Genomic DNA, 144,179 nt, shown 5'->3' on the forward strand with positions numbered 1-144,179 from the left:
GCATTCCCCAGTCTCTTGGCTGTGAACACCTCTGAATAACAAATGTTACCAACATGCAAACAAACATTTTCTAGAGCCTCACAACACAAATAATGAGGTCAAATCAAGTTTCAGGGTTCACCAGGGCTAAATGTACTTCAACCAAAGCGGCAACAGATAAAGGCGTGGTTTGTGGTGTGTGACGCACCCCAGAGGTTGGCGCTGGCGTGCTCATTGGTTAGACTCACCACCAGGCACGGAGAGGGCAGGTGTTGAGGGCTGGTAGCAGGTAGAGAGCCCAGCACGTGGCCCAGGAGCACCGTGAACAGCAAGTGGAAACCCGCCATTATGCTGCTAGAACCAGGGTCCGGGCCAGAGGAACAGCAATGAAAAAGAGGAAAAGAGAAATAAAAATAAGAGATCGAGCTGGAACTGTAGTAGACGGGGGCGTGCAAGCAGGTGATGTGAGGCATGAGTGGGAAGGGAAGGGAAGCAAGTCTGAATGTTATGCTGTGTGACCTGTACTAAAAATACATAGGTTTGATTGTTGTGGTCTTTATCAGTGATTTTATTTTGTACACTGTGAAAAGTTAGTTGTCAGTAAAATACCTCTAAAGGAACAATGTCTTTTCAAAAGAATCTAAAAACGGAGCATTGACCAATGAGAAATAATGACATGTATTATTTAACAAATCCTAACACATCCTGTTAGGACTACACAGAGCTACAGTTCTACACAAAGAAATCCACGTGCTTTCCATCTGCAACACTTAATAGGTCGGAACTGATAAAAGCAGACCGTTTAAACCTAAAGGGCAACACGTGGATTTCATTTGTAAATGTTATGCGGCTCTCTTTGGTGTTCAGGTAACCCTAGTCTTAAACCCAAAAATGATATAGGCTATATGAAGAAATACCATAAAATATGAAAAACTGAAACATAACAACTCTGAGATTGACAACAAACAAAAAAGTAGATATTCTAAAAATAAAATAGGTATTGCTATTTAAGAGCATTCAATAAATACAATGATCTTCCATTCGATACCCCCACATTATAAAATATTAATAGAACAGCATTTAAAGTGCTATTAAAGCAATAAACCTTACCTCACTTTCCGTTGACTGCCAGAAAGTTTCATAGCCGTTTTCTGACCGTAGAGATTTCACATCCTTTATACTGAGACACGGTATGAAATGATCCAGACACTCGCTTCCCTTTGCGCTCCAACATCCCGTGAGGATCCTTCATCAGTTTTATCCATGGACCTATTAGGTTTAATCCCGCCCCGCTCCCTCCTGTTTTTTTTTAAGGGAACTTCCTTGTAAGGGCATTGGAAAGACCAATTAGAGCGCAGTCTCCTTAGCGAATGACGTTGTTTTCTATATAATTCCGCCTGTCTTCCTTAAACTCTGTTGGGGGTTTACCTGGACGGATGTTGTCTATATTTCAGTGGAAACTCTGCCTGCATGGGATTTTTCTGAATTCTTTACTCAGATTGTAATTCTAAAGAGCTGCAATTGCAGAACATTGTTTGAGCCACGGTGCAGCTTGGGGAGTTTCATGTTTGAATCGCCCTTAGGGTTAATGAGAAGTATGACATTATTCCGTTTAGTTTCAGCATCAATTATTCCTGAAAGAGCAACGCCCAGACATAACATATTATGTTGAAATATAAGCCTTCGTATCGTGTGGGTTTGGTCATGTCCATCATCTGTTCCTAGGAAGGACCGCAGTTGATCTAGTAGTTATCATTAGTTAGTCATAGTGAACAACCTGGTTGAATCATCTCCCGGGATTCCCAATGTTTTTCTTTCATTTTCATTTTCATCTCCACTAGGCTGAGGAACACCTTCTACCTGGATGCTATAAGACTGTTGAACTGCTAAACACATCCTGATTATGCACTGATTAACTGCACTTATGCACTTTAATGTCTAGGACCCCGACTGCTGACCTGATTTGCATTTGCACTTTGACCTTATTACCTACTGCTGCACTTGTACTCATTAATACGCTGCTAACCTTCTTTAAATACCTTATTTTAATGTATTTTTGTATCTTAGTATGTCTTTATTTATATTAATAGTTTGTATTAAGTTAAACAAATTCTAGGGTTTTAGGTAGCACACTGAGACCTGAGTACTGTATTTCGTTTTTCATGTAAATGTTAAATGACAATTAAAGCATCCTTGATCCTTGACCCTTGAACTAACTCTGCCGCCAAGCGTGAGGAGGAAGAACACGACTTTGAAGTGCTCGCGATGTGAAACGTGTTAAAACGTTGTTGCTATGTTGCAGTATATGTAACTTTATAATTATTGTATTATGTTTTTAAAATGTTTTTAAAAAGTGCTATGAGTTTGCAATATGCTGATAAAATACTTCTCGTCCCTTGAAAAAAGAAAGTGGCCGCTCATTACTATGGGGAAGTGTGTGCAGGCGCATGTGAGCAGGAGTCATCTAATTTAGCAGTTATTCTATAATAGCTTGTGAGCATGTTAATGTGGTCATGGATCCAGATTGCAAACACACATATGCACCCTTTAGCTAGTCTCAGTTTATCTGTTTATTCTTCACTTGCTCTCACAGTGCACACGTTTGATTCCAGTGCCACCAAATCCAATTCGTTTTTAACTGAAATGAAGAGAAAGAGTTAAAAATGGCACAAAGGTATTTCTTCAGATGACAAAAGAGAAATGCCTACAGTATTGCAAGGTTGCAAAAAGGCGTTTTTGGTGGCATGAAATCAGATACAGCAGCAGCAGTGGTCGTAGGAAGAGATGGCGGTGTTGATGGTGGTGATGGAGGTATTGGAGGAGGTGGGGGAGATGATGGTGGTGGTGGTGGTGGCGGCAGAGACGTGCGGTGAGGTCCGTGGCTAGTGAGGCAATGACTTTTTCGGTCAGATTTACAAATATATGAACCCAATTGTTACATAGTACCGGCCTTGAATCATTATCTTCCATGTTTGCAGTCAGAAATGATTTATTTTTTTAAATAAACAAACTGATGGAGTGCACTTGACTGCTTAAAAGAAGTTAACGGAAGCATCCTGTAAACACTGTGGGCTCACGCATACGCCCCCTTCAGTGAGGCAGAGGTAATGGCTGCCTCATTTCATGCTTTTCAGCGCGGTTTTATGTCAGATCAGCATTTTTAGTCTTGCTGCAAGACTAAATATGTTATACACATACATCAAATACATTAACTAGTTTAAGTAAAGTGCGATCATACAATAAAAGTGTCTACAAACATTACATTGGTAACAACGATGAAGAAGCAGGGGGAGCAGCACTGGGTTGAGCGCATGCGCTCTACCCAGTTTGTGAGGGATTGCGCAATTCTCGGTGAGGCAGCACTGCTCGCTGCCTCAGATGAAAATTCAGCGATTTTGATAATAAAAATGATTTAAATTATTCGAATCGTACATTAATTACATTTAGACCACAGATTAGTAGACAAATACCAATATATAATATTTTTTAATTTTTTTAATTTTATCATAATTAGTTTTTTCTTTTCATGATGACAGGTGAGGCTCTGCCTCACCTGCCTCCCCTGACTGCACGTCACTGGGTGGGGGTGATGACGGTGGTGCTGGTGAAGGTGGCATCGGAGGATATGGTGGGGGTGATAATGGTGGTGGAGGTGATAGGAGTAAACCGGCTGAGGAGGATCTGCGGGACCGGCGGGTTTGATAGGGGGAGAGGAGGTCAGAAAGATATGGGGGGGGGGGGGTCAGATGGTGGAGAGCTTTATCGATGAGGACCAGGAGTTTGCAATGGTGGGGAAGGTTGTGGCGTGTGGCCCACTGTCAGACGGCGTCAAGCTGCTCTCTGATGTCATGGCTGCTCAGGATGAAGAGGCGCAGACAGAGCAGGCAGTCCGGGACACCTGAGGGAATAGAGATTGAAATACTTGAACTATAAATATGCAAACATGCAGGTATCAACAGGTCTTGAGCAGAATCGTGACTAACATTATGTTTTTGTTAAGATCCTGATTAAGTATGATCAAATTTTGTGAGACAGCCATATGTACAGTATTTCAATGAGGATGATGGTCGCATTGGCAGCGGAGAACACAGGACCCATGTGAACACACCTGGACCTTGAGCTTCTGAAACACGTAGCCGCCCGCCGGGGCAGCCCGGCAGGCAGCCTCTGGATCGCCTAGCGCCGGACTCGTCCTGAAGCAGGAGCGGAGTGCGGCGGAGCCTACACCACGCAGCCACAGGCCTCAACGACACCGCCATCTAGAGGGGAGCAGGCCACGGTGAGCTCACAAAGCCGGGAGATTTAAAATACACTTTCCTGTACACGGCTCGGGCTGCACATATGGATGGTAATTATTTTAGTAGATGTTACCATAAGAAATAAATGCGCTCTTAATTAGAAGAGATTAACTTGATATGCGGACACTTTTGTTTGAATAGCCTCAGGATGACTGCCCAAAATAAACATAATAAACATAATAAAAAACATAATGGTAACATTCTTTCACACATACACACCTGAGTGCGGCGTGGCGTGTGGGCAATCAACAGCGTCCCCTGTCCCTAACTGACCACGCCTCCCCATTAGTCAATCAGGCAGAGATGGCTCTGGCCAAGGGAACACTTGGCCACCTACAAAGCTTGTACAGAAGTCCAAGGACAGTTTGTCCTCATCTGTCCTACAAAGCCGGAAACGTGGAGAGATTCATTTGTTGTGTTTTGTTGCTGTACCAGGGAAAAATAGAAGAGTGCAGTTGTTGACATCATCCCCTTGTTGGGAAGTGGCAGATAAACCGCAGTGAACAAGTCATTTGGATCCAAGGCTCGCTGGTGGCCAAACATCTTCTGGTAGAGATCAGGGATGTGTGCTTCCATTTAAGCTGACGATTCACCTTTAGGGGGTTAGGGAAAGCAATAGAAATGAATAACTGCTGCAAGTCTTACCAAAACAACAACAAACTCCAACTTGAGAACAACTCATCGGTATGATACCCTAAAATGGTTAATCTTTTAAACGTACTCTGGATCTGAGAGAACAGCGCACTGTGTTGAACGACCATCTGCCTCACGCATTCGCATGTGACCTGCCGGTATATGTGGATGTTGGCTCCTGGTTGGCAGGTCATCTGCAGGACATAGACCATGACATAAGATGAGTTTGAAATTGTTCCCCATCACGGATATAGTGCACTATATAGGGTGCTGGCCATTTTGTAGTGGTGTTCGAATTCTCAGTGGTTAATTTCATTCACTATATAGTGGACAATAAAATACCCAAAATGTGAGTGAACATACGATGTTCCCTACATGTTACTCCCGTATACCACAATGCAATGCGGTCGTGTTTTCTAAACACAAACTGTTTAGAGTAGTGTCCGAATTCTCGTTTGTTCGTTCCCTATATAGTTCAGTATATCATGAACACTATATAGGAATAGTGAGTGAGTGAATAGGGAACGATTTCGAACAAAGCTTAGATGTACTGCCGATGGATGGATCCCCCCAGGTTCAATGTATCTATAGGCTGTATTGATTTTTTTTTTGATGAGCGATTTATTGAACCTACCCCCCCAAGCTCAATATATCAACAGATTTTTCTTTTTTTTTCAAGCGATATCTTGAACCTACCCCCCCAAGTTCAATATAACCTTGGGAGGCGATAAATTGAACTACCCCCCAATGTTCAATATATTGATAGATATTTTTTTTCTACAAGGGATATATTGAACCTACTCCCCCAGATTCAATATATCGATAGGGTATATCTTTTTTTTTTCCAGCGATATATTGAACCAACCCCCCCAGGTTCAATATATCAATAGGCTATATAGATTTTTCTTTTCTTCAAGCCATATATTGAACTACCCCCCCAGGTTCAATATATTGATAAGCTACATTGTTGTTGTCTTTTCAAGCAATATATTGAACATACGCCCTTGGCTCAATATATCACTTTTTCTTTTATTCTTCAAGTGATATATTAAAATTACCCCCCCGGGTTCAATATATATATAAAATATATATATATATATATTTTTTTTTTTATTTTTTTTTTCAAGCGATATATTCATACCCCCCCAGGTCCCGGGGCGGACCTGGGGAGGGGTTAGGTTTTTGTGTTGTTATTAGTTAGTTAGTTAGTTAGTTATATTCCACCTCCTAACCTTTTTTTTGGGGGTTCTACAGAGACTGGAGGAGATAGCAGTAGAAGAGCACTGAGGGAGGAGGGGAACCCAGGTTTGTTTATCATTTATTATCAACAGGCGATGCTGGAAGGGAGCTGGCCAGCGCCAGGACTGTCTGGGTTCAGGGAGACTTACTGGGTTCAAGGGGTCAGGGTCCCGGGTGGCCTCCCAGAAGGTGGACCAGAACGGCAACATGGTCAATAAAACATTCCTCCTTTTATCATGAAGAAGGAGTTAAGGCTTTCAGGATCTCCTAAAGCCAGACATGAACTAATCTAAATAATGGGAGAATTAAGTGGATAAAAAAGAAGTCCCTTAAAATAATGTGGTCAGGAGGGATGCATTCGTAACATCACGCTCAACATCATAAATCATAATGAATAAATATGCAATAAATATGGTAAAACAATGATAAGAATATATGGCACACTACAAATATGATTGATTCTATGAATAATAGAGCAGGCTCATGTAATATGCAAAAGGAGAAGAATAGGCCATGGGGTTAAATCACACAGATAATGAAATAAGGTTAGTGCTTCAGGATTAGTGCTTGGATAAATAAGCGCATAAATAGCCTGAATAAAGCTTTCATCCACTGCATACACAGCCCGATTTGTTTATGTGTTAGGTTATGGGTTTGATTTCAGGTTAGGTTTTGGTTTGCTTTTAGGGTTTGAGGTGAGGGGAGGGTTTTTGGTTTGCTTTTATGGTAAGGTGACTATTTGACTCGTCAGGTGACTATTCTCCTTGGAATTTCTTGTTGTTAAGATACATAGGCCTACACAGGGACATGCTGTGTATATAATGACACTGTATTGCTAAATATTTAATCTGGACTGAATGTTGATAGACTCCAACCTTACATTTAAGTATGGCAAGGCACTGCCAGTCTCTGGGCTGGTAGAGGTCTGGCATGTTGCAGCAGAATCTCATCCAGACCCAGGGACTGTGACTCTGCCGGTTGTATCTGCTACATGTCGCCCCCACTGACAGCGCATCACACACTGAGAGGTGGCCCAGAATGACCTCCATCTATGGAAGAAATGTGTGCATGGGATTAATCAAAAGAGGGGTTGCTAATTAGCAGATTGAAAAGAAAACATAACTTAGCAAACAACACAACAAAAATTTTAAATACATTATTCTTAAAATATGTATTACCTTACCTTCCCTTATATCTAAACATTTGATATTTAATACATATTTAATTTGAACTTCCTAAGATATGTAAAAATTTGAAATGTAATATAAATGTTATTTTTTTCTACAGGCCTTTGGTAACTATAGATTTTAACCTGTTCTTTGCTTTTATTGTTTGTTTTCCTAAATTCTGAGTGATTTGAAAACTAGGATTTTATAAATAAGAAAGGAAGTGATACATTTCACACGTTATTAACACGTTGACAGCAGGGCAAGGGAAGTCTTACAATCTCCTGTGGTAAATCCTGAAAACAGGCCAAGGGTTTCTCGACTGGAGTGATAATATAATAATAACAATATATAATACATTTTATGCAGAACACAAAATGAAGACAAGCCTGACCCCTGTCGTCCCCCTGCTCCATGCAGGGTCACTCCATTTTTTTGTACTGTTTTGTAAAAAAAAAAAAAAAAAAAAGCGTGTAAACAAAGCTAAACTGTTTGATGAAAACACATAATGGCACTTAAAACACCCTGTTAAATCCCTGACCATACCACCATACCTCGAGACTCCCCCTCTTTCTAGAGGCCCTACGTACCTCCTAGAAGGAAAATATAATCAAACAAATCTGCCATCAAATAGACTTTAATGTCATGGTAACGTCAACACAAAGGGAAGTTTACGGCCCTGGTCTGAAAAATACTCAGGTGGGACATTCCTACGACGTTGGGGGAGCATGAGTCTGTCCCCTTTAAGAATGAATCTGCAATTCACAGAAGGAATCATCCCTGTCCAACAAATGTAACAAAGCGATTCATTGCATTAAGCCCTCCAGCCTCCATGGTGATGAATGCTGATACCAGTTCACCAGGAGGGGATCCACGTGTGGGCTTCTACGTGCACACCAATTCAACCCAGAAAGTCATGCGTTCTTGAATCAACCTACCTCCATTGAATGATGAACAAAGACAAGCTGACAAACTGTAGGTGTCAGCAGGGGCGTAGGAATGAGTTTTACATTGGGGGGGACACATATCGGAAACCTGACAGATCCGGTATAATTTTTAGGTGGGACAAATGCGCCTGTCTCCGATATTGGAGGGGACACGTCCCCTCCGTCCCCCCCAGTTCCTACGCCCTTGGGTGTCAGTGTGCAGCCATTGCACCTCAGGTGAAACTAGTATTTGGATTTTGCCGGGTGCATTCATGCCAGCAGATGTCGTTGTCGGCCATCTGTTATGAAACAGCCCCGTACTAAAGCACAGGACACTCTTGTGATAATCACTCGCACATTCAGTTATCCAGAGCAACAAAAACAAAAAAAAACGTTTTGCAAAGGTCTACTTGTAGATAGTATTTTTACAAAAAAGCTTCACATTCCTCAGCATTTTAGGGAGTCTCTTCCGCAGACATGCAGACTAATGCCTTCAGATAGGCGTCATCGGTTGACATGCCGAAGGGTCAAAGTCGTTAGCTTACATTGTACAGCTGCTCATACGGTGCAATACAGGTTGGGCCAATTGAATTTAGATGGAGTTGTGAGAAATAGGCAAGCCCTAACATGAATTGGCTGACTTTCCCTTCAAGAACGAAAAAAGCTAAATTTATTCAGTTATTCCTGTGGTTTGAGTTTTTATTTTAATATAACGGTGGGACTGGGATGATGGTGGCCAGGCAGAACATAGACTTTAATGTCATGGTAACGTCAACACAAAGGGAAGTTTACGGCCCTGGTCTGAAAAATACTCAGGTGGGACATTCCTACGACGTTGGGGGAGCATGAGTCTGTCCCCTTTAAGAATGAATCTGCAATTCACAGAAGGAATCATCCCTGTCCAACAAATGTAACAAAGCGATTCATTGCATTAAGCCCTCCAGCCTCCATGGTGATGAATGCTGATACCAGTTCACCAGGAGGGGATCCACGTGTGGGCTTCTACGTGCACACCAATTCAACCCAGAAAGTCATGCGTTCTTGAATCAACCTACCTCCATTGAATGATGAACAAAGACAAGCTGACAAACTGTAGGTGTCAGCAGGGGCGTAGGAATGAGTTTTACATTGGGGGGGACACATATCGGAAACCTGACAGATCCGGTATAATTTTTAGGTGGGACAAATGCGCCTGTCTCCGATATTGGAGGGGACACGTCCCCTCCGTCCCCCCCAGTTCCTACGCCCTTGGGTGTCAGTGTGCAGCCATTGCACCTCAGGTGAAACTAGTATTTGGATTTTGCCGGGTGCATTCATGCCAGCAGATGTCGTTGTCGGCCATCTGTTATGAAACAGCCCCGTACTAAAGCACAGGACACTCTTGTGATAATCACTCGCACATTCAGTTATCCAGAGCAACAAAAACAAAAAAAAACGTTTTGCAAAGGTCTACTTGTAGATAGTATTTTTACAAAAAAGCTTCACATTCCTCAGCATTTTAGGGAGTCTCTTCCGCAGACATGCAGACTAATGCCTTCAGATAGGCGTCATCGGTTGACATGCCGAAGGGTCAAAGTCGTTAGCTTACATTGTACAGCTGCTCATACGGTGCAATACAGGTTGGGCCAATTGAATTTAGATGGAGTTGTGAGAAATAGGCAAGCCCTAACATGAATTGGCTGACTTTCCCTTCAAGAACGAAAAAAGCTAAATTTATTCAGTTATTCCTGTGGTTTGAGTTTTTATTTTAATATAACGGTGGGACTGGGATGATGGTGGCCAGGCAGAACAGGCATCACAGGCATGCTGTGTTTACCTAAGGATATGGCGCCCCCTGCTGTCAAGAATGCTCGGAAAAAAAGTTATAAAGCGATATACTGCGGCAGGGACCGGGGAGACAGCGAAACGCGAGTGTTGAAGGAGCTTACTGGGACAGAACTTGAGGTCACTGTTAGGTCGACGTCCCAGCAGAGGCATCCTGAGCACACAGCCACTCCAGGAGAATGGCTGATCTCGGGGTTTCCATAGGCCTGGTCGCATGCATAGTCCTCTTTTGTGAGGCGATGCGCAGGGCAGCCAAGCGACACTGCTCCGAGGATTACAGGATTTACCTGGTGGAAGCGGTGTCCACGTTTCAGCTGTGTGCATGCACTCATGAACTAAAACTCTTGGCCGAAATGGGCAGTGTAGAATCGCATATAGCCCTGACAATGTCATACACCATGACGATTGTGCACATTTCAACTTTTAGCGGAGCATCGTGCAACCCTGTCAGTGTTCTGGAAAGCCTACGCCGCGGGACGACCTCCGCGAGGGGCGCTGCTGTCCTCATATCCGGCCAGTTTGGAGCCGCGATCATCGCCCGGTTCTCGGCGGCAGCCGTCTGGAGTCTGGGTCTGTCAGACCTCCACTCCAGGTACGGAAAGCTTGGCTACAGATGTTTCGACCCCATGGGGGGAACTCTGTTGCAGGCCGCCGGGGTGGAGCTGGCGTGTGCGTTCTGCTTGCAAGCGACGGTCATGCACCTCCACAAGCTGGACGCGAGACTGAGGATTCACGCCATCGCTGCTGTGATCACTTCGCTCTGCTACACAGGTTTGTTGCCTTGGCCCCCATTATTGACCCTGCAGTTACGACACGTTGTTTTTGTTCGGAGTGCAGAGCTGACTCAAATTGCTCTGATTATTTCTTTAAGTGAAATATGTCCATTTTTTTACATTGGCGATCCGACTATAAATGGCATGTGCACGTTAATAGACCATATTTTTTTAGAAGGACGTCACTTTTGTAGCCCTACTGCAGTTTTGTAAACATGTGCTCTACACTATTAATGTAAGGGCTCATCTTATTCGTAGAGATAAAGTCAGGGTCAAGGGTTATTGGTAGAACGTGTCACGCGGGCAGATAAACAGGTCAACAGAAGCCAAAGGAACTGAGAAACGGGGCAAGAAACTTTGGAACGTAAATACAGGGAAACAAAATTGCTAGGCCTCACACACACACACACACACACTAGTGAAAACAGGCCATGGCTTGGTGCGTAATTACCTAACCAACACCTGTGATCCGATCCAATAATAATATAATCCAAGAATTTGAACAAGCTGCGTGATCTTAGATGAATTGTGTTTGACAGTGTGATACATGTTTCACATTGTTAACCCAATATGTATATTATCATCATTGGAAATTTAGATAATATATGTCATTACATAACTAAAGCCCTAAATGTTGGACTGTAAAATCGATATGCATGGTGATGTAATTAAGCGAAGCATCAATCGATGTGGATGTTTTGGAAAGTTTGTGAGAATTGTGACTGGTGTTAAATATGGCCTCACTAAAACAAAATAGTTTCCAACCACTTATCAGATGTAACAGTTAAACGGGCTGGTAGACCGGTGTTATACTTTTTGGGCATTGGGTATATTGAGTACTTTAAATATTAGTAATATTACTAGTGGTTTACAATTACTTAGAATTTCAGTTTAACATAACTGTTTGTGGTGAACAAGTTTGTTATTACTGATTGGGTTATTGATGGTTGATTGATTGGTCAATCAGTTGACTGATTTGTGCTCTCCACAGGGGGTCACATATCAGGGACAGTTTTCAACGCCGTGCTAGCGTTCTCCATCCAGTTCCCCTGCAGTGGACACACCTACCCAGAGTACTGCTTTGTCTACTGGCTGGGCCCATTACTAGGTAAGTACAAGTACTGTGTCTCCACCTCAAGCCTTTTGTGAGGGCGTGACATCTCGGCCAAATTGAGGACTGTAATAAAAAACAAAGTCTGACTGATAACAGCTGATTGATGAAGGATTTGCTAAGGGTTGTAGTTTAATCTGTTCTTGTGTGCTATTATTTACTTCAGGCAGTACACTGCCCATGAGAACATCATGATCTCGCAAGTCAATGTTATGTAGCTCTCTGCAGATCATTGTCAGAGGCAAACGTGAATATCTGTATGGTCTCACCAGGCTAGCAGTACAATCCTTACCTTACCTGTTCTTGTTCTCGCTCTGAGGGATTTTGACAATGCAACTTACTGATAAAATATCTATGACGAATCAATAAGCATATTTTAACATTTATTTAACATAGATTAAAACCTGTTCAAACACCCTTTTCCATGTCACTCCAAGTCAAACAACACTGTTGATCCAAAATATTATTTACATTAGATTTACATTTCCCATGTGTGGGAACAGGTTCACTTTGAAATAACCTTACACATTACCGTTGATCATGGTTATATTTCTGGTGTGCTAGGTCTCTGACCTTTTCTTTGACCTTTTCTGTTGGCAGGCATGACGAGCTGCATAATGCTCTTTGAGAAAATCATACCGTTTCTCTCTGGGAAGAGCACCATTGGAAAGACAACAGGGACTTTGTCTCTCAGCAAGAAGACTCTGTAGTCTGGATTGTGGTCCAGGCCAAATCCCTGTTGCTTTCTTTATATGTTTTTGGGAAGAATTCACAGTGGAAGGCAACAAATTGAGGATGAAATGGTATACAACCAATGGTTGGTTTATGAAATGGTTGGTACGCACTAATCAAATCCATGCATGTTTGCATGGATTATTCCTGACCAAACTCTGTTTCACTCTTGAAAATCATCGATGCACAGTCCATTCCCTTTCTCTTATTCATATGGAAATGTTTACTGTAACCATCCCCAGCTCCATCACTGCTTCTCTCTATTGCAAATGCTAAATGAATTCAATAGATTTCAAATAACTTTTGAGAAGCTGTACTATGCAAGGGGTGCAAGGTGCAAATATAGAATGATTTGGACTTAATGTACAGAAAATGCATTCACTTGCAAATGGAAGTATATGAATGGCCACATTGAAATTTCATTCCAGCATTTTTTCTACTTTCCTACCTCAGACGACCAGAAGCGACTCGTAAATTGCGCTTTGAGGCCAGACCTCCTCATATCTCAGTGGATTAGATAGTTAGAAGTTTGTTAAAATTGCACAAGGCTGGTTTGACTAGCGAAACCAACCCTGTTTGCCTACAGGTTCTTCCTCTCATTGAATCAGCTTTGAGGTGTTAATGTAAAATAGAAAAATAACAGGCAGGGTCTTGCAAATATTTGTGCGACTGCTAGGCTATAGCTTCACTGAATATATCAGGAATAATGAGCTCTTGTCTAATCATGTTAGAAAAAGGAAAACAATTACTGGGATTTCATTTGAATGTAACTTGGAGAAACTAAACACAGCTTCTCTAGCATGGTGTGAAGAAGCCAAGATGTCCTCTATTCTTTTTTGTAACTGCTTGGGATTTCTATGGGCAATATACATTCATTTTAATGTATATATGTATCTTTCTAAAATGTTACATTTTATTCTTAGAAATAAAGTAAAACCAACTTTTAATGTTTTGTTATTTTTGTTCAATAGAGACTTGATGTTGGAAATGAAAAGCATTTTAAAAGCATTTTGTTTCAAATTCTAGAGTCATATCAATCGTAGTCTTCGGCCCCTATTTAACATTAGGGTTCAACAAACCTCGTTCAGTTCAGACACATTGAGGAAGACATCAAGAAACAGAGTTAATAATAAACCATGCCCTCAGTAACAGGCCCCTGGGACACACACACATAGGCACACTCAACAGAAACCAATGCCGTTTGCCTACAGGTTCTTCATATCTCATGAATCAGATTTGAGGTGATGGACTTGGACTGCTACTATAGCTTCGCTGAATATACCAGGGATAATGAGCTCTTGAGGACATTAAGTAACATACAGAGTTAACATTGAGGCAAGATCACATAAACAGGCCCTCGGGACCCTCACACAAACTGTCACACAACACACATAAGATTTTTGATAATGAGGTTATGTTAAAATGTTGAGCACTACGTTAACATTTAGGGCCTTTTGCAGTTGCTTTTATCAAAAGCGACTTCAACGGTTCATCCACGCGATGGCAGGGTCAACATTTCAAGGCGACAGCTGCCTGGCTAGGAACAATGAAGGATTATGTACAGTGCTCAGGGACACCTCAATACTCATAAGAGGAGCCGGGGATCGAACTAGCAAACTACCGGTTTCAAGTCAAGTGACTTGAGGTCACTGTTAGGTCGACGTCCCAGCAGAGGCATCCTGAGCACACAGCCACTCCAGGAGAATGGCTGATCTCGGGGTTTCCATAGGCCTGGTCGCATGCATAGTCCTCTTTTGTGAGGCGATGCGCAGGGCAGCCAAGCGACACTGCTCCGAGGATTAGTTATACTAATCCTCGATGTTATATGATGTTATACGATGCACTATGCACCTTATTTTATTACACCAATAAATGTGGTGTAACAGTAAAAGTCTGAAGGCATGAAGGTTACAACTGTTAGGTTCAATAAAATGTTTACTCGAGCAACGTACAAGGTTGTGCAGTGAGTATGGATGATGGCAGGTTTAAGCAGCCTTACCTGGTCTGCGTCAGTCTGATTGGACCCTTGGGCTGGGTGGGGCTGCACACCTGTTGAACATTAAGCAACAATATGAACAGGTTAAACCAGCCATCCCAGCACACACCTCAGGGAGATCAGATCTCCTACATGGCTGCAGGAAGCCCCATCTTCATGTATCATTCACTTTAAACTCTACAATAAACCTGTTTCCAACATCACCACCAAATCACCACTCTGCGTCCTTGTTCTGGAGGAGGCCAGCCAAACATGCTGATAGGTGGAGTGTGGCGTTGCTGTTGCTACAAAGGTGAACTCATGTGCTTACTACCTGCAAGAACTAGAGAAAAACCAAGGCTAACTTTTTACTGGGGTCATCCCTATGTTCCCCGGATCCTTCGTTCCCCGCTCCAATTTCCCGCATTTTTCCCCAAAAGGCTCCTTTGTTCCCCTGTAGCAATACATACCTTTTTCTGAAAAAGGGTATGTTCCCCACTGTTGCGGGGCAACATAGGACCCCTTTTCTGGAAAAGGGGTCCTATGTTGCCCCGCAATCTATCAATCTTTACGGTAGACTCTCAGCAAGGCCAGCAGGCCTACCGTCGCATGGCCCACCTTAGCTCAAGCAGCCCAAAACTTGAATTTGCACAGCAGCTACTTTCTGGTTAATTTGCAGTTAATTTTTTGGCTATTTAAATCTAGGAATACTCATGTTTGTATATTCCCACCCCTAATCATATTGTCTTGCATCGAGGCTTAGCTTTTTCCTTTTGTTATCCTACCTGTTCTCCATTGTATTGTGCACCCTTGCGGAGAGTTTAAAACAAAATGTCATGATACATTCAACTCTAATAATGTTTCATTTAATTTGTTTAATTAGATCTGTTTCAGATATGAGTGCTTTATGAAATGTATAAATATCTGTTTCAGATATAAAGTGCTATACAAATGTGAATATATATATAATAGGTAACATCAAGGCAGAACGAGAACCCAACTACCTTCATCAGAAAGAAACAAAGCGACCAATAACCATGTACGTTAATAGGCTAAAGAACGGCAACTATTAAGTCGCTGATCTATTGAATAAACACTGGCACACTTTATTTACCAAACATATTAAATTGTGAACTTAGTATTGTATTGGACTTCAGGAGGGGAACACAGGAAAAACACAACATAGGTATCTCAAGAAGGCAGATGGGGCTCCAACTCCATAGGCAAGCAACCCATCCAGTAAAAGGTCTGAACAATGACTACACTTTGCAAGATAACAATAAATAAAATGCTAATAATATTAATTAAAATATTAACAGGAACAATAATAATAATACAGGTATCATGAAAAAATATATATACACATTAAGATTCTGAATCCGGCAGTGACGAATTAAAGAGTAACAGGCCCAAAACTGAAAACTTCTAGCTTTTTTCTCAAAATAAGGAGGGGCTAAGCCCTTTCCCTTACCCTACAGGAAAACATTGCGGCTGACAGCCTTCCAGTAAGATGCCAGATCTCTGAGACCTGCAATGTACTGCTCCCTGAGCCTCTGGAGATGGGCCTCCAACTCCCTCCACTTGCGTCTCCTTATTGGGGGAGGATCACCCCGGTCTGCCATCTCCAGCTTCTCCTCAGCAAGCTGCAGCTGGTCTTTCAGGTGGCGAAGAAACATCCACAGTGATGGGTGGCGCACTTGAACTTGAATTTTTTACTTTTTATCCTGTATATTGGTTATGTGAACATAGGGACTAATTTTTCTGTGAAAAAAGAAAAAATCCTCAGAAATGTGGGTACATCGGGCTGTGGGACCATTGGGCTTTGGGAACTTGGGGCCTCATTTTTTAAAAAAATTCAGTGAAAATAAAATCCTTCGAAATGTGGGAACATAGGGCTTCACAAGTCTCGAACCTGCCACCCCATCAACTACAACACACCCATGGCATGGGAGACCAATTCTAACCACTGAGCAAAGAGTCTAGGTTTCCAACTTGGAGCAGTGGTTAACGTCCCCGAATGACATCTGGGAGACCGTGGTTCAATGCCCCCGCTGCAAGCCCATTTCGCTTTGGGTAAAAGCGTCTGCTAAATACCTGTCTTTAACCTTTTAAAGGCCTACGTGCAGGTTAACCGGAAGTTTTGATTAATGGGTACATAAAGCACTCAAAATATGTGTATCATTTATAAAATGTCTCCAAAATAGTCCAGTTTTTGTCGTTTTTGGCAGTAACGGGTGTTTTCTAACACCATTCGGCGATGACGTCGCGTTGGGGAGACGTGGTGGAAGGTAGCCTCAGCCTAGTACTAAAACTATGGCGTCTAAGAGGTGGCAAGAACCACAAATAACATGTATGATGGCCCACAGCAGTATAATTTCGAACCTGTCTACCTGAACTTTTATTTATTTTTACTGTCAGTGAATAGCACCGAGTGAACGTTTTCTTTATATCTAGCGACAGCGATTATGTCGTACTACCCAGGGTGCGATTTGTGAAAAAACCAGAGGGGGGGATAATTTTGAGAAACATTTTAAAATGTTTCAAAATGAAGACGGACCCTGTGTATTTTGGTTGTTAATTATTACGATGTAATGGTGAAAATACTTTGGGTGGGGGGGATAATTTTTATCCCCACCGAGGATAAAAATAATTCAGCAGAGGGTAAGACGTGTAAACCAGAGGGGGGGATAATCCCCACCATCCCCACCGGCAAATCGCACCCTGTACGTACCAGTAAACTTAGTCAGAAGATCTAGAAATAGAAGGCATAATGCTAGCTATGGGCTAACTTAGCCACACGCAATCAGTGCACTTGCAAATGAGTGCCTGCAAGTATAACCGATCGTGGTGACATTATTTAACCATCAATCTACGCAAATACGACCAGACAGATGTACATTGAACACATACACAAAGCACATCGTTCAACCCGGCGGATGCTGACAGACAGCCCACAACAAGCCAAATATCACCACGGCGGGTGTGCTCTCTCTCACTCTCGCACGCCCGTACACAATCACTCCAACTTATCCAACTCCAAGGCTAGGCTGCTTCACTAAGACTACAACTAACCACAAGGCCTTCGTAACCATGCAGTATGCCGAAGCCGGAAAGGACACACGCACACTCGCACACACGCATCTAATGCAAAACAATCCGTTTTATTATCAACATTCAGTCACTGCAAAGATTTAAAGAGTAGCCTCTTACCATAAGTTAGAATGGACCCAAAGTATGTGATTGATACAGTCTGGTTTAGTTTTCGCTTGCTATCCGTTTTTAGCATGACTTCTCAACATTACTTCTTTCTTGTGTTAGGCGCACATGGCTAATTTGCATACAAGCACAGGATTGGCTGGCTCCGCAAGGCAAATAATAGAACATATTTAATTATCTTTCTAGCTGTCTATCTATCTATCAACGCATGTGTCTAGTTTTAATGTGATGTATTTTGTGTATGTCCAGTCAGACTTGTTGTCTCCCTTGTTCTGTCTGGTCTTGTAGGCTATACTGTATCCGTAAAGTGACATAATTAACAGAGCAGCCGAAGAGCCGCATGCAGCTCGAGACCTGCAGGTTTGCCACCCCTGACCTAACCTTTCCTCGCCAAGGCACTGTTTGCGAATGCGCGTCAAATAGCCCGTAGGCCTACATAGACCTATTTGCCATGAAATTTGGCAGTAATGGTGGAAAAAGTAACACATACATATTGGAGAACATAGGAGTCCTATGATAGGACCCTTTTTTAAAAAAAGGGACCTATGTTCCACAGTCTCATACAAAGAGGGGAACATAGGACCCGGGGAACATAGACACGCTCCCCTATTTACTTATCTACCACTGTGTTGGCTATAGTAACTTACGTAAGAAGTAACAGTCAGTAGTAAAGTTATATTTAGGTCTTCGTTTTCTGTTGGAAGAAAATAGATCTACCATACACAAGACAGATTCCTGTCATACTGCAGATTCCACATTAAGCCATATCATGGGGTCTGTTGCATAATGGGAACTTTGTAACCTTCTTTGATCCTATCAATCAATAAGCATTGATTGAATCAATAATAAAAAAGACTGTGAGAGATCACTTATTTATCAAAGATTTAAAATAACTCAATGAATATAAAATTTAGGCTAAGATCTTATTAAATGACCAATTATTTGTTAAACCTTTAAGTGTTACTGAACACCACAAAAATCCCAACTGCGAGTCAGGATTAAACCCATTTTATTATGACAAATGTACAAGATCGGATAAGAAATAACATAGTGACGTTAACGAAACAAATTTATAGGACATACGCAACATCGATGAGCAATCTACAAGGTTCAAAATAACAGACAAGGACGTCTCTCCTCCCAGGTTCGAGATGAGGTAATAGGCAACGCTTTAACACTTCAGTCCTTGGCACCACCTCTCCACTTTCCCCCACCTGTATGTGGCATAGAGGGTAAAACACAACCCACTCCAGGGATCCTTCCCAGCATCTCATAACTCTACACCCCTCACCATCATTTGCTACTGTTTTCTCCAACATAATCTAAAAGTAGATACACAGTCAGACTAATGTCGTGCATTGTGAATAACACGCGACACTTCATTCATTTAGCTTCAGTTAAATTGATTTGGCCACAGCTAGTATAGATATAGATGTATGAAAATCAACAAAGAACAAGATTGGGTTATCCTTTGTGAAGACCATGCCAAGACTAATTTACAAGGATATTCTACTTATTATCCCTCACGAGACAATTCTGTATGTTGTTTTTTTTACTTGCCGTCGATCGCTTATCATGCCTACCAATGCAGTTTCACTGCAAATCAGATATCCTTTGATGTCCCTTTGTAATAATGCAACAGGTTGGGGGGGGGGGGATAAAATCCTAAACAAATCCAAACATGCCAGTTTTCTGATTTGATTACAAAAAAACTGTATAAACATTAAGTTCCTACAAAAGAAAAATAATAAAATCTCATGCAATCTGTAATAATTGCCCAATATATTTGTTTTCTTGTGATTATAAAACACCTCTACATATATTACAGCAAAACCTACAGATATACAGACTGGTTCCGAAACAGTGGATTAACAGGGTTGCTTGACCAAACTACTACTCAGAATTGGATTCTGGGTAATTTGTTTGAAAACATGTCAGATATATATATATTGAACTATTTTATGTTTGTGTGTATGATTGGCTCAGACGGCCTCACCTAAGTCTACCGTTACAGAAGTTTAAAAAGGAAACGTTGAGAGGGATCACACTTCATAGACACTCATGGAAGGCAAAGAGGGATTTCTAAATAAATACACCACTCAGTCAAAGGAGTGTCGAATTTTGGAGCTGGGCATTCAAAGAGGAAAAATAACATGCGGAGAGTGGGTGAACCCACACACAGGAAAGATGCAAAGAGGAGGAGACGGTGATCCAAAAGAGACGACAACAAAGTTCCAGATATACAAAAATACATTATAGTTATCAGATGGGATATAAAAACACAAATGGTAAAAATAACGGATATATTACGACCCAACCCCCCAAAGGCAAAGCAAAAACACTCAAACAGGAAACGATGAAAACATCATCCACTGTTTCACAACAGTGGATGAGCTCCAAATAAAGTCCCAATGGGAGTGACTTTATCCACGCACAACATTCCCTTTACAGATTCTATGACACGTCTAAATATGGGAATTGCACCGCTCCTCAATGACAGCACAGAAATGTAAAAATAATTATATATGTATACAATGTACAAAGTCTAAACTAAGCACTTTTGGAGGAGGGAGCAGGGTAATGGGGTGGAGGCAGGGAGACAAGTTCTACACTAATAATTGGTCCTTTATATACATTCAACCCTTCCTGCACAGACAGGCAGGCTTTGAATAGGTATATGAATGGTACCGCAACACGACAGAACAAATGAGCAAGTTGTTGGAAGCACGTCCGATTCGCACTGTCGATCTTGGTATTGTTGGTGGTCCTATGTTGTCTTCTGCACGTGGGACAACTTAAGACAACACCGTGCCTCAACTGCCATCTAGTGGTGGTCTAAGGCCAACAGACATCAGCCGTGGTACCCAAGAGTCCTTTGGGTGTTCGAGCCAACTTATCCAGCATACAGATAGAATAGAATGAGAAACAGTACTAGTACGTACTAACAGATAATGGAGAACAAAAACAATGCCAAGAGTTTATATTTTTAGTTGGCGGAAAGATCTAGATTTAAATGGCTAAATGTTTGTAGAAAGGAAAAGAAAACTAAAATTTGTACGTAAAACCAGATCATTATTGGAATGCGGTTGACTTTAAAACCATATCATCATATCCAAAGATTAAAAAAACGGATGGAGTATTCTTTGTTGACGAGTCAACGTCACGTCTTCACCTCCATGATCATCCATTTCGTAGCGGAGTAGCGTGCACCCTGAACTTCCTACTCCTGGGCATGCAGAGGACTACAGACCCCTGGACCACTGGCAACGTAACAAACATGAGATCACAATGAGAACACAACCAATGGCAGCAAGAGAAGAGGACTGGCTTGTTTTTGTCATTTCTTGTTGCGATAGTGAGTGGCGCAAAATATAGCCAAACTATTTAGGTCACACGACTCGACTGTTGGGACACTGAGGTAAAGCAGTGCTTGGCTTGGGTTGGGAGGGGGGGACAGTTTTGAATCCCATACGGAGAGGAGTGGACCGACGGGGGGGGGGGCACAGTGCTCCTCGGACAGAGGAACGTCGTTCATAAAGTTAAGCAATATAAAAATACAATACCACAAAAAAAATGAAAAGTACATCTTTCCCCCCAACCCCTCTACGTTTCCTTCCTTCTCTACTCTTGATTTACAAGTCCTCGCTATTGCAAACGTAGTCCACCAGGTCCGTGACCCCCAACAGGTCGTCCTCGTCCTCTTCCGGTGGCGCCATCTCCTGGGGGGCCAGGCCGTTGGGCGCCGCGGTGGCCGCCGCCATGGTCTTGGGCTCCAGGGGACCCAGACCCTCAAGGCCCTTCACGGGGCCCGGTCCGTTAGCGGCCAGGCTGTAGTCTGACGAGGGGGCGGTGGTGAGGGGCCCCTTCGTCGCTGCTCCGCCCGCCTCCTTCTCCGTCGCCTTCTTCTCCCCCCCAACCCCCGCTGACTCCTCCTCTTCGTCTGAGTCGTCCGAGGCGATGCGGTTTACGCGCTTGCGGACCGGGCGGTCTTCCTCCGAAGATCCCGAGTCGTCAGAGTCACCGTCAGAGTCGTCCGATGTCCGCCGCCGTTTGACCGCCAGTCGCCTGCGCTTGAGGGAGCGGGCGGCTGGGGACTCGGCTCGCCGCTTGCCCTTCCCCTTCCCCTTCTTCTTTTCCTCCTCCGAGTCGCTCGCTGTAGAGGCAAGGCAGCGCCGTTAGGACTCAGGTTCTCCTATTAGCGGGCCTATTTGCACCCTGGTATTCACACCGGAGACATTTAAATCCATGCATACTAGTACTACTACAATACATTTAAAAGTAGTATCCGCGCTTAGGGAGTGACTGACCGTCGCTGTCCGAGCTGGTCACCGGCCGGCGGGACTTCATCTTGTCCCGGTTGGTGCTGGCCTTGGAGCCGTCCGACTCGGACGTCTCACGGTAGTTCACCTTCCTCTTGAGGCTGCGGCGCGACCTCCGCATGCTTACGTCCAGGTCGCTGTCGCTGTACTCGCTGGAGCCCGCCGTCGCTACGACAACAAACAAAACCTCCATAAGACTATATGTTTACCAATCCCAATATTTAAAATAAAAAACTACTAATAGTAACATCTTCCATGGGTCATCTTAGAATGTTTGTGTGCGTATAATATTCCTTGCAGGGCCCATCATCACGTTGCATTCATTAAGGCCAAGACATTTAAAATACCGTCCTTAAAATGTAGCATTTCATCAACCGAATCACATAATTTTAAGCAGAAACTGTAGGAAAGTTACAGTCACCACTGATTCAATAGAAATACTATAATTTCACAATATGGTTTGCAAACTTGGTACCAAAATGTCTCAACCATTAAACAATTTTATCCAAATCTTACAGTAGCGCGTGGAACCCACAACCTTTTGACTGAGAAATCAACCCCCTACGCACGAGACTATGACGTTGCGATAAGATACAAATCAGATTTTTTTTTAATCATAAACACATGCGTACCGATTTCCTCCTCTTCATCCTCATCGCTCTCTTCCTCCTCGTCGTCCGAGTAGCCGCGGGGCCGGCGGCGGCGCCGGGCACTGCGTCTCTGCTTGGGGACCTTCCGGGGCCGGGCCACCTTGCGGCACCCGCCCCCGCTGGCAAAGTCACTGTCGTGGGAGTCGGCGGCCTCGCTCTCGCCCTCCTGGTCCGTCACCACAAACTCCTCCTCCTCAGAGCTAAGGCAACGGGACGCCGCCGGGTTACTGGGGCGGGCACACTGATGCTCATTCTTTTTTTACTATTGTATACTGTACTTATGCCTTCTTAGACATTTGCTCTACTTAACATTATCATAATGCTATAATATCAAGGACACACAGCACTCGAGTTGAGGGGGGATGAGGGGGGATGGCATCCCCCTTTGGAATTAAAATGATCAAAATCATCCCCCTTCTGAAACAGCCATCCCCCCTTCCCATCCCCTGTTATTTTATCAATTAATGTGGAAATATTACCGCTATTTCATTATCGCGGTTTCCTTTTTCAATTCGGCGCAACGTTACTTTTCTCAGGGACAGATTTGACAGCGACACTGCATTCTCGGGCAGTATGTTATTGCGCCTGCGTACTTGCGCAATAGTGCCTTCACGAGCTCTCATTCCACACCGTACGAGACAGACACTGGTAGCGTGAAGCTGTCTCTGCATCTCAGACATCGCTTCCGCAGACAACTCTGTCCCCTTTTCTCCCTTTCATTCCAACCCGTGAGCAATGCTAGTCTCCCTTCTCTGCCGAATGCATTTTTGAAAAAAAAAATAAGAATCAGTTTTTAAAATCGTTGAAAGTGATGCATGCCTCGAATCGTGTGATGCATCCGATGAGCTGCGTTTTGGGTGATAAAATATATAATATAATAATAATACTACTACTAATAATGATAATTATCACACTGTTGGTCGCCCACCATATGCGCTGTTATCAGCACAAATGATCTGTCCCTAAAAGTTAAAATCAACCATTCCCCCTGGGTTTTTTTTACAACTCGACCGCTGAGGACACACAATGTGGTCATAAAGTTTAAGCACTCCGGAGCATTCCTGATCTAAAAACACAATACTTTTGGTCTAGTTATTAAAAGCGTGGTGTATGTATGTTTTGCCCTCACAGTTGAACAGATATTGAGAGCACACTTTTCAATTATGTTAAAACCAAAAATGCATCAGTTTGGTATGCACTGCAGGTGTGTACGAGTGCTTTTTTGTGTGTGTGCACTGCGCATGTGCGTGCGTGTGTGCGTGTGCAGCGTGAACGCTCCTGGCTCGTACCTGTCGCTGAGGCGGAACTCGTCCTCGCTCTCCTCCTCGTCCACTGTGCTGTCGCTGTCCAGGTCGTTGAGGCGCCGGCGCTTTTTCCTGCGCTGGCCCGTGGTGGGCGGCGGCGGCGGCTGGCCGTTCTCCTGGCCCTCCCCCGCCTGCAGGATGGTGGATATGTCCTTCCCTCGGCTGTGGCCCGTTATGTTGGCCATGTCCTTGCCCCGGCCGGCCCCTGTGAGCAAGTGGGGTAGAAGGGGGTTGTGAGTTGTGAAGCAGGTTGAGGTGGGTGATCTCGCAAAACAGACAAATGAATAAATACTCTAGGATCCATAGTGAACGGAGCTTTACACTTTATTTTTGCTTCACGTTCATTTTTCGACCAATTAAGATGCAGGAGGTGGGGATCTGTAAGCGCCTAATTGGCTATTAACAGTAACACAAGTTCAGCAGCACAAGTCCAAAGTCTTGTGTAACTCCGCCCCTTTCAAATTTTGGTTCCAGGCCAAGGCTCTGTGCCATCTCCCCCTAGATGGCTATAACATAGTGGGACCGCTGGATCCCAGATTAGGTTGATGGTAATAAGGGGATTTTTGGTAGTGAACACTGGCATATTTAGCTCTTCCTACCTCCGCCCTCGGCTTCTTTGAGGTCCTCTTCGATTGCCTCCTCGATGGCCTCATCAAACTCGTCAAACCTGTGAAGAGAATAATAAAGACATTAAAAAAGATACTGGGTTCATTTTTGTTCAACACCGTTACACTATTGCATAGTACCTGCTTACTGTATCGTAACTTTATCAGGAAAAAGTTTTTCCTGATGTACGTGTTTCAATGCACCTTATTATACATTATATATTGTGGAAATGAATAAACCTGATGCCCTAATTTTATTTCTCCTTGCGCCCAAAAAATGTTATATTTTTGTCGTGGCAGAATTCTGAAATATCCAACATTGGTAACTAAACAGATTTTGTACGTTAAGGGCGTAAATTATGTGCATAAACCTTTTAAAATAACATTTAAAATGTGGTTTTGATCATGATAACAAATTTGTTAAATCACCTGTAGCTTATGGATTTCTTGGCCCGCGTCGACCTACGACCCCAGCTCTTGCTTCGCTTCACCTCTTTCTTCTCCTTGATAATTGGCTCTTCCTTGACTTCCTCCACCTCAGCCTTGGAAGACAAAGAGAAAGGTTACAGTCAAGTGTGGCAAGAATAACAACTTGAGCGTATTTGGAAGGTACAACCGCTTGGAGTACTTACAGAAGGCGTGATTATGTTTTCCACACTGATTCCAACGTACACCAAACGCTCTTTCCTACAAAAACATCAGATGTTGTAGTCAAATACATTCTTATTGTGATTCTTTGACCTCAATTCCACCCACATGCTATAATAGCAACAGAGATTTGGCAGGGCCTCACCTTCTTTCTGCACGTTCCTTCTTTTTCAATGCAGTGTCAAGGTTCAACAGCTGCTCTTCTAGTTTGTCGCAGAGCTGCTTCTGCAAGGTGGAGGGACCCCAGAGGGTTAGGTCTTTCAGATGTACCTTGCCAGGCTACAATTATTTTCATTGTTGTCAAATCTAGATTTATTTTTAATGCATTAATAATTGATCATGTGGTCACTGACATATCTAAAGACCAAAGAAAAAAAATGCAAGTTATGAAATATTTTTTCATTCGCCTAAACACAAAGAAAATACCATTTCATAACATGTATCTGACTTAATCTATTATATCTGAAAAATAACTAATATTTGCATTTCTCAAACAAAATATTTGCCGGTTTGGAAAGGGGGGGGGGGGGGGGCAATATTTGCCATTTTCTTTTAAAAAGGACTATATTTCCTTTTGACCAAGAAGTGGATCGAGTCATCCCCAACACTACACTATAGTCGACCCATCGCAAACACTGTGTCTCCATCTACGTACGTGTTGGCAGGGGGGGCAGAACCACTCGCCATCAGGGATGATCATGAGAGGGGGGCGCAGGCACGCCGTGTGGTAGCCGTTGTCGCAGGAGTCGCACAGCAGGATCTGGGAGGGAAATGGTAGGCAGTGGTGAGTGGAAGGCTACCGATAAGCGGGAGGATGTACGTTCAATGAACAACCAAATCTAAACACCAAAATAAAAAAAATCCCACGTTGACCATAACGGCTTAAAACCTTAGTAACTATTGAGGTCAGTGGAATCTAAACGAGGAAATGTGTTGACAAACTCAAATAAGTTTTATTATCCATCAATTTCAGTATGGGTGTTACTAGTGAGAGGGAGAGCGGCTGGACCCACCAGCTCAGGGTGGTTGGGCAAGCCACATTGCTTGCAGGGGTCATCGTTGGGCGGGAGGTCGTCATCGGAGGAGGTGGAGGAGTCGGAGCTCCGTCTCTCCCGGTTGCCTCTCCTTCTTTTCTTGCCCCGCTCAACCTTGTAGTCTTCGTCGCTGTCTTCTTGCTCCGCCTCCGTCTCCTCTTCCTCGCTGGATGCCTCACCACTGCCCTTGGAACTGTCGTCATCCCCGGAGCCTTTCTTTTTGCGCCGCGCCCGTGACCACTGGATCTTTCGACGCTTTCTCCCCTGGAAAAAAAACAAGTACGCCCATTTTAAATCATTTGTTTCCACACTCCCCAGAGAGCATATTGTATATTACATACAGAGTGAGCTTCTACAGGCAGTTTTCTAGGATGCTTTGAGTAAGAGTTAACTTACTTTTGATTTTGACTGGCCCTCTTGGTCAACCTTCTTCTCTTTTGGTTTACTACCAACCAGCTTCCCCTCCTCATCTTCTTCCTCTTCCTCTTCTCCCCCCTCTTTCTCCTTATCTCCAAGCTTCTCAGGCGAGGGTTCGGTGTGCCGTCTCTCCACCACCTTCTCAGTTGGTCTGGAGATCCGGGCTGACCGTCGTAGGGACCGCCTCATGTTGCTGTCGGACTCGGAATCAGCCGGTTTCTCCTCAATCTGGTGTTTGACCCGTCTACGAGGCTTGGCCTTCGTCCGTGCGCCCCCTCGTCTGACCTTTTGCAGCGGTTCGCTGTCCGAGTCTTCTTTCTGCTTTGTGGATTCCTCTTCCTCATTGGCCATGCGGGGGTCGCTGTCCAACGCTTTGGAGCCGTCCGGTCGATCAACCTTGCTGGTAGTTGTGACATCTTCATCAGGCTTCTCTGTAGCAGCGCTCTTTTTGCTCTCCTTGTCTCGACTGTCATTTTCAGGCTTGATTTTATCCACATCCTGGTCCATCTCCTGGCTGGCAGCCTCATCACTCTCCTTGGCAAAAGCCTTTTCACCCTTCTTGCTAGCAGCCTGATCACTCTTTTTGCTAACCGTCTGGGCACTCACCTTGGAAGAGATCTTCTCACTCTCCTTGGCAAAAGCCTTCTCACTCTCCTTGGTAACAACCTTCTCACTCTCCTTGGTAACAACCTTCTCACTCTCCTTGGTAACAACCTTTTCACTCTCCTTGGTAACAAACTTTTCACTCTCCTTGCTGGAAGCCTTGTCAGTTTTCTTCTTGGCAGTCGGCTCACTCTCCTTGGAGGAAGCCTTGTCGCTCTCTTTGCTAGCTTCCTTGTCGCTCTCTTTGCCAGCCGCCTTGTCATTTTTCTTTCTAGTAGACTGGTCACTCTCCTTGGCCACAGCCTTCTCACTCTCTTTGACAACAGCCTTCTCACTCTCCTTGACAACAGCCTTCTCACTGGCCTTGCTAGCGTCCTTGTCACTCTCTTTGCTAGCTACCTTGTCACTCTCCTTGGCAGAAGCTTTTTCACCCCCCTTGCTTGCTGCCTTGTCACTCTCATTGCTAGCGATTTTATCAAAGTCCTCGCTAGCTGCCTTCTCACTCTCTTTGGCGGAGGCATTCACACTCTCCTTGCTAGCTGCCATCTGACTATTTTTGGTGGAAACCTTTTCATCCCCCTTGCTAGCATTGTGGTCACTCTCCTTGGTAACAGTTTTCTCACTCTCCTTGGCAACAGCCTTCTCACTCTCCTTGGCAACAGCCTTCTCACTCTCCTTGGCAACAGCCTTCTCACTCTCCTTGGCAACAGCCTTCACACAGTCTTTGGTGGAGACACTCTGACTGTCCTTGCTAGAAGCCTTCTCTCTCTCCTTGCTCGTTAGCTTGTCACTCTCCTTGCTAGCTTTCATCTCACTCTTTTTAACGGAAGCCTTGTCGCCCTTGCTAGCTGCCTTCTCACTCTCTTTGCTTTCCACCTTATCACATCCCTTACTAGTCCCCTTGTCACTCTCCTTGCCAGCTACCTTGTCACTCTCCTTTCTAACTACCATCTTACCCTTTTCGGCGGATGCCTTTTCACCCCCCTTGCTAGCTACATTCTCACTCTCCTTGCTTGCCACTTTGTCACTCTCCTTAGGAGTCGCCTCGTCACTCTCCTTGGGAGTCGCCTCGTCACTCTCCTTGGGAGTCGCCTCGTCACTCTCCTTGGGAGTCGCCTCGTCACTCTCCTTGGGAGTCGCCTCGTCACTCTCCTTGGGAGTCGCCTCGTCACTCTCCTTGGGAGTCGCCTCGTCACTCTCCTTGGGAGTCGGCTCGTCACTGTCCTTGGGAGTCGCCTCGTCACTCTCCTTGGGAGTCGCCTCGTCACTCTCCTTGGGAGTCGCCTTGTCACTCTCCTTGGGAGTCGCCTTGTCACTCTCCTTACTAACTGCCTTCCCACTCTCTTTGGCAGAAGCCTTGTGAATCTCCTTGCTAGCCACCTTCTCGCTCTCCCTACTAACCAACATGTCGCTTTCCTTGCTACCCGCCTTGTCAGCCCCCTTGCTGGACGCCTTCTCACTCTCCTTGCTGGACGCCTTCTCACTCTCCTTGCTGAACGCCTTCTCACTCTCCTTGCTGGACGCCTTCTCACTCTCCTTGCTGGACGCCTTCTCACTCTCCTTGCTGGACACCTTCTCACCCTCATGAGGGGGATTACAAGTAGACAAGGATTTGTCAACTTTAGACGGTTGGTCCGGCATCGATTCATGTTTATCTGCAGACGGTGTCCGATTTTTTTCAGAATGCTTGGATATCATTTTATTTTCTGGCGTATTTAATGGTTTCTTGATGTCTTGATCAGCCTTCTTCATTTTTATTTCAGTTTGGCTTCCCTCTTTCGCCTTAATTGGAGCACTTGTCTCTGACTTTGATACATCAACAGCCTTGGAATCTACCTCCATTGGCTTTGATACATCAACACAAGCCTTGTTATCTACCTTCATTGGCTTTGACCCATCATCACCAGCCTTGGAATCTACCTCCATTGGCTTTGATGCATCATCACTAGCTTCCAAATCTACCTCCTTTGACTTTGAAATGCCATCACGGGTCTCTGCGCCATCATTTAGCTTTTTTTTTTGAGACTTGGTTTCTTTTTTTCGGTCCTCCTCAGGTACAGTGTCTTTCTTTTCTTGGACACTAGCTTTCTCAGATGTTGTTACTGCAGTTTTTGCAGTAGTGGTTAAGTAGTGGTTTTCTGCATCATGTGATTTGTCTGTCTTAATGTCAACACTGGCAGCATTTTTTGAGTCCATCTTCAGCGTATCCTCGTCTTTCGAGATAATATTTTCTTTAGAATTGTTAGGGCCGCTGGAACAGACTGCAAATGATGACTCCGTTTTATGATTCACGTCGGTTTCTGTATTTACAACCATTTTACCTACTGGTACATCGACTGATTTAGAATGGTCTGTATTGCTAAGCTCTATGTGGTCAGATGACTTTGAAAGTGTGACATTTAAATCCTTAGATGGAGCTGGAGGCCCTTCTGTTAGAGGCAAGGAAGACTTAATTCCTTGCCTCAGACTCAACTGACTTGATGAGCCTTGCTGCTCTGTGGATGTATTGTCTAGAGTAGAGCCTTTCCTTTTCTCTCCAAGTCTAACGTCCTCTGCTGATGTCACCTCTTTGTTTCTGTCCTCAATGATTTTACTAACACTTAAACTTTGTGCCAGCTGTTGCTCTTTGCTACTGGATTCACACTGTAAATCTTTGTTGACAGTGAGATTGGCGTTTCCATTCACATGATCCTTTTCGCCCAATTTCTCTCCTGATGTCCCTACCACCTTTGCAGCATCTTTGAAATTGGTAATGGGTGGGCATTGAATGATAATATTAGTCCCACTGTTTTTGTCAAAATCCTCGCTAAGTTTCATCCCTCTTTTTTTCAGAGGGATTTTGGCCTGCTGGTCATTCTTGAGTGACCGCTGGTGTTCTTCAATGGCATTTCTTCGGATCTGGTCGCCTGGTTCAGATTTTGGTTTAGTACATACAACCTCAGAAAATGGAACAGGTTCCTTGATTTTATTCTCTGTTACCTCCATGGGCTCTTCTTTGATAGCCTGTTCATTTACAATGACTCTGCTGTTTGAAATGGCTTTGTCTGATTGGTCGACAGGTTCTGATTCATTTTTGCAATGGCCATTTAGGGGGGATTTGGCCTCAGGTACTTCAGATTTTGTGTCGTCTTTCTGCAGCTGTGTTTCACTGCTCTCAGTTTTTATTGAGATGGTGCTCGATGGGTCTTTGGCGTCTTCCTCATCAGTTGTTACGTCCTCAGACTTTTTTAATCCATCTGAAATTATTTAAAAGACAGATAATGCAAATAAACACGCATACACGGATATACTTATTTAACCTTCAAGCTGTATTGACAAATTCACACCTATAGTTGGTTTAATTTGGTCCTAACCAGTGACTCATTTGTAAAATGCTGTTCATTTCCCCTAAAAGGCTTCCAAAATGTGCAAACCCGACGTTTGAGCAATCTACGTTGTAATTTGTTTGGGAAGTTTGTTGTGGTGTCACTGTCTTCCAGAAAGCGTGGATACATATATCGAAATCCCTCTTTCAATAAAAAAAACAATGTGACTAAAATGGAAACATATCAAATGCATTATCTGTGTGGGTAAAGAGGTACAGTTGTCACCATTCTCTGGACGTTTATTGCATGTGCATATTATGAACAGCACATTGAACGTGATTGAACACAACAGAGTTCAAGTTTGAGTGCTCCGACCAACCTTAACTAACTGAAGTATCAGTGTAACACCTCCGATGTAAAAGCACCCCAAATCTAAGGAGTTAGATTTTGGGGTGTGTTAAACATTTAGAGGTTTTTGTTGTTTAAAAAAAACAAATACAGAACATGACAAAAGAATGACGAAAACTAGAAAATTAAAACACTAAATGAGAGAAAAAACAAATACAGAACATGACAAAAGAATGACGAAAATTAGAAAATTAAACACTAAATGAGAGCGTTACTGAATGGCACTGTATGACTATTCCAAAACTTACCATCGTTTTTCTCCCCTCCTTCTGCAGCACTAGCCTCTTTCTCTTTGGCCAACAGTTCAGGGTCAATCTGGGTCTTCAGTAAAGCTACAACCTGGGCCAGGTCATGTCTGGTTCTGTGAATTAACCAATCACAAAGCATTAGTGAACAGCTGGCTTTGAGAGTGCATAGAACATGTAAACCATAATCCTAAACTGAGGAACAACACAATGTCTGTTGTAATATTGCAATTACGGTTTTTGATGGACTCATATTGGTGATCTTTGAGACAATGGAGCACGTCAAACTAAATACCAAGAAATGAAATGTGATTAGCAAATCACATCACTCTGCTCTTATTACACCAATCAGGAAAGGAAATTGCAAAAGCTTTGTCTGGCATGCTGCTTGTAAATTAAATGGTGTTGTACAGCAATGGGAGGATGAAACATCAACATTGCTTAAAATCATTGGGGGGGAAAAGCATGTTTCTATCTACCTAACAATACACTTCCAAGAGGACCCGTCCAGGTCGTCCTGCTCCTCCAGATAGACGCGCACGTTGTTTTCTTGGTCCAGTTGGTACCAGTACATCTGGCCGTCCTTGTCTCGACCAATTGGCTGCAGACGCATTTTATCTGGATCCTCATCATTGATGACGGTCTTGAACTTAACATTGTCATCAAATTGGCATTCACACAAATACTGTGGGAAAAATACAAAAAAGTAGGTTTAGTCTGATGGGAAATCTTGGCGATTAATACTGTGAAATAACTGGACTGTACTGAAGCTAAAAAAGTCCCATTTACATATACATTTATAAAATGATATGTACATAACAACTCAAAGGGATAAATGTCAAAGCTGCAGCAGTATTAAATACAACATTGAAATATTAGAACAAATGCCAGCAGGACATAGCCTTGTCACAGATTACCTTATGAGTAGTATTTGTCATAGGATCTTGCAAATCTGTGGTTGATTTTTTGCATTTTTTCAAATTTGTTAGTTTGAATGGAGAATCTATACGCCTCACTCACTTTAAGAATTGCTGTCTTGCACTCCACAGACATGTCTTTGTATCCGTTTTCCTCAAGCTCCCATGCCCATGTAGTGTTGATATCCTGACACAACTGTAAGACACACAGTAGTTAGAGTACATTTAATTAACATAACGTTGAAAAACGTTAAAAAAAAATAAGAAATCAGGATTAAATTAAAGCATTGACCAAACAAAGATGTCTGGACAATCGACCGGAGAAATGTCACTTCAATTTGAAACAAAAAACAAATAAACCAACAATTTTAAACTGAAAATACACTTCAGATAGAATGTATTATGAAGTAGGCGTAACAATTTGAATACATTGTCATGACAATCAAATGCATTGCCTTGGAATGCAGTAACAAATAAGCCTATTAACCATCCTAATCTTAAAATTGAGCAAACAGACTTGCTAGTTCAGATTCAGCGGCACGCAAACCAATTGCTTACCTTTACAAGATGCTTCTCCCATCGTTCAGCTGACACCGACTTGCCGATCTTCCTCAGCAGTTTCATGTGAAGGTCCACCAGAAGCTTAGGAACTGTTGGATTTGCATTGGAGAAAAATAAGTTATGTCTCCTGTGCATTTATGGTGACATAGGGAATCACCAATAGGATGGGAAACGAGCCCTCATATTGTTTAGTTATTAACGTATTCACATTTTGTTAACCTTATTTTCATTTGGTTATAGTCTTACGTTATTAGCTTAATATTATTAACTAAACATGATAAATTTAACATTATTAAGCACACAATAACAACCGCTGGTTTCCTTTTAAACAAAATGTACAAAAACAATTAGGAAATCATTACTTTATCTTCAGGTGCAATTTCTTTCGTTTTAATGTGAGAATTAAACATTTTACATGATATAGGAAACATGATTTGTTAAATGACTAATTGTTAGTCTTGTAAAACCATACTTTGATATATTAAAAGTATTCCTATTTTATATAATTGTTTTAGTTTTATAATGAACAAGGCATTTAAAACGCCTTCGCTTGAACAGGCTATATTCTTAAAGAAGTGGAAGTTTCTGAGAACGTAAATTGTCAGGGCTCTGTATCGTATTCCTTAAGATGGCCTCCGAGAATAGCGCTTTGGAAAACAGAGAACCACAAAATCGATTTATTTTTAAAAACCCAGCAGTGCTGCTGAACACACGTGGAAGTGGGATACACTCCGCCAATTAGTTTGAAAGGACTTGCTTGCTGCGCGAAGCGTAATTACAAAATAATCAGGAAGTCTGGGGTTCCGAGTACGCATGCGCGACCACGAAATGCCAAAATATTGTAACTGTAAATAAAGTGCTTAATTGCTTGCACAACGCATGCAATGTGGAGGATTTCGACAGATCACTAAGAACCACAATTGCAACAAAATCCACAAGGGCACATTTCGTCCGCACCATCCCCACTCCACTATAGATCGCACATTTCTTTCTCGCTGTATCACAACCAGTTCGAGAGCAGATAAAGGCTGCCTGTAAAACAACATGCATTTAAAGCTCCTAACTGCACGAAAAACGCACATGAATTAGCAGCTAAACTGTTAATTATTACACAACGGGCATCCCCCTCGAATATTCTTTCGATTAAAAGATGTTCGGCACGATTACATCCAATTTAAACACACAACCATGTCAGAAACCACACAATAACACAACTGGCTAGCGCTTAGCCCGCTAGCACGATAGCAACATCGTTCATGCAATGGTGTGTAGACTCTCATCCCCCATAGCACTTTAGTTCTCCGCCTGCTCTACCTGAGGACGTGTCCTGGAGATATCGCTCCAGCTGCGTGAAGGTGAGCTCCGGTAAATCCAGCAAGGCGCCGTACCGCTCCAGAAAGGAGCATATCACGGCGTAACTTGGGCTTAAACCGGGGAGAGGGCTCGACGTTGCCGCCGAAGCAGCCATCTTTTCCACCGGAGGAGCAAGACGCCGAGCTCATAGGACCACTGGCTGCTGCCCACAATACAACGCGTCGGACGGAATAGTGGCCCAGAGGTCTTTGCGGTGAAATGTGCGAATGTAAACAAACGAGTATGCGCGGGGAAAGATCATCCTCGTTAGTGTTAATTTGCGCTGTCTTTTTGTCGTGCGTCTCGCAGGAATTCCGGTGTGTGTGCGTGTTTGTGTGTGTGTGGGATGGTTCTACTCTCAGGAGAACATGATTAAAATTAGGAATCTAGTGTACACATTTTGTCTACTTTCGAAACACACAATACTTTTATGATCAATTCACGTGTTTGTTTGTTTGTTTGTTCGTTTGAACAATATATTCTAGACTTCACCATAGCATGCATTAACAATATTTGTGGTTATTCATATGTAACTAATGACATGGTTGTTATTAGATGAAGCCATGCAGCGGGTTCTTGTCCCGTGCCACTGATCATCATTGGAATGAGACGAGAAGCAATTAGGTATCATCAGTGACTAATGATACTTACTTGCATCTCTTTTGGAGAGATCCATAGTGAAGTATTTATGACAATTTCAGATGTTCCTCAACCCACCAGAGTAGTTTAATCGAATATAGAAAAAACTAGCCTCCTATAATATGTAGGCTATTATTCTCCATAATGGCTTCCGAATATTAATGTAATTAAATATCCACCTGCTTATAGACATAGTTAGATCCATATCTATAGGTACAGGTGGGTTCATTTGCTACAGATATAACTTGGTACAGGTAGTACCAAATTAACCGTGCATACAAATTTGTCCCGAACCTCTCCAATCTTGTTCTTTGAATTGCCGCTGAACTATAAAAAGGGTTTTGAGAGAAGTTCCCCTAATAGCCAGCAGAGTGTGCCGGAGCGCCTAGAAAAAGTCAGAGAAATCACATTATCTCACACTCCCAAAAATTAATTGGTTGCTGGGTCTGAGAAGCAAACGCAGATTCTCAATTTTTAGATTGATTATTTTAAAAGTGTACTTCCAGGTGATTATTTTTGGTTTTTAACTGTACTTTGGCTTCCATTGAATTTTATTCTGTTGCCTGAAAATGTTTGTTGTGCATCTGTTTTTATGTACAATTATAAGCTGTTACTATGGTGGCCAGCCCACTAGTCTTCATTTCTGACCGAGTGGTGGTAAGTGTTCTTGGTGTTGATGTTGAATCAATAATCCCTCAATAAATCAATCAATTCATAGCTTCTGACCCTGGCCAACTGGGTATTTATTTGTGATGTCCTACAAGCATCTCAGGAACATGTAATCCTTTTAGAGTGACCTTCATATGGACAAAGATCTGCAGTTCTCTGGAATGAGATCCATCAATTTGAGTCACCTAGACTTTGTGTCATCAACTCCTTTTAAAGCAAACGATAAACAGAAGTAACCAGTCTTTCTGCAGAGTGTAATTCTAAAGTCTGGAAGGAAGAGACATGTTACATCTCTTAACTCCCTAGATAACCACCTGTATGTATACCCATCTCTACCCCTTGTCTCTCTTACCATTCTTCACTCACATCGCTTAACATTGCAGACAAACCAATTGTCTATTTTCTATTCTTACTCTCTTTCTCAACCTTGTGTACTTAAGAAAGCAAGGCTGCAATGAAAACATAGAAACAAGTATGCATTTTATTTCAGCTAATTTTATTTCACATTTTGTCCACAATAAATACAGTTTATCATCCACTGGTATATAACTGTAATGCTCAACTTATGTAGAGTTTGCGTTACATTGACATTGTGGGCAGTTTCCAACTGAATTTCAGTTTCAGATAATAACACCCCCCCCCCTCCCCCTACCCAAAATAATACAATTCGTTACCAGGATCAACATGACGTTAATAATTCCCTTTTTTATTGGGAAAAGAAAATGTTTTTTGATCTTTATATAGAACAGGGTAAATGTAAACTTCAAAAACAAGTTTGATGACATTCAGATCTCAACGAGATCAACGAGAACACAGCAACAAGGCTGAAGGATATCTTTTTAATCTGAACAAATTTACTTTTGTCTCAATAGATTTATTTTTAAAATTGTCAATATCCATCTCCGAGCCCTCTGTAAACGATAATTATTTCAAAATACGATGAAATATAATACCCAAATCTCAACAAAATACCCTATAATATGGCTATTTAAAGGCTAAATAATTCTAGGGCAATAAAAAAGACAACAATATCATACCTATATAACTGGTAAACTGAAATGCCTAAACAAGAAAAATAGAACAAACGATGGGAGTGTCCACAAAAGAGACCAACCAGCAATACTGAAAAGGGATAAAAACAACACAAAATATCTCAAAAAGTGCTTCAGTATGTTCGCTAGTATATATATAGCCTATATACATTTCCACTGGATAGCCAGCTAGCAGCTCGTAGCTCGGGAGGTTTTCCCCGCCATAGAGGCGGGAGTCAGGCCCTGCGTCTCTCTCTACGCCACCGGTCCAACAGCCTGGATAAACACTGTCATGGGCCGCATCCGCCTGCTGAACTCCTGGCCGTTGTACTACTCCCCTATAACCCATCTACCTAAGTCCTATGTTAGTGTATTTGTATGAAGGACAAATCTAGAGTTTTTACTTTTATAACACAGTGAAAGAATTGACATAATATATAGTTGTTCGGATGTCCCTCAGCTAGAAAATATAGAATTTGCTGTTAGAAAACAATGTTAAATGGGGCTGTGTTTGTTGTGGGGGGGGGGGGGGGTGTATCAAAAATACAATTAACGGTACGAAACTTGATCCTAATCTCACTATCAAAGTCAGAAAGGATTATTTCCCAATGAAACCACTTTGAACTACAATTGCCACTTTCCCTTAGTTTTGTTTTTTCTTTAAAAAGAGGGCCAGCCTCTTTGTGACTGGGGTCTGTTTTCCATATGTATAGCGACAACACATCTTCTACCCCCGCCAGAAGACTCTTCACTGCATAGTAATTATTGTCTTTTCCTTTTTTTAACGAGGAAACAAGACTCAAAGCCTGACTATGAAAATAACAATTAGTGTGATAAGAAGATACAGTTCAATAAGAGGAAAACAGAAGAGACATGAATAGAGAGTCACAGGAGGAACCACAAGGTATCGCTCGAATATAGTGAACCGTTTACCTAGAAGAAGTAGAAAACCGAAGAAGTAGAAGACTGAATAAAGGTTTGCAAAAAGGTAAAGGCACATAGTTGTTCTTTCCACCATGCTAACAAGAGCATGCCGATGGGATAAAGATGTAGAAAAGGCTATTTAGAGAAAAAACACATACTGGCAAAGCCTCATAGAGTAGACTGAAGATCCATCCTGCTGAGAGAGAGAGTGGGAGCCGGGAGTTTCCATTGGTTGACCAGGAGGGAGGGAGGGGCTTAATCCACCAGGTGTCCCCTTGTTTTGCTGCCGGCTCCAAACGGGCGTTGATATGGAGATGTGTTTGTAAAGCGTAGGAGCTTTCGCTTTATTTTCCCCGTTAGACCAGCGTGATCTCCACCTCCTCCCTCCTCTTCACCTGCCCACGGGGGTGCTGCTTCGGGGGGGGCGGGGCAGCTCGAACCTGGTGGCCACACAGATGTTAGAGATCCAGCCGCAAAAAAACACTGACGGTTTAATTCTGTCACCGTCTGCACACGTCCAAGTCACTTTCCGATCGCAAGGAGTTCGAACGGGAACAACATGCTAAATATGTCACCTACGCTGTCCAATCAAGGCTATTATACAGTGTGCATTTTGGGCCTCACTTTGTACACTGTTATTGGACTGTGCTGCTCCAGCAGTTTTCTCTACACGTTGTATTATCACTTCTTGTTATACTTTGATTAAGGTCGATCTGACCGAGGTTTTCTAGCATTGCTCTGCCTCGGCTACTAGAAAATGCTCGCTAATGAAGAAGCACAAGAACTGCTGGAGGGAAAGTGGTAAGACATGAGGGTGTACTGTGTATTTAAAGTCACACTGCCCGTGGAAGGAACAGCTGAAACCACACTCTGAAGCCCCGCCGTGGAGATCTGCTGCCCCGCGTCAAGGACAACATTCCTTTGATGTTCGGGCCCTAATAAACTAACCCTGGCGGCAGTTTCGCAACTCATTGCAATATATTTATTCTTTTTTTGAAGAATGTTTTTAAATGTTCAAATAACAACCGACTTCAATGACATGCAATGTTGAAAAACTAGCCAACCCCCCCACATGTTAACTTACAGGACGAATGGATCCAGAGGCATTGACAGGGTATTTGGGGGGCTGAGAAGAACTTGGAGATGGACCTGAGGAAAGGAGAAACACATCAAACACGCTCAGCATAAACACAACGCATTGAAAATCATTTGGAGATGGGGTTCACAGAGGCAAAGCCCAGCGCTCTTACTCTGAAGGGGGCTTTTCAGGGGCACGGGCGGGACCCTGTGGTGTCCATTGGAGTAGGATGGAGGGCGGCCGATGGGGGAGGAGGCAGCGGTGCTGGAGGGGCTGGACAGGGGGGAGGCCCCCAGGGAGGTGGGCGTCTGGATGGGGCTGGACTGGCAGGGACTGCTGTGGAAGGGCCCCGGCTGGAAGGGACTGCGGGGAGACTGGTCACTGGCGACCGGTGTGGACGCCAGCGGAGAGGTGGGGGCCTGCAGGGAGCACAGGGGGGATCTAAGGCGTTAGGACCTGTCTGTGTGTTCATCTGTGTGTTTGTGTGTGTTCATCTGTGTGTTCATCTGTGTGCGTGTGTGTGTGTGGGTGTGTGTGTGTGTGTCTGTGGGTGTGTGTCTGTGTGTGTGTGTGTGTGTGTGTGTGTGTGTGTGTGTGTGGCATCCCTTGTGTAGTGGTATCCGTGTGTGAGTCCATCTGCGTTTATACGTCTCACCCTGTATGTGTGTGTGCTCGCTTGCAGACTGACCACCTGTGCACTGGGGTCTCTGGGCGCGTCTCCGTCCTCACTGGGGGTGCTGCCGCCGCCGCCGGAGGTCAGGTCCTCCACCAGCACGGCGGGGAACACGCCCACCATCCCGTTGAACTCGCCCTCCCAGAAGCCGTCGTCCTCCCGCGTCTCCCGGCTCATGATGCGGATGATGGCACCCTCGGGGAAGGACAGCTCGTCCTCCGTCTGACCCGCGTAGTCATACAGCGCCTTGGCAAACGACACTGAGGTCGGGTGGGGGGGGGGGGGGGGGGGAGAGAGAGAGAGAGAAAGAGAGAGAGAGAGAGAGAGAGAGAGAGAGAGAGAGAGAGAGAGAGAGGTCATCATCTTGTCGTAGCCGATACTCCATACTCCATGAGCCCAGTCCGTCCCGATTCAGTCATTAATATTGTAATACAATAAATTTTCATCTCCGTAATCAAGATGCTTAGTGTGACTAGCTAAGGGGGGGATCGGATGAGGCCATGCGTTTCATCCTTGCTAACACTATTGAATTTAGATTTGCAAATATGATTGGACACAAGGTAAATGGTCATCCTAGTCTTTAAAAAAAGGAGGCCTTGAGAAGAGCTGCTCAATATAGTGTGCCAACAGTGTCTTTGTGTACAATCTGACATAACACAAGGGGATGGCTGAATAGTGGGGTCTTCAATGGCTCTAAGGAAAAGGTTACAAAAGCTCAATAAACCCCTATGACAACAGCATACATCATTTTGACCTGGGGACAATAAAACACGGTGTCTCCATGGCGGTTTGTGTGCATAGTTATAGTACATGCCTAGCTATGCTAGCTCCTGACTAAGGCCCTGTTAGCACCCGGGTACTGAATCTAGACTGCTTAATGCCATGTTGCAATAGGACACTCTATTCACAACAAGTCTCTATTCACAACATGAGCGATGCTTCACCCAATACGCAGGAGAACCAGGTAGTGATACATTCAGCTTTGAGGTTGAATGAGCCAAGAGTAGCCCGGTGGCGTGGACAAGAGCCAGGGAGCGCCGCGTCTCACCGCTGGCGTCTCCGTTGGCGGCGGCAGACGGGGGGGGCTCCAGCTCTGGCTCGGTGGAGTTGCTGGAGGAGTGGGAGCGGGCGTCCAGGGCGGCCAGGGACTGCAGCATGCTCAGCAGGCTGTTGGAGGAGGGCAGCTGGAGGTACTTCTCCGGGACGTAGCCCACCTGCCCGCTGCGGTTTCTGGCCTGGTGGCGGAGCAGAGAGCGGAGCGGCGTGGAGGTCTCAGCAGAGAGGGTTGAACGTGTTTGTGTGTGCATGTTTGGTATGGTTATGCAATGTGTGTATGTTAGCTTATAAGATGTGTGCATGTTCATAAGGTCATTTAAAACATTTGTTGCAAAATATGCAATTTTTTCTTTTTCTTTACATGCTGTACTCTTTGTGTTTCCTTTTTGTAACTAAATGTACTTTAATATTTAATGTTGGACTTCGGTGTAAGAAAACAATCATAAACATATGATCCAAGAACTGTTCTTTAATTGGGTTTAATTGGGCCCTGATATACTTAAAGTGTAATCAAAATTGGCGTGTTCGCTCTGACAAAATGGCAGGTTTGCAATCAAATATGTTCAAGTATGTGCAGGATATTCAGCCAAACTACACAATTTACACACTTTCCCCTTCGCTATGTTCCATTATATCTATGCCTGCATATGGTTAAAAAGCACATGTAAATGCGTCTTGTCTCAGCCCAAATATCTAAACTATATTGTACCCTGTCAAAAATTGCCGTGCTTAACAGCAGTATGACAGTCTATGGGAACACATAAATTCTGACTGAGTTTTAAGTATATCAGGGCATTCGCAATGTCATTGCCAGGTCGTTGACCTTTGACCATGAGTTAGAATAATCTGGTGTACCTTGACCCAGTCGTCCATATCTCCATCGTCGATGACCTCCAACACCTCCTGTTCCTCGATGGTCAGCTCATCTGGCTGGCACGACTGATGTAGAGGGGGGCCATGAGAACGTTAACCTCAAACTGCACACCAATGCAGCAGAGCTGGAGTTTTCCCTCAAGATTTCTCTCACTCTTTTTATTCTAAAAAACACTACTATAGACCACATGAACATTAGTTCATGATGGTTATATGGTTTAAAGTGCAAGAAAAATGTTGAATGAATAAAAATATGCGGATGCATAAGGTGACAAGACAACAAAAATGAAACACTTCAATAAATAGATGGCTCTGGTGTCTGAATAACCCTAGAAGCCCTTATGGTCATTTCCCTCTGAGCCAGGGGTTACCTTGTAGGAGTAGAGCACTTTGCAGGTGAGTGGGTAGTTCCTCAGGGTGCTGGAGGGGCTGGAGCTGCTGTCGTCCAGAGCCTCCCCACTGTCCTCCGTCTCCTCCTCGTCCTCACGCTCAAAGTCAGCCGGGCCCTTGAGGAGCAACAGGTAGCAGAGGACAAGGAGGTGGATTTGACAGAGTGGTAAGGGTTTGCTGCAGTGCTGCTGCATAAGTTCTAGTTATGTAACAACACCAGTACCGATGCTGGTGTTGCTACTGGTACTGGACTGGTCTGTGTTGTGTGGCTACTGGTACAGGACTGGTCTGTGTTGTGCTGGGGCTGGTACTGGACTGGTCTGTGTTGTGCTGGGGCTGGTACTGGACTGGTCTGTGTTGTTTGGCTACTGGTACTGGACTGGTCTGCGTTGTGCTGGGGCTGGTACTGGACTGGAACTGATTTGGTTGGTGTTGGTACTGGAGCTGTGTTCTATTGGTACTGGTACTGTGGTACTGCTACGGTGTTATATTGGTGCTGGTACTGTTTTATATTGTTACTTGCATTGGTAATGGTCTGTATAGTGCTGGTACTGTTTATAGTGGTACTGGTATTGGTACTGGTCTGTGTGGCTCTGGTACTGTGTGATATGGGTGCTGGTACTGTGTGCTTACAGAAAGCGAGGGGTCGTGGGGCCCCAGGTTGGCCCACCGCTCGTTCTCCAGCTCCTCCATCACCTGGTTCATGGCGCTCTTCAGCCACGTCTCCACGGCAACCCCCGCCTGCCTCAGCAGGTCCAGGCGGGCCTCCGCCTTCACCTTCACCGTCTGTCGGCACGGACAACACAGTGGGCGTCACGTCAGACCACTACCAATCAGAGGGCTGCATTTATTCCGGGGGTTTCACAACTGCGACCATTGTGTCTGTGTGTGTGTGTGTGTGTGTGTGTGTGTGTGTGTGAATGTGTGTGTGTGTGTGTGTGTGTGTGTGTGTGTGTGTGTGTGTGTGTGTGTGTGTGTGTGTGTGTGTGTGTGTGTGGGTGTGTGACACAACTGACAGGGCTCAGATCTTGTAACCAGATAAATCCACAGTGTTTGAGACCCTGTGTGAACAAGCATCCCCCGTGACCACTTATGAATGGACTGCTTTACCTCGCGACATGCATGGAATTACGTATGCTGTGAAGGCTTTTGTCATTGTTGCCATAGCGCATAAGCACCAAGAGGTAAACAAAGGAAGTTGTCCAAGTGTCCATATTGTTTATCACCGGGCAAGCTGGACAACCCTAGCTGACAGCATTTCAGTTTTTTAATGGCAATTTAAGTTTTATGGATATCTCTAACCTGTTTTGCAAAAGTATTGCATTCTAACTTTGTGTGCGGACAGGGCCAGAGAGGACCTGACATATTGTTTGTTTGTGTATAGCTCTGCAGCACTGGAAGGACAGTCTTGTACAGGATAGTCTAGTGTTTAAGGTGTTTGACTCACAACTTAATTGTTTTGGGTGCAAATCCCCAACGCCTCCAGACTAACATATAGGCATCCTTCAGCAAATCCCCTTACCCCCTACCAGGTTTAACTGTTAAAAAACTGTTAGTTAAGGCTAATAATGGCATTATCTTTATAATTATCTGATGAATAATGGTTAATTATTGTACCCTTATTATGAAGTGTGACCAATTAAATGTTCTAAAGCCAGCAAGGGATAATTCCCTTGCAAAGTGATATTACACTTTGCAACCAGTAGGTGGAGTAAGATGTATGGGCCAAAAGGAGCCAGACAAAGTGGTCAAAGTGTTCACCCAATAGCTTGCACACGCACAGGAAACGCAAATACAAACACATAACCACCCAACCACATAAACACTATGCTGTGATAGGAGTCCCTCGTCAATGGTTCCTCTCTCTTTACAGAGTATTTCTGATTGGTTTTAGTGTGGTGCGTTAGTGTCACAGGGTCTGTACCTCTGCCCTGCGTAGGTTCTGTCTGGCGGCCTCTGCCTTGGCCTCCATCTCACTGATGTTCTGCTCTGAGCTCTCCTGAGTGCCGTACTCCTCCAAGGCCTGCCCACAGAACAACAAACACAACACAAACTGTAAAGAGAGACGCACACACACACATGCACGCACAATCCTCCTCTCTAGCCGCGACTTGACCGTTAAAAAAATGTCGTCAAAAAAATGAAGGAGAAAAAAAATAAAGATATCGCGAGTCAAATTAAACAATAAAAATAACAACACCCGAATGAAAGGGTTATGAACCAGGCTAGAGAAATAGTGACTCATTTCCTGGTTTCGGGAAGGGATGTCTTCCTCTGGATTACTGGAAGCATTTGATCTATGAGTTTGGACAGAGCTGTTATCAGTTATCCAGAGGGCCCAGATAACAAACCAATGATGTGGGGAAGGCCGATGGAACAAAACCTCATTCCATATCGCGTGTCAAGTCCATGTTTAGGCATTTACACATCGTCGTTGGTCTTTTTATTACCTCCTGGTTAACATTACACACACCTTTCCGATTATTGTAAATCAGACTATGACCTTTCTCATATATAGTTTTGAATCTGGGTTGGGGGAGGGGAGCGTATTCGCTGTTTGGGTTTGGAATTGTTATTTTCTTCAGAAAATCTATCTCTGGTTCAGCGCTCTTTATTGAATCAGCTGTTCCCAAGCTGCTTCCAATTGCTGCAAGCTGATAACCAATAAGAAGTGATAACCTGTGTTTTCTGGGCTTTCAGGACAGTGTTTGGACCCTCTCTTTAAAGGGCCTTTAAGTGTTTTTAGCATTCTTTGGCGGCAATTGATTGATTCATCAGTCACCACCAAGTTAAAAATATCTTGCTGAAACAGTACTTGGCAACAGATGTGATAATAAAACTGTTGATAAGGGCAGCTCATTTTAAGTCCTGGAAGCATTACTTCCTGTGGATGATAAGATGCAGAGGAAAGAAAGTAAGAAAGCTTGGCTGAACGGGGGGGTTCACAAACTATTCCTAAACACTTACATGAAGTGCCAACGGTTCTTTTTGACATTGCTCCCAGTAAAACTTTCAATATTGAGTAATGGACTTGTTATACTGGTGGGGTTGTGGTTGTCGTGGGAGGTCTGATTTAGCAGTGATGTTGCAACAAAATAAATGGAAAGCATCTCTCTCTTTCTCTCCCTCTCTCTCCCTCTCCCTCTCTCTCTCCCTCTCTCACTCTCTCACTCTCCCTCTCCCTCTCCCTCTCTCACTCTCTCTCTCTCTCTCTCTCTCTCTCTCTCTCTCTCTCTCTCTCTCTCTCTCTCTCTCTCTCTCTCTCTCTACCTCTTTCCACCTCTCTCTCTCTCCCTCTCTCTCTCTCTATCTCTCTCTCTCTCTCTCACCCTCTGGGTGTGGATGATGCTCTTGTATTCTCGTGCCACGCGGCTGGCCCACTTGCGGGCCTCCTTGTCCAGGCTGTGCTCCTCCGTCGTTCCACCCTCCTTCTCCAGCTGCACCACCTGGGGACGCAGGCGGGTGGGGAGACATAGGATAGAGAGAGAGAGAGTGAAAGAGAGAGAGAGAGTGAAAGAGAGAGAGAGAGAGCGAGAGAGAGAGAGAGGGAGACAGAGAGAGGAAGAGAGAGAGGGAGGGCGGCATAGACAGGGACAGGGAGATAGAAAGAGCAAGAGAGAGAGAAGAGAGATAGAAGAGACATTAATACAGCTAATAGCAATCAGCACAATTAAATGTTGTATTTCCCTAAATGGTAAATGATGAATAAATATGGGCTTATTTATTGAGTATCCACTGTTTCAGAATGGATTATATTGAAATGTATGATCATTTAAGCTATGACATTAGACCAAAACTCTAAAACGTATTGAAATATTTTAAACATCATTGTTAGGACATATTATTATACAGCGGCGGCCCCTCATCTATACCACGACTGCACAATGGCAATTATTGCATGTACATGCATTTCGTGTTGCTTTGATGTCAAAAACAAGACAAAAACGATCATGGTGTGAATTATGGCTTGGCCACGTGGGAACTATAAAACACAAAGCAGAACTGTTGCATTTCTCCATCAGGCCAGAGCCGAGCTCTGCCACACATGGCCCCGCTTCAGCCTTCTCTGTGGCTTTTCCTCCACAACGACACATCCTCCATATAACTCACAACTCATCCCCACACACTTTGTTTCATAACTGTGATGCTCGGCACATGTCTCGTGCAGCAGTGATTTGAGTTGCAGTCGCCCGCTGGTTCACTCCCTTCATGGGAGGGATGCCTGAGGCCTCGCGTGAGTGGATGAAAGGACATTTGGGATGGCACAGGATATTCATACCCCAGTTCTGAGTCATTGAGTTTAACCCCGTGGGTTTGAGCGCAGAGATTCTGTGTCATTCATCCGAGGAATTGAAAGTGTAAAGAGAGGACAAGCAGAGACAAAGTTATTTAAATCCTGTTTTTGGTCGCTTTTGTTCTTTTGAGATCATTTATGGTTTGAATCCTGGGAATCAGGAAACAGAATGAACAGCTATGTCCAGACCAAAGCTTGAGCTCTCACCAAGATCTCTAAATGTCTTTATTGTATTATCCTATCTATCTTATGGTAAATGATAATGGTTTGGTGTAAGAATCAATTCAATTCTAATGGCATCTTATTGAAGATTTGTTTTATCTGTAACAAAACTCTTATATTCAATCAGCCAGTTCTCCTATCTCCCAAGCAGGCTCCTTATGGGAGAGTGGTGATGCTCTGTTGGTTGCCCGACATGCGGTGCGACATTTGTTTAAGGGCTAGCTAGTGCTAATTCTGCTCATGCTGAATCCTCTGCAGTAACTGGTCAGACATCTCTAAAAATACCATGCAAGGAATAAATCAACTCATTCCCGCAGCCACCAAAGTAGTCTAACTGAGAAAGGTACGGTTGTGTGGGCTAACTGGGCTACGAGGTTATGAGAGACAGAACAGGTCAGAGAGGGAATAGGGATATAAAGGGCCAAGGTTGAGGAGTTATGTGAGAGGGTTTGTCGAGCAGGAGCTGGCTGTAAGGCCACGAGTTATACCCGGAGAGACTCCACGGCCATGTTGAACTCCCGCATGTACGTATGCATGTTTGTTTGGCATAAATGTGTGCGTGTGTATGTTTGTGTGTGTGTATGTATGCATGTGTGTGTGCTCTGTGTGTCTTTTTCTTCTGTATCTGTTTGTGCGTTCTGTGTGTGTGTGTGTGTGTGTTTTCTGTCCCTCTGTGTGAGTGTTATGTACGTGTGTGTGTGTGTGTGTGTGTCATGTACACGTGTGTGTGTGTGTGTGTGTGTGTGTGTGTGTGTGTGTGTGTGTGTGTTGTGTTTGTGCATGTGTGTGTGTGTCTGTGTGTGCACGAGGAGTTGGGCTGTGAGCGCGCTCAGTTGAGGCCCTCTTACAATGCCCCCTTTTTGCAGATGGGCTCGGCTCAACCGGCCCCTCTGACCTGGCCTCCCCCCCACCCACCGTCCATCCACCCCACCCGCCTTCACCGCTCTCTACCGGATCCCTCGATCTGGCTCAGCGCCTGCATGCTGTATAGGGTGGTGGAGGGAGGGGGGGGGTGTAAAGTGGGCGGGGCGTGGTTAGGGTGTGGGGGGGTGGACGGTCTGGGCACCTCTCCATGACTAATGTTTTCTTTAGGGAACAGGCGGCCGCTTGTTTGACTCCCAACGAAAACAACGTGAGCATGCAGCCGTCGCGCCGCTTTCTCCAAACAACTTGTCCAGTGTGTCCAGCTGACTGGGGCTGGGGGGGGGGGCAGAGGGAAGAGGAGGTGGAGGTAGGGAGGCAGGGGGGGGGGAGGAAGGGTGGGGATGGATGGGGGATGTAGGGCCACGGGCGCACAGAGCTGGCGGTGGAGGCCCTGACCTGAGTGACACCGAGGAGGTCGTAGACCTGCACGGGAAGCTACGCGCGGACGTTGCGCTGACATAAGCAGCGCTGGAATAAATGAGTGACTTTTTGTGAGGGAAGTGTGACGGCACACACGCTAATGTTGACGCTGTAGGTCACCGTTGGTGTTTGATTTAGTACCCCCTATTGTTGGACTGTTCCCCATTTCGGTTCTCTTCTCAGTTTCGTTAACCTTTATGTCACGCACAACCGTCCTCGCCAGGGCTCAAACATGCAAGGGTTCGACTGTCTCGTGGCTACCAGAGCTTTCCAAGCGACACACTGGCGCGAGGGTCGACTCCGCGGGGACCACCCCGACCCAGCTACACCTCTTTCGGCCAGTCGGAGCAGGAGATCGCAGGGGGAGGTGCTCTGGGGTTGGATGGCAGGTCTTAGGGAAATGTGTTTGCAAAAAACCAAAAGCTTCGCCATGGCCTTCTCCATCGCCTTGTATCTCGCACCGTTGGGTTCTTGCGTCCCTTATCCTGCACGTCGTATTTTAGCACGGTTGGGCTGAAAAAGCGGAAACAACTGAACCACCCTTGACTTCCTCCTGGCCACCGCGTGACGGTGCCCAGGTCCATAGGGTCCTTCAGGCGGAGGGCTTACCGTGTCTGAGTCGCTGGGCTGGAACAGGAAGTCCGGAGCCTTGTGGAACGTGGGGTTCCTCTGCACAAAGAGCTGCTGGTGGAACTCCTGCAGCACCTGTTGGAAGGAGAGGAGATCCTTTACAGAGAGATCCTTTAGGTTCACAACCTTGGGCTCCACGTTAATGCTTTCATTTGGGTTTTGGCTTGAAGTCCTTCCCTGAGAGAACTTTAAAAAGCTAAAGTCTACTGAACTACACTAATTGAAAGTGAATATAATCTTGTGTTGGGGCTGCACAAGGGAAACACTGAACTGGAATTAAATTAAAATCATTTGACCTATTTGATATATTTTGAATGGACAGATGCGAGAGAAAACAATGACCAAGGCTTGGATTGGCTAGCTCCACCGAGTCCACTGAAATCCTGCTAAGGCTAGTTAGAGGGACTTTCACCGACTGATAGAACAGATGGCCAAAACATAAACAAACACACACATGCATGCACACAAACACAACGGCATTGTGTGTATGTGTGTGTGTGTGTGTGTGTGTGTGTGTGTGTGTGTGTGTGTGTGTGTGTGTGTGTGTGTGTGTGTGTGTGTGTGTGTGTGTGTGTGTGTGTGTGTGTGTGTGTGTGCGCGCGTGCGTGTGCCTTCTATTGTAGGGCGGGAGTCCGCCTGAATGGAAAGTACACGAGGCGGTTGGGCTGAAACAGGGGTCAAACAAGACAGGGTGTCGGGGCGGCCACATGGTAGCCCCCGCCGCCTGCCTGAGACACAGACACACTGGCCTGGGTGGACACTGGGTGCTTGGGTGTCAAGTTGAGCCCTCCTCTTGGAGCTCAGGTGACTGGGCGAGCCGGCGGTGCCATCCGAGATGGGGAGGGTAACTCAAGCCTCTCGACTCATTAGACACATGTACGGGGAGACGAAGGGAAGGGGGTTGTTATCTGCACGGCTCGCCTAAGACAACAACATGAAGCGCTGGGGACTCAGATGTGAATGTTTGGAGAGTGGAGACACGTATAATGAAACATTGATATGATAGCGATAATGGGGATCCCTCGAATTTGAGATATCTGGTCTAGGATTTGGGTTTAACATTTGTCTTTTTTGTTCTGGCCAAATACTAATAATAACAGTATCGGGCGGTAAACTTTACTGTAGATGAAGAAACTTTCGTTTTACCCGAGCTTTAATAGGAATACAAGGAAGGGTGCAGCGTGGGTGGGGAGTTCTGCTCACCTCTTTGGAGCTGTCCAGGAGCTGGTTGAAGGTGGTGTGCACCACCTGGTAGGTGTCCAGCTCCGTCTGGCACATGGACACTAGGTAGTCCTTCACTTGCTCGTGGATCCTTCCGTCCAAAACCTGGGAGACCAAACACATACGAGCCAGCCTTGTGACTGTCGGCGTAGGGAGGCTCTGAGGAACATCTCCAATATCTCCATTCGTCCCATCCAGATGTTCATCCAACCCTCTACCTACCTACCTATTGTCTATCTCTCCTTATATCCACTCATTAAAAAATAGAAAATGTAGCAGACCTTCTGATTCCTAGAGCTACTGTGCACACTCTGTCCTGTGGTTTATTTCAAATGACGTTGTGCAGCACTCTGCCTCAATTTGACCTTCAGTCAGTCAAGCCCAGGGCACACGGAACATGGAAAATGAATTGAATCATAAAAATTTTAACGGAGCAAAAGACACGGAGCGTGAATGTAGCAGGGCTGCAGTTTTTTTTGCACGCTTCGTGTCGGACTCTGTCTATTTTGGACGGGAAACCCTTGAAAACTATCTTGCGTTTGTCCCGACACGGCTGAGTGCTTTGGGTTTTAGTGTTAAATGACTAAAATGTTAAGACCCACACACACCCACACACACACACACACACACACACACACACACACAACAGCAGGTGCACCCACACACACACTTGCCTTGATGCAGTCCATGAGGTCGTTCTCGTAGTAGCGCTGCTGGTGAGCGTTGGCGGCGGCTAGCGTGAGCAGGTAGTCGTTGCGGGCGTGTGAGGCCTTGGAGTTGCACTCGCTCCTCTTGGCTTTGAGCTGCGGGGACACGGTTGACACATCAACGTTAGGCCCCCCACTCAGGGAGGGTGGGAAGAGCGATAGAATGTCGGGCGTGGATTCATGCGTGCGTGCGGTTTGGGTTTTGTGAGAGGAGATGGGCCTGAGGTTGGTTCTTTGGCTCTCAATATTGCAACACTCCTTGTTGCTCCTTGAGTTTTTTGCTTACCTTGACACTAGCCCTCTGAAGACTAGATCTGGACTGGAAGAGACTCAGCTTAGACCTGAGAGGAACACAGGTAGGACGCATGTGCATTATTGTCTTAAGTGTTGCATCTGTTTTAGTTGTAGTAGAGCACCTCCAAAATGAAGCACGCCAACTAATCAGCGCGCTCGGGTTGCACAATACAGCTTAAGTATGCAATATGAGCAATAGTTATGTTGTAACAAAGTGCCCCCCCTGATTGGCTTTCAGCCCACCAATGATAAAACCGTGGTATGCCACATGATGTAATGCGGGCAGGCAAAGCAAGCAGAAACCAAAAATATAATTACTTTAGGGATGTGAGAGAATAAAGTACAAACTTCCAGGACAATAAGCGTATTGCATCAGAATTGCACCCAACGTCAATGTTCCGGATGTGACATCCAATATATTTTCAATACTTTTAAAATGTCCCCCAATGCGCTGTGAAAGGGAGAGGAAAACCTTCCACTGAGAATATTCGCCTAACACTTTAAAACCTAACAAAACAGACACAATCAATAGCAGAACTGTAGCAAGGTCCCCTGCAGCCAGCAACAAAAAACAAACGCCTGCTTTGGTCAAGGGGTTGGTGTCCAGTTCAGTGTCAGACACTGTGTCTGAAACACTATCCTACGAATTGTAAGAAATTCCTAGTGTGCCTGCGTTGTGGTCGATTGGTCGGCAGATAAGAGCAGCGCATACTTTGCTTCCAGCTCGGCCTTCTCGCGCACGGCCTGGGCCAGGACCTCCGTCTCCTGGTACTTCTTCCTGCTCTTGCTGAGGTCCTTCACCGACTCCTGCAGCCCCGCCTGCACCTCCGTCAGCTGCTCCACACACTGGGCAGACACCAGAGGAATGGTTCAGGAATGCACCGCGTTCATTTCATAAAACGTCATTCAAATAGATGTGTGGAAACGATAACCAAAGATAATCAGAAGAGATGAAGCATATACCCCAACATACACACATAGCCACATAAAGACCAATCCAATCCTATCATCAGAAATCCTACAGTAGCTTTGAGAGGCGATTGAATCGCCTCTCAATCGCTTCAGATCACAAGTAAAGTGGTGCATTAATGATACGCACGAGAGCAATTGGAATGGGCTGCAGCTTTTATGGCAGGCAGACCTTGTCTGTGTGCTTGGTTAACAAAACAATAGGCCAAAATGCTAATGTCATTTTCAGTTCTCATAAATAAAATACAATTGGGGGGGGGGACCTGGCTGGTTAGACCTGGCTCGCTGCAATGTTCCTCTTTTGGAAAAAAAGGAGCTGTCAGTTTTGTAACAGTTTGAGCACAGCTGTACAAATACAAACAGGCAGCTACACAAATGCCCAGAACGGTGATTGACAGATGACCTGTGGTGTACTTATAGGCTAAGAGGACAGGACAGCATGCATTTGAGTTCTGGAGCGAGTTAAACCCCATACGACTAGTCAGGGTTCTGAAGATGAGATAAAGGACGGTACGGGCCTTAGTGATTAAATCATCTTGACAATCTCGCCTTTCTTCACTACAACATCCGTTACCAATATCATCCGAGAAACCAATTGACTGCCGAGAGACAGAGCAGTAGAAATTTGTTATTTGTGATATAAACTTTTGCAAAGTACTCGTATGGCAATACCCTGTTTAGTCAGCCAGGTCAATCTTGACGCGCAATTAGTCAGTAGGTTCGGAAAAGGCCATTCTGGGGACATTGAGACCCTTGATCTCAAAAAGAAAACAAGGGTTCACGTCGACACCGGCCATCATGGTGAGATGAGGCTCCGCGGTAACACTGGACTGGGATCAGTTCACAGCGAGACTGAACTTTGAGCGTGTGGATAATGGGTCATGGATATTGGGCATTAATCAGAGGAGATATGTTAGAGATAAGGCTGAACCACTTGAACCTTTTATCTGATGCTCAAGTGACCCCAATGAAGTATCCATTAGAATACAACGTAGACATAAAAAACGTTGGAAAATACTAGGGAATCTCTTTTGCAGGACACATTAGTGGGGGCTTCATCCATATGGCCCATTCGAATAACCCCAGAACAGTACAGCCACCCACCCCCCTCCCCTTGTCTAATGGTACCTTCCGGAGCTCCAGGTCCTTCTGGAGCCGTGCGGCCTTGGCCGGCTCGGCCACCTGGGCCTTATAGAGGTCGCAGGCGCTGGTCCGGGTCTGGCTCAGCTGCACCGTGCCCTCCAGGTAGGACCTCCACACGCAGTACATGTTCCTGTTGGGGAGGGGGCAGAGCCAACACCCAAAGACACACACAAACACACACACACACACACACGGGAGGCCATCAACACACACACACACACACGCACACACACACACCAAACACACACACACACAAGGGAGACCATCCCCACCCACACACCCACACACACACACACACACACGCTCTGTTTTGATTTGTGATATTGCAATGGTTTTGGTTTGCACACACACACATATTCCCCTCCTCCTTCCGCGTTTGTTCCTAGCCCTGTGTTAGTCATGATAAAGGTCCGCCAATGAATACACGCTCTGTGATGACCTCAGTCCACTTTGCATACTCAGCTACAGGTCTGAATGCTAATCCTGATAATGGATGACGAGTTGAAGCCTGTGAAGACCGTGGAACATGCAAAGCTGTCGCTTCATTTGCATTACAGTTCCACATAAGGAGTGTCCCTTTAGGGTTATTACAACGGCTAATACGACGAACCAGGTTCTATAACGTAGACTGGAGGAATTAATGGTGAAATTCCACAGTCAATTTGGGGGAAACCAAAAAACATCTTATTCCAAGCCTGGCCTCATTATCACTACGGACACAAACCAAGTTATCTACCAGCAGGGACCATGAACACTGACCTGTGATCAGCTGGTTCGTCCGCCGGAAGGTCGGGCCATTCCTTCTTCAGGTACTGGTTGGCCAGTTTCTGGAGAGCCTGTGAACAGCAGGATGCACGGTGAAAGGCCTCGCAGGACCCTTCCTCTCCCAGGGGACACTGACCCCGCTGACCTTGGGACTATAAAGTGTGGGGTTCCCCCGAGCCTCAAAGAGCCAAGGGGATTGTGGGAGACTCCAGGGGCAACCTCTTAGTCGCCGCCCGGAGACAGGGTCACAGGTCATTCCACCCAGGGAATGTTGTGATGTTTTATTGCGTCATATTGGTTTGTACTATGTTCCTACTGTGAAGCGGAAGCCAAACTTCCAGAAATGGACAATAAAGATCTAATGTCGAATATCCATCAATCTTACAATTCTCACGTTGTGATTGCGTAATAAAGTTGATGTACAACTCGAACCCTGACTCTGACCTACCTACGAACCACTCGGAGGAGGGCTCACCTATCCATGTCCGTGGTTACAGCTTGAGGCATGAGTTACAACGGCTGGCCGTGCCGCCATCAGGGTGACAAGCGCCCCCCCCCACCCCAGGAGGGGTGAGACCCCCTGCTGAGGGGTGCTGATGTTGGGTGCTCCTTCCCACCGCCACAAACCTCTTCATTGTGGGGAGTCACACAGACCCAGTTGGGGGGCGGGTCGATGTTACGGAGGTGGGGGAGGTAGAGGAGGAGGTTAGGCTTTGGGGGGGGGGGGGGGGGGGGGGGGGGGGGATGTGGCGATAGATGCAGAGGAAGAGCCACACACAGTGGGGGTCATTTTATTGCTCCCTGTGATTTGAATATCAAACAGCGGCAGCTGTAAGGGAAGAGGGGAGATGGGGCTGGGGGGGACTAAAAAGGGGAGTTGGGGTTTTCAGAGCCGCCCTGGCCCACTTTGATTCAAGCCCTATCGTGCGGCCGGTGTCTAATTGATCACATTACTGGCACGCTTGCAAGGGCTCGCGGGCCACCAGACACACAGGGCGCCATTGACACCCAGTGAAGACACCTGCTACTTCCACATCGCCCGGACAAAAACTGTCTCAAAGAGGGGATGCAGAGGAGAGAGGCTACACAAACAAACAAACAAACAAACAAACAGCACATTCAAAAATGTGTCTTTGAACGAATGAGCAAAGGAGGTCTTTTGCAACTTCTGGCGCCAAATGTGGAATATCGCCGAAAGGTTGTATTTTCTGTTGTTGGTTCATGATGTATTTAAGACTGTGCAGTGCAGCCCTCTTGGCCAGGTCGCCATTACTAAAGATAGTTTGGGTAATTTTATCTCAACGTGTGATCTACCTGGCTAAACAAAAGGTTTAATCAAATGAAAAGGTTTCTGCCAGATAAAAGCATGTCGGGCACTTTTCTCAAAACAAATGAGAGCGTCTAGAAAGACTCAGCACGTCTCTCTGAAATCAGGCGCAACACTTCATCAGGCTGAATGCGGTGCTTCCAGATTGCACCGCTCTTCAGAGGCTTGACAGTAACGGTTACAGCTGTTCTGTGCCATGTCGTCTACAACAACATCCTTTATTTGCTTTAGTGCAGTGTCATCCCTTTTTTCTCCTGCCCTCTGGCTTCTCCGCGGGTCAGCTTGTCAGAGGTCACCAGGAAGGAGGGTGAACACGTAGGACTGGGACGCGCCCGCACGTGATTTATTAGGACAAACTGCAGCGTCTTGAAAATGCAGACAAAGTAAAGCTCGGACTCGAAATACCTTCAAAACACAGCCACGTCAACACGGAGACGTTTGTTTGCACACTGGCATGAAGCACATAGTTAAGCGTTTCGTGGAAACCCCGACCTTTAACCTCTGCATTGAAATGAACACCGTGAAGGTTAGGTGACTTTTAGGGGGACCATAGTAAATGCCACAGTCTCATATGAGCCTTACGACTTGGACTCAATGTTCTTCAGCTGGATTTAAACATATCCATGAATTACGACGTATTAATACATTTCTAGGAACCAGTACCCATTTCAAATGGGAAGGAGGTGTCAGCAATAACAACATAGTTAACGCAGCGTTCACAACATAATTAACGCAGCATTAACAGCATACATAATGTGGCGCTAACAAGCGAATTAATGCAGCATGAACACCATAGTTAATGGTGCATCAACACTGAAAGCATCAATGCTTTATGAGTTTGTCTTATTAATTTATACAAGACGATTTTGTGAAAGCTGTTCATCCGTAAACCCAGCATTGATAAGGCACACATTGCTACATTGTAGAATAGCAAAGCTGAACTTGCTTGATAAACAACTCTCAAACCTAGTTCCACATGGGCCATCTCCATGGACCCCAATGAAGGCAACACGTCAGCACTTATAACAGGTGCATAAAGCCCCAGTCAATCAAAGCGGCTGTAATGACAGTAGTCAGGGAGCAGCCGCCCTGAGGAAGTTCAGCTCCACAAGGTTCACTTCCAGGGGCCCCTTGCCAAGTCCTACATGCGCTAAACTGTATGCAACCGCTGCCGGTGCAGCGGGCCACGCGTGCCGCAGATGGACGGTTTGATGATATTGGCTCAGGGTTGGAGCTAAAGAAGTGGAGCTCCCTCCGTCTCCATCACTCCCCCCCTCCTCAATGCCTCCCCCTTCTTGTAACATCAGCGCTGCACATTCCACACCGGCCTGCAAAGCCGGAACAGAGTCAAGGAGAGCGGAAAAGGGTTTTTGGGTAGTGGTTGGCTTGGGGGGGGGGGACATCCCAGGTAAGCCAGGGCAGAATAACACGGCCAGGGTGGGAGTGAGTCGGAGCCGGGGTGTGGCTGACATGGTGGGCCTCTCTATTGGGGTTTGGGGTTCCCATGAATGGATCTAGTTCTATGACCACAAGATGAATAGCGACATTTTTCCTGGCACCACAGCGTAAGAACACACACACACAAGTGTTTGAACCTGGTGTATATGTGTATATGTGACGCAATATTTGAGGGGGGGGGGGGTAGAGGGTTTGTTTTGATGTTGATGAAGCCCTTTTGACATTGGTTGTGTTGTTGTGTGTTGTTTGGATTCATGTCATGGATAGCACACTCAATGGGAAGGAGCAAAGGATCTCACTCACCTGGGCATAGTCTCTGTCCACCGCTGCCTTCTTCTGGCTAAAAGTCCTGGAGGAATACAAAGGAAGAACAAGATGCCTCAACAAACCAATGTCAGTAGAACTTAATGAGGGAACAACTGCAATGGCCATTGACTTGCTGCCAAACTATAACTGTGTATTTCTCTGTGTGCTTCCTTCAGTAATATAATCACAGTGGGTTGGGAGGTGGAGGTCATAACACACAGCCCATTCTCCCTCGCAGCCAGCCAACCCCAAGAACCTCTGAAGGAACACAGTATGTTTCTATGAGTGCTCCACCTCTGCAAGCACATTTCTCTTCAGAAATTCTTTCTGAAGAGAAATGTGTTGGCCGGTCCACACTGCCGTGACTCTGTGTGTCGTTCTGTCTGCAACTGTGACGCACAGTTAGACCAAAGAAGGACATGGAAGTCACAAAATGTAACCGAAAACTCCCTTTCAGTGTGTTTTGAAGTCTTAACAAGGGGGTCATTAAATAAGGATCTGATGTTAACCTCCCAGTCATTGACCCCAGACACCAAAAAGCTCCAGGCAGTCGCACTATTACACGTCAACGTCATTAAATCATGCCTGGGCAAGTCCGATGCGCCTCACTCCAAAAATACCAGAAAATGAAAATAAAACTACTGTCTGATTTCCTTGGAGCCTACATCTCCATGAAGTCCCCTTCTGTTTACTTGTGTGTGTATTTTGTTGATTACTCAGCCTTTAGTTACACACACACACACACACACACACACACAAGCTCCTTTTCTGGTATCTTTTGCCTTTTCCTCCCTCCCCATAATGTTTGACAGAAACCAGACTCAATTCGTTCTCGTTTTCCATTTTTTATTTTTGCTGAATCATCTCCCGAGCACGACTACAGAATGCTATCACGGCGTCCCCTACCCCCACCCTCCCCCTCCATATCCCCACATTCTCCGTCCCTCCAATTACAATATTTTTTCTCTTTCTTTCGCTCATTCTTTCTTTTCCTTTTTTGTGTGCCTTTTCTCCGGGCAGCCAGAACATCTGGAGGTTCTTTGTGACCCTTCACTTCCAGCTGTTTCCAGAAAAGTGGGAGGATCTCTTCAACTCTTAATAACCACCAATGGCAGAGCGGACCGGCAAGGGAAATGCTATCATCACTTTCCGCACCTATTTCTCGGCCCTTTAAAAAAAGCCTTTAAACAAAATACAAAGTATGTATTTTTTAACAATTTCCATCAGAAACCACATTTAATGTCCTTTAAGGGCCAAATGACTGCGTCACCCTCCCTGCAAACAACAAAACAACAACCCCTGCCACAGCTCTACTCAGCTCCTCCAAAATAAGAGCCCTTGAGCGGGACTGTCCTCACCTGAGGTCCTCCAGGAGGTCACACTCCGTCTGGTGTTTGACTTGTAACCGGCTCAGCTGCTCAGCATGCGTCTGCTTCAGCTCCTGGGTCACTCGCACCTGGTTCACACGCACGCAGGTGGATCATTTAGATGTTGCACACATTTGTTATAGGAGTTATTAAGCAGATGGTTGTATTTGCTTTTTCGCCAGCCTGTGTTTTATGGTAACACATATCCTTTTTTTATGTGTGTGTTCATGAGCATATCTCTGACTTGCTGTATTTTTTTGCATTATGGTTTTAATTTATATTCTAAAAGGTTTTAACTGAATTTTATTTTTGCCAGAGCAATTGTAACAGAAACTGAAATAACCTCCCCCTGGATAAAGTACTCTTGAGAAGTCTGAATATTTTATCCGGTGAATACAGTCATTAAGGAGCACAATGGGGTAAGGACATCTTGCTCAAGGATGCCATGTAGACTGTGGACATTGTCAATCCAACCAAGGTGCTTTTGCCAAGTAGTCCAGCAGGGTGTGACGCAACAGCAGATGATAACCAATCAATACACTCCAGCTAGTAGAGGCCAACAATCTACATTATACAATTTCAAGGTAAAGGTAGGAGCCTCCTGATTGGTGGATTAAAGCCACAAAAGAAAAAGGCATGTGTAGGGCCTTTATTAAAGCAGTGATTTGCTTGGTGGCTGTTCACCTAATTTCTCATTATATATATATTTGCCATTGTAATCACCACTGTCATAATCACTTAGCATAGTATTTTCTTGGCGCAAGCAGCTGTTGCATTCTCCATGCATTTCTAAGTGACTTAGTATAATACGACAATGGTTCCATAGTATCAATTGGCCCAGTGTTATAATATTATGTTGAATGAGGAAGATAAGGAAATAACGAACGACTAGACTGCAAAAGTATATTACGATTTTGAAAGTTAAATAAGCCTTTCTCCTAAACACTTCCTCGTCCCGAGTTATCATGTGCCACTTGCAAAGTGATAAGATATGGTATAAGGTAGCCTATTTAATAAAAAAAAACGTGATGAACAGGCTGTACAAGGGGCAATAGAGCTAAACCACAGCCTCATCATTTGATATGTATTAAGGGGACTTACCTCGTCCTAAGAAAACCCAAACTATAGCGTGGATTGTTTATTCAGCACTTTGTTTGGATATTTACCAATTACATCTTATATGGGTATCAATATGTTTTAATGTGTCTCGTTTTGTCAAGTACAACTACTTTTGATCGATGAACTGCAAAAAAAATTCAAATGTGGATTGTATGTAACGATTACGAACAATCTATTTCCTAATTACAAACAATAAACGTTGTCTATATGTAAACATATATTTCACTATTGTATGAACTTTAATGGAATGATAGGCAGTGCAAAAGGAAAAAAACTCACAGATTAACTTCGAGGAAACAACAATCCAGCGCTAGGATGGTATAGCCTAGTTGCATATTTAAAATATTATTCATTAAACATCAATCCTAAGTGCATCACCCGATTCAAATCAGTAGATTTAACCTTAGATAATAATGACCTGAAGGGTGATAGGACGAATCCACATACATCGGAGGCGCGATAAAAAAAAAGATGAATGTATAACAAATATAAAGATTATAAATAGAAATAACATAAGCGTAAAAATTCTCGAAATGGTCTACACATTGTCAAAGAAACATCATATAATTGAAAGTGTTTTTCAAAACTAACTGGAACACAAATGGTCCATTTCTGAAAGGTTGAGCCATGTTTCTGTAACTTGATCCCATATAAACATTTTCCTACAGCAGTGCGCTTTCTCTATCTTTACTTAACCTCCGCTAAATACGCGTCTGCTTTGAAGTCAACCAAACAGACCACATTCTCACAATAAGTTGCTTTCTCATTTTCCCACAAAATTGGATACACATGGGACACATCTTTAAAATGTTGTTTTTTTTTCTTTCGCAGATTCCTTGGAGCACCGCATGTAAAATTGATTATCTAGTCCTACAAAGCAGTACAACTCTCCACAAATAAAGAAATACACTTATTTTCAAAGTGATCTGTGTGTAACAAAGCCAATATTTCCAACATTCAAACATGCACCATGTCGTCGAGACGTTTGCAGACAAGTAGCCTCTGCTTACAACGGGACGGGACCACTCACCTTCCTTGGAGGGGGTTGCATTCTGATTTGTCATAAAAACAACACCAAATGGAAAAAAGTATCCCGGTAAACTTTGCGTTGGCGTTTAAAGAAAAAGTGATTGAGGAGAGGACGGGAAAACACGCTCAGTACATTACAGCCTTCAGCCTTGGGTCAAGCGGCCATGACGATCCAAACCCGAGAAGACTACACCGTCAGAGTCCCGTTGAAAATACAAGCAGCCCCGAGGCACATAAAAGCCAAGTTTTCCATTTAGTGGGGTTTCCGGTGGCGAGGGAAAAGGGAGATATGGCGACCCCTTGAGGACATTTAGAGATATAACCCTGGACGTATCCATCCCTTACCTTGATTGATTACCGTTACACGATGATACATCCGGGCCATGCATTAAAAGCATATTGGAATCGGTTTTGATCTGTGTACAGTTTATCTATGGTTTTAATGGATTTATGATTAAACATTATCTATGACACGGAAAAATCATTGTTATTATATAGTATAATATAATATACACGTGTAATATAATTATGAGTTACTCGTATTTATTACATTTTATCTTCTTGTTTTCTTGTATAGGCTCATTGTATTGTTATTTGCCTGGTTTTAAGATGGAAGATAGGTAATAGGAGACAAAAACAGAGAGTCAACAAACAAAATGGGTTTGTACTCAAAGTTTTTCTTTAATATATATTTTTTTAATCTTAAAGATGGTACAATAAGGTTTACAAATTCCTGTCGCGTCGTTCATGAACTACAACATAAAAAAAGCAATTACAGTTGATCTGCACACATTAATAGCAGGGCTGTGCCCTTGTTGACCTTAACCCATACATAGACCATAGGATAGATTCCAACGTCACGGCTGCTTTCTTAAGAGCCAGCATTACAGTCTAACTAATTGGCTGGTAGATTCTGTATCACAAGATGCACACTAAACTAAATTTTGAGCGACATATGTTTTTTGGAAGACATACAGTTGTAAAGTATCAACTTTTGTTTGACCAAAGGTAACCATGTAACAAACAGACCTGTAATATTTTTTTAGATGGCGACATACCCAATACTCGACAATAATTAGAGCGAGCTTCCTTGCACTTTGAAATACTTGTGACTACAACGGACGGAAAAACCGAATGTGCGAAGTGCAAAATCTCATTATACACCAATGTCGCTGTAATGCACCATGTCATGCCTATACGCCTTGATCACAAGCCATACTTTTATCTTATACTTGCAAGTAGGCGTTATATCCTTGTAAATTAACCACTATTACTATTACTCAGTTTGTGTCCTGTATGTGTGTGTGTATGTGTGTGTGTGTGTGTGTGTGTGTGTGTGAGAGAGAGAGAGGAGGGGGGGATACATGATTACATGTTGAAAGGTCAAGGGAGATGTAGACTATAGACAGTTAACATGATGTCCATCTGTGATGTCACAAATGCAAGCAATTAACATGAATATTTGCCTTATCAATGGTTATAGGTAATAACAATAGCCGATTATGGCACAGCTTCTTATGGTTTGCAAAACAATGCCTTCTCCCTATTTTAAAACAAAAATACCACAATTGGAGTTATTAATAGAGCAGATATCTCTTAGCAATTTAAGGACGATATGCGTAAGAATATTTGTAGAATACAGGTTGAACCCCCTTGATTTAGCATGAAACACCACATTCACATTGACTGGTGTCTGTTTAATAGTCATGTGCATTGTCCCAGGCCTAGCATTACATTACATCCGGCTTCACATCATGTGGTAAGCAGGAGAAAATGCTCCCGATGCTATAGGTTTGTGTAAGGTAAAAGTCACCCCCCAGTATCAACAGTAGACTGGAAATAGACCAGGACCATATTGCTAAAAGCCAAAAGCACGTTTTGACCCAGTATGTTCATTTCAATGATGCGATGACCCAACAAATGTGTTTTAGCATTAGCTGTTCAATGCTCATGAGAAAATGTGGAGATATTCCCTATAGTGTGGATATGGTGACTGAGCGGGTGGCGGCTCAATTAGTTAAGCTAAAGTCAGACAATAGGACTTAAATGAAAACATTAGGACTGACATTATCACGACATTACAGTAACCAAAATACCAGAAAATATCTACTCTCTGACGACTATATCAATAGTACACAGACTTGCTTTGAGGGGACAGTTCTAATGTCCTTAACCTAGAATCAAATCATATACAACCCAATAGAAGCCAACAAAATGTAATGAGTTGCCTTTCTAAATGGCATAGATTACCGTTACATCTTTGTGCAAATGTTTCTAATCTAGCACTCCTATCCAAACACACACACATCCACGTCAAGCAACACAACTCAAATCACACGCACACACACACACCCACGCCAAGCAGCAGAACTTAAACCCCTGAAGTCAATGACCGTGTTCCCCTGGTCGTGGCCCATGAGCAAACTTCCTTCCATCCCACCCTGGCATTGTGTCCAGGAAGAGGGTGGGTGGGCGGTGTGGTATTCCGGCTGGGGGAAAACCCATCCAACCATTCAGGTATTACATTGCAAGTTAGTGAGGTGATCGCTGGGCTCGTATTGCGAGGTCCGCATGCACTGGATAACTAAACCCCCCTACCAACTAGCATTCAGAAAGTCAAACCCAGTTTATTGTTCTCTGCATCCTGCGTGTTTATGCATAGACCAGGCTTTTTGAATGATGTCGTCAACCACAAAGCCCTGGTTTGGGACAGGACGATACCCAACACCAGTATAGTCCTTTGTGTGTATATGTATATTTTTATACACATACCCTGTAGAATACAATTAAATAGAATCAAATATGTGCCAAAGAGGAGCACTGCCCTTTGGCTTGTGAGCTTCAAGGATCATGTCGAAGCCTGTCTGACCTTGCAGCTAAAAAGCCTAAGGAGCAACAACCCACCCTGACAAATTGTGACAACAGTGTTTGACGATATTCATAGTTTTACCTTTGTAATTACAAACAGTACGGCCGCCTTTGATCTGATAATGGATGGAAAATAGAGACCTTTGAGACACAACGCCAAGTGTTTATGTGTCTAGGGTGGTCACTGAAAACAGAACAAAAACACTGAAGAACTTTGAAACGCAAGGAGAATGTTGGCCCTCTGCTGTACATATTTGTATTCTACTTCGATGTATTCCACAGTTATTATATATATATATATATATATATATATATGTATATACACATATATATATATATTAAACACACACACACACATACTCACTTGGAACAAGCCAACCAAAAAAACAATCCTTTATACTCATAGTATAAGGCATTTATACACAAGTGTTGACTTGTGTATATGCACAAGCCTTACGCACACAAGTGTCCACGTGTGTACACAGACCCGGTGAAATATAGGCCCCTATGACGTCTGTACAGCCTAAATGTGCATATGTGGACTTTCTATACGCTCTTGCGGTGCTTAAAGTGTACTGCGAGTCCTCGCGTTGAATGTGCGTACATACTCCTGACTACTTACTCTCACGTACAGTACACCCAGCGAAACATGTAAGGATACCACTTATAGAATATATCGAGTGTTACTAAATATGGTTTTTAATTTCTTGGTACGCTATAGGTGATGTGCAAGGCTGACATCTTCTACATGGCTTTGCAAACGTTGTTTGAAGGTGTCCCGACATAAGAGGGTCCACCACATCAGTGCTAGCATTCAGCGGAATCTATTTCCACTAAAACTAAAAATATCATGAAATTTAAAAAAAAAAGAAAAAAAATTATAATCTACAAAAACAAACAGGTGTGAATAGAATACAACTGACAGACACCTGGTGTCTAACAGTCCCAACAGGGTTGCACGGTTGAAATGCAACCTTATTCGCAAACAGAAAGGCAAACTAATTATGAAATGTTGTTCCCATTAAATAACTGGGAAGTTATGGTTGAGCTAAGTAGGGCCTATTTACAAAACATAACAAAACAGATCTATGAAAACGTCAGCATTCAAAGTAATATTTACATTCTCACTGCTGAAGGAACTGACTGGCCGCTATAAGCTTTTTGTTCAGTTTTCAGAACCAAAGAACATATATACAGACACCAACATGTTAAGAAGCCACAACTATACAAGAGAGGACCTGTACAATGTGCCAGTGTTTGGATTTGAAGAGTGCTGAACATATACAACAAAGACAATCCACAATCCAACTGGCTAAAAAAATAAAATAAAATAAAAACAAACAGTCTAACGTTGACACAAAAAAAATAAAACGGTTACAAAACGCAAAAAACACATGAAGTCGGCCCTTCAGTTTCACTGCTTGTTCTTGGTGCCTAGCCCGGCTCTGATCCCCACGGAGGCAATACGTGATGTTATCACTGTGAGCAAGAGACATAGCAGTTGAACAGAGAGATACAGAGGATGACAGAGAGAGAGAGGAGGGAGGAGAGGAGAGAGGGAAAGGGAGAGGGAGAGGGAGAGAGAGAGAGAGGGAGAGAGAGAGAGAGAGAGAGAGAGAGAGAGAGAGAGAGAGAGAGAGAGAGAGAGACATTAACAACTGAAGACTCATACCGGGGGGCAGAATTGTCGTACAAATGGGATGATTATCGTACATCTAGAAAACGCCCTGTACAACAGTGTTTGATGTGGTGCCTGGAGATTAATCTTTAAAAAATGTGATTACTCTTTTAAGGCAATTGTTGCTTAAGAGAAGAAGTAGTTTTAGGGGCTGGACTAAATGTCAATATCATTGGTGGGGTGAAATTGTTATCCTTGCCATCGGTGGGAGCGAGCGACGCAATCACAAAAGCGCAGGTGGTGTGTTTGTGAGATGAATGGAGCGTGGGATGGTTAAGGGGAGATCACGTCGTCTCTAAGTGGAACTCGACGAGTTCTGAGGCTGGCTGCTTACATCAGGGGGAGAGGGGGCTGCAGGCGGTTCTACCAGTGGGGGGTCACGTAGCTGTACCCAGGGGCCCCCTGGGGCCGGTAGGTTGGCATGGTTACCGACGGGGCTCCCATGTGCTGAGTGGACTGGGGTGTGGTCAGCAGGGTGCCTGCGGACGGAGAGGGACAGTTGAGAACCATATCACTGCTGGATGGTTAAGGACTGCATGCATGAACTCTATTGAATAACAATAACAACATCAGTGGATTTGGAGATTGGCTGCAATGCTTCCTTAGGCATTTCACAAGAGGGATACTTATATTGAATAATTGCTGTTGTGTGGCTTTTAGAGAGGGAAATCACCCCAGACATAGTGAGTTTGGTGCTTAATGTGCTTAATGGCACACTCTGATGTCTTGCAGAGGCTCACCTGTGGACATGGCCATGGTGGTGCCGCTAACCATGCCCATTGGCAAGGCACCGGAGCGGGGGGCGGGCGCGGGAGACGGGGAGGGGGCTCCGGTGGGGACCTGCGTGGGGTAGAGGGTGGAGGGGAGGCTGTTGGGCTGCACCACGGTGGTGTGGTGGATGACGTGGGGCTGGGCCGCCGCGTAGACCGGCTGCGTGTAGTAGGCCCCCTGCTGGGGTTTCAGAGAGACGACGGAGGGTTGGTTGCATAATCATAACCATAACAATAAGAACAGTGGTGAGTGGGAAGGGAGAGGGGATAGAAGGCTGTGGAGGAAGGGAGTGGGGGACGGCAAATTAAATCTGGAGGGCGAAAGACAGAGAAAAAGAGAAAGAAAGAGAAATAAAGAGAACGAGGGAGAGCGAGAGCGGTAGAGAGAGAGAGAGAGAGAGAGAGAGAGAGAGAGAGAGAGAGAGAGAGAGAGAGAGAGAGAGACCCACACAGCCAGACAGAGATAGGAGACAAAGACAGAGAAAACACACCGTAGAGCATCACGATAAGTATTTCTGTCACGGGGACACGTCCCTGTGTGAAGAATGAGGTGTGAGACGCTCCGTGCCTTTCCTTTGCATCACCGTGATCCCGACATGGTACGTACTGAGTGTGCAGAGTGGCCAATCACACTCCTTACCTGGGTGTAGAGGTTCTGCTGAGGGTAGATGCTCCTGATGGGGTACATCTGGTAGGGGTTGGCAGACGGGGAGTAAGGTGGAGGTGCCCCGGTCGACTGCATGGGGTTCACCTTGTACGGGGTACCTGCTGTGTACCCTGTTAGAGAGAGAGAAAGGGAGAGAGACTAAGGGCTTGCTTCACACCCACTATGTAGCCGCGGTGGACGGCCATCAGCGTGAGATGTCGTGCTTGCATTGTGAACAAACCTTTGGTTTAGGGCGAGGGGTGTGTGCAAAATAAGTGTCCACTATCTGGGAATCTGGTCAATTAGTTGCAGTCCGGTTAATTTAAAAGCAGTTATGCATCTGATAAGGATCTAAAGTGAGAAACTAATTCTTCTTTAGGCAGCATTTTTGCTTTTGTCACCTGAGGTAAATAGATGTGGAATGACGACATTGTCTCCTGGGATTGTGTGCCACAATGTCAAAAGTTATCATTTTGTTGTTTATTATTGGTAGAATTTGTTGTGCCTTTCAGAATTGACTGACATGAAATTTCATGTCTGAAAGAAAGCATCTACATAAATATATATACACGTGTATACAAGCAAAGACAAAATGCAGAGAGCAATACTATAGTATGCGGTCAAGGTATTCCGTCAAGAAATGTAAACAAGCAATGCAGTATGCTGCAATCTCCATCTCTGAACCAACTCAGAGATGGATAAATAAATCACAGAGTTACTTTTTGGGACCATGGTGTATATACAGAGATTGTGCGACTCAAATAGTTTTCTTTGGCTTCCGAATTTCATGACACTGAAAATGTACCATTCGTATGCGCAATTGGGTGACAAACATACTCATACACACATGCGTTCACACAGACACACGCAAACACAGACACCCGAATCATATGAAATGCTTGAGCAATAAGATGCTTGTGTAAATACAACGCCACTGTGTGTCTGTGTGTGAGGTTTTTCATATTGATAATTAATGCTGCCATTCCATATTGATAATTAATGCTGCCATTCCTTTTTTTCAAGAATTTGCTCAGTGTGGATGCCTGATGCCATTTTAAAGAGCAACCAAAGAGCAACACAAAAATCTAACCGCAACAGCAGCCCCACCTCTGGTACAAAACGTGTTACTGCAACTGCTGTTTCTGATTGGTTGAGATTTGTGCCAATGGCCATGGGTGCCAACCTAGCATTTATTCGAGCCAATCAGAAACAGCAACAGCAACAAGCCGTGGTTGCTGAAGACTCTGTGGTTGGATTCAGTGTACAGAATGACAATGGGAGAGAGACATATAGGAGGACGGAAGAGAGAGAGACAGAAATGAGTGAAACAGAGAGAGTAAGAAAGCAAGAGAAAGAAAGATAGCAAGAAAGAAAGATAGAAAGAAAAAAAGAGAGAAAGACAGAAACAAAGAAGATAAAGAAAGAAAGAAAAACAGAAACAAATAGAAGACAAAGAAAGAAAGAAAGACAGAGAGATAGAGCGAGCATGAGATACACTGTATGTAATTGGCAGATATTTACTGAAGGCTGTGGCCGAGGCCTGGTACTGTCGGCCATCAGAGCCTGCGTCCAGGGCCGGGTCATAGGGACCCTCTTGGGCCCCCGCCATCTCCATAGACGCCTGGGGCCAGCCCTGCTTCAGCAGCAGCACTGTCCCACACACACAGAGATACATGTTATACATGCACACACCAAGAGATTTTATACACACACACACACACACACACACACATACAGGCAATCACAGATACAAATATAGATGTTATACAGAGAAAAGAAATATTGATGTCACACACAGATTCACAAGCAAACACACACACACACACATTCACACTGAAGACACATTCACCCTGAACATGCACATCCACAATAACAAATCTCACACACACACACACACACACACACACACACACACAGACACACACACAGACACACAGGCACGAGTGGGCCATAAAGATGCATTTTGTTTAATGGCTGTAATTGCACTTCCATTAAATTGTTATAGCGTTATAATGACATTAGGTAGAGTTTGCGGGCGGTAATAGGATATTACAGCAAGTCAAACATGTCAAAACATTAACTTGGTAAAGAGATATGGTATACTAACATCACCATATCAAACAGTAGTAGTAGTAGTAGTAGTAATACACAACACAATAAGGGGGTTCAGGATCAGATCTTAAGAAGACATTCATAAGAGTTTCATTCTTACGATAGGCTTTATATTTCTGTGATATATACTGTCTTCAAGAGGGAGTCAAATACAACACTTAGAAATCAACACATTTTGCCATAAAGCCCGGACTCTCACAGACACAGCTGTCCATCTCAGCCAGTACTGTACTCAACAACAACCACTGCTTAGGTATTAGCTTTAGTTTTCCATGTTGATATACTGGTGGTATTATACGTTATTTAAATATGGGCATATCATTCCAACTATCTATTAACTCTAAAAGATAGCGCACACACACACAGACAGATGGACACACTCAAGACTTCCACATAGACACAGATGCCCAAATATTTTATTTCCACTGCAACCCCTTCCACACGGTACAACCCAATTAAGACTACTGATATAGAAATGTAAAATCAATGTCTCCATTAATCGCTCTCAGACACACACACACACACACAAACACACACACACACACACACACACACACACACACTAAAATAACGTCTTCCCGCCACACATCATTTCCCAGCATACGCAACGCAAAGCATCAAAGTACCAGAAACACTCAACGACTGCTGCAAAGCATAGCCCTAGCTTACCTTGGGGGAAGGCCGCATTGCCGGTGTGGTAGACACTGTGTGCATATGCTTGGGGAACGGCAGCCGCGGAGTAGCCCGTGGGGTAGCCTGCAAGGGAGGGGAGGAGAGGGATGAGGCACAGAAAAGAGGCCAGGCATCAGTGCTAGGGAGAGGTCCCTGGACACCATGCACAGGATGCTCTGAGGCTAGTTAGCTAGCATAGCCTGAGGCCTTCTTCAGGTACCTCGTTATGGAAGGCTGCCTTTATCGGGGGCCTGTTCTCTGGGTAAAAGGCTGTGCACTCATGAGGAATGAGTGTAGGAGGGGGAGGAGGGACGAGGCGGGTTTCGTTCTGGTGGGCCTGAAGGGTCCGGGTGTTCAGACAAGCAGAGGTAATTGGACTGTGCTGCGTTACTGCAAAGGTTGCTGTCTCTACATATGAGCAGATAATTGTATTACATGTGTGTGTATTAATATGCATACAGCTAAAATATTTTTTTAAATTGTTTTACTTAAACCCTGTAAGTCTATTTGAACCAAAAGAATCGAGGATTGTGGTTGGTCCTTTTTATGGCAACGTGTTCCTTGACTAGTATGTGACCGACCTAAGACTTGTGACTTCACTTTGACTAAAATTGTGATAAAGCCAGAGCCATATAATCTGGAGAATCCCTATCTCATCTTCAAAATAAACATCAATACACATCTTGCGCAAAACCTGTGTGTTGTTTTGAACACATTGTGTTAGTGGTTGAATTAAGAACGTATATGACTGTCTGGCTTTGCTGTGTGGCAAGTCCCTATTATGCACTTAACTACCTCTCATAAAAAAAAAGGGTCTACCTACATTGTGTTCTGATTCCTATAATTACACTGTACTTTGTTCAGTTGTTTTATGGAGAACTGCTCGCGCAGCACTTAACATTTGTTGTAGTTACTCCATTATTTATTGTGTGCCATGTTCTCAGCCCCACTAGGAGGCTGCTTTGGTCAAAAACAGCTGACTGACTGACTGTAACGGTGATGTCATTAGGAAGAAGTCAGAGAGAGGTCCCCCCCCCCCCTAATGGTTTACTTATACAAAGACAGTAGGGGGGTTGGACTTTAGTAGTGGGGGCGGACTTTAAATTCCTTGGAACCACCTTCGCCCTTTTCTGCTTCCGCTCAATAACTGATTGATGGGGAGGTTGGGCGACATCTTTTCCAGAGCTGGGGTCTTTATTACCCTATTATATGCATTATTATACTGTGGTTATAGTGGCCCATTATAGGAATTGAGTATTCACTGATAAAATGTCTGTGAATAAATCAGCTACATTTTTAATATGCATTTTACCCATCACTTAATCAGCATACTGGAGTAAAGATTTTTGACACAGACATTAAAATAGACCATCAGCTAGATTGCTGATTATCAATAAATCAAGCCACAGAAACCAGACCATCAAGACAAAAAACTGCTTGTATTCCAGTATTTATCTTTGACACGAGATGCTTCCATGACAGGTCGTCATAAAGTCGTCATAATGTGGGCTTTAACAGTAATCCGACATCTGTGAGGATTCAGAGTGGTTGTAAGAGACTCACACGGTGAAACCCGAACACACAACTAGCCACGTTCGGCGACCGTAAGGAGGCACACACTCAAAGAGAATAGTACGTGGACAAGGCTGCCCTAGGACTCACCTGCGTATGTTATGTTCTTGGGGTTGCCATAGGGATTCCCTGGCTGGAGAGGACTGTACACAGGGTTCATTATGGAAGGAACTCTTCCCTTACTGCAGGACAGACAGACAGGTAGAGAGAGACAGGGAAGGGTGCACAGGGAGAATTAGACAGGGGGGAACGCTGGACGCAAACAGGGGAAAATGTTTGTCTCAAAGGTCAGGGGTCGTTGGAGAGTGTCTTGATGGAGCCAGGCGTCGAAAAGCATTTGTTCGTGACAGCGAAAGTTGCAGGTTATGGTGGTGAGTGGGTTGCAATACGCGAACAAACGACAGAGACGTGAATTGACTCTAGCACAAGCGCCGGGCTCTGACACATTCATGCATGCCCGCGATATCGTTTCTCACTGTCATCAGATAGCTCTGCCTATTTTTATCTCCAGTGTTCTTCCTTGGGTCTCTCTCGCTCCCTCTCTCATTCTCTAGGTTGCCACACATGCCTTTCTCTCTCCTTCCCTCCCCTCCTTTGCCGCTCTCACAGAGTGGCTGACTTCACAGAGTTGCTCGGGGTAATTAACCGGAACCTACGTAAGATCCCTTATAATTAGCGACTGCGAGGGATGAATTGAAATCGGCAGCTGGCTCCATCAGAAGCCCCATGCGATGGGAAAGTGGACGCGAGTGCAGATATCTAGTGGCCGGCTGAGGTTTGACGGGGTGGCGCAAATGGTGGTTCAGACGGGGGTGAAGGTGTCGGGACGGTTGCTGGTTGTTCAGCGTCATCGGCACAATGTCATCAGCTCCCGCAGCTCACCACCGTCCCACGTCCATGACTCACTATCCTACCGGACCCAATGGGGACTTTGGTTTCCACTGCTCTGATGTGTTCCTGTACGGGTAACTATGCATCAAAACGAATGACAGGAGGGACAACAAAGGCCCTGCGATTACAGAGCACGGGATGCAGCTTCCTGTTGTTAAGGGCGTGGGCCAAATCTGTTGCTCCGGGGCATCAAAGAAGCGATGCGGGGCCCAGATCTATCTCAAGGTTGGATTCTGCTAACGATGTGCTTTCATGCGGTTCTTCAAAAGTACCCTACGGAAACCTTGTCCTAATTGGCCAATGCCCAGTCGGAGGAAACTTGTCATTGCCATCGTAAGCAAAGTTGCCAATTTATTGACAATAGCTTGATGCTGTTGTTGTCCTAGGCATTGGAACACAGTGACGGATGGAGAGTTGAACAGCTGTATGATGGGGAAATTAGAAAGATAAGACAGTGGGACACGGGGACTGACATTTAAATACCAAGACCCCTTAGGGATCTATATTAAAAAGAACACTGCATGCAATACCATACCGTTTCAGATTTAGTGTGTGAATGCAAGGAGCATTCACATACGGGAGCATTAAATGCAAGGAGCATCAGGTAACTAAATACAGGCTGGTTATGAAAAGGCCCCCACCATCACACACACACACACACACACACACACACACACTCACACACACACACACACACACACACACACACACACACACACACACACACACACACACACACACACACTCACTCCGGATTCATCTTCAGCACATGGGAAATTAACACATGTTCAAAGCCAGTCGTTATAAAAGTCTACCTACTCTCGGGTGGTGTTTTAATGAGATAGGATTATATAAGCCTCTTCCATACATACAAGGTCATGCTTCTGTATGGAGAGAAGGACTTAAGGGGCTGACCTGCCATTATAACAGTTACAGACTGTTCTCCCACTCAGGCCATGGGAGCACAGCCCAATGGGCAGGCAATGAGTGAGTGAGCGAATTAAGTGCAGCAGTTTGTGTCCAACACATACCTCTTTGGATTCTGAGCAATTTCAGGTTGATAGAAGAAGCTGATTTGATCGGTGTGAAGTCCGTTGGCCATTCTCATGGCAACGTAAGCTGGTAAATGGCAAGTGAAATCTGTCACAGAGAAGGAACAATGAAGAATGGTCATGTACCAGAGAAAATCATCATCAAAAAGAAAGAGAAAGGGGGTTTTCAAGTCATAATCACACAAACAAATCGTTTTTTTGCAAACATTTCCACATTGACTTTCAATTGACCTTCAGTTGGACATTGTCAAACAATAGTAGCATGAGGACATGTGACCCAACCCCAAAATAAAATACACAAAAGAAGAGAACGTCTGAATTATGGATTTTTTACCTTTCGATGCATAAATGTGTCTGTGTGCATACACATGCAACACTATATAGCAAGACAAAGACAATGGTACAGACATTTAATTGGGGGGGAGTCCAAGGTGATGCAGAGTTCAGATGCTCTAAAACATGGCTTCCACCTAACGCCTTGGCTTGCAGTCATTGAAGACACTTCCCTGCTCTCACATAGTGCTGGGCGACAGCGTAAAAATATAATTTGACTCTAAGTAAAATGTGTTTTTTCCCCCTTCTAAAAATAATCTATGCTCGCCCCCAATTATTTTATTGCCATGCTTTAGGATACGGGCCAGGATAGAAGTTGCTATGACTACCAACTGAAAGGTGCTGGGTTTCATCCCCAGTGACCTTGACCAAGATGCCTGATGATATGTGTGTGAATTTACTCTAAATAAAAGTGTCTGCTAGGCTACTTAACTTGTTAGTGTAATTGTAACACGTCTCTGATAAACCAAAAAGCTAAAACAACATTATTTGTTATGTTTAATTGTGTCTTTTCCAAAGCCAAATGTTCTGTTAACTGTCCCGTCCTACTTTGACACTGCCTGTTAAATTTCACATGTGTCATTGTGAAGACGTGCCAAGTGCATATTTAGGTCAGGCATCAAAGGCAAATGTATAGGCCTACTATCTAGGTTCCATTTTAGCTCAGCACGCACACACAAAGGTATCTGACAGTAGATAATTAACATCACTAACATCATGTGAACATAATTGTTTGTATTTTGTTATCAAACAAAGGATTAAATATTAGAATTTATAGATTACATCCAAAAAGGCTGATTAAATGGTGCCTTCTGCCGAATCAAATGCCCCCATTTGGATTGTGTTTTGCATCAAACTTTGTCTCAGCATATGCATTGTGTAATAGACTGTGGTGAGATGATGCACACTATTGATGTCACAGGGGTTGTTGCCTTTCCAAACAATGCAGCCTAAACAATAATGCAACGGAGATTTGGGTCAAACAGGCATAATAATAGCCTACTGGTAACCTTTTGTAGATTTGACGCATGACAAAGACTCCCTGTAATTTTATATAAAACGGAATATTCCTGGACAATAGATCATAATGTATTTATTTTACAGTGACAAAGGCAAACAAATCCATAAAGTCAGAATAGATCCATCACCAATTTTATAAATATGAACAGGGCCTACGGGCAATTAGCATTTTTGTGGTGTTATTGTTGTTGTCATCATTGCCCGGACCACAATACTATCTCGCATGGATTCGCTCAGAAAACCCCGGCGATGCCCTTATCCAAACAATGATGCCATATTATTCTATGCGGTTTGAATCACGTAAGAAACCGTGATCATCGAGGATCGACGCAGTCCAAGCAAAATCTGCTGCGTACGTAATTCAGCTAGCCTCTAAAATGGTCACACACGGCGAGAACTCCCGACACCATTTTGAGGCGCACGTCACTTCACGAATTGCGAGGTTGCTGCTGCTGCTGCTGCTGCTGCTGAGTGTGTTTGTCATTGTGTGTGTGTGTGTGTGTGCGTGCGCGCGCGTGCGTGTGTGCGGGGAAATGCTCACGTACGGTGGAAACGGGACAACATCGCAATTCCTTTGCTGCACACTGAGCACAACTCCGAAGCAGCCACGTTTAGGGATACAGATCATACAGATCATAATTACACTAGTAATGCCATAATGACAACGTGATGATAATAAAAAAAGATCGCGTATAAACGGCACTGTATAAATATACCCAGGTAGCTGCAGTCACATCGATAAGTGTTTAAGTCATCCGTGATTTGAATCCTCTCATATACCAGTCATGTAGGCCCTGTGTTGCACTTGAAGTTGGATATGCATTCCGCTGCACTCGGATCAGAACCTCTCGTTACATCTCCTTAGATAATAAGATAGCATCACTGCGCACCAATGTTATAATCATTCAAAGAATAAGCTAATTGTTTTATTAAGACCCCCCCCCCCCCCCCAAAAAAAAAAAAAAAGGGAAAACATCGACAGAACGAGAAAACATCTCTCAGGAAAAATATGAAAAGACATCCACAACGAGTCTTACCAGTTATCGGGCTGATGTCGGACGGTCGGGATGTCGGACGGTTGAAATGTCTCCGTGGAGTCGGTTCGTTGTCACTGTTTTCCTCCTGCGTTCAGTGCTGGCTGCTTTTCACCGAGGCTTCGCTTCGCTGATTTCTGGAGGAGAGAAAAAAAAAGAAGCGGCATCGACGTTCACACAAAGTGGGGGATGGTAACATTCAGCGAGGATTGGTTGGGGTGGTGGTGGTGGTGGTGGTGGGGGGGGGGGGGGGGGGGGGGTGAAGGGTCTCACAAACACAAGGGGAGGACCTTTTTATATCAAGACAGCGGTGCGCACAAGTGTTGGCTATATGTTCCCTCCGGCTACAGGGCTAGTACCCGTAGACTAGTACTACCTCATGCGTAAAATCAGTGTCAGTGGGAGAGGGGACTGCCAACATATTTCAAGTATTACTTGCAGATTATTGCTTTGGATATTTTATGGTTATAATGTTGGCCCATTATTCAGTAGGCCTATTAACTGTTAAGGTCTTAAAAAGCCCTAACATATAGCTATTCTGGAGTAAATTATGTAAAACGCCTGTGGAATTTATATTCATATCCAATATATTTTTAATGAATGGCCGATTTTAATGATGTTACTGATCTTAACCTGGTACATCTGCCTAACCAGGTAAAGAGACCCCATGAGATAAGCCTGCATTTACAACAATTAATCTTCTTTACAAGGTTCATTATTTTTTAAGACGATTCAATTGAACATGATTGAAGCAGATTTGTTAAACTGTTTTTATGTGACCAGATTTGTTAGGTTAGGAAAGTTGACCATTACTCAAGAGAGTCTTTGTAATATGTGTGAATTTTCTGCTGCACTTAAAATTCGTTGAAAAAGGGAAAACAGAGAACATGGCCACATACACCATTGTCATCATTATGACCAGGTTTGCTTTGGAACGCTACAACTACTACTACTACTACTACTACTACTACTACTAATACTACTGCTATGTTTATACTTCTACTTCAAGTATTGTAACAGGACAATCTCTTTTCCATTACACAAATGACATGAAGAGAACAAAAACACAATTATATTATATCACAGACACAGCCAATTGTAAGTGCTTGGTGCATGTTGGAAGCTCTTATTGGTCAATAGCAACACCAAAGAAGACTGACAATCCAACTTGCATAACGCCTATGTCTGATGGCGTTCATGTCATATCATGATATATTTTGTTTCCATCCTTATGTTGATTTGGATGACTTTGCTCTGTCTGCACCACAACAATTTGCCGTACAAGATTCTGTTTCCTTCATATCCAGGTCTTTCAGTAATGAACTTCTTTCCAATTTGCTCTGAACGTCGATATTTTAGGAACCTGCTGTATCCTGGGAAACACAATACCATGAGGGACGCGGGGGAAGTTTGCCAACATCAGAGGAACATGCACAGTCAAATGTGTGATGCGCCTCAATGCCACTAAAGGGTTTAAAGATTGAATTCAACGAATAGGTTGAATTGGCTGCATTGTGTGTGTGTGTGTGTGTGTGTGTGTGTCACAATTTAAAAACTGATTGTTATCATTTTTTCAGTATTGTGTGTGTGCCTCAACCTGGTGCCCTGGACCGCCAGGCCCATGCATCCCAGCCCTGTGATTTGCTGAAGGCAGTGCCACTTGCCACAATGACAGCCAATGGCACCAATTTCAGCCAATAAGAAAGAGCTATGAGCTTTGTTCCATGTCTGAGGTTTAACTTCTGTGTTTCGTTATTTTATTTGTTATTTGTCTTTAAGATAATAAATTACATTATTTATTCGTCAATATCATTATGAATGAATGAAAATCAAAGATCCTGATTAGCGTGGTCAAAAAAAAATTTGCATTACAAACCTATATTAAGCATCCGTATATATTTAGTATGTGCTAAATATACAGTGACATTAATAAAGCTTTAGTTAAATCATGAGTTTTCCCAATGATTCAAAATAATAAGAGAACGAACCTTGCACAGGCCTTGGGTAGTGTTTTGATCTATGTAGGATCGCTAGTGACATCTTGCGGCGACTCAAGGTATAGGTTCATGTTTTGTATGAATTTCATAAATAACCAGATTACCGCATGTGGCAGCAGTAGTGTGAACGTGGCACATCACTTTGAGCGATTAATAATAAGGGGCGAAAAGAGAATGTCGGGAGCCTGAGTTGATTCATCTGAAACAGTTACTTTAAAATGTATAAGACTAATGTCATCAGTAGACATATGGTCATTATTATTTGTAATATATTTCTTCGATTTTATTATCCTTACAATTATTCCGAATTGTTTTTTAATCAATAAATCAATCAACATCTTACACAACTCTTCGAACCTCCCTTTCACAACTCATAGCACCATGAGCAGATCGGCCAGTCAACCAATAGGATCTCGGTACAGTTAAATAACAACCTAGGAAGTTTGCGTGTATTGGCTATCCTCGGCGTGACGTAGGCTCGTCGCAGGAGACGCCGCAGCGGACTGGCTGTGATAAAACACTTCACCACTTCGGTGCCTCGGGCCAGCGATTCCATCTGTACAGGTACGTCCGTATTTCATAACAATATATATAGGGTACTATTGAAATAACCCGATGCAACTTTGAATTTTAAAATGTGTTGACCTGTATCAACTTTGCATATCAACGTTGTTTAGCTCAGAATTGCAGTTGCGTGCCCTCATTTAAATGGTAGTGAATGTGTGACACAGTTAGGTATTATAGAAGGCTACACTTCGATCAGGGTTTGATCAAACATGTCATTGATGTCTAGATAACTAATAGAGATCTACAATGGCGGATAGGTTACATAATGAAAACGGACATTTATTTGCTTTTGACTTTACCAGAGCTATACACAAAATACAAATGGAAAGAGTGGTTACTCAATTGTCAACACCTTATCAAATGGATTCCAACATTATAGTATATCGTGACTGCGAGTGTTTAATTGCTCCCTACCCTCTTTAATTGTTTTGTTTTCTGTAACGCTCAAAAGTATGACCCAATATTCAATGATCAGTGATCACACAAACCATGAGATACCAATCTGATCCCTAAGATTATGAAAAGCTAAACAAAACCTATAGCCATATAAAAGGGGTTGGGGGGGGGGCCTGCGGTCTTCAATGGGGGTTTCAGTTTTACAGTGCAACTTTAAGTGCAATATTTATTTATAATATCAACATTTAACACTTTAGATAAGATTCATACGTCAAAATTAGATCAAAATAGTAATGCATATATTTCAGCTTTCTTTACACCATTTTCGTTCAGGATTTTTTTATTTTATTTTTTCAGACTGGGGGGGACAGCGGGGTGGCCAACCTCTGATCAACGGTGGCCGTGGCCCCCCCTGGCCCCCATGTGGTTACGCCCTTGGTCATATATATATGATTATTACCAAGCAAAACTGACTATTGTAGCAATGGGCAGTGATACATTAATAACACTGTTATAATAACACTGTAATAATATCACTTATACTTGATAAAGTAAGAAAATTGAGTTGCATCACTCTTGCAGAGAGCGCTTGAAGCCTCCCATACAATTTTTTTTTTGTTTGTCATCCTTTTTGTAACAATTTAACAATATTAAACATTGACTTAATGACACTATCATCTCCATAATGTTTGCAGCTGCCCACGGCAAAACATATCATTCACTTAAATACACTATCAATTCTCTACTGCTCTCCTCCTTTCTATCACTTATCGCTCTCTTTCCATCTATCTCCAGGGTCCACGGATCTCGAGCCATGGATCTGGTGCTGAATGTGGCCGACCACCACCTCCTCACGCCTTATGTGTACCCAGCGTCGTGGGCTGAGGAGGGGGCGCTGCGGCAGATCCTCAGCCTCCTGGTGCTCACCAACCTGGGAGCGATGGTCCTCTACCTGGGCCTGGGTGCCATCAGTTACTACTTCGTGTTCGACCACACGCTGATGAAACACCCACACTTTTTAGAGGTACGGTAGTCAGAGGTATAGATAGTATGTCCAGAGAGACCCAACTCGATGCATAACATTACACTGTTTCATTCAACTACAATGACCCTTATAAGACTATGACAGTCCAGGTTTTTTTTTTTTACAATCTTGCTGCACTATAACGATACACACAAAAAAAGAAACATATAAGTGCTTCTGATAATTTATTCTTTTGTAGATGTATTGGTTGATCTGTTGTTTTTTGGGGTACTAGGGGTTTGAATTCCCAACGGTATTTCAAAGTTTGTTTGTTTTCGTTTTTTAATTGAAGAAAGTGATTGCAATAACGTCAAAAAACTAAAAGCAAACCTTGACAAAAAAATAAAAAGATTTTTGGTTCAGAATGATGGTGGATAAGATTCACAATTATTACATAAATGGTTTTTTTCCCCACCCCTAATTATTACTGTCATTCACTTTCTACTGTGAAACCGGAATTTACCATCTGGGATTAATAAAATACTATCTTGTCTTTCTTATCTTAATCAACATTATCTTATTTTAGAGCTAAGTCCCATGTGAATACATGTTTTCAGTTCTGAACCGTGGATGTAGAAGGTTGTTGATCATTTCTGCTGTGCATCTCAGAACCAGGTCCGGAGAGAGATCAAGTATGCGCTGACCTCCCTTCCCTGGATCAGTATCCCCACCGTGGCCTTGTTCTTTGCCGAAGTCAGAGGATATAGCAAACTCTACGACAATGTCTCCGACTACTCAATGGGTAAGAGGCATTTCCTTTGCTCTCATTTGCTCTTGAGGGAACAGCTATCCTTAGAAATCCTTAGAAAGTGCATTCTATTACTTTGTCTTTGCATTTGCAGGAGGCTGCATTTTGGGGATGGCCACTACCTATTTACCTACTATTAATTCAGATGCATAGCCTACATCCTGACTTGCAGGGCCTGGACAAGCTTACACTGCATATACAGACCTACTTCATGGCCATTCCACCAGCCATTGCTATTTGACCCATTGATGTTATTCTGATATTGAGACAAATCGTGATCACTGTCCTATAGCGTCCATTTTTTGTGAGTCTCAATGTCTACTTCAAATGCAGTTAGAAATATGGGACAGTTGCTTCATTTTGTTTATATGCTACAGGCCGAAAGACGATTAATATGGAACTTGCTTGCTCCTTTTAAGTATAACATTGCTTGGGGAGTCCAATTCCTCCACTGAAAAGGGTGGAAAGTGCTTACAACTCTGCTAGTTAACAATCTATCTCTTCTCTACATGTAGTTGTGTTGCGCGAATGCTGCTGAGGGAGGTAGCCTATTTGATTGATTCGCTGAATTGTCCAATCATGTGGTGATAATAAAAAAGAAAAGCGATACCATTGGCCTGGGGTGCACACTGGTGCGACCCGAGGGCGAATTTTCTTGCGCCAATGAAAAGCTGTCTCTGCTTGATAGACAGCAAAAAGTTAGCGAGCTTACATTGACTTCAACGTGGCCGCACCCCTGACTTGGAGGAGGGCTTTATATCGAATGACCAATAACTAGCCTAGCCCAAATCATTGACGTTCAGACGCATTTAAATGGTTGCTGGCAGGGACAAGTATATCACACAATTAAACGATAAACGCTATGTATTTTTTGTTGATTTATTTCATATTGATAATAGTTGATTAATAGTTGGCAGATATATTCAAGTGAATATTTATCGGGGGGGGCGGCGCCCTAGCGCCCTCTATCGACCCACCGCCACTGATTGTACCGCTATTAGAAGCCTTTTGGTTCTCTTGCTTACAGGTTGGCCCATGGTGTTCCTAAGCATGGTGTCGTTCCTGCTATTCACAGACGGGAGCATCTACTGGATACACCGTTTCCTGCACCACAAGCTCATTTACAAGGTGAGCCTAACAGTCCATATCGCTCTAGCACAGCTAAGCATCCAGGAACCAGTCTAGAAGATATTGGCTAACCACTGTGATTCCTTCTCCGATAGCTGTTCCACAAGCCGCACCACGTGTGGAAGGTGGCCTCACCCTTCGCCAGCCATGCCTTCCACCCGGTAGACGGCTTCCTCCAGGGGCTGCCCTACCACATCTACCCCTTCCTCTTCCCCCTCCACAAGGTGCTCTACCTGGCCCTGTACGTCTTCGTCAACATCTGGACCATCTCCATCCACGACGGGGACTACCGGGTGCCGGGGCCCCTGGTGGAAGTCATCAACGGCGCCGCCCACCACACAGACCACCACCTGTTCTTTGACTACAACTACGGCCAGTACTTTACACTGTGGGACCGCCTGGGGGGCTCCTACCGCCACCCCTCAGCTCTCACGGGCAACGGGCCCATGGACCTCATCAGGAGGCTGATGGCGGAGGGGAAGCTGCGCCCCGACAAGGCCGCCGTAAAAGGCCAGTCGAATGGACGCAAAGTGGCCGCGTGCAAGGAGGAGTAGCTAGGGGGAAGGCAGCAGAAAGACGAAGGCAGGATGGATAGGACCAATGTATTTATGGAATTTGATTATGACAAGAATCATTTAAACAGTCCTGAGGAAGTTGTGGTGGCGAGTACTTCAAATCGAGTTAAAGATATGATATCTGGAGACAATTCAGTTCCCTTATCATATTCGCAAAACCCACATGAGCAGTCATGATGTTAACTGCACAGTGGACTGGACAATGTGCATTAAAGTGGTAGATCACTGGAGTCTAGCAGACACCTTTTGTGACTTAACGCAATAAAAGTGGAAAAGATCTTTAACCTCTTGCCAGTGCCATGATATATCATAAAGTAGCTACCATCCCTGAAAAAGTATTTTTATAGGACATTTTATATTTGAGAACATGATAGGCACGGGACATATAAAATAACCATGTGCAGATTGGCATAGAAAAGCGCTTTAACTTCAAATATGGTAATTTGACACTTGGAGGAGGATGAACTTGACTGCTTGACTCCTCCCACCACTCCATCTAGCTCCACAGAAGGCACCAACCTTAGCACTGAAAAACAACATGTCATTTTGGCTGAGATGCTAACAAGGATAGATGGGTCTCATTATAAGGCTGTCATGAAGATTGATAGACAGCTGTAAAGGGCGGCAAAGGGTTCCATCCTCGCCAAACGACAGTGACAGTGATCACTGGGCTTTCTTTAAAAAGACAACCTTACAAAGAAGGAATATAGCACTGGAGTTAAAGGCATTTGAATGTTAACACATTTCCATGTACCATCGACACTTCTAAGGACATTGATATGTGGTCATCGGTTCCTAGGTTAGGCAGGGATGTTTGCTTAGTTCCAGAGGGTTCCTGTTTCATTTGTATGTGCAAAATGAATTGATATGCTGTAATTATTGTGGACCTCTTTTGATATCTTAATCAACAAGGAGGCTTTCAATCATCATATTATGATGAATAATAAAGCATTTAAAATGTGTTGAAGAATGACTACACTGGACTGAGTTTCTATGTAAATGAATCCCCAATATACTGTACTGACGTAGATTAACCCCAACGATCTTTCACAGAAATGTTATAAATAAATGTATTTGCTCAATCCCGCAGTCCGCTTCAAAGCAATTAAAATGAAAGAGCAGGCAGGATCTATTTTATTTGACAGAAATTGACTACTTATACGAGTTCTTGACCATGCAACAATTCCTATTGTCTGCTGGTTTTGATTGTGGTTCTATATTAGTTATGCAGAAATTGATTGCTCTTCGCCTAAGTTTTGGAGGAATGAAAAGTGTGAAGACTGGGGAGACCTTATTTAAAATAGTTCCCTCAGCTATGGTTGACCATTTTGTTAACTGTCACTACACGAGGCAGAGGCAGAAACAATTCAAAAGTCTTTTTACATTTTAATGATGTATTAAAAACATAGAAGCCTACAAGGTCCTCTCAGAATGTGTCACAGGAATTCTCTTCATCTGCAAGTTGTTATTGTGACAGCTGTGACTATCTGAATTTCGAACAAGGACTGTGTGGGAAATTAGACTTAACCTTCGCCTATCAATCTTACACAGGAGAAACTACACAACGACATAGCACAATTAACTAATTAACACGTGATGTTACTCAGACAAATTAGAAAAAAAGGGTGACTTGGAGACACGTAAAGTTAGGAAACAAAAAGGGAAGGTGACTGTGACCAGACACAAATGCTTATTTGCTAAATCATTGACTCTGACTTTAATCAGAATCTTAATTGTTGACTTGCAAGTGTATTTACTGTACTTCTGGATGCATGAATCATTCAAGATGATAAACACATTTCTTGTGTAGCGTTAGATTCCTTGGTTGTAAAACAGGATTCGAGAGCTATTTAGACATGTTATTTGTGTCTAAAGAACCGGGTATAGTTTCAGACTTGTTTTCATCTCAACATAAAGGGGCCCTTTGATAGTCTTGCCTTTGATAGATTGCTTTAATGTGTTAATGAAATCTAATGGCAGCTGAGCTCTTGACAGGTCAAAGGACAACGTACATGCCTTAATCTAAATCTACTGCATCTTAATGTACTTAATGATGCGCTGAGTTCGTACTTCCAAAGGGGCTTGACATATTGAATGTGTGCAATAGTAGCCTCCGGCCATATCAAGTATGTATGGCAATGACTACCAGTGGGAAAAAATGCTGTAGTTGGACTTTAAGTTATCATATTATAGAACCCCAGAGCTATCACTCAAGTCTGGGCCCCTCAGTATATCCACAATTGGTACAGAATGTGACTGCTAGATTTATTACTGGTACAAGGAGATTTTAACACATCACTGCAGATTGAACTGCTCTTCTCTGACTGATTTTAAGATTTTTCTTCATGGTCTGGCACCTAGCTACCTTAGTGAGCTCCAAATCCAATATGTGTCAGGTCGTAAATTCCCCTGATTCAGCTCTATTGGTTGCACCTAGGTTTAGGTTGGTAACCATGGGTAACCAGTTTCTTTGCTATCCAAGCCCCCAAACTCTGGAATTGCCTGCTCCCTGACCATAGGTAAACTGGCTCAGTATTCTTTTTTTTATAAAAAGGCTTTTTTTAAATTGTAATATTTTATTAATCTTTTTATTTGTGTTTATTCTATGCTTGTTGCTTGTTTATAATGTTTGTAGTTATTATTTTTGGTACCACTGTTTATTGATGTTGTTTATCTGCATTATGTGGTTTTAATGTTTTTTACTTCATTTTTTCTGTAATTTATTGTATTTTTACGTGTTCTAGCACCTTGTAACCTTGTTAAGAAAGGTGCTTTACAAATGACATTTATATTTAGCGCGTGGTAACTAGCAGTCTAGATATATGCAACTCCGGTTTGCCATATGCATTGATAATAAAAATGTGATTTCCTATCAGGCAACAATTTGTATTGACAAACATATTTATTTAACATATTAAGCAGAGTGGAAGTCCTACCATATGAAATGGTAGTCATAAAGCCCACGTTAATAAAAAAAAATTCAAGTGTATTTTAAATCAAAGCAATAACTTTAAAGTTGAACAGAAATATTGTAAAAAAGCTTCTCAGGCTATATCCCAAGTCCATTGTTTTTTTCAGATTCTACTGCATTGATTACTTTTCACCACCAGATGACGCTATCCCCATCTACAGGAATGTAACTAAGTGGGCTGCGTAGGGTAATTTAATGTAAAATATTTCGCTTTCCCCTCAGTATAAACAGCAGTTGATAATGTATACCAATTTAAAATATGCAAGAAAGAAGGATAAATAATGTTACAGGGTCAGGATGCATGAATTTATTGCAGTCAACTGAATGAGCACATAACTACTTATGAAACCTTCCTAGTTATAAAACCTAGCTAGATAGGTAGCTAAGTAGATAGTTATACAACATAAGATGATAGTAATGTTGTGAAACAAGTTACCTGATGATAGTTTTAGCGGGATTAACAAAAATAACCTTGCAGTCATGCTTAATCCCCAAATACTATGTTGTCATCTCATACTGGAATCAATGTGGACATTTATAGAACAGTTGGGAGAGTTTGTCCCTAAAAAATATATTCTGTATCCAATAATTGTTCTTAAATAAATTAATAGAAGACTTACAATGAAACAAAGACAGCTTTTAACACATTGCTGCACAATAAAAATCATAAAAAAGGAAGGCATGAGGTATGCTAGTGGTAAAATACTAGCAGTAGTAAAATAGAAGGAGTGGCTAGAAGAATGGGTTTCTAGAAGAGGGGGCATGGCTAATCCTAATCCTGAATAATCTGGTGAGTCACTCACACAGGGCCGAAAATATCTAGCATTATCCTCCTCATTCTTCACCTGGGAGAAGGAAACCATATAAATAACAAGAGAAACGGAGATACTGCTAGTTGACAAGGACTGGGAAGTCAAACTCCAACCACCAAAACGGCACCTTGTTCTTTCTGCTTTGTTTCAGAGTGGAATTATTTGCATTGAATCGGCAATTTCTTCAGAGTGATGGCCCTCATGAAATCTGGTTGGCTGTGGAGACAGAGTAAGTATTTTCTTCTTAACAACAGGTCACATATTGGTTTCAGGTTCTTCCTCATCATATCCATGCAACACTATTTCCTATTTTAAAGACCAGCTCATTTTTGTGGTTAAAGGTTATCTAGGTTATTTAATTTAGTTTGTAGCAAAGGTTAGGCTGATATACAGTGTCTTGCTTATGAGCAGGTCAAGCTGCTTCTAACACTTTAATCCCTTGTTTTGTTTTCTGTGAACTATTGTAAACACACTTTGTATTAAAGAGCTACCAAACAGGTGACCTTTAAATTTGACTTCAGAGTTGTCTGTTTGAGCAAGTAGCATCGTGGGTAATGTAGTAAATCACATTCATATTCAAATCACTAAAACACCTTCATTGAGAATGCAGTCCACCATAAACAGGTGGATGGCTATTGTAACCTTGTAATTTGAAGTTCATATGATATATAGTTTGATCTACTAAATTGTCGACAAAGGATTTGTGGCGCGATATAATATTCTGCCTTTGCCAAGGTGAATTATTGCTTCACACGTAACCGAATACGCCTCATTTGGAGTACAACATCGATTGGTTTGACTCCTATCAAAGGGAACCAACAATCTTCTCTAGAGCTTGACGGTGTAAAAGGGGACTGTTATGAAACTCTAGTGTGTGTGTGTGCCACTTAGACCCACCTGTAATCCAATCAACTGTCTACCTGTAAGTGGCTTATCACGGTTAGCCAATGGAAGCGCATCAACCCACACAGAGTAAGAGCCTAAAATACACCTGAATGGCCACTGTTGTTTGCAAGAGAGAAACATCAAGAATTGCACATTTGGGAGAGAGAGAGAGAGGGCAAGAGTATGAAAGAGAGAGAGAGAGAGAGAGCGAGAGAGAGAGAGAGAGAGAGAGAGAGAGAAAGAGAGAGAGAGAGTGACAGAGACAGAGTGGAAGAGAGAGAGAGAGAGAGAGAGAGAGAGAGAGAGAGAGAGAGAGAGGTAGGGAGAGGGTGGAAGGGAGAGAGACAGAGTGGAAGAGAGAGAGAGAGTGGAAGAGAGAACAAATGATGAAGTACAATAAAAACTGAAACAGAAACACATAAATTATACCTTGGCATCATTGATTTCCATGCAAATAAAGCACAAGTGTAACAGGCCAACTGCAACCAGATTCCATTTAAAATAATGTCTTCTGTGACCACAATCCTCAGTCACTAAAACGATTCCCTTTATTCATCTTGATAAGTAATTAGTAAGTGTAAGTTACCGTAACCAAACAAGTAAGAATAAATGACCTTGATCAAGATAGACATATTTAACAGAAAACTCCAAATCGAGTCCTAAGAGGGGAACCCACTGCACTTGCAGCTTACTTACAAATATATGTATTTTTTCATACAGTGAGCACTTAAAATACCTACTGTGGAACCATAATTATGGTGGGTTTTTGTAGAAGCAGGGATTGTATGGGTTGAATATAGAAAGAAAAACATCGAGACCAGGATACATTGTTCCTCAAGAAGAATGTATCCTGAATAAGAAGGAAACTATAATTCACCCAGGTCTGCTGGCGTGAGGTACATGTGGAGCTCCACACTCCCTGCAGCGTTTTCTCTCAGTTTCTCACCTCATCCTTCTCTCCTATCAGCCGCAGTCCTCAAACGCTGGAAATTGAACTGGTGTGATATTTGGATTGATGGGAGTTTTGTCTTCTACAAGAGCGACAGCAGAAGAGACTTCATGCAACGCGTCAGCCTCAAGACCACATGTGTAGACGTCAGATCTGGCTTTGAGTGTGCAGGTAGCTATTACGTTCCCAATGTGTGAGTGTGTGTGTGTGTGTGTGTGTGTGTGTGTGTGTGTGTGTGTGTGTGTGTGTGTGTGTGTGTGTGTGTGTGTGTGTGTGTGTGTGTGTGTGTGTGTGTGTGCATGTGTGAGTGCGTGTGCATGTGCGTGAATGCATGTGCCTGCGTGCATGCATGTGCTTGCATGTGCGTGCCTGTGTGTATGTGCATGCATATGCATTTGTTTGCACGCGCTTGTTGTGTCACCCGTAGCACTGCTTCACCATGCAGCAAACGCATGTGAATGCTACACTCTGACTTCCCACCCGGAGCACATTCACGCCCACTCACATCTTCAGACTTCACACCACTAAAAGCCGTGGCTCCACAGGTGTGAATCCCCCTGAGAGCCACCCCAGAGAAAACCTCCTGGTGGTCCTGCTGGCTGACGGCTCCAGTGTCAACCTCTGTGCCAACAGTGAAGACGAAGCCATGTGAGTGCTCTCGGAACACCATAGCGCAGCGGCAGGGGTACCATGATCTGGTCGTGGCCACAAAGACCCTTTCTCACAGCCCAAAGGTTGTGGGTTCAATCCCTATGGGCAACAGTCTACCTGTTGGCATCTTTGAGCCATAATGCTCTACTAAGTACCTGATCATTAAGGACATCTTAAAATAGAAAATAATTGCCTTTAAGCATTGGCTAGGTTCAATTAAAATAGGTAGTTGTACTGACCCAACAATCAGCAAGTCTGCCACGCCATAACGTATTGTTGGCTCTATTTACAGAGCCTGGAAACTCACCATAGTAGATACCAAAAGGAACCCGGTGAGTATAAGTGCTTGTGTGTTTTGTTGGTAATCCACATTCTATGGGGTAGCTTCAGCGTCTTCTCGTAGCATTCTACTCACACACGTATTAATGGTTTCTATTCTCTCTGTGGCCACAGATTAAACCATAAAGTAATGGTAAAAGGCTTGTGTACAAAAATAAAGTCTTCTTGCTGTGCTTCTCTAATTGAGCCTTAAGTGCATGATGGATCGCAAATGCTATCTCATAATTAAAATGCTCTATTTTCAATGCGAAAAATAAGAGAAAAACAAAAGTCTTCAAATGCCTTTCTCATGATCTTGGTAAAGGTGTGAGCACCCTGACCTGAGGCCAGTTGAGTTTCTAAACTGGGTTTTGTTTTTCTTCCTGGTGCACAGCTGTTCACCTACGACCCTTATGATGACTCTTATCAGGCGGTTCCAGTCAATAGCCACCACACCATCTACATCACACCTGGAGCAGGACCAGGTACATTTATACTCCCATCCGGAACACCTGAGGGACCTCCAAACCCTATCCCCGTTCAAAACTGCCCTCAAAACCCAATTCATCTGTTGGCCTTCAGTCTGACCAAACCCTCCCTTCTCCTTCTCCTCTTCCCTTTCAATTGGCAGTAAACTTATGTGTATGTGTGTGCATATATATATGTTTAGGAAAATATAAATACATTCTTTCACTAATGTATTTCTGTTTTGCATCTTAGTCTTCCAGTATTAAGAGCATCTTTGAGATATTTAATAAAAAGCGATCTACAAGTCCACTTTCAGATTTGTATTAATATGATTATGATTATTATTAATATGGGTTAGGCACGGGTCTCATCTATCTGGGGAGAGAGGTGTGAGGTTTACTGGGGGAGTGTATTAGCAAAGAGGGGTCAGGGAAGTCTAGACTCAAGAGGTTAGGGAGTTCCATTCCCAGCCAATTCTAGGTTAGCACCCCAAGTCTGCAGTTTACCTGAAGGCATTGTCGAGCAAGATGCCATGACCCCTTTCTGCTCCTTATTGGCATGGCTGCATATCACTATGGATAGATCTGTGGAAATAGATTACGCTGAAAAAAATAAATGCAAAGATATGGTATGATCCAAGGGGGCACTACAATGCAATCCTTTCAGTTATATATTATCTTGGTATATCTTATTTTACAATTAAGATGGGTTGAATAAGGAATTAAATGAAATTCAATCAAACAGCCTGATATAGATTCAATACTCTCACAATTCATTAATTAATTATTGATGTTTATGGTTTTGAGGTATTAATTATAGTATTGGCAAACAGGGAATGACAATTGATTCCCCTCATCCCGGCAAATCTATCCGTAATGATGATAGTCTAATAATAGCAAAGACAAATCATGATTACAGCCTGATGAAGGACGAACGTTTTTCTCTGCGCTAAAATATGCATCCATTGAAGGCAGTTTTGAGGGTTTAAAGCTCTTCAACTCTCATTCCAAATGTTCACAATTGTTAATGCCATCCGATCTATATATATATATATATATGTCTTTTTTTTCCTATTTTGACATTTCAACAATTAGCCACGTCAACAGATATTAAAATTACATATTACATGCAGATAGCATGCTTCATCTGACTCAGAATCGAACTCAGCAACAGACAGATGACAACTATAAGCAGGGTCGTCTCATTGATAATATACACGCATTGTTTAGTGAATCGACTAGGGATAATCCCTCATTCTAACCCTTAAGTTCTTCAATGCATTCCATACAAGACTGGAATGAAGGAATAGGATGTATGAATGGGGCTTCAAAGTTGTAAGGAGTTTGGGGAGACCAAGTTGAAAGTCACACCACGTAAACCCGTTCCTGTGTGGTTCCCTCACTACAGGTACGCATCAGGTGGTGGTTCAGAGGGATCCATTCGACGGCGTGGCAGAGCAGCTGGCCCTGGGCCTGCTGGCTGGCATGGCTGCCGGGGCGGCCATGCGCTCCTTCCTCTGGATGCCCTTCTTGTTCTGCTAAGAGGGCTCCCCCTGACCCACAATGCACCATGCCACAAAAAGCTCTGCCTAATCCAGTGTAGACCCGGGGAGGACTGGACTCCAAATCCTTCGAGCACGAAGAACTGCTTTTGTTGTTCCTTTTGTGTTTTACGTTTGTATCCTTTTTTTATGTACTTCTCTGATGAAATGGCGCCTGTTGAAACCAACGATCGTATTTTTCTGAGTAGCTGAAATTGCTGTTGGTTCACAGTTCTCGGAATTACAGCAATTTAAAACGAGACAAGAGGTTCAAACCCCTTTCTGTATGTTATTGCGTGTATATATCTTTGCAATATTGTAAATATTGTAGACTGTAAATTATATAGATGTATTTAACTGCTGTCTTTTTATGTTCATGGAACACTTGCACTTTAGAAGCAGTATATATGACAGTATTGAGTGGGGTATATTGGGTATATTTGAATTAGAATGGCAGTTCATTGAAATAAAAAATAAATAGACATGTTGTTTGTGTTTCTGGTTTCAGGTTGCCATAAGCCTTAGTGTATCAGAGAATGCTCAAAATAGCTCTCTTTTAAAAACAATGATATAATCTTTTGTTGCACACATCTGAAATCAGCCAAATGAAGACGAACAGTAAAGAGGATATAGGAAGGGAACCTGACAAACTCTTCAGAATTCTTCTGGAGAGGAGGTTCTACCACAAGGGTATCACAATAGGCTAAATGAAGGTCTGGCACTTGCTGTTTAGCCGGATACCTTAGACGCCCACATCTTTGTATCTAGATATTCATGGAGGGCCCAAACTTCAGTCGTATCTCTGGAGGTCTTTGCATCTGCCTCGGGTATCAGCTCTTCTTCAAAAGACCAGAGCAAAAACTAGTGTGTTGAAATCCACAATACCATATCAGCTTGTGCAATAGTCAACATTTGCGAGGTGGCTTTAGGATTCATACATTTGGTTATCACCTTGGATGGTGAAAACCAGCAGTAAGCAATGCCGGTGCAGACTCGTAGCCAATACGTAATGCATTTTCTCTGGTCTTGAGAGAAAAGGAGTGGATCACAATGGCTGCAATAGATTATACGGGTGATACAGCTAGCTCTACTAGCTTATCTCTGTGTCTCTCAGGGTCAGCAGTGACTTTCACAGGTCCTTTCACTTTTACTTTCATTTGTTGTTTTTGGAACGCAGCCCTGGACTCGTGCAACGCTGCAGCCGGGAAACATGCTATTTTCCTTCTGAATTACATGATTAAGAGGGCCAAAAGGGACGGCCATGTTAAAACGTTCCATTCTTTGTATCTGAGTGTATAGAGCTATATGGTTGTTGCTGTATAGGTCTATTCTGGTTGCGTGATGTGGCACCTCATTAAAAACAGGATATTAGGACGAGACTGAATGCAAGAGGGATCTGGAAGGACGTCTATCGATCCTTCAGGATTTGATTTGCAATAGCGGGAGTGCTTAGAGGACGTCCCAGTGGGGTGATCGATATACTATTCACAGCGTTGGAACATTATGCACGCCCGCACAGGCTTGTTGTCAGAAGAACTTGTCTGTTTTAAACGAGAGAGAGCTGCCAAGGTAAAAAGGCTGTCAGTTTCCTTAACGCGTTGTCTTTCAGTTGAACAACTTCCTGGTACACTGCCAGTGGCGACTGGTCATTAGGGGCAAGTGGGGCTCGGCCCCACCTACTCTCAAAATAAAAAAATAAATAAAAAAATAAAATGAAAAAATAAAAATACATATTATATAAAAATAATTATATATATTTATATTTTGAAAAAAATCTCCCCCGAAAATTCTGTAAAATAATAAGTTCGGCGCTTTTAGTTCATTTTTAATCGACCCTGGCTGGCTTCTTCAGACTGAGTTCGTCTGGAGGGGCAAGAGGGGCTCGAGCCCTACCAGCCCAATGTAATGTGTATTGGACTTGAAAAAATGAAATGCGCATGCTCAGTGTTTCTCTGTTGAAGTGGACGGAGATTATTTTACGTCTGATTATTATATATGGTTCGTTCCACTACAGCGTAATTTCATTTTTCACCGTTCATTGGCTGTAGTGTGTGGCGTGATGAGTCATGACTCGAGTGACCTCACAACTCGCGCGAAAAGTCCGGTAGCGAAGAAGAGAAGGAGAAGGATAACTTTGCTAACAAACATGTCGGAGGAACACAAACGAGTCGACAATATGAATGAGGTAGATCATCTATTGGAGCACAGATATGAGACCCTTAGTTTGGAGGAAAAATTAGAGGTAAAACGCCTTATGTCTTGTGCTTTTCAGTCTGTTTATGTTTTCCCCGTCTTATATGTTCCCACTCCTGGCCTGCACCTTGTCGTGGTGATTGGGCTTTAAACCAAGACAGGCCATTCTGAATCTTTTCTTTCACAGCTATTAGCTTTGATTTCTCCTCCAGGACACTGCCTAGGCCTATGGGAGGTGTACTCCATGGTAAAATGATATTGGGTTCTTATAGTAGCTCTTACAGCTGTTTGCACTAGTATCATTTTATTCTGAGGTTTACGGAAGCTTAGTTTAAAGTTTAAAAACGTTTAAAAAACTATACTTTCATATTGCAATGTTTTGATGTCAGCAATAAAAGATTAAAAGCTGCACTAATGTACTTTATTAATTAATATATATACTATTAATATATATCTGATACATGGAGAACAGTCACTTAGTTCAGAAACAAAAAGCCCAGCATACTGAATAGTGTCAAAGTATGTTTTTATTTGTAATGGTTGTGATACTTTTGCTTTTTTATGAAAATTACCATTTTTATTTGTAATATATTAGGGCTGTAACTTTTTCCAAAAATGAATTTCAAACAAAATTAAAATGCCCCGTTATTTGTTTGAATATATTCTAATACCCCCTCCACATTAGCTTGGTTTACTGATAGGTCAAGAGGGTATACAATAGTTCAAACTGATATGCTTATGAGACTGCAGCTCCAATATCTTGAAACATGTCAGCGCTAAATCAGTCACAATAAGTTTGAAGTACACAAGACAGAGAGGAGAACAGATCATTTCATATTCTATAATAAGATATTAACTATTGCCTACAAGCAGTACAAATAAATGGATCAAAAGTGTTTGGAAGGATGTCTGTATGCCTGCAAAAGCCAGTAGCAACACTTTTATAAAAGTGAAGGGGCTACCATTTTTGTTGAAAGATTTCGGCAGTTTAGACGCTGTTGAGCATATTACTGCCCTCCACAGGTCAGATGTTGAACTAGATTTTTACATACAGTCCTGTGTTGTGCAGGATAGCCCGGAGCAGGCGGTGTCAACTTCTACAAAGATCGCAACGACCGTGAAAACAAACGGGTGACGTTACGGAAACTGGTACGTCATTTAAAAGAATAAAAAATATTAGGCTAGCCCCACCTGTTTTTTACATGTAGAAACGCCACTGTACACCGCAACACATTGTTGCCAATTCAAACACAATCAGCAGGCTTATTTGTCAAGAAAAACATGTAGTAACTGGCATTCGCAGAACGCTATCAGCGTTTGTGAACGTTCTACACTCAACCCTTGTCGTCTTTATGGCAACGTCTTTAATTTGCCAGTGTCCAGACTTAATTCATTGATAGATGAACCATGCTCAGAGCTGTTTTGCATCATTACCAGCGATGATTGAATGTCACGGATTGCTCTATCTGAAATAATATACTTTGTTGTATCTATTACATTTTTAATAGTTTAATTAGTTAACAGAATTGTCTAGCGCCTACCTGGTTTGCATGAAGAAGTTGTCTCTTTAAAGTAGCAAGGCTACAGACAGTCAACTATATTGCATTATAAAACCTGCTCCTTTTGCATCTCTGTGAAGTGAATGAGTAATCTCTTGCAACACAATCCTTAAGACGAAACAGACTAATTCTTCTGTCATTATGGCCTCCTCCCTGATTTCGGCAGGCAGAGTTAGAACCTTCTTCTGGTTAAATCTGTAATTACTATCCAATCTGCCTTGAGGAGAAAAAGAAATTTAATTTGACAAGGAGGTAATGAACCTCTGCAGCCATTATTTTAGATAAGCCATTTGAGAGACTTGGTTGTGAGCGCTGATGAAAATTCTATTAAACATAGCTGGCTGATTTCTGTGTTTTGCTCTGTGGCAGAGAAGCCTCTCCTCTACCCTTGCCAATTTACTTTGAACTCTTCGACTTGCCTGGGATCATTACATCAAGAAGCATCAAACGCTTGCTCCTTTTTTACTTAATGATTCAAAGGGAAGGGGCCTAGTCTTTGGGCAAATGACCTCTAATAACCTCTCACACACACACACACACACACACACACACACACACACACACACACACACACACACACACACACACACACACACACACACACACACACACACACACCCGTGACAAGGGGAGAACAGACCTAAAGGGTCTCGCACTTTGTATTTGTGCAAGACTTTTGTAACTGATGAAATTGTAGATGAAATGTCGACCAAGGAAAATTAAGGCTTTTTGACAGTACGTATGTCCATCATAAAATAAATGATATTCACAGTATATTTATAAATATAACTATATTTATTTTTGTGTGTATGGTTATGTTAATGACATAACATACTGATTCTGTGTTATTATATTGTTTCATTTTTTATAGATAGTTTCTGGATAAGCCATGGTATTTGATTGATATTTGACATTTGGTTGGGAGACTCTTAAATACATAATGCTATCCATGTACTCTCTGTCATTGATCTGACATAAACACGGTACTATAAACAGGGTAAATTGCTGACCAAGCCCTGTAAGTATTAACCTGAGATAAATCCCCTGACCTCTGACCGTCTATTTCGATTGATGAGGAAGTACTTCCACTGCATAACGATACTGACAAGAGGGGTAAATGATCATACAGTGGAGATTGAAGAAATCGAAAATGTAAAATAGAACAGAAATAGCATGAGAAATAAGAATACCATACAAAATAGAAGAGTCATATCCTATAACCTACCTGTGAGTCCACTGCACAGGGCCGAATAGAACATGGCTCGAAATAAACTGGAAGCCCTTATGTAACCAGAGGTAATGTGTTGATGTCATCCCGACTTTCTCTGCCGATGTTGAATATTTGATGCATCGTGACGGGGGGGGGTTGGGGGGGGTGGGGATATTCTGAGCTTTTGGTTCAAAGCTAGACGTATCTTTGAATTAAACCCGCCAGAAAGTTGGGATACACAGAAAAAAAGTTGTGTGGATCGTCATTGGAAGCTTTTGAGAATTCATTCGACTCTTTCCATTTTGATCTGTGTTCTGCCTTGGATAAATATCATGAAATTACAAAATTAATGTTTTTTGGCAGTAGAATGTCCCTCAAATAGAAAGTGGTAACAACACATAGAAGTCAAAGACACAAAGTGTGAATGTTAAAGGCAAAGTGCGAAATGTTGAAATTGAAAGTGTGAATCTGAGAAGAGAACATTTGGTCTCAAACAGCCATTGATATTAAACTTATGCACTATGTAACCCTTTCACAGCAGATATCACTTCTGCTCCCAAAACATTAACATTTGAAAGGATAAAACCATCCACCAGTAGTTTATTCACAGAGGAGGCGTTGCATTAGTGATGAAGGGTCGGAAGGTTCCAGGCTGCAAATTAACAACCAACAAGCGGTGGAGGAGGTGGAGGTTTTATTATTATGTATTGTTATTAATAATAATATTACTATTCCACCCTGTTCCTAGCAAATTTAAACAACAGTCTTGACGGTAGTGATAAATGTTTGAGAATCATCTAAGGCTTACATGATTCTCAAACCTTGTTATGATTTTGTTTAAGGGTTGGGTTAGCTTAGACTCTAATTGAGACTTACTTAGACTCTAAGCTTACCCAACCCTTAAACTATATCCTAACCCTCAAACCACAAAAAGTGTAAGATTGAGTCCTCACAGTCAGTAGGTTGGAGAATTTCTGATTAAAAAAACAAAACTAACGATCGTATTCTGTTAACTCTAACGTGTGTGCAACTGTGTGACGGGAACTAGCGTTGCTCGGCTGACTTGGTGGAGCTAGTAGTGAGATTTGGGACTGTTGATATTCAGATTCTTGTAAGCAAAACATCTTGTAAGATAAGAAAATATATTTATATTAATATCTTTACTACAACTATTTTATAAAATCCTTTTTAAGTCAGAAAGCCCATAATGACCCCCGTCCCACACGGGGTCGTGACCTCAAGGTTGGAAGCCCCGCCCTGAAACGTGCATGTTTTAACAGATCTTGCGAACAAACGCTTTGCGTGTGGAAAAGGCTCTATGCAGTAATTTGTGTCTCAGGCTGTTTGACTCGCTCAAAGCCACGTGCCAGACCCTCGGAGTGGACCCCATTAATACACAAACAATGTAATTATGAAGCTGCCCGCATTTTAGACCGCTTGTGCGACGCCCTGTTCCATATTCATCAGCTCACGCTGATACCTTTCAATAGTTATTTGCTCAATTTTGAACTGCCCTCATGAATAATAAGAGGGGATAATGATATATCTGTTATTCCGACATCCGCAGATAAACAGTGGCGGATGGCTGCAGCCTTGACTGCTTATTTGACAGCTTCCTCAACATCAGCCAACCAGCATCTCTGGATCCAAAGAGCGGACGCACTGATGAATAGGTTGCAGCTCCTCCGCCTCAGAATCTAGAATCAACGGAAGCGGGGCCCTCCACCCCGCTTCCGTTGCTCATTTCTCTGGGAGTCAAGCAAACCGCAGCAGAGGGACCCGTCAGGATCCTACATCAGGGATGTTTTTCCGTTCCAGATGTAACGAACGAAGAAGAGCTCGGTCACGGTTACACCCTGGGTCCTGAACCCCGACACGCTTCAGGGGTTTACCCTCGAGGAATCACATCAGGGAATCCCAGAATGCCCAGCTTCACAGAAGACTGATGATCTTCTATTTTGCCCCTTTCCACTCTTTGGCTGGTCTAACATTGTGAAGCTCCCCATTATAGAATATCTTCCATTACTATGTATGCCGTGATATGGCAGACATGATGGTTCATTACCAGAATGCCCGTGGCCAGTGCTGGGGTTCAAACAGGTTGCCTTCCCCCTCTGCGTGGCAATCATCAATTAAGTAGAAGGTAATCACATAAATAAATAAATAAAATATATCATCTGTCAACACGTCCATCAGCAAACAGGTAGCCCGGCATACACTCTGGGCTGAGACAAAAATATTGATCAACTGTCTGCCCGGCCATCTTATTATGTAGCTCAGGGTTGTAGTAGGCCTACTTGGCAAAATGATAGCTGCAGAGTGCCGGAGGCGGTGCTGGCTCGGGGTGGAGGGGTTGTTTGGTGAGGAAAAGGGGTGGAGTAGTAGACGGTCCTTTGTGTAGACATTAGCTTCTCTCTGATTCCTATACACCATCCGCTGAGCTTCCGGCGTGAAGCCTTGAACATCCAGTGGTTGTAACAAAGTCCTCCTGTCTTCTCTTTCCCTCGGCACAGCTGCCCGGCAAAGAAAGGCTCGTAACAGAATGGGGAGAGGGAGGGAGGGAGGGAGAGAGAGAGAGAGAGAGAGAGAGAAAGAGAGAAAGAGAGAGAGAGGAGCACTTTTAAAAAGCACTTTTTCACTTGCACTCATGATCTCTGGCCTTGAGAATGAACCTGGTTTCTTTATAACTCCGAGGCTATGTCCAGTATTTAAGTCATTGTGTGTGTGTGTGTGTGTGTGTGTGTGTGTGTGTTTGTATTGAGGTATATAAAACATGTTTGTGTATAAGCTATTTAATAACTACTGTGATAATGTCGGCACATAGAATAGTGCTAATAGAAAATAATAATTGTATTGTATGTCTTTGTTTGTTTTTTTTGTCAGTTTTTCCTTTGTTTTGTTGCTTTCAAATGTTAATTGTATCATTATTGCAGAGTTAACTTGGTTAGAATCCCTTTAAGTGCAATCAATCTTTGTAAATGAACACGACTAATTAAGTCAAAGGTTGGTCCGATGTTGACCCGCTTTCATTACCAACAGCAGCTCCAATCTAACCAGAACAAGAGAGTTGGCGGTGAAGGACGGAACATTTAATGAAATTACAAAACCGAGAACTGAAGCCAAAGAATAGTCTTTAAATGTGTATAATCTTCAGCTGCTTCAGGGTTTTAGCAAAATCCCATCAGAACAACAAGCAAGCAGAAGAACGCTATGGAATTGACAAACACTCTAGAATTGAATCATGGCATTGCAGTAGGACAGCACAATGTGTATTTATAAATCGCAAATAAATAAAACATATTGTACAAATTATTTGTAGTGTAGATAAAGTTGTGTTTACTGGCAAACGCTAGGGATTTGGCAGTGTTCTATCCGACATAACTGATAAAACAAGCAGGCCATATACTTTCAGCAGCCTTCTGCTGCACAATCTCACAAAGTATACGAAGCCAGAGAGAAATAACTAAAGTTAAGTCGATTATTTGACTTGTGTGTGTGTGTGCGTGCGTGCGTGTGTGTGTATGTGTGTCTGTGTCTGCGTGTGCGTGCCCACGTGTGCATGCCTGCGTGTGTGTGCTGTTAGTATATTTTTAAATCTCCTTGCGTGTATTAAGTCGTAGCAAATTTTTGTCTACCAGAAGCTCCGCATTGCCAGCCGACGTGCACCCCTCTGTAAGCGTTCCCACACAGCAGATCCTGGTAACACCCCACCCCCCCACCCCCCCCATGGATGACGGCCATCACGCACAGGCATGCCTTCCTGTGCAGCTGGCACAGAGGCAGGGAACAGACTCATCTCTGGTGTATGCGGTTCTAGCTCACACAGCATGACGCCCCCAAAATTGCCGGGCTCAAGGACAAACATGCAGAGACGGTTTTAGGCAAAACTAATATTCTAATGTGATGCCAGCCGACCCCTGTTATTCAAACTCCACCGAGCACGCTCCGCACGCATCCCACCGTCGCTCCCTAACAACTGCACATACATAAGGCGGCATGTCACTTCTGGTGCCCGTTTAAGCCTGTTATCAGTGTCATCTATCCTGTTTCTGGACAGGGGGGGGCGCAGATGACTCACTGCCCACCTACAGCGTTTTGAAACACCTCGCACCGGCCATTGTCGCGGCCCTCCACATGTGGAGGCTATGAAGGCTTCAAAACGGATTGATTCTGGGCGAAGTCCTCCAGTTTTCAGTGCACTACAGTCCCAAGCACCTAACCCTTCATTCCCATTCCACAGCCCTCTCGGGCCTCAAACGATTTACAGGCTTCTGGTTGGCACTTAGCCATGGCTGCAGACCTGATAGCCACTAAGTCAATTGGCGGGCCACAGCATTGTCCCGATGCACAGGGGGCCGCCTCGCAGCCGTAGGGGCCCGACCGCAGCGCTCTGGCGTTGTGTTCACAATGCCTAGGAGTACATTGGGTGCCACCAGGTGTCCATCATCCGGCGACCATCCGGAGACCTCGTAGCAGTCATCACGGCATCAATCACACACAATGGAGGAGGAGAGGGGGGCGTTCCAGCCCAACCCCCCCCCCGGCCACCACTGCCACACTGCCGGCTTCATTCCTTGCCATAACAACCTATCATCTCCCCCCCCCCCCCCCTTTCAGTCCTCCCAGATTACAGCACCCCTTCTTCAGCTCCTAGAGAGGCAGGGACAATGCAACTGGATGGCGGCGCACTCTCTTTCTCAACACTCAATTCCCCGTTCACTACACCCCTTCTGGCCAACTTTGCCCTCAACCACTCTTCAACCGTGGTACCTGGAGCTCAGCCAGAGGCGGCACTCATGTCAAAGGAGACGACCAATCCAGAGGCCTGTAGGCCCCAGAAAAACAATATCAAGACGGTGTCATTCCCAGTCCCAGCATATATAAGCATCCCCAGTCATCAGTGGCCTGCTAGATTCTTACTGGGGGGAAGAATCTCGCCGAGACACAACAGCCGACCACGTACAGTGCATGCCCCCTCCACAAGTTCACCCATGCCCCAACTTGCCAAGCTAGGGAAAACAACAAGGGTACACCCTCCTCCTGATCCGCGATAGCGATAGCTAACAAGGTCACGGCGAGCCCTGAGCACCCCTGGCTCCACCACAACGACCACCACCTGGCCCACGTACCCGCTGATACAGTGGCAACCCCCCCCCCCCCCCACTTTGGGGTTTTAATGTGTGTGCGTACACCGTCAGAGGAGGAGTGCGAGGCACGAGTCAGCACTTGCTTGAATATGCATCGCCCGGGATCACTGGGTTCATTTCAGTTAAAGCAATACATCTTTTTCACCCCAATTTCTCTCTGACCGTATGTTAATTTCCAGCCCTTTTTTTTGTTTTACGCCAGAAGCAAAAAGCGTACACGCTCTCACTTTCCCTGACTAGTCCAAGGTCCTTAACCTCCCCGTCTGGGGGGTTAAGACGGAGGGTTGAACACATGCCTCCCTGTGCTCCCTCGAGGTTAATTATGTTCCCTTTACTCGCCGCGACATGCACTCCGCCCGCCTGCGGAAGAACCCTGCCGGAATGCTACGTGAGCTAGCGAGCCGGCCGTTAGCGCGCCTAACAACTAGCCCCGCGGAGCTGCCAGCCACCGCTCTCCGACCACAGGCACTACTCCGGTCTTGCCCGCGGACGGCTAATTAAAATGACTGACTGCCCACGTAGCCTCTGGGAGGGAAGGCAGGTACTGTGGTCGAGCAGGCCGGAGCCACTAAAGGAAGGTGTCATGTGGTCACTTTTAGCGTCCGTTGACACTTCCCCAACCCCCTGCTCCTCTCTCTGCTGTATGGTCTTCTTGGGTCCTAGCTTCTTTTTTTGTATGGCTTTTGCTGGCTCTCCCCCTCACAGACTATTACTTGCCATTCGTCCTCCGCCCATCTTCCTTGTAAGGCAGACTGGGATAAGGGGGAAGGTAATTAGAAGTAAACAGTTCACTATCTATTGGGCGGGTCGCTATTTAAGTATTATTTATTATTATTAATTAGTTCCAGGATGTTACTCTTTATATGCATGTAGATACAAGGGGCACCAGACCGAATGACATTATTTATTGAAGGATTTGTATACACAAAGGCTTTCTTCAAACTGATGGATGTATTCTGCTGGATTCAGGCTGTAGGATGGATGCAGGTAGGCTAGACACATTGGGAATCAAACCCATTACATACACACTACACTACACTACTAAGAAGTAATAGAGGATGTGCGTAAATAGTTTCTGGGCTAAAGCTTATAAAAAGAAAAGGCCTCAGTCAATGACAGCAGTCTTACGCAATCATTCAACGAGCTAATGAGGCAAGGTTGAAGGAAGAGAGGTTTAAAAGCAAAGTAAAGATTATGGTTGTTTGTCCTTGACAACACAAATCATTCAAGGATCTGACAAGAACAATTGACGCTAAGCTAATTTGTTGTTCTTCTTACAGCACATTTAGTGGTGCCTTTGAGGTGCGACATGTTTGTGCGAGACGGACAAGGCCACATTAGTAGATGATAACAGCAGAAGGGATTCTTTAAACAGACAACTTTTTTGAAGAACCTTAATTCTAGAAAAACTTTGGAGCATATATCATCTTGCTATCATAAGCAATTCTCAATTAATGCTATAGTCACATAACCACAGCACTAGAAAGTACACTTTTTATATTCCAGAGAAGGCCCCAAACTAGCACTAAGCTAATGCAATCACTATGTTATTTCCAGGCCACAGTTTGTTGTCAATAGCATTGGTTTCAGCAATAGCCAATTTCACCTTCCATTATGTCTGATGGTTGAAAATTGAGAAAGGGTTTGCGTTTACCTTCGTGTTGACACTCCCCGCTATGAGAATGCCCAGTGATTCGCTGATGGGACTCACCACAGCGGTCTGAATTCCACAGTATTTGTTTGTCCCCAAAATTCTCCACCTCGCATGAGTTTAGTTTACATACACACAAATGGATTCATTACAAATGTACGCAATGTGAATCAGAGCGTTTCCAAATTAATATAAAGATTGGAGAGATGGCCAACTGGGGCTGTTTCAGGTTACTTTAATTTAAAACACGTTATTTAATCACACATAATTGTGGCATATTATGGTGGTAATATTTTCTATTCTATTAAGAAATTCAAAAAATTATGGAGGATTGCCCATATTTACATTTTTATAGAACCACACTAGACACAACATTGGGTAGATTCCACAAATAATATCTAAGCTGTTACTTTAACATTAACCTCTTTGTTTATCGTTATTAAGTAATTGAACGCTTCAATCCGACCCTATTTGAACCCACATATATATACAAATATGTACCACCTAGGTCTGGCAAAGTTGCAAAAAAAATACTTTTTTTAAATGTTATCCAAGTGATTCACTGCCTAATGGGTAATTTCCAAAAGAGGGGGGGAAAGGATGTCAAGCATTTGTTAGACTGCACACACACACACACACACACACACACACACACACACACACACACACACACACACACGCACACACACAAACACAAGCTATCAAAATCTCAAAAAATCGAAATTATAGAGTACATCATAATATTTCACGCATTAATTATTTGATAGGTTTGGAGTGGACTGAGCACAGAACCGCCATAATAGCAGCAATAAAGTGTCTACTTACTAATTAGGAGGAAAAAACACATGATGTACTGCAGAAGTAGAGTACTGCCTCAGTCACATTTGTCACAAATCGGATTATAATGATATCAATAAAAATTTAAGGCATGCCTTATGGCACATGCTTTTTTCCAATGGGTCATACAATGTTGTAAACATTGTAAGCATAGGTAGCCCCAATGGAGAATGAAAAACAAATTATGGCACTATCAAGGCCATGCTTCACCAGTTAAGCTGTGATTATGTATGTAAGTACTCTATTCAAGATATACAGTGGGACAAAAAAGTATTTAGTCAGCCACCAATTGTGCAAGTTCTCCCACTTAAAAAGACGAGAGAGGCCTGTAATTTTCATCATAGGTAAACCTCAGCTATGAGAGACAAAATGAAAAAAAAAATCCAGAAAATCACATTGTCTGATTTTTTAAGAATTTATTTGCAAATTATGGTGGAAAATAAGTATTTGGTCACCTACAAACCAGCAAGATTTCTGGCTGTCACAGACCTGTAACTTCTTCTTTAAGAGGCTCCTCTATCGTCCACTCGTTTCCTGTATTAATGACACCTGTTTGAACTCCTTATCAGTATAAAAGACACCTGTCCACAACCTCAAACAGTCACACTCCAAACTCCACTATGGCCAAGACCAAAGAGCTGTCAAAGGACACCAGAAACACAATTGTAGACCTGCACCAGGCTTGGAAGTCTGAATCTGCAATAGGTAAGCAGCTTGGTGTGAAGAAATCAACTGTGGGAGCAATTATTAGGAAATGGAATACATACAAGACCACTGATAATCTCCCTCGATCTGGGGCTCCACGCAAGATCTCACCCTGTGGGGTCAAAATGATCACAAGAACGGTGAACAAAAATCCCGGAACCACACGGGGGGACCTAGTGAATGACCTCCAGAGAGCTGGGACCAAGGTAACAAAGGCTACCATCACTAACACACTACGCCGCCAGGGACTCAAATCCTGCAGTGCCAGACGTGTCCCCCTGCTAAAGCCAGTGCATGTCCGGGCCCGTTTGAAGTTTGCTAGAGAGCATTTGGATGATCCAGAACAGGATTGGGAGAATGTCATATGGTCAGATGAAACCGAAATTTAACTTTTTGGTAAAAACTCAACTCGTCGTGTTTGGAGGACAAAGAATGCTGAGTTGCATCCAAAGAACACCATACCTACAGTGAAACATGGGGGTGGAAACATCATGCTTTGGGGCTGTTTTGCTACCAAGGGACCAGGACGTCTGATCCGTGTGACGGAAAGAATGAATTGGGCCATGTATCGTGAGATTTTGAGTGAAAAGCAAGGGCACTGAAGATGAAACGTGGCTGGGTCTTTCAGCATGACAATGACCCCAAACACACCGCCTGGGCAATGAAGGAGTGGCTTCGTAAGAAGCATTTCAAGGTCCTGGAGTGGCCTAGCCAGTCTCCAGATCTCAACCCCATAGAAAATCTTTGGAGGGAGTTGAAAGTCCGTGTTGCCCAGTGAAGGCCCAAAAACATCACTGCTCTAGAGGAGATCTGCATGGAGGAATGGGCCAAAATACCAGCAGCAGTGTGTGAAAACCTTGTAAAGACTTACAGAAAACGTTTGACCTCTGTCATTGCCAACAAAGGGCATGTAACAAAGTATTGAGATGACCTTTTGTTATTGACCAAATACTTATTTTCCACCATAATTTGCAAATAAATTCTTTAAAAATCAGACAATGTGATTTTTTTTGATTTTTTTTTCTCATAGCTGAGGTATACCTATGATGAAAATTACAGGCCTCTCTCATCTTTTTAAGTGGGATAACTTGCACAATTGGTGGCTGACTAAATACTTTTTTGCCCCACTGTATGTCAGACGCCACATTTCTAATTCATTGTAATCATCCTTATACAAAGTTCAGCTTTCAAGTGTATTATCATGCATCACACCCACGGACAGACAATGAGCAGCAGTCATTAGCTATTCCAGGTATCGAAAATATTGACAATACAGGGCAAACACTATTGAAGTAAGGATAACAAGAAGTAAGGTGATATAACATCCTTGTTTAAAGACTGAAAACACACCATATCCACAACATCCTTGTTAACTGACTGATGCTGTACTGTAAGAGAGGCTCTGCTAAATGGGTTACTGTTTGATCCAGACTGCTGTTGACGTGTGTGTCAGATTCATCTTTTGAAACAGTCCCCCTTTCTAGTCAACTGGGGAGAAGAGTATTTGCACATTTGGTTTTATTGCATTTATGAGAATATGTTATTTAAAAAGTATTTCTTCTTGAGAAGAAGAATATAAAACGGAAACAAAACAGGTTCCGAACGAAGTGAGCCATCTTATCAGATCAAGCCAAGAACAGGGGGTTATAAATATCGTTGTGATATAGGCCTACATTTGATTGACGGTCGTGAGCGGTGAGTGTGACAGCTTTGCACACAGTCCTACCCCCCCGCCCAAGTGTTATTTTTAAGATAAATTCGCAATGGTGGTGATACAGCCTATGTCACACTCATATTACCTTCTAATTGTACCATTTCTAATACATTTTATTTATTTCAAAGTAATGTAGTAGAGAGACAGTGCAGTGTTTGACATTGTATCGGTTGATTATTATGTAATCAACCAACTATGTAGCTAATTAAGCTAGCATATAGCTTATGTAGCCTCATAAGCTATATGCTAGCTTTCTTCATTACGTTTTCATGCCAGTGGTATTGACAGAGCCGAATGAGGAAAGGGGAAAAAAACAGGGCTAGAGCTGCCATGCACGAGAAGGAGAGTGCAGAGAATTATGCGGGGGGGGGGAAAGGGCAGGCGCCTATAAGCTCTGCTAGGTCGCTACGGGGTCATCCCTATGTTCCCAAGGTCCTATGTTCCCCGGGTGCGAAGGGTTAGGGTCAGGTTTATGGTTATGGTTAGGGTTAGGGTGAGGGTTAGGGTGAGGCTAACTATAACCAATAGGAGGAGAGCCATTCTAACCAATCACAGGCGAATCAGAAGCGAAAAAGGCGGTACTTGCCCCTACCATCCTATTAAAAAAATGTTCGCTCTCCGGATCCTATGTTCCCTGGTCACATACAAAGCGGGCACAAGCCAACGGACAAAACCCGGAAGGGTTGTTTATAAACGGGGCTTAATCATGGACATAAAAAGAAGGCTCAATCCGTTTTGGTTTTGATTTCATTGAACGTAGCCCGTTCTTTCGCACAAACAAAGCCATTGGAAACACGTCTAAAAGCACTGATGAATGCATATGTAACCCTGTTCCTGTTAGGGACTCTTATTCTGAAGGAGGAGAACGGAAGTGTCTGCATGTGGGTCGCTGTTTTGACTCTGTTGGGAGCGCTGAAAATAAAGTGGATCGCCCCGTTCAGTGAATGGAGTTAACCGATTCTTCTTTTATATATTACCCAAGTTTAGGCAACAATAAAACGCTTGGTTACACATATATTTTTGTTTTCACCTATGTTAAAGTAATTATCACCTACAAAGCTAATCCAATATTGATGAAAGCCCCCCCCCCCCCCCCCCCCCCCAACGTTTATTAGCTCACGTTAGCCATCCATCTAAAGCCACAAATATTATCTGATCAATCTTTGTACATTAGATTATTATTCATAGATTAGAAAACAAAAGAAGATCGTTAATACTTGGGAATAACATGGGAATGAATGAAACGCGCATGCGCATTTAAAAGACAGCGTTTACAGGAAGTGCGTCATTATTGCGCATCTAGGACCCTGAGTCGATCTGGCAGCCGAGTCAATTCGGTACCCACACCGGGATTAGTGGGTACATTATAGCTGGATGTCCCATGGGCTAGAGGAAATGTTTCATTTACCATTGTTAGTCGAGTTGGCTGTTGGCCAAGGGCGGATACCAACAACAGGAAGACGATGCTATCGTTTTAGTGGATCTGAGATTAATGGTCTTCCATATCCTGTTTGTTGTGGTTCCGCCAGTCAGGTTGTTCCCACCCTTCCATATAATGTGTGTCTACCGATCCCAGCCAAAGCAACATGATCGGTTGATACACATTTGAGGCGAAAGGAAGACTTTAGTTGTTCATCTATAGCCAGATTTCTTAGACTACCCTGAATGCTACTGGTAGGTGTATGTAACAAAGAAGTTTACAATTATAACAACTTATTTTTCTGACTAAGGGTTTGCATAAAAATACTTGGATATGTAAGGTTATAATGTAAATCTTGTTTTGAGTTGATTGGGCCTAAATAAAAAATGTCCAAATGAGAAAGAAAATGTAGATATATTATATTATTCAAGGTTGTTTAAAGGAATGGGCCTCTAAATACATTTTTTAAATGCTGTTTTACCTTGTAAAATCTATCTGCTGTCAAGTGCCTTTGTAAAAATGCATCTGTTTACATTTTAAAATGACTACTGCACCAATTATCACTGGTCACGGGCTTATGTGTTCAATGCAATAACAACAATAGACGTAAGAGTTCAATGTCTTTTGTTGAACTGTTTAATTTTATACCGGGAGCTGTGATAGTTTTCGCGAACAGGCTAATTATGTGCATGCACCCTGAAAACCTCAGAGCGGGCTGGAATCACAGTCATTTTGTGTGTAATCTGTGGTCGCCAGAGTAAAATCCCAGAGCTGCTTTTTCTTCGACTCTGGACAGGTGCTAATTGACTCTGTGAACACACGGGCTGCTCTTCTTTGTCAGATAAAACAAAGGATATGAATATGATACTGTTTATTCTAGCCAGGTAGGATTGTAGATATTTTTAGAAACCCCCAAGCCAAGCGCAATGAATTGCTCTATGAGGAAAACGGAGAGTAGAGAACTGGGAGCCCTATACCTAATGTTGCAAGCTGCTGGCTTTGCGTGGCTTCAGTTCCCCGCCATGGAACTCGAACCCGGATCCTCGTTTCCTTCTCCAGCGCAAGCGCTTTAGCCCACACATCATTAGGAAAAGGCAGCCAATTCCTAGAGTCAAGGGGGTGTATTTATCTACTGTGTTGTTTCCTTTCCTCTTTGTTGCATTTTCAGCAAATTTCAACAACGTTACATTGTCCCTGGTGAACTCGGGTTACAGTGGATACTTGCAGCAGCTATCCGGGTCAGGGCGCCAGCCTTACAGATAGTGGGCAGACCTGCCCTGATGCTGGCAGGAGACCTACTTTGTGCTGCTTCCACCGAGTACCGTTTTCGGGAAGTGGTTGGCAAAACTCAAGACCAACAAATGTAAGACCAGCCTCAACGTGAACATGTGTCCATATGGCTCAGGGTCGCTTGGCTCCATTAGATTGTCTGCTTCTTTTTGGAAATTATTATCATATCATTTTTGCAGGTATTTTAAATTAGGGCACATTTCTGGGTAAACCTCTCAAACTGTACCGCTGAGGTCTTATAATGTTTAGGATTGTTTCTCGGGGGCTCTTTGTATAGCCTGAGACCTCCCCATTCCTACGGATTTGTTCTGAGGATAGGATGTACCCAGTGTCTCTGTCTTTTCATCCCATTGTTTAAGAGATAAATGACTCTCCCCATTGAGGTGCTGTGGTCGACTCCATATTTGCTTTCTCTCCTGCACCTCTGATTAAATTCCACTGACTTGAACTGACCCTAACTTCTCTGAGGTTTGCGTGTTTTTTTTCAATTATTTTATTGATAGGCTCAATTTTGTGGAGACTATGTCTCTGCTGCAACATTTATTTTACTTTTATTGTGGTGAGATAAACATAATTTCTGTATATCGTTTTTGTAGTTCCTATGATTATCAAATTTCCCATCAGGGACTAATAAAGTACATCTTATCTTTATTGTGCTATAGAGTCCCGACCGCCTGCTGGGTAACATATGTGTGTTATCACTGCTTCTCTCCAGAGACACATCCAACCATAACAAGCTAATCAGGGCAGTAGTTTAAAAATGTCAGACTTCAAAACTATTTACAATATTTCATTTTCTGTTGGAATTTTGAACCGGAACGTGGTAGCAGCTAGTAACCCACCAGCCCCTCTCCTCTCCAAAGCCATACCCTGTATGAATAAACAAAATACAGTGAATAAAAAGGATTTCATTTTTTGAAAAGGACCCTTCAGCTCTTTTACAGTGAAAAACAAAAACGTTATGTTCCTAATAGATGCAGTGAGAGAAAACGGACACTAATGACTAATTTCCACCAAAACAACAGCTGCAGGTGAATAATCTGGGAAGGCTGGTCTCTAGTGTGGCCAATTTGATTCCTGAGCTGCCAAGCCCTTCAGGTCGCTACTTGGAAATCACAACAGCCTCTAGAAAACAAAACCATTTATACACACACACACACAGACATACAAAATATCCCAGTAATTTTTGTATTCAACTCAATGTGACGCTGCATGGCTTGCTTAATTATTCCAGGGCATTTTCTAAATTCAGCTTTAATTTGTTGAAATAAATATTTCCCACCCATCCGTAAACTTTACCGGCTTGTACTTGGCCAGAGTCAAACGAGAGCATCACCTCAGCTGTGTGACTCGCAGAGTAAGAAGACTACATAATGGTGCAGAACAGATCGAGACGTCCTCTCAGGACAAAGACAGGGTTAGGGTCGCTCATCAAACTAATTATGCGTCTGGTACTGTTACGTACCAGGAAACAGGTAGAGGTCTGTACTAGTGACGCTCACATATATTGGCCATGCTGATGCTTTGACACACGTACATTAAACTACTGCCTCCCTATGTTTATGTTGTGGGCTACACCTGTGTTTTACCCTGCGTTGACAGTGCTGTGAAAGGGCTTCATGGCCAATGGGAGTTATCTTCACTAGTTTAGTGTACTACCCATGCCCTGGTACATAAAAGTAGCAGACCCATAATCTGTGTAATAGGACACCTGTGTTTCTCCTGCAATGACACCTCTGTGCAAACAGCCTATTAGCAATCAGGGTTTAGTGGCAAGAGTCGAGTTCCATGTAGTGTTGTACTGTAGTGTTATGTAATGTTAGGCAGACAAGACAATTGACAGAGGAAATGTTACATGAAATTGATAATCTGTAAATGCTATGGGGCACAACCAAACTGTTTGTGTATGAATGTGCAATCAAATTACTTGTGTTGAATTTATTGAGATTTCTAACGATGACATTTGAGAGAGTGGAAACGGTGTAGCGGGGACTACATTGTGCTGCCTGATGAGAACTATTGAATTACATATATATCTCACCTTCACATTGGCATGCAGGGTCAATAACCCATTATAGAGAAAATCAATGCAACAGTAAACCATCCAACAAGGGCTATGGCAGATTCTTTTACAAGACAAATAGTTGAACACCCTGGCTACTGGCTAAAATATGAAAGGACTGCACTGCAGAAAATTATAACAATAATAATCATCCGGAAGGCTTTTTACTCTCCTAGAAATGAAGCTCTTCTTTTTAAAGACAATACATATTTTTTAAAAATAAAGACATCTATCAAACTGCCTCAGCGAGGTGGAAAACAATAGAGGATATCTATCCTCAACCAGTATCAGTGCAGTGGCGGTGGAAATGTTGCAATGAGAAACTGCCATACATGAGCATCGTCATGACAACACAACTCACCAGTGCGCGACAGGTGAGGGAGCCTTCATGAAAGGGAAGAGCTTCTTCTCCCCAGTGACACATTAGGTGTATGGTGACTGATCCCACTGTCAGTGAAGAGATGGTAATGGTGGAATCTGTCTCAACATGGGAATTCCCTGTTTAGCTCTCTCTTTCTATCTGATCGCTGTGTGGTTATGATTATATCAAACTTAATTACGGTTTTTAATTACGCAAAGATTGAATTTGGGAATGCAGGCAAGCGGGAAAGAGAAACGATATACAAGAAGATAAAAATAAAGTAATCTTGGTGTTCTTCGACTTAGTTAAAAAAAGGGAATTTAAATATATGCAGCTGCATGCGCGGCAGAGTGAAGTATGCATGCCTACTTCTAAAAGATCCCAACTGAGAGATTGTTCTGGCGAAACAACACAGGAATTCGGGGGACAATTATTGGTTGGAAATAAAAGTGAAGTTCCACAGATAACTAAGGGAGAGTGTGCAATGCCAGTTGGATTCGATGTTGGTCACGGACAGTACCTCTACCTCTGTTTGACGAAACATGAACACATTGGGAATGTGTTACTGAAACCCCCTGCGAGTGGAATTCAGAAAGAGATGAAATGTTTCGGTTTCAGAAAAGGACTGGCCGAGGTAAAAAGAGGGGATGGAACAGAAACTAGTGCCAAAAGCAATCCTTTAGCGAAAAGAGAGGACTTTATATTTTCCAGAAAGCCAGCGTTGGGCTGGTTGGGGTTGGTGCTCTGCAGTGGATTGGTGTGCGGCAGTCATTGTCAAGCGTACCGTGAAAATGTGAAGGCCTCATTGCATATGCTGCTTCATGAAATATGAACTTAAAGTGCATCAATGTTAGTGCACGGAAAGTCAAAGATTAGAATTCCTTATAAAGTTTTAACTCGTACGTGAACCTTTGCTGCAAATTCAATGGAATGGTCACGACAAATATAAAATAAAACTGGAAGGTTAGGCTACGAACTGGTTTAAACCACACGTTTCATTCCCTCTGCCTTTCCCTAGTTGATGAATAAAAGTATGTGTGACATTTCATATGTGATGTGTTTGACCGTAGTTTGTGGATTATAAATATAACAATATGTTGCTTTGATTTTTCCACATCAAAGGGTAGAGCCTTTCCACAAGCTTTAGGATGGAAATAGCCGTCCGGGTTGCCAGAGCACTTCTCTCATCAGACCCGACATAGCTCCCCCGCCCGACCCTCCAGTACACTCAGTCACAGTGGAGGCTGATGAGCCCTCACCTAGAATCAAACAGCACAGTAAACAGCACATTACTTGTTTTGATAGCTGGGGATTAGCCACCCCAGTTCAGTACTTTCTACTTCCTCACGTTGACATTTTCTCCCGAAAGGGGAAGTCAGGGTTGTGTTCCAGAAAAGAGGAAGCAGCTTTTGCTTTTTATGTTGGAAGTTCATTTAAGTTGGACGTTTTAAAAGACACAGATTATGTTGGATCGGATGGCAAAAGGTTTCAATGCTTTTCTGCTTTGGTAAGGACAAGTTCAGAAAAATACAGTAGTGGCAGCAAGCTAAACTGTTACGGTGACACCTCGACTCATTGTTATATAGTTTCCTGAGGGCAGCTGATCATCATGAAGTCCATAGAGGTCCACACTATCTCTATGGACGTAGTGTGTGTGTGCATCCATGGATACACATGCACACACACCCACACATACACCTTATACAAACACAATACATATACACAAACACATACAAATTTCCACTATATACACATACTAACCCACACACACACGCACACACACACACAATGCACTGTACATGCAAACACAGACACACACGTGTGCACACACATACACACACACATCACACACACATGCACACTTTTGTGCACACATCACACACACATGCACACTTTTGTGCACACATCACACACACACATCACACTCAACCACAAACAGACAGACACACACACACACACACACAAACATACACCCTGAGCACGCAGTAGTTCAGCACCTTGGCCAGCTCCAGTGGCAGGAGGCCGGCTCTGCTGAAATGCATCACTCTAATCAGCTGCAGCGGGGAGCTCCAGGCCAGCCGAAGCTGCTGGGGCTGATTGCCCCAGTGGAGAGAAAACAAGGCAGACTGGGATGCCTGTGCAGGAGAGCGCTTCTCCCTGTCTATAGCCAGTGAGACCGCAGACCGGAGCAGCACCCTTATCTTTAGTTGGCGCAGAGCTATGGAGACCATGTTGTTATTGTTTTGCTCTGGGAACCAGGAGAGCTGCTTTTGGGGTTAAACTGAACCTTTTGTTTCTCGTCCCTCCTTTTATTTACCACAGAGGGCTAGTGAGAGTACACACTCTCAATAGATAGTATAGTTATCGGTTTTATTCAGGTAAATTGTCCACTTGTCCTTTGTCGTACCTGTCTTGTATTAGTTCAGAGTAAAATGCTGATAGTCGTCATAAGTCATATGTCGTACATCGTCATGACTACCTCTTGACAAGCTGCAGTTAAATCTGTTGTGCACTGCTTCTTTTCCCATTCATGCTTGCCGTCCATTTCTATTTTCCATTTTTTTGTCAAGCTAGCAGAGTTCGAGAAAACAGAAATGTTGAAATCAAAATCGCTAAAGCAAATCACAGTATAAGTTCCAGCTGTCATTTACCTCACCTGCTTTGCTATCCTACAAGGCAATTAAACCCTTTGTGCCTTTTGACTAGTAGTATGAGACGCGACTTGACACGACCCAATCAGCAAACACGTATGGAAGTGAAGTTGGCACGGGTAAACGGAACTAGAGGCAGGCTTGACCTACATGCCTTACACGAAATTTTTGAAGACGCAGCAGACAGTGGAACCCTGTGACCTTATCCTATCAAAGTTCTGATCCGCAATCGTAAATAGTTTGCTTATCATTCAATTATAACATTTGATAATTGTTCGATGTTAACAAAGATACACTAGAGGAGAAACTCTGAATACGAGACTTGAATACAGTATTGAATGTATAAAACCATGGATGATCGCACATGAATGATGAATGTACATTCTGCCGAGTTTGTGTCCCCTTGGCATATTTTTATTTCAGCTCTCCCATAGGTGAGAGATACAGTACACACACACCAATCTGTTGTACCCCCTTTGGTGTCCCTCACCCTTTGCTCCGTGTTGCGAAAAATATTCTCTTTGTCTGAGCTGTCCCGTTTGATGCTTGTTCCCAAAACAGCAGCACTGCTGTGGATGAAGTTCTTACTGAGTGCGTGTCAGTGTGTGTGTGTGTGTGTGTGTGTGTGTGTGTGTGTGTGTGTGTGTGTGTGCGTTCATGTAGTGGGGGGCGGGGGTGTAGAAAACACAGAACTGGTCCTGGGAGTTTGTTGTCTTGGAGTTGTCTTCCTTTGATCAGCAGATTCCAGCTTGCTAGCTGGCTGTTTGCAGGGTGGGGGGGCCGGAAGGCTGGTGTGCTTTGAGGCGTGATATTTGTCGTTGCGTGAGGGATGTCAGCGGGGTCAGTGCCTTCCATTATCATTCCCATGCTGCTGTCACAATAGAGAGTCCTTCTAGTTATGCCACAGCCTCTCGTCCTCGTGTCTGTCGCGGCTTCTAAGTGAGAGGTGTGGACGTAAGCTTGATGTGGTGCCTTTTATTCACATGGGCGCCACTGCAGGTGTCAAAGGAAACAATAGATCTACACGCAAAACAGAACAATTATTTAGATAGATTTGCATTTTAAGACCAATTAAGATAAGGTTCATAGGAAGAAATGTTCATTACAGTAGTTTTCCAGAGCCGAGTCGTTCTAACGTACAGAGATAGGTTATGCCGTTAGTAAAATCTGGATAAAACAGCTGAACGCAGCGTCCTCCATTTTTGTTTTTGTTCAGCTCTTGAAACATTTAAAAGATATTGCCGGGTGTAGCACTGAGGAAATTTCAGTCTACTGCCTTTAAAATCATGAGGAGGATTTTTCAGTTCCTCAAGACACTGGCAATATATCGCTGACAGCGATATATTGTTTCACTTCTTATGACAAATGTACTTATTGTAACAAATGCACTTCTTGTAAGTCGCTTTGGATAAAAGCGTCTGCTAAATGCCCTAAATGTAAATGTAAATGTAAACTGGCAGGCTGGGGTCTATTTGTCAGGATCTTTTTGGAGATTGGTCAGTGTAAATGTCATTAGTTACTTCAAAAAGGCTATGCATAAATGCATGAACCAACTTATTTTAACCGTGTACTGATTTTGGGTCTAAGTGTTTAGGTCCAACACAATGTTATGTAGTGGAAAACAAGTCTATATGTTTGTTAATCATGGCAAAAATACATAATACTCATAGAAAAATACAAAAGCGTAAAAACTTGGTATTGACGGAATACCTTTTGAATAGTAAAACTAATCAATAAAATAAGAAAAATCAAAACAGATTTGAGCTCAAAATGCATTGAAGTTGAGTTGCAACTAGGACTGATATGGAAGCATCAGAAAACGTTTCAAACTAACCATTAAAACATAGCTCATCCACATTTTATCTTACATTTTTCATTAAAAACTAATGTGCTGTGTTGGTTAAATAAATGATAATACTGAGAGAGCAATGCTAACATTGATGGAGATGACCTACTGGGAAGTTCACTGCAGTGGACGATGAAAAGTGTCAGGAAGAGAGCAGCTGGCAAGGATGCTTTGCACCTCTATTGCTAAATAGTTAATGACAGAGCACTGTGAGGTAGGAAGGTAGAAAAGTACCCCTTCTATCCCCCCCAAGTCAACCAGGAGCTGAACACATACAGGTACCATCCAGATAATAATAAAGAGGGAAAACAGTTCTGGAGCAGGCTGGAATAACTATGGTACTACTCCTGGATAAACCATTCAACGGAATAATGAACTTTGGATATGCAGTATGATGCGTGCGCACACACACACACACACACACACACAAACACACACACACACATGCACACACACACACATACACACTTTAAAATTTCACTCTTTCCTTTTAAATACTTTAAAGGCCAACCATGTGGCGGGATGGACAGAAAAAAAGAATGCTTAGACTAATCCCTATACCCGAGACAACAAAAATAATTAATTGTGCCTAATTTGCAGCTGTCTAAACAGAGATTGGATTTCGTTTAATGCTAAACAAGCCAGAGCAGGAAATAAACACATTCCTAATTTAAAACACCCCCCCCCCCCCACTCCCCAAAACTGTTTTTTCTCTCTCTCTCGCTCTCTCTCTCTCTCTCTCACTCTCTCTCTCTCTCTCCCTCTCTCTCTTTCTCTCTCTCTCTCTCTCTCTTCTCTCTCTCTCTCTCTCTCTCTCTCTCTCTCTCTCTCTCTCTCTCTCTCTCTCTCTCTCTCTCTCTCTCTTTCTCTCATGTATGCAAATGAGAGTGTATAGGTTCGCTCCCCACACTGAAAGCAATGGATGGAGTATGTCCCAAGAGAGGGTTCTTTTCCCTTATTCTTCTTCTCCTCCCTTCAAATCCAAGGTGAAGTTGCTGCCGTCTTTATTCCTCGCAAACCAGCGTTCCAGCTTCTGCATACACACTGCTGCAATCTCAGCCTTCTCTGTGAACTACATGCACACTGCTGCAGACTCAGCCTTCTCGGTGAACTCTCATCGGAGGGCAGAAATGTAAACGGACTTCTGCACTCACCAGGGTCCAAGTTATAGCTTGTTCTCCCACTACTCCATCTTTCCTTCATTCATTATTTTTTGGTAGAAGATTTGTGTATGTGACTATATGACTGTGTGTGTGTGTGTGTGTGTGTGTGTGTGTGTGTGCCTGTGTGTGTCCAAGTGCTTGTGTGTGGGATCATAAGCCGCCTGTGTACTAAAGAGTGGAAGGATATGACTGTTATCTATGACTCTGACAGAGCGAGTTTGAGTGACAGAACTGGTACATGCAAACCTCTGAAGGCCAGGGATCATTTGCATCTTCTCAGGCATGCTTTCTCCTCCAACTCCTCACCCACTTGCAAAGGTTTGATATGCTCAGCCACTCAAAACCACTCTACACAAAATCTCACCAAATTTTACAAAAGATCAACACACAATCAATGTGATAATTATAACTGGAGGTCTGCCACAACAACACAATTGAGCATTTGGGAGAGAAAAGTGTCAACTCTTTGATTATTTATTGGAGTGGGGGAAAACCTTTTCTTGTTATTAGAGAGGCAAAGGGTTATTTAATGCAGTAGCTGGACACCCTGCTAGGTGCTATCCTCTTAGTTTTATTTTTATTTGAGAGGTGATTCACTGTACCATCTTGCTGCATGTATTACCTGAAATAATAATGTTTCTCTCTGTGGACGTTTCTTGTATCAAACAATCGGGGCAAGTGGAAATCTAGCAGTGTAATTTGTTAAAAATAATGTTTTTAAATTAGTTTTCTTCTTATTCACAACAGTTCAACCTCCTCTCAAAATCTCAACCTTGATTTGCAAGAACAGTGTAATCATGATTTAATGGACTCTTTATGTAATCAAATGTGCCTGACGAAAGGTGGACTGAACCAGATCAGGCTTTGCTTCTTTAAGCAGTGAATGAGCACTTTAGAAAATGTGCTTTTCCCCCCCCCAAACCTTCAATCCTTCTCTGAATAATTCTAGATTTAGCAAATCCAAACTCCTAGCTACTTGTTAGCGCCACCTTCCCTTGTCATCATTTCGTTGGATATGTCAGCATTTAGACGGTATCGTAGGTTGAGTCAGGCCTTACCCCTGAGCACACACATATTAGAGCAAGAGTTCATTCTAAAATGAAAGTATTGTGTGTCTGCAATAGTCAGCTGCAAAGGCTGACTTTATATAGGGAAGCAATATGATTTAAGAATTAGCTACTACTTAATAGCAATACCAATAATAAACATTTTACATTTTATTATAATTCTGAAAAACACTTTACAGCAAAATAAAATCAAATAATAAAAGCATTCTGAAATAGCAATAATTTAATTGTTGTTTTTACTTGCCTCTGAGACCTAGTATTAAATCCGAATCTCAAAGCAGTAAATAATTTATATACTTATAACAACCCCTGTAATTAGGGATGCACTGTTCTCAAAAAAATCCTATGAGAAAACCGTCCAAAACATCCAGTCCAAGCTCTCAAACCTGAGAGCAGATTTCTGTAGGGATTGAATACACGTTTGAAGAATCCTGGTTGCTTGCCTGTATTGAATTTCTTGTCAGAGGATATTAAGTAGCAACATTTGGGAATGGCATTTGCTAACCCTTCTCCTGTTCACAATTGTGATTCAGCTAGAGCTTCTGTGTTTCTCAGTTTATTTCAGTAGTTTTTTAGATTTTGGATAAAGCTTGTATCAAATTACTGTTAGTGATTAATTTAATTAATCAAAGCAGGAGGGAAGAAAAGGATTAGCAAAAAAAGATAATTGTTAGACCACAGTAGTAGATTTGAGTTTAATTTAACTTTCATTATCTAGGCTTAATTCGTTAGTAGTAATGTGATTAAATGTTTATATTTTTGGCACGTTTAGACTTTTGTTTTCCTGGGTGTCTTCACTCACTTGACTGCCTTAATTAAAGTAAATACCAACGCTATTCTACCTTCATATATCACACATATTCACAGGTCACAATTAAAAGCTACTGCAGTCTCCCCTGTTGTCTCTGTCACTATGACACTGAGCCATGTGTGATATGAAATAGAGCATCTACGGGGTGACCAGCTACGTACGAACACCTGTTCACCAATCCTTGACGACGGATCTAACCTGTCATCTCATGAATTTCTGTCTGCATGGAATTGAATTCTGAAAAGATGTGATCTGAAAACTGTCACTGCCACCAACGACATCTCTACAGTTCCTAAAGAATCTCTGCATGACCAAAAAAAATGTCCGCTGCCATCATGCTTTTCAATAGCAGGCTGGACAGTGTTTGTGGAGGGGTTGTAGCTGGGGGTGTTGCCACATCAACGAGTTGCCATGGAAATGTTATGAGTACATTCCTACTGCAGGCAAATAGCAAAAAAAGGAAAAAAACAGGTTCAAGGACGTAGGTACAGGCCATGTAAACAAACTCACCTATGTAGTTAGCGCACAGTATCTGCTACAGTCTATAGTGAACATGGAAGCTCTTGGCTTTTTGATGCATTTTCTCTTATCTGCAAATGCTTGACACATAATTGGATATTGATTTTGATGAAGGCCAGCGGCAGATCAGCCTGTTCTGGAATACTGTTACCTGTTGAACAAATCCCTGACAATGTTGAGCACTCCTTATCATGTAATGAAATCAAAGCTCCTGCATTTCAATATTATTAGTTTATTTCCTTCTACTGTTGTCTGTTTGTTCCATGAAAGTCTATCCAAATTATTTTGGTCACACTATTCCAGTTCCATCTTTAAAACATGCAGGGGCTTTCCAGTTGAGGGGAGACGGAATTTTAAGGTACGTTTAAATCAGGATGAGACCGAACTCAGCGTGCTTCATGGGCTATTAAACTTCCCGAGGACCACCGGGAAACAACTCAGTTCTTCAGACTTCACTCTTGAGCAGTACCGAAGATCTTTTTAACAGGAGCCAGCGGTTTTCAATGAATGAACGAGGGATACTTACAAATCACCCACTCAACGCCCTGACTTTTTTTGGCATGCAGGACAAAAAAAGTCACTCTCATATTAAAGGACACCTAAACCGTTTCGTTCAAGACATGGTGAGCAGAACCTTCAGGTTTTTTTTGCTTTGATTCAGCCTTCTCAGAATTAATACAAAAATGTAACAGTTGTAAAAAGCCATTGTTAGTTGTTTTTTTTCATCTAGGGTTGTTGAAGCAAGGCATACACTTCAAACAATGTCAGAAGTTTTAGTAATGAAAGAAATAGTCAAAACATGGCAGAATGAAACAGTGGGCCACCTACTCGATTTAAAGCTTTGGCTGATGGAGGCCGAGCCACCGACCTTGCTGGTGGTGCATTGTATCATTCACATAACTGACGTGCTTTTGAAATATCAATCTTTAACAAAGACTTTGTCTTCAACAAACTGTTTGACATTGATCAACGCTGGTGAATTTCACTGATGGGTGGAAGAAGAAAGGGCTACAAACACCAACACAACGTTGGCACCCCTTTCAGCATTCTGAGCTCTGCAGTTGTTATTTGTTATTTAGGTCAGGTACATTGCATGATGTTGCATCGTCTCTTTGATAGGACTATATGATACAGCTTAAAGACATCTTTCTGAACCATTGCTTTTAACCCAAGATCTCGGCATGTATTTCAATGACATGTCTTATCAGGCTCAGGATTATCAGAGTGTGTACTGGGCCAATTTTTGGAAATCACTTTAAAACTATCTTGTTGAGGTAGAGGTTTTTTTTCAATCTATGCCTATTCTTATTTTTTTCTCCTTCCAAGCATTTTAGGTATGTTTCCATTGGACTGATGCAATCGTTCAGGAGTTAAATAAGTGTCCATTACCCATTAATGCTGCCAAATACATTTCTGCCTTGTTTTCAGTTTTTCAAAGAGCGCCAAACTGAACACAAGGCAGAATTGCCTTTCACATGTATTACCCAAGTCTTAAGGGTTAGCTCTATTTCCTTGGTCTGATGCAATCTTTCAGCAGATACAAGTCTGCATTAGGCAGTTATGCTGTGTTGTATGCAGTTTGTCTAGGAGCACCGTCTCATATTTTACCCCAGTCTTCTAACAAAGTGTCAGAGTGGTTGTCTCTCTCCTTTCCAAGCCCTCCAGCAGTTCCCCACAATCGCTCTGTCAGCACAAGAACCATAAGAGCTTGAAACTAAGGTGTGTCATGGAGAGATTCTTATTTTACAAAAATATATGTGGGGGTTATTGCAGGAGCACAAAACTAGAGGTTATCCCAAGAGGTGACACAACTCCTTAAAGATTTTTCATGGACACTGTATATAGTCTTATATTTTCCTTCAAGTACATCCTACCCTTGGAATGAGCTCTTTTGAGCTAGTCCATCCATTGACTCCTATGGACTTGATCACCAAAGAAGAGTCCAGCATCAGGCTCAGAGGTCAATGAGAGCCTTTGAGATCTTAATCAGGTTCTTCATAATGATGCAGCAGTGGAGGCAATTGGGTGTTTATTTGTAAGTGTAAAATCAACAAGTTAATATCCAACCTGTATGCATTACAATGTATCCAAGTTAATATCCTTTTGTTTCTTACAAGCCAACCTTAACCCACACTTGCTTGAGCGTCACGCAATGCAACCCCCAGTGAATCGTGGGCCCTCTGGTTCTTGTTATGGAAGTCCTCTGAAGCCAGTTCTGTCCGTTATCCTTTATTTGAATGAGCTTGTTAATTCCCCATTGGATCCTGACTGTGGATTTTAAAGATCTCTGTGTGCCCTTGGTAGCACTACAATAAGCTCCTGCCCACAATAGCGTTGCTAACCAAGTCGATATCTACGGATTGTGCTTTAAAGGCGAAGGATTCCCCAGAATAAAAGACACAAAGATACTTAGGGAGAACCCATTTAATAAGGGGGAATCGCTCAATGGCTGTCTGAGCTCAGGGTTTGGGGTGGTGACCTTGCGTGCACTGACCATTGGCTACATTGACACAAAAGGCAGTTAAGGGGCACTAAGGTGCTGTGCTAAATTTACTAACAACTGGAGAATACCATGCAACAAGGTGTGTGTGTGTGTGTGTGTGTGTGTGTGTGTGTGTGTGTGTGTGTGTGTGTGTGTGTGTGTGTGTGTCAGTGTGAGAGAGAGAAGGATGGATCTCTATACATGATTATAATAACTGATATAATATGCAAACACATCCTTGGATTTTTACAATGAAAAGTGTGATCCAAATATCTTGGAAATCTATTTCCAACAGGGAAGCAGTCATTCTCTACAATAAGAGGAGGAAGGTGGGAGGGAACATACCAGATCACAAAGCTGGATGACACTCCCTGATCTATCCATTCACCAGCTGTAAACTAAACAGCAGCCAGTAATTAGCTAACATACTGCGAATAAGGATTTACCAGCAGTTCCCATTAACTCGTAAAATGTCATAGCCCATGGTGATAATGGCCATGTGTGTCTTAATAATCACATTGTGCTGCTCTCTCCCAAATTGCATTTTTTTCTTCTCTCCCACTCTTTTTCTTTTTTCCAATCTGAAATCGAAAATCCCATTATGAGCAACTCCTTCTACAGTAGACCCCCCTTCTGCTGACTCAGCCCGGGCTGCTGATATATGAAATGCATCCCAACTGCAGGCATGCAGCGCTGGTGTCTGGCTATTTTGGAGCAGGCAGATAAACAGAGAGCCATAAATCAAACACTGGTTGGTATAAAATAATATGACTATTTGCATTGAATGACAATGTTTCTGCTCTGTGAGAGAAAGCCATTTTTGAAGAAGGAGGGGGAACTTTACAGCCCTGGCTTGCTGATACTTTTGTTTCTCTGCATCTCATTCACCTCCAACTTCAAGTCCTGTACTGCTCCATTGGGAATATGAAATAAACGCACACTCACGCACGCACGCACACGCACACAAACACACCGACGCACACATACACACACACACAGCGACACACACACACACACACACACACATATATATATGTATATCTTAATTCCTCCTTTTCTTATTCAGTGGTCCAGGCCTAGACACTATGCACAAAAAAGGGCTAAACATTAAGTTTATGCATTGGAAAAAAGATTTTAGCTTAGTCATTGATAATAAATAAATAAATATATTGGATAAGCTGCAACCTTTACCAGCATGGATTGCCGCCACGGCAGCCAGCAAAGGCAGGTTGCACTAATTAGCCACCTAATTAGCTTAATTGGTCAGGTGATTGTCACTGCCTCGTGATCACTCTGTTTAATGTAATGACGGTTATTATAATTTTAGCGTGTTGCTCTCGCCTGTAAATTATGCCTCTGTTAATAGCGTCTACGTTGCTTTACATATTTCCTTAGTTACTAAAGCTCCCTGGCTAATGAGTCACAGTTTAGCCCCCTCGCGATCCATTTCCTTTATTGATTTGGCTGTCAAGGTCAGCGTGATTATGGATGGCTGCTGGACTGAGTGATCCGCAGTAACCTGGGTACGTCTCAGCAAACAATGCTATAAGAATCACGGTTGTCCAGTGACAGCGAAACTGCAGTCTAATGACGCCGCTGCTACAGTGCCAAACACAACACCACCCTTTGTATAACAGCTCTCGTGTGGAACTCCTCCCCTCAGTCTCCTTAATTTATTTATTTATTTATCTCTCTCTCTCTTACCTCAGCTGCCTCTCTCTGGGGATGCGAAGATGGTGTTTGAAGTTAAGCCTTTGTTTACCTAGCTTACCCCGTCATATTATCTCTCTTTTAGTGACAATATTGCGAATCCCCCAGCAGCCTGTTCCCCTTGGGCATATAATGAGCTAGTAGAGAAGATCCACAGTCTGGTTCCTTATCCTTGAAGAGGGCTTCTGCCTCATGGTCCGCCACGTCATCTTTCAAGCACCGATTTGTTTTGGCCAGTTGACAGATATGTATTTTTTTAATGGTGAGCTCTTGAAAAATAGCTTTATTTATAAATATAGAAAGAAGCATTTTTCTACATACCACATTTGCTTGATGGATTCTGGTGTTTAAAGAGGTCTGAATGCCACTGTGGGTTCTTATCATTGTCAGATTAGACTTGTTTATGAACTTCACGTCTTACATATTTAGTTTGTAAATGTAGGGAAGAGTTGGGGAATGGATGGTAATGAACACATTCAACCATGGAACATCTTGTGAGGCTACCTGCCAGACTTATATGGACCTCCCTTGAGCTGTTGGCTGCAGCTTCAATGCAATATGTTGTATACATGCATACATTGGTGCGATGGTAAAATAAAGTGCTCATATTTGGCACAGACAGACTCAGAACGAAGCTGTCTTTGCTTAACACACATAACACAAGGGATGACGCTACCCTATAGTTACTTTCATAAATATTTTGTGTTTGTCTTTATTCACAAATTGTGCTATAACTTATTTTAGCAGAGAACTCTAGCATATGAGAAGCCAAACTATGCCAAAATGAACAGTGTTTACAACACACTGGGAATACTAGATTATATTGCTTTCCATTGCACTGTTTTTCACAGCAATTGAAGCTAAAACCAAATCTGAAAAATGTTTAAGCAGTACAATGCCAGATCAAAATCTTGCATTTTAGAAAATATCCGGGCAGAAATCTGACCCTAACCTAAAATCGGTCAATCAACATCCTTGAAAGTTTGGAGAACAGAGAACCAGCCTTAAGTCACCAGGGAAAAATAAATGTCCTTACTCCCCTTGACATTGTTTTCTTTTTCTGTTGTACCTGTCATTTCTATTGCAGTTATGTTGATTGTTCTTTCGGTCACATCTGTTATTCGTGGTTTCGCTTTTTGTCATTATTCTTGCTGCTGATCTTTTTGTTTTTCAGTTGTTGTCCTTTTTGTCTGTATTTGAAAATCAAATAAAACACTGATCCTCAAGAAACGCGGTGATCGATGATCCCAAACAATCATCCAAATGGAGCGCTTGACATTGGCACTGTGAAGCCCATTAGCGCACATCCACATGTGTGAGCAAATATTAGACAATAAAGTAGCACAATAACCTACTCCTTTACTATGCCCCAAAATGGTGTTCTTGGGTGAGAGGTAGGCTGTGACCTCAAGGCTTATGTCCTCATCTATATCCCCCCATTCTCCTCTTTCACTCTCCGCTGTCCACCATCTGATGAAGTACAAACATTTTCAGAAGCAACTCAAAGAAGCGAAATAACAGCTATTCTGCCGCCATTGTATTGTTGAGAGACACCTGAGGGATCATTAAGGGGAACAACAAGAGGGCCCACTCTATGGAACTCCCCTCGCATGCCATGAGAAATGGGAAATGACTGCAAGTGTGCCTGGATTCATGGGCCCTTTTCAGATCAATTCCTTTGAGTGTCTTTGAAGGCGGTTAAGTCTGGCACTCCCCAAGAAAGAAGAAGCCTTAATACTTGGAGCTTTCTGTTGTGCTGCTATGGCAGTTTGAAATACGGGGTGGGGGTGGGGGGTGTCACCTGTCTGAGGCTGACAGTGAGGAACACTAACTAACTGGCGCAACCCGGTTCAAAAATCGGAACAGCCTCCTGCCACATCCGTGAAGAAAATATTCCTGTTGTTTCACTTGCATCCATTATCGACCTTATGGGAGCCACCGCAGCAGGGTCCTTGTGGGGAACTCGTTTCCGTGGTAATAATTCTCACACCGGCATCAACAGAAGACGGATGCTGCTCTCTTTGAGGTGGTAAATGGAGCTCCGCACGCCGCAAAACACAAACCCAGCACAGGGACTTTGAAAAGGAAATAAAAGAAACCTCTTTACCGGTGCATTGAGAAATCAATGTGCCATTGTTCGTGGAAGCGCAACAGATTTGTTACCCTGACTAGTCTGGATCGGTGTGGCGTTGTCAGATTAAGAACACAGGGAGGCTGCTTAACGCCGGCTGTCTGGCATTTATGTTTGTGAAGAGAGCCGTGTGGTAAGAAAGGGACTACAGAGGAGATTTAGGGTTAACCATTCTATAACATGTAGCTGGCAAAGGATGGGAATATTAGTCAAGGACATTAGTCACACTTTTTCAGTCACACTTTAAATTGACTTAATAGGTCAGGGCTTTTAACTGTACTTCATTACGAAACGAAAATAACTCCATTAGAAGGAGAAACTAATCAAACTTTGGTGAGGAAAAAAACAATCTCAGTTTCATTTGAGACACAACTAAAGAATAATCTCTTCTTAAGTATTGGTTTTATAACGTTTATCTGGAGAATAATGTGGAATTAATGTAATGTTTAATTACAACTGTGTGAGTAGGAAAAAAATAGCTCAGTTTCACAGCACTTAACATAAGCTGCTTGCCAGTATAATTGACCTAATACCAAGTGTGTGTTGCTCACCTTCATGGAACATTGCAATAAACTGTTTTAATGACTTTTCTAGGTGTGGATATGCAGCATCCACATATTATTGAATCCACATTTTGCAGCATCCACGCTTTATTAAACTGCTTCAGTTGTTGAAGTGAAGAATTCTTTCAGGCGTGTAAATTACATTTGTGAAACCTCTGTGCAGTATGCTATGTACTTGTAACATAACATAATGTCCATTTTTGTCATGTCATGTTTTGTTTCTGAACCGGAATGTGCTTTTTGAGAAGACTCAGATCAAAAACCAGAACTTTCATTGCATGCATAGTAAATACATGTTTTTATACTGCTTCTTTTGTTATGCTTTTTTTTTTACATATAACATTTATTGCATGTTTCGTGAGATACAATGCACTGTATGTTATCATTTAACACCCACATCTAGCGAACCTAAAGTCAGGTCAACAATGTTGAGCGCAGTAATTCAGAGATGCTTTGAGGAGGAGGGGAAGAAAGAACAGCAGAGGTAGAAGAATGGTGATGCAATTCTTATAATAAAAAAATAAAAACACTTCTTAGGGATCCCGACTCTCTGTCTGGCCTTTGAACAGCATTCTTTTGGAAAACGGAGGCTGTCAATAACATCTATGCTAAAGGCTGTCTTTGTGAGCCTTTATGGGTGTCACTGCACTCTATTGGCTATGAAACTGACATTAACAAGGCAATGAAAGTAGATGTTGCAAGTCACACTCATGGCGAGTTTGATATTTCAATGAATGATAGCTGTACGCAACATCTATCACTACAGTTAAATGCTTCAGGTAAAATAGCCGATATCTATGTAAGCTTCAGGTAAACTTTTCTTCAAAGTTGCAATATGTGTGAATTTGAAGAGATATTCCATTTCAAGCTTGACTTTGTTTGAAGTGCTTCCTTATCTCTTGGCAAGAGAACCGAGCGTTCACTGCTTTGAGGTGACTGTAAACAGACAAATTGGTTTTGATTACAGTATCTGCATCTATGACTATGATGCTTGTGTTCTCAGTTGTTGTTTTTGTTAGGCGTGGTCCACTTCAGATGTCTCCATTTAATATTGTGACGAAATAATATGCTGGAGATCAATTCATCTGTCGTCTGTCTGTCAATCTTCAGTGTCATTATTTTGACAGTCTAGACTTCACGTGACACTTCAGTCTTTCCATCTTGCTGTGTCCTAAAGAGGAAATGTCTGTGATATGAAACATCTTAACCAACTTTTGTCTTTGATCAGCCAAAAGGTATAAACAACCCTTGCCAATTTCTCTCTTCACTTTCACAGTAGTAGGCCTGCGTGCGTGGCCATCTGTATAAATGTCCCTAAATGACCTCATTGAAACTTCAAGGCTTTAAATGTTGTCATCTGTAAAGAAAAGTTCCCACACCTGAGTAGTAGAACAGTGTAACTGTGTAAATGCTTACAAATGTAAACTGTTGTCTCCATGTGCTGTCCATCTGTCTCTTGTGTCCTCTGAGTATGGATTATCTTTTTTTGAATCTTGACGCTGTGAATGTAAACAATTATCCTTGCGAAACAACACAATATTTGGCTCATTCCATTCTTTTCATCCACTTCCTTCAGATGTTGCTCCATCTTCAATCTTTTTGCCTGTCAAAGCGTGGATGTCGGGTTTTTTTACGTGCGCAACATCATCGCTTTTGCATGTTTCTGGTGAACCCATGGTGTGCGGCAGAGCCATGGCAGGGCTGTGCGCGCGGAGCTCATTAAGAGGTTGTTTACGACAGTCTCTCTTCCTCCACCCATGCTGTGCTTTGTAACGCGCTGCCGCCGCCGCAGTCCCTGTGTTGCCACGAGCTACCTCCCCCCCCGGGGGAACTCGGCCAGTGTTGAGACGGTGGCTGCTTGGTTATCTGGGAGAGATACGCGTGTGGCTTTGTCATAATTGCCCGCCTCATGAGCCTGCCACCTCCGTCGCTATTTACCACGGTAAACCCTATTAGCCCAGCGCATATGTTAGCGGACCCGGACTTTAATTGTCCATCTTTTTGAATGTTGCCCGCTAATTAGCTTGGCTCGCCTTGGCCTTTCCTGTTGACGATATAATGGGTCGAATGAGGCCTCATTAGTTCATTTGTTTACCCTGAAATAATTCTTAGACTCGTTATTAAAAAAAGTGGTTAGTCATCACGTCACCTTTTCTATTGGGGGGGTGCTTTCCAGTACCCCCCCCCCCCCCCCCCCCCCCCCCCCCCACCCACACACACACACACAGAAGCACTCACCCACACACACTCTCACGCGCAAACACAAACACGATATCAGTTGATTCTAAACTAGTTGAGACTGTTCACAGATGGGGGGTATCATGCAGGTGAATTTGTTTGCACTGTGACTCTCCCTCTGTCCCCTAAACAACAGAGCAATATGTTCATGTTTTAGATGGCATCCTCCATTAATCATCAGACAAAGGCAAAATTGAGTTCAAATACCATCCTGTGTGTAGGGGTAGGACAACGATTGCAGTAACGTGATATAAAATAACCGCTTTTATAAATCATCACCCACAGAAAGCTGTGTAAACTCAGAAACATGTCACTCCAAAAGATACAAAATCCTCCCTGCTGAGGAAAACGAAGCCTTGTAACATGCTCGACTGCAGCGCAAGGGCAGCTTCCAGAATATGAAAAGTGGGGGGGCAGTGCATGAGTTTGACAAATGGCAGTACACGTTGGCCCCTTATGTGGAACAGAGCATGTTAACCTCTCCTGCCTTGACAAAAATCACAAGCGGGTGGTGGTGGTGTTGCCGGTGCTGTGGAGGCAGGCAGAGAGGGAGGTCTCCTGGGACTGGATTGTGTCCTCCTTCGGCGGCTCCGTGGCCCTCTTCCTTGACGCATACTCAGGCATCCTGTGTCATTGATCATGTTGGAGGAGGCAGGGTGTTGCTCTGGTTTCATCATGCTTGCCAGACCATGTATAGTGGCTCTACTATTCCAGGTCATTATACTACACACTGTACAGATGGTGTTGGCCTATAACCCCCCCAAGAGGAATCAGGTTTCTAATTTTACTGTCTGGAACGCGGGGGAGATGGCAGCTTGTGTATTCGTCAAACCGGTCAGATATTGCACATAATGGCAGGATGTGGTGTCTGCACTTTTTGAAAGTGTCATATTCTTTTTGCTATTTATTCACCCCATATGACACTTAAGATACACATACAGCTGCGTCTGCGTGTGTGTACCGCTGCTCTCCTTCACCCATGTTCTCTGAGTGACACGGGGGGTCTGAGGGTGGACGATTTTGGAAGTGATCAGGGGTTCAATTCCCTTTTAAGATCCAATCGGTTTTGGACTTTGCATGCTCTCCCTGTGTTTCTAACGGTTGCTACGGTAACCTCCAAATTCCAAAGACAGCCAGGTAACAAAGATGGATGTGACTGGTGTGTAAAACCACTTTGACACACACTGCAGGTTGCAGTAAAAAAATGTGTTAACAACTTTGCCCATGGTTATATTCCACAACATCATATCCTGTCTTTCTGGGAGTTCAACATCATACCGAAATGCTTTGAAAAAACGATTATATCTTCCAGCAGTGCTGAAAATACAAAAAACAATATCCGGTGTTACTTGTGTGAATAGTCGACGTGTGTAAGCCTGCTATGGACTCTGCTCCCTCCCTCACGTTTGTTACATATACGCTGGGTTGGGCTCCGACCGCAGACAACCCGACTAGACATCAGATGGTGGGAAGACATGGATGGCGTTAACTAACAATTAACACTTTTCTCAACTTCGCTAAAAACCTCTTACGCAAGGGATTTACAATTGGTTGGATCACAAAGCACACACACACACACACACACACACACACACACACACACACACACACACACACACACACACACACACACACATTCAAACACACACAAACACACACACACACACACACTTAAACTTAAGGCTTCACACTGCCAGCTGACTCACCTCACATCTCATCACCCTCTACTGATGATCTAAAATTCTAAGTGGTTTTCTAACCCCTTGTTCCCTCAGGAGCAAGAAGGTAGATCAGGTTTATTGTGGTGGAGGGAGTGTACCAAAAGATTGCGTGGCATTTCTGCAGCTTGCTCCAATTTTGGACCATCCCACCATTTGATTGTCTGATACTTCTCTACAAGAGAAGCTCACAATCAATAGAGTAAGCGTAGGCGAAAACTCATGCACACTAACTTTATTCAACCAAAACTATATTGCACCTTTTGTACCTGTCTTACCATCAACAACATCTAGAATGGTAAGCAATGCATATTTTGTGTTATCGAGCCCTCACCATCACCTCCGTCAACAACAGCACCACTTTCTGGAAATATTTCCATTTTCTTATTAATCTGATTCCCTGCTGTTCAAAAGCCTGAATGCTAGGACAAAAATATGCATCATAGTGTTTGCTCCAAATCAAATTACTTACTTTTATATTTTTTGCAGAGAGGTACAAAGGACCTGATGCAATCAATAGCAAAAAAGGCAGCAAGATTTCATTAAGTGGAAAGCCCTTGTGTTGACTTTCCAGGCCCGCTGGTATTGATTCAGCATGTCGGAGGAGAGAGGAGGGCCTTGTTTTCTGTTATGGCAGGGATTTCAAAACATTAGGGAGGGGTTCATAGGTCACACAGTACACCACAGTGACCTCCTACCGAGACTCGTCGTTAATCAGGGCGACGGAGCTGATTGCATTCCTCTTTCATTTATTCTCCAGAACACTTAAGACACAGGGGAGCCTTCTGTTTCCCCAAATCCTCTCCTCTGACAAGCCATGGCTATTTGTTTCCTTGTTTTTACATGGTACTGCTTATCAAAGACACCTTGGATGTCTTAAAACCGATGCATTGTCCCCATGATGCCTTCACTCCACATAAGAGAAAAGTCCAACCCATTTTAGGCTGAACGTTGTTTGGCGGAGCTACCTTTGTAACCTGCCATTTATGAGATCTTCCCAGGTTCAGAAAAAAAAGTCTTCCCTGTATTTGAGGTCAACCCTCGGGAATGGCTTATTAGCTAAACCTAAACATAGAACACATTAGGGACATTTTTGGTTGTGCGTGGGTGGAGCTACATTATGTCTACATTTATAAATAACAAAAACACAAAAATAACAACCTAGAAACTAAAGTTGTCCTCCAAAGTATGAAACAACAATGTGTCTATGCCAGTAAGAATAGTAAGCTACCCCTCCTAACATGAAATGGCTTTCATGTGTAACAGGAAATAGCCTATACTCAAGGCAGGAAGACGTTAAGGTTGTGCTAGACCCTGGTTCTTTGTGTGTCTTTGTGCTTGTCTTTCTCCTTCTGTTCAGTCTATCTCTTTGTGTGCCAGTCTGTTGTATTTGTCAGTGAGAGTGACGGTTGATTGGGTGATTTAATTAGTGGGTGTGACTGATGGTTGGTTGTGGGTGTGGCTCATGCTGACTGTTTCCAGGGTGGCAGCTGGGATGTATAGATCAGCAGTGGAGAAGAAACCCTGACGCTCTTTCCCCGCAGCCAATATGTTGAGCGGTTCTCTCTATCGCTCTTCTGGTTCTTGACCTAACCTCTTGTTGGTAGAATTGGAGTGAAGAAGAGTGGTCAAAATTGAACGGACCAGAGAGACCTTTTCTAACTCATTCTACTGTATTGTGTCTGATTCAGTTTTAGGGTAGAATGCGACCTACTCTGTTTTTCACAATAGATATGGCTTAGGCAGAGCTTATAACACCAATAACATATAGCAATCACGATAGTAAGCAGACCTAGTGTGCATGTTAATGCATTGACAAGCTGGTTCGGCGAAGTCGCACATGTGATTTTGTTACTCAAAGTCAACGCAGCCCATGTTCACAACAACTATCCATTAAAAATTAAAGTTTCCTCCATGTTCTTCTTCATGAAATGTCTAAGCTGTACATTTCAACAACCCTTATCTGAGCTCAAGTTAATTAAAAAAGGGTACTCAATAAAAGGTTTCTCGAGTAAGAAAAGTAATTATTTGTGTCTCCACATAAGAAGAAAATAATATATTATTTTATATTTGATTTTGTCTTATTATTGACGTTCTGAATTTACCAACATCTACAATATCCTATCTGTCAAGTAAATAGCAGATAGATGCTTACTTTGGCAGACAAAACATCCAAAAATGTGATTGCTTGAAATTGCTTGGTTTCAGACAATAACGGCTACATTTCCTACTGACAAATGCACTCTTTGCTTCTCAGTCTAATAATGAGCAAGAATGAGCAAGCCCAAGTGTATACAGGGCCACTCTTCACAGCAGAAGTACTACAGTACTGACTCACTCTTACCTTTTCCCCACTTTCCCAGCAAATCATAATGCAACACCAACCAACCTTCCCCCCCCCCCCCCCCCCCCACACACACACACACACACACACACACACAAAACTACGTATCTTACTCAATACGGAATTAAAGACCACCCCAGTGTCGATTCTTTTTGCCCAGTGTGTGAGTTGTGCGTGTATAGCATTGAAAACTGCAAAGTCGCAGGGTGGAACTAGTGAGCATGAGATGGGGAGCACTCAGGAAAATTAAAGGGAAACTTAGAGTCACATTAGCGCCTCTGGGAAATGAATGGTTTGGTCTTGCGAGTCACCACCATGGAGTTTATAAGATATATGCAGGTAGGAGCAATGACTTCACCCATACTTTCAAAGCAATGTTTGACAGTCAGAGAAAAAGCTCTGGAGCAAACTGTCAATCAATGCAAACACCCTTCCCAACAAGTGCAAGCCTATTGATGGAACGATTCTGAATGACAACCATACATTATGCATTAGAGGATGTGAAAGTAGCAATGGAGGCCCAAACATGATGTGTAAACAATGTCTTGACTTTATTTGAAGAAAAATACTTTTATATATATTTTTAATCAAGCATCATGCAGTTGTATTATTATGATTATTAGTGAAGGAGAATAAGTAAGAATAAATTATCTACATATTTAAGAAAAGACAAAAGCTAACTACAGCAGCAGTGACGGTTGAGGTGCCGCAGACTCGATTTGGCTATTTTGAACAAAACTTATAAAATAGTATAGTAATGTATAATAAAAGTCCTGGACATTTGAGTATTTCTATACCAGTAAAGTAAAAGTCCTATATATGGTAGCATTTCTATACCAGTATAATAAAAGTCATGGACGTGGCAGAATTGATATACCAGTAAACTAAATATCCTGGATTTGGTAGTATTTCTATGCACATGGCTGTTTGACATTTCCAACCGCTGTTGTTTCTTATACATTGGGGACACATCTTGAATCAATGTCTTCTCTGTTTCTGTGTACAGACTGCAATGCATAGATAATCTTTGCCCTGTTTCATCAAACATTGTCATTACACATGAACACATAAACACATACAATGCTGTTCCCAGCAGTTCACATGACGTTTTTTTCTGTAAGACTTCGATTAATTTCCTTATTACAATTTCTATACTGCATTCTTGTTTTGTATTATATCACTTCATGGGTTTATATTCACATTGAAAAGTGCTCAAGGAAAAAGAGGGTGTTAGATAAAATGAACATTGCGCTTTTTGTTTAAGCTCTCTCTCTCGCTCTCGCTCTCTCGCTACCTCTATCCATCCATCTATCTATCTTTATAGATAGTCTCTACTAATTAACTTAGAAGAGATCCATACCACTAGGTATGCTGGTGCCATGGTGGGTAGCGCTAAAATGGCTAAAAGCTCCCTTTGAACAAGTTGAACCTAATGCTACCTCTGGCTCTTTCCAGGGGGAGGAGGAGACCAGTGCTTGGCTTGTCAGACTACTGCCCTGCCAAGTTGCCCTGACACACCAAAGGTATGGACTGTGCACAAACAGAATTTTTAAGGTCTGTCCCACATCAAAGGCATGAATAGGAAATCAAAATCAACTGGAGAGGATCAATGAACTATATAATGCAATAGCGCTTGTGGGCAGAGTGGACGGCATGGAAGAAGACATCAGTTCCTCATCTAATGTTTGATCTTTTACTTCTGAAAAGAAAGAGTGGGAATCATTGTATTTCATGTAATTATTTTTCCAGCCGTTCTAACCCATTCTCTATTCCAGAATCCAAACAAGGTTTCTTTAGATATGCAAGTGCAAATATATCACAGAGCTTGGTTGCATTCTTTTTTCTTGTGTAATGTTTTGACAGAAACTGTTTTTCTGTTGATGGACATTCTTGGTGAAGTATTAAAATATATATACATAAACTGTGCTTGATAAAGACGTCATAAAACCAGGAACAAATTGGTTGTTTTATATTTCTGTCAATATAAGTTATAGATAGACAATAGAAGATAATTGATTGTTATATTGATATGACATTTTCTCTGTTAAAGAGAAATTAAAGCAGCTTGAACTATGATATTATCTATAATAGGTTTCTATTTAAACTCAAGGTAGAATGGGATTTACCTTGAAGTCCTGCTTTCTGCGGCTTAACTCCACATTACTTTCCCAGCAGACTCTCATAACACACACAAACACACGCACGCACGCACACACACACGCACGCACACACACACACACACACACACACACACACACACACACAGGCGCACACACACACACACACACACACACACACACAGAGTTGGAAGACAGACATGTCTCAATAAAACTCCCATTAGAGATGAATGTTAATCAAGGTTAATTCTTCTCTTGGAAGCGTGAATAATTGAGTATAGAAATATGTAATTATCAAAATGAAAGTTTTGCAGAATTTTGCAGCATCGAGCAAGTAGAAAAAACAAATATGAAATAAGTAGAAATAAACACTTTGGATGATTTTTTTTGCTATGAAAGCAAGTGAGGGGAGGGGGGGAATTAAACAATCACGAAGATTGGATTAATTGAGTCAATGCTCGGTTGAGGCATAATGATCATCCAATAGCCCGTACCTCAGCGAGTGGGAACATAGTAATTACAGATAATACAGCCTAACATGATTACTCTTTAATCAACATGATCAACATCTTCTTCTAACACTGTAAGGACCAATGGAGTAGGACAACTTTTCCAGTAGATTATTTCCCTCACCTCAAAGAAAAATGCATGAAGGGACACATTATTACATTATTGCACGATGCGGTAATGTTGAAGCCCTGAGCGACAACTTTACAAGTAAACTTTTCTAAGTAAGGATGTTTCCTTTTTTAAAAAGCCTAAACTTACCAGTTGATAAACAAGTGGCAGTCATCCTGGGCGAGTCCTTAAGTGGAATGATTTCTCTGCACAGCAGTACCACAGCCAATAAATACAAAGCAATCGTTATGGGACCTGGTACACTGAGAGGTGCAAACAGTACCTCCTGAATCCAACATTCCTTGCTCTTTCATCAAGATAATGCCTGTGCACACTGCTAAACTATAGTTTAACAGTGGTTAAGCTAGGGGAGGAAGTGCTTTTGCTTCCACTATGGGCAGGTGTATACATCGCTGACCTCATTCACAAACAGCTGGAGCACAGAGTAACAAAGTAGCAGCCTATGTTTTTGCTGTATTCAATCCCTTAAGAAAAATTGCAGTCTTTTGTTGCCAGACCTTAATTGGTCTTGCTTTTTCTTACCATAAATACGTTTTTTATTCAAATTAAAGTAGATAAAGTAGATAAAAAACGTCAATATGCAAAGTGGGACATGATACCAACCGATAGCGATGGAACCATGGTATTTCATGCCCATTTAGCCTAATGTTTGCGCCATGAAGACATTTTCCATTATATATGAAAATATATAAATAATGTGATCGTGTGGATTGCTCCGTAGTCCCAAAAAGGTGATGCATTTTGGCAAGTCACTTTTTGCATAATTTAATAGGTATACGTGCATATAAAGCAAAAAATGCCAAATGAGTGAAATATTGCATAACGTTTGTTTTACGATAGGAATTATAACCAATGGTCATCTAGCTAGATGGTAGGCCTACCAGTTAAAGTAGTAGACCTTATAAGTGGCAAACACGTGTGTTCAATAGTTAACATTTTACCTTTTGCCACATTTTTATTAAAATAGAGGCTACAACATGCCATCCCCGCCTCCCCACAAACGAGAACAAGAACAACAATGCCCGAAATAAAACAGTAAGATAGAGATTTTACGTCTCATTTAGTGAATGATGTTTTTTTTTTTAAATACATTTTTTTGCATCTGTATAATTTGCCATCCATATAATCCTAAATACAAGGGAAGCGCGCGGCGGTGTAAATGGTCCCCGCCCTCTCCTGCATCTCATTAAGCGATCTCGCAGCGCGAGGTGAAGTCTCCCCTCGTTCTGCCATACTGAAGCAGGTGTCCAACATGGCGATCACTGGCAACGGCTCTCTCGCTACTTTTCTCTTTTTATTCCTGGTTCCGGCGGCTCTTCACAAAGGTAGGATTAAGACCCTGTGGTGTTTCGTTGGATATACGTATTTTCTGTGGAACTTCACTGGATAAAGGCGAAATAACGTTATCGACGTCTAGGGGCAAGTTTTCATGGACGCGGTCTGTTGAGTTTGTGGATGGATGTTATTTGGGAAAAGTGAGACATTTTTAAGACCGACCGCAAAGTTGGGATATCGTATAAGGCGACTACTAGGAATACTGAAATAAACCCACAAATTGGGGTCTGGTTCTTGGGCTGTTGCCATTTGTTTAAACGGCCATTGCAGATGTTTATGTCGCTCATGCAACCTCGTATGAATCACTTTGGTCCGCTCACCATTACCGTTCCTCGTCAGCGCTTTGCCTCTTTCTGCACCGTCAACTCTGATGAACGGGAATCACACCGCTTTACGTCGGCTTTGCGTTAATCTCGCTCATATGTGGTGTTGATTTGAATTTATATTTTCTCGCCATTGTTCTGACCCCGACTCTCGTCAGCGGAGTTACTTTTGTGATGCGGTGTGTGTGTGGTGAGGAGGACGATGCATGGACCGAGCAGGCTTCTGCTCCTGGGTCTGCTCTTCTGCTGTAGTCTGGTCAGATAGTGCGGCGATCGGGGAATAAGCAGTTGAATCCAATTTCCTTGTGAATGTTCAACTACGTTTTGATTTAGTTTCTTTACTGAACCTGAGATTGGAAAGACTAACTTGATCTTGTAGCCAGTGTGTGGATGTGAAAAAATAACGGTGTTTGGGAACTGAAGCTCTGTGGATATCGTGACCTGTATGGCCAAGCATTACTAGAAAAATGGCTTGACGACGTTGTTCCCACTGTGCCATATAATGGGATCTTCGCGGGATGCGTGACATGCCTACATTTTATTCACTAAAGATATGATTATTCAAAGCCTATGGTACGACTCTTGAATCGCGTGTGTTGCTAAAAGACGGGTCTACATGTTTTACTTTCGCCTTTTGAAGGAACAAAAATGGAGTAAACAAATAGTATTCTGGACTGGGATGCGCACCATCATCACCACGCACATTATCGTATATGTTGTAACTGAGGATGGGGGAGGTAGGCTTTAAGCAGACTTCTCTAGATCATATGTGTTAAACAGAACCACTTTATGACTCAAAATAATTTATATACATGTTCAAAGCTGAGGTAATTACCGTGTTTATAGTATATGTAACGGTACTATAAAGACGAGGGGATTCTGTCAGGATGTTTTGTTGGAAACTCTAACTACCCTAGACAATGCCGCTCTCCTCCTCCCGGAGCTTTTTTGTTTTAAGAATAATATGTAGATTAGATGCGCGTGTTTGTCACAATATGGATTATCCTGCAGACATAATCCGGGGTACGTTTTGTCCATGAAATCGGTGCAGAACAAACATGCTTTTTTCCTTCCACCGTATTTGTGAAATGAATTGGACTACCTCTGATGCGGGGAACTCAGCCGACGAGGTTGTGTTGTTCTTTGAACAGTGGTCGGTGTTGCCCCCTCCTTCTGCATGGTGCACTCGCAACAATGATTTCATACAAAGATTAGGGTACACTGGGAGTCCGTATCAATTATTTACCACAAGCACACAGTGCAGGCTTGTATTGTGCTGAGCGCGGCAGGAGATTTCTTTTTTTAAATTCCATTATAAATTAAGTTACTGCTGTAATGGTAAGGCTTGCAGAGTAATCGGCCACATTGTAGCCCTACACCGATTCAACGTGTACACGCACTCCGTATACAATCGATTGGCTATTGAAAAGAGTGTCTCACGAATCGCTTAGAGTAGGTTCACTGTGGCAGAAAGAACATGTTTTTCTCTTTAGAAATTCGTTTACTGCACTCAACATTTCTTACTGTGTGGAATATAGATAAGTCAATTGAAAACATTCATAGATTTGTATTTCTTAGTCTAACAGCCAAAGAATAACAATGAAATTACATTTCCCTTTGTTATTGAAATACATTTTCAGAAGTTTTCACATATTAGTAATATGTAATTAATATTGTATTAAATTTGTTTTAAGGCTTAGATTTGTGGAGCTTAAATGCCAGTTTGGAAAATGGCTAACTGTTGGTCTGGAGCACAGTGGAGGGACTATATTTTCAGTCAGCAGTTGTCATTTTCAAAATGAGTAGCAGTGATTTTCAAAATTTGAAGTCCTCTCCTCCTGCCTCTCGCATCCAAACAACCACACCCACACATCATAACCCCCACCCAACCCCCTCCTCTCCTCCGGAGTCGTCCTGTAGACGAGCTAACAGATGACAGGTCCTGGTGTCGCATCTGGCCTCTGTGCACTTAGTGTAATCAAAGACAGACCAAAAGGGCTTAGGGCACTAGTTGTTAGGGAGCTGCCAACTGATTTGATGTCATGTAAGACCCTTAAATCTCCACGGATTGGGGGATGGGAGGGGGGAGGGGACATTTTGAAAATCATATCTATCTCTGACCCTGGCATTTTAAAAAGCAGGGTGGTCTTTGGTGTGCCTAGTGGTATTAAAATGGACTGGAGTAAGTTCAGTTACTGGTTTACAGTATAAATGTTAGAGTAAAGGGCTCTTTATGGTTCCACGTTCACGCAACGCAAGGGGGTTACGGACCCCTGGCGTCCTTGTGGACCCTCCTTGCGTCCACCGCAAGGGCCGTACGTGGGACTATAATTAGCCCTTAAGGTTTGATACTGAGGTTAATGCAGCAAACATTGAGTATTTTTTCCATTGGCTCAGTTACCAGCTACTGTGATCAGAACCTGTGATCAAAGCAAAAAGACAGCCATGTATAACATAAATAAGGAGGGTGTGTGTGTGTGTGTGTGTGTGTGTGTTTGTGTGTGTAGATTTATTTGCCTTGAATGCTATCGATTCAAAAAACAAATTTCCAAATGGAATTATGGAGAAGTTTCCCAGATGCAAAGTCACAAACACGGTTCTGTATGTGCTGCAGATACCAGCATGCAAAGCAACTATCATGATGGGGGAAAAAACCTGAACTCCGGAAGCAGCAGTCGCACAATGAAGACCCGTTTTCTCTGGCTCATTTGCTAAGCGTCTCTCCAAAGGCCCAAATGGAGACGCAGACAACAACAGCTTGCTCTGACACTGCATGCAATTTTGAGTGGTGGTACAAATGGGGAGATGGTTTGAAAAAGCCTCTTTTTGCTGCAGCCGATTTTCTGAACTCTTCCTCCGCTATTTGCCTTGATGAAACACACTTTAATTTAGCTTAAAGTGTAATTACACACTCTGTGTCCACTCTCTACACATTGTGTGGAGTGCTTTGTGTCGTGGGAGAGCCAAACCAGAGAGCCACAGTGACCCATTCTCCGAGAGGGCAGACTTGTTCTCCTTTGTGATGGTTGTAGTAAGCATGTAAAAATGCATGCATTGAGGAAATCAATTCAGTTCACCACCTGGGTTCTTGTGAAACGGTTCATAGATGCGGTCGTAATCTGTCTGTTCAGCCTGAGGTAAATAAGTGTAAAAGGGAAGAGGCAGGTTTATTATAGACTGGGCTGCTCTTCAATAATCAACAACCCACATACAATATAGGACGAGCTGGGATTTGTTGTCAGACATACTCGGACATCACAAAAAGTGAGGCTGTAATGGAAAGCAGATTCATATTTTGAAAGCGCAAGTGTTGGTACCGTTTGTTTATGCACCTGATATTTTCTACCCAATGCTATTTTTCCAGAAATATTGGAATATTGTGTGGTTTCATATGTTTATGGTCATGTTTAAACTCAATTCAAATTAAACAAGAAGCTGTACAAACACCAAGCTTAGAGCTTTAGAAATGGGTGCCTAGTAAAATGGTCAGACAATGTGAATGAAGGTTTGGTCATTTGTAATGTCTCATTGGTGTCTGTCCACTATCCATGGAATGCCTGTGTATTTTTTTCATTTGTGCGCCAAGTCACCATTGATTCCGATCTATCATTTGTAAAACAATCGGATTGATTGTGTAATTTTATCCAACTGCGAAAACTTGGCATTTAAAGATAAGTCCAACTATACTCCTCTGCAAGGAAATTAGCTGCCGGGAGCTCAGTGGCTGATTAGGCACCGGATGTAAAGATTTTCAAATAGCAGTGTTCTCAATTCCTTTCCTAGACTATGGTGGCCCAACATTGTCCTGTTTGTCCCGCCATATTGAAAATATTTCAAATATGTTTCTACAAATGTTTTCACTTACACGTCTGTGTTTCCGACAAGGTCTTAAGACCTGCGGAGGTAAGGCAAATCATGCTCCTTTTACATCAGTATATGCTGCATTTTCAATTAACAATTACGGCAGTGTAAAAGTCTGATAGATCCAATCCTCAACCTCATTAAAGTGAATATGAACGTACTCTGTACTTTCATCACAATTTCCAATGTATTTAGAGGACTACATAATAATGGAGTTTTATTCTAGGTGTAAAATAGTGTAGCGAAGGGCAGTTCACGGATGAGGGAAATCATGTTAAGGGGGTGTATTCTTTAATGCATCCATGCATTTGAGACGTTCTTTCTTTTTGACATCTTTCAGCGAAAGTTTTATCCAAAATGAGTGTGTCGCCATACAACTGCACACTGACATGTAATCAAAAGCCACCTATTTTCACATACCGCAGTGCAATATGTCATCGGCTTGTAGCACCGACTGAATGAATGAATGATCAACGCATATAACAGATAGCAATAATTATAGGTCTATGAATGTTGTTTACCACTACGGTTTGCAGTAAGAGCCCTGTGTGTGATTAACTGCCTGTCGGAGTGAACAAAAATCGGTTGGCTGCTGCATATGTTAAAACGGCTGAAAAAAAATGCTTAGAGTACTCAACCAATCTGAGATGTTCAGCGCTGCAAGTCCCACCCCAGAGTTCATGTTCTGTTTACTACCCCCAAGCAGGGAGCTTTTCAATAGCGTCCAGCTGCAGACCTCCAGCCTCAGAGGGTTACGTTGGAAAGCATTTAATTGTGCTTTCTTATCAAAAATTAATGTTTAAATGCCAATTTATAAGAATTCCACTTTCGGTCTTAAGTGGATGAAATCCTTAAAAGCAAAAGTCCCCATAGCAATTTGTTATTTGGCGTTTTTTGTGTAAATTGACAACTTATATATGGTCAAATTCCAAGGTCCGATATAAAAAGACTTACAAATCAAAAACTAAATGATAAAACAAGGCTCTTCTTGCATTTAGAAGTCACTGCTCAACAGGAGATAATATACATGCTGAATTAAGATGACTTGATGCCGCTGTATTATATATATGCAGTCGTGTGGAACTATGAGGCAAGCTATCGAATCCTGATCGTGGCGGCCCTTCTGGCGTAAACAATTTCAGATGTCACTTGCCTCCAAGCTGGGCACCAGAAAGAGTTTGACGACGGAGGTGGCTTGAAGTTGGAGGTCTGCAGCTAGACCCATCTCAACCCTTTGGGGGTAAAATAATTTCCCCGGAATTTAATTGAGTCCCTGGTTCCTGGTTCCTGTGAAAACCCATCAAGTTCCTCCAAAGGTTCCCTAGTTTGCAGTTTGCTCTTCCAGGGAAGCATACCCCCGAACCCCCCGGGAGGGTTGGAGGCCCACACACCATTGCCTCAAAATATCCATTGGGATAACCTCAATAGACCCTAAATGTAATATCACAAAACCCAACTCAATAAAATCATAGCTTTCAATCAAGGTTTCAGATATATGGTAGACAATTCTTAGGCTTTCCAAATTTCTGTCAAACATAGCCGTTGACGTCACAGTTGCTTCAGAAATCCAGCCATGTTGCGCATAAGCAGCCACGCCCTAGCAGTTCTGCTGCAAGAATCTCACAATTCGCTATCCCTTTTGTTGAGCTACGTTTTCAAGTGGAATTGGCCTACCTATTTTTATTATTTGAAAATAACTATTGAAAATCCAATTTGCTGAAGTTCCTCAAATGGTGAATAGGTATTTTTGATCATTCACTACCAGGCAAGTTTAAAATCAATGCTTTTCAATTACTCCAATATTCATGCGCATACTATGAAATCTACTGTCATCTGCAGGGCAGGCATAGGAAGCCTTTGGCTACCCTGCAATCACTTAACAGACTAGGGATACATGCTAACAGGGACTGAAATTTGTGGATTCAACTCAAACCACATGATTGATCTTGTCATGGTTCTCTGGTCATATAAGACATTTAGAAAACTATATAATTTTGGCATTTCAAGCCGATGTATGTTTGGTTTAGGCTTTCATTCATCATCATAATATTTTGGTTTCTTTGGAATATTGCAGGGAAGGCACAGCCTACCCTGAAAGCATGTCTCCACCTAAGTCAGTCGTGCTTGGCTAAATATACATTTCTTGTATTTCTCTCTGTAGTTCTTTCCAACGTTGTTAGGATGGATGTTATTGACATGGCATCCTTACATCTGATCCATTTGCAATGATCCTATTACCAGACGTCCAGACGTTTCTGCTGAAAAAGACCAAAGATTAATGGGCCATGAACTGGACGTGGATATAATAATTAAGATAAATGAAATGGTTATGGTTAAATTGTTATTATAATGGCTCTGAAAACAAACTATAAACACGTGTTTGCATATCTAGGGATATGTAGAGCCAAGGGTCAATGTCAAAAACATTGCATTAAAGCAGAACAGTTTGAAACAGGACAATAAGTACCATTTATTTTAACTAAAAGTCACTCTCCTTACTCTGTCCCCCATGGGACCTTGTTCCTGAAAAAATATGTACATTTGTCAACAGCGTCATTTTTTTATCCGGTTTGAATTGGGGCATGAATTACACATGATTCTCAATTTGTCATACAAAGTAACATTTGTTTTGTATGAAACCGCTCAGTGTACTACATCTCTAATCCCACACAATATAAGAAACTAAAATTTATTAATTTGTAAGTAAGGTATTCAGATCTCAATTCAGTATTTGGATACTCATTTTATTATGATGTTACAATCTATTAAAAAAATTTGGGGACTGCGGATAGAATGCTAGGTAAAGTTTTGTCTGAATATCACAGGGATAAAATATATATATAAGGCATGTATGGCAGCTGTCATCAGAATGGCAAAATATGGGATCATTGTTAGTTTTTTATTAAAACATGAATAAAATATTCTGGTTGCGCTTTGACAGCTGCTTTCCAGTCTGAGGACAGCAAGCCATTAACCCCCACGGCCATCTGTGCGTTAATAGTTTTAAAAGGGTTTTTAATAATTTAACGTATTTAGCTTTTAGCAGCTTTTTCAAAGTTCAAACGAGGCCAAAATACAGCAAAAAGCTCAACCTACTAACACGTGTTGGTTATTTAAAGGTCCCATGGCATGAAAATTACACTTGATGAGGTTTTCTAACATTAATATGAGTTCCCTTAACCTGCCTATGGTCCCCCAGTAACTAGAAATGGCATTAGTTGTAAAACGAGCACTAGGTATCCTGCTACGCCTTTGAAAAATGAAAGCTCAGACGCTCCGATTTCGAATTTGGTCCCATATGTTGTCATAAGGGCCCATATCTCAGCCCGTTGTCATGTCTCAGCCATGGTTTAGAAGGAATTGGGGGAAAGGAACTTTGGCTTTGACTCCCTGAAGTACATGAACCGCGACATGGATGAAAAAGGGATTTTTGCCCGCGATTGTCTCCCGCCGAAGCCCCGCTGCCAGCTGCCGCGAGGCACCACTGCCACGAGGCACCACCACCGCGGGTCAGTGGTGCCTCGGCGCTGCCCGCTGTCCGCTTCCGACACAGTGGTGCCTCGGCAGCGGGCAGCGGGTCTCCGGCGGGAGACAATCGCTGTCAACAATCGTGGCGGGCAACAATCCCTTTCTCCTCCATGTCGCGGTTCAGTCTACTTCAGATTGATGTGGAAGTGGAAGAACCCGACGCAGTCGTTTGAGATTCATAATATCGTCTGGAGGCGCACACAGCTTTTGGCCGTGATAATATATATTGTATGATATATATATCTATGTATAATATGATATTATTTAGATATAGAGCTCCAGGACTCCCGCCGGAGCACCCGGAGTGTTCTAGAATATTTACAGAACATGGCCAAACGCTGTGTGCGCCTCGCCATTGCGATACATCCACTGTAAACACGAGCGCATGGTATCGTGGCCGCAAGCTGCTCAGGGCCACACCCCCAACCTCTACCTTGACCCGCCTCTAAAAAACGGCACATTTGTTGAAAGCTCATTGTGGGACTGGTTCGTAGTGGCTGTAATTCTGCACCAAGGCTGAATTTCTTGAATGTCTTCAAATACTGTATTAAGGGCCCACTAACATCTATATATAAGCATCCATAAAGCAGCATGCCATGGGACCTTTAATAACAATGAAAAGAGCAGCTAACGATTTTCCATTCATGACGAGCCCTTGCCCACGATAACGCCAAGTCAAACTCGGACTGATGAGTGGATCCTAAAGTCACTGACTTGATATTGTTGTTTTGCTATTTTGTGTTTTCATTATTTTTTTATCAATTTAACCACTATATAAAACCACTTTATAAAACTATCAGTGGATAAAAACTTGATTCTGCAGCAGTGGTCTCCGCCTATTCTTCACCGTATATTCAGATGTCTAACCCAAAAATAATAATTGAGAAAATAGCCTTTAGAATCATATTATTTTAAAAAGTCATCCTGGGGGGGACATGACACCAGACTCCCCCAAAAGGTCTGGGTACTCCGCTTGCACCTTCTATTAACCTTTTACACGCCTAACCTGTTTGCATGCCTGTATACTTTAACAGTTTTATCCAAAAAAATATGATAAAACTATTCCTTAAACTGAAAAATCACAATTCAAACGGGATCAAATAATATCTTCTTGCTGTCGACTACAATACATATCCTTTCCGGAATAAGGTCCCTTGGTGGTCCACCAGAAGCGTAGGGAATTAGGCACTCTATTGAGTCCTGCTTCACTAGCATCAGCGATGTTTTGTCTTCATAATTGTCTAGTGCTGGAAATATTGATAGTATTGAGCTAATTATCTCCATACTAATTGTGTTATTGAGTTTGTCGTTCTTTGGTCTTGTCCCAATTTTTCAGGGAGGTCTTATCCGCCAATAAGCATGGTTAGCATGACTGTTGAGAAAATGTAAAAAATAAATAACATCAGGCTATAAAGTTTACCACAGATTAACTGCTAACATTTTTTGCCTGTGTAAAATGGTATAACATTTAGAGTTTCTTCGGTTTGCCAATGCACTTAGGGTACCTGACACGAGGTAACCAGGGGAAACTTCCGATT

The 144,179-nt window shown here is 42.9% G+C and overlaps 8 protein-coding genes across 11 annotated transcripts in view; 4 read left to right on the forward strand and 4 right to left on the reverse strand.

Annotated features, from left to right (window-relative positions):
* Positions 1–1,204, reverse strand: part of lrrc32 (leucine rich repeat containing 32) — a 4,491-nt gene extending 3,287 nt beyond the window's left edge. Inside the window, 3 exon segments of the mRNA XM_079737849.1 lie at positions 188–196; positions 198–333; positions 1,090–1,204. Coding sequence (XP_079593975.1) covers positions 188–196; positions 198–333; positions 1,090–1,121 — 177 coding nt within the window. The 5' untranslated portion in view covers positions 1,122–1,204.
* A 9,040-nt stretch (positions 1,205–10,244) lies between these two features.
* LOC307077403 (aquaporin-11-like) lies at positions 10,245–12,659 on the forward strand (the record flags this gene model as incomplete). Its single annotated transcript, XM_079738820.1, has 3 exons — positions 10,245–10,836; positions 11,830–11,946; positions 12,550–12,659. 3 exons carry the CDS (start codon positions 10,245–10,247, stop codon positions 12,657–12,659), a joined length of 819 nt encoding a protein of 272 aa, XP_079594946.1.
* A 6,205-nt stretch (positions 12,660–18,864) lies between these two features.
* Positions 18,865–34,505, reverse strand: rsf1b.1 (remodeling and spacing factor 1b, tandem duplicate 1). Its single transcript, XM_079738701.1, has 16 exons — positions 34,203–34,505; positions 32,886–32,977; positions 32,431–32,523; positions 31,890–32,095; positions 31,414–31,526; positions 26,829–30,688; positions 26,412–26,696; positions 26,054–26,158; positions 25,544–25,623; positions 25,383–25,437; positions 25,180–25,292; positions 24,745–24,812; positions 24,131–24,350; positions 22,824–23,041; positions 22,180–22,359; positions 18,865–22,025 (listed from the first exon to the last, which is right to left on the reverse strand). The coding sequence occupies exons 1-16, from the start codon at positions 34,354–34,356 to the stop codon at positions 21,505–21,507; spliced, it is 6,363 nt and encodes a 2,120-aa protein (XP_079594827.1). The 5' UTR covers positions 34,357–34,505; the 3' UTR covers positions 18,865–21,504.
* A 1,716-nt stretch (positions 34,506–36,221) lies between these two features.
* Positions 36,222–59,932, reverse strand: LOC307077271 (F-BAR and double SH3 domains protein 2-like). Of its 3 annotated transcripts, none has more exons than XM_079738623.1 (20): positions 59,771–59,932; positions 57,613–57,710; positions 56,252–56,297; positions 53,158–53,234; positions 52,384–52,528; positions 50,999–51,132; positions 50,279–50,333; positions 49,960–50,088; positions 49,268–49,390; positions 48,044–48,139; positions 44,904–45,020; positions 43,499–43,597; positions 42,208–42,360; positions 41,556–41,690; positions 41,167–41,250; positions 40,304–40,490; positions 39,274–39,515; positions 38,755–39,001; positions 38,589–38,653; positions 36,222–37,944 (listed from the first exon to the last, which is right to left on the reverse strand). In XM_079738623.1, exons 1-20 carry the CDS (start codon positions 59,789–59,791, stop codon positions 37,861–37,863), a joined length of 2,337 nt encoding a protein of 778 aa, XP_079594749.1. In that variant the 5' UTR covers positions 59,792–59,932; the 3' UTR covers positions 36,222–37,860. The 3 variants fall into 3 exon arrangements, with proteins under 3 accessions (XP_079594749.1, XP_079594748.1, XP_079594747.1); XM_079738622.1 differs by having other exon boundaries at positions 39,271–39,515; XM_079738621.1 differs by having other exon boundaries at positions 39,238–39,515.
* A 565-nt stretch (positions 59,933–60,497) lies between these two features.
* LOC307077300 (myelin-associated neurite-outgrowth inhibitor-like) lies at positions 60,498–74,559 on the reverse strand. 2 transcript variants are annotated; one of them, XM_079738673.1, is made up of 9 exons: positions 74,421–74,559; positions 72,010–72,118; positions 70,178–70,269; positions 68,513–68,599; positions 67,253–67,381; positions 65,726–65,862; positions 65,056–65,266; positions 64,650–64,794; positions 60,498–64,116 (listed from the first exon to the last, which is right to left on the reverse strand). In XM_079738673.1, the coding sequence occupies exons 2-8, from the start codon at positions 72,084–72,086 to the stop codon at positions 64,679–64,681; spliced, it is 849 nt and encodes a 282-aa protein (XP_079594799.1). In that variant the 5' UTR covers positions 72,087–72,118; positions 74,421–74,559; the 3' UTR covers positions 60,498–64,116; positions 64,650–64,678. The 2 variants fall into 2 exon arrangements, with proteins under 2 accessions (XP_079594799.1, XP_079594800.1); XM_079738674.1 differs by lacking the exon at positions 67,253–67,381.
* A 2,387-nt stretch (positions 74,560–76,946) lies between these two features.
* Positions 76,947–81,821, forward strand: sc5d (sterol-C5-desaturase). Its single transcript, XM_079737797.1, has 5 exons — positions 76,947–76,978; positions 78,173–78,401; positions 79,011–79,143; positions 80,177–80,277; positions 80,373–81,821. Exons 2-5 carry the CDS (start codon positions 78,192–78,194, stop codon positions 80,829–80,831), a joined length of 903 nt encoding a protein of 300 aa, XP_079593923.1. The 5' UTR covers positions 76,947–76,978; positions 78,173–78,191; the 3' UTR covers positions 80,832–81,821.
* Positions 81,822–84,827: 3,006 nt separating this feature from the next.
* On the forward strand, positions 84,828–89,447 carry plekhb1 (pleckstrin homology domain containing B1; the record flags this gene model as incomplete). Its single annotated transcript, XM_079737808.1, has 6 exons — positions 84,828–84,864; positions 86,488–86,640; positions 87,015–87,117; positions 87,413–87,452; positions 87,833–87,923; positions 89,314–89,447. The coding sequence occupies 6 exons, from the start codon at positions 84,828–84,830 to the stop codon at positions 89,445–89,447; spliced, it is 558 nt and encodes a 185-aa protein (XP_079593934.1).
* A 45,399-nt stretch (positions 89,448–134,846) lies between these two features.
* Positions 134,847–144,179, forward strand: part of cadm1a (cell adhesion molecule 1a) — a gene marked incomplete at both ends in the record, with an annotated part of 247,721 nt that continues 238,388 nt past the window's right edge. The window contains one exon of the mRNA XM_079737454.1: positions 134,847–134,919. Coding sequence (XP_079593580.1) covers positions 134,847–134,919 — 73 coding nt within the window. The remainder of the gene's footprint in view (positions 134,920–144,179) is intronic.

Source organism: Pollachius pollachius (assembly GCF_949987615.1).
Source record: "Pollachius pollachius genome assembly, chromosome: 6".
Lineage (NCBI taxonomy): Eukaryota > Metazoa > Chordata > Actinopteri > Gadiformes > Gadidae > Pollachius > Pollachius pollachius.

Coding starts and splice junctions, on each gene's coding strand:
- LOC307077300 (XM_079738673.1), bottom strand. CDS start 72,086: ATGAGAATGGCCAACGGACTTCACACCGATCAAATCAGCTTCTTCTAT. Junction 70,270..72,009: donor ATTGCTCAGAATCCAAAGAG/GTATGTGTTGGA, acceptor TCTGTCCTGCAG/TAAGGGAAGAGTTCCTTCCA. Junction 67,382..68,512: donor CAATGCGGCCTTCCCCCAAG/GTAAGCTAGGGC, acceptor TGTGTGGGACAG/TGCTGCTGCTGAAGCAGGGC.
- LOC307077271 (XM_079738621.1), bottom strand. CDS start 59,791: ATGCAACCCCCTCCAAGGAAG. Junction 53,235..56,251: donor TGGACAGAGACTATGCCCAG/GTGAGTGAGATC, acceptor TGCTGTTCACAG/GCTCTCCAGAAACTGGCCAA. Junction 45,021..48,043: donor AGCCCAGCGACTCAGACACG/GTAAGCCCTCCG, acceptor CTGCGTCCCCAG/GTGGTGCAGCTGGAGAAGGA.
- sc5d (XM_079737797.1), top strand. CDS start 78,192: ATGGATCTGGTGCTGAATGTGGCCGACCACCACCTCCTCACGCCTTAT. Junction 78,402..79,010: donor AACACCCACACTTTTTAGAG/GTACGGTAGTCA, acceptor TGTGCATCTCAG/AACCAGGTCCGGAGAGAGAT. Junction 80,278..80,372: donor ACCACAAGCTCATTTACAAG/GTGAGCCTAACA, acceptor CTTCTCCGATAG/CTGTTCCACAAGCCGCACCA.
- rsf1b.1 (XM_079738701.1), bottom strand. CDS start 34,356: ATGGCTGCTTCGGCGGCAACGTCGAGCCCTCTCCCCGGTTTAAGCCCA. Junction 32,524..32,885: donor GGGAGAAGCATCTTGTAAAG/GTAAGCAATTGG, acceptor TGTGTCTTACAG/TTGTGTCAGGATATCAACAC. Junction 22,026..22,179: donor GACCAGCTCGGACAGCGACG/GTCAGTCACTCC, acceptor TTGCCTCTACAG/CGAGCGACTCGGAGGAGGAA.